Genomic DNA, 144179 nt, shown 5'->3' on the forward strand with positions numbered 1-144179 from the left:
TTCTCCTGGAGGTGGATTACCAGGAGCACTCCAGCTTCAGAGTCCAGACGCTCTAAGTCCCTTGCCAGTGTGGACACCTCAGGAGTTAAGGTGCCCGGGGCTGATTTAATGCACTCTAACTTTCAAGTGTAGCCAAGCCCATTACTGCACACACCTTGTCTCATCAGTAACAAGAAGTTATTTGAGTAAGAATTAATTTAGTTATTTAACTGCTTGAGCAAACTGGGAACCTGATCCCAGGATCTAAACTCCCTGTCCCTTTCAACTAGAGAATCCATGATGGGAATCTTACAGAGCGCCCAATACAAGATGTGAAGCAGCTCCTGACACACACACAGAATAGGAGCTAAGAGCCCATTGCAGGATCAGAGCCAGTTTCTCTGTCCCCAAGAGAGGAAGGTATACTCAATGAAAGAACTTGCACACTAGAATCATTACCCTGCTAGTTAAGTGAAGTTTAAGGAGCATTCCAAGTTACTTTGGACTAGATTCATAAAGAGACTTAGGCACCTAAGAAAGCAGGTAGATACCTAATTCCAACATTTAGGCACCACTGGCATTCATAAAACCCTGCTCAGCTGCCACCTAATCCTCGGTAGGGTCGTAAGTTTCTACCAGTGAGCACGTGCAAAACTGCCTAAGTGCTGATACTGCCAAGCAGCCTAATGCATGCCTTAGTTCCTACAGGATTCTCAAACCCCACTAGTCTCATGGGTGGGACCCAATCTGGTTTATGTGATCTGGGCCTGCCTAAATCACACAGGACAGCTAGTGCTGAGAATTTAGAATAGATCCATCCTAGACTGGAACCTCCTTTCAGGGAGTTGAAAGCAGCTATCAAATCCTCCCTCATTCTTCTCTTCTGCAGACTAAATAATCCCAGTTCCCTCAGCCTCTCCTCATAAATCATGTACTCCAGCCCCTAATAATTTTTGTTGCCCTCCGCTGGATTCTTTCCAATTTTTCCACATCCTTCTTCTGGTGTGGGGCCCAAAACTAGACACAGTACTCCAGATGAGGCCTCACCAATGTTGAATAGAGGGGAATGATCACGTTCCTCAATCCGCTGGCAATGCCCCTACTTGTACAGCCCAAAATACCGTTAGCCTTCCTGGCCACAAGGGCACACTGTCAACTTATATCCAGCTTCTCGTCCACTGTAACCCCTAGGTCCTTTTCTGAAGAACTGCTGCCTACCCATTTGGTCCTTAGTCTGTAGCAGTGCATGGGATTCTTCCTTTCTAAGTGCAGGACTCTGCACTTGTCCTCGTTGAACCTCATCAGATTTGTTTTGGCCCAATCTTCTAATTTGTCTAGGTCCCTCTGTATCCTATCCCTACCCTCCAGCATATCTACCACGCCTCCCAGTTTAGTGTCATCTGCAAACTTGCTGAGGGTGCAATTCACTCCATCCTCCAGATCATTAATGAAGATATTGAACAAAACTGGCCCCCGGACCGACCCTTGGGACACTCTGCTTGATACAGGCTGCCAACTAGGTATGAAGCCATTGATCACTATCTGTTGAGCCCAATGATCTAGCCAGCTTTCTATCCACTTTACAGGTCATTCATCCAGCCCATACTTCTTTAACTTGTTGGCAAGAATACTGTGGGAGACCGTATCAAAAGCTTTGCTAAAGTCAAGGAATAACATGTCCACTGCTTTCCCCTCATCCACAGAGCCAGTTATCTCATCATAGAAGGCAATTAGGTTAGTCAGGCATGACTTGCCCTTGGTGAATCCATGCTGACTGTTCCTGATCACTTTCCTCTCCTCTAAGTGCTTCAGAATTGATTCCTTGAGGACCTGCTCCATGATTTTTCCAGGGACTGAAGTGAGGCTGACTGGCCTGTAGTTCCCAGGATCCTCCTCCTTCCCTTTTTTAAAGATGGACACTACATTAGCCTTTTTCCAGGACTTCCCCCGATTGCCATGAGTTTTCAAAGATAATGGCCAATGGCTCTGCAATCACATCCGCCAACTTCTTTAGCACCCTCAGATGCAGTGCATCCTTCCTGGATAATATGTACTGTGAGCCCTTGCTCTAATTTTGAAATTTTATCAAAACATACAATCAAGTTAGTCTGGTTTATTCTTTTCAAACTCACCATTATGATTCTATTTTGTCCTCAGGGTTAATCTACACTGCAGCTGCGGAGGGGGGAATGTTATTTGCAGCTCATGTAGACTTACCTGCACTAGCTGTACTAATGAGGATATGGTAGTGCTGGCTGCACAAGCCAGTCTGATTTCCCTGGATACGTACTCGCTTGTGAAACCAGTGCTGAAGCCTATGCTGCTATGCAAAGGTATTTTTAATGAGCTAGCTAGATTAAAGTTAGCATTGGTATGAGTAAATGAGCTGTCAATCATACCCCCACTTACAGCGTAGATATACCCTAAGTGTGACATGGGAATTTTGCCACTGACTTCAGTGGGAGGGAGGGAGAGGGGAGTTATAATGATTTTTCTTTTAATATTTGTTCAACTACCTTACTAAAGATAGCCACTCCCTTACAACAAAATTAAACTAGAAGCACTACTATGAATTAACAAAGAAAAAGTACCTTGTTGAATGAGAAAAGAAGTATTTGCTGCTTTCAATCCATGCACATAAATCCTACTAGCAACAAATGAGAATTTTGCACTTGGCTGAGGTCAATATCTAATTCAAAAGATTAGAAAATTATTTTAAAGGCGTAGAACACATACAAACATAGGGCCAAATTCTGCCCTTAAATATATCTGCACAACACCAATTCAATTAAAGGAAGTTGCATGCATATCTGAGGATATAATTTCAAAAAAATAACTAACAGAAAATTAGTTGCAGTAATAACTCAATTGTTCCAATAATCGAATATATTTCTCAGGAGGATTATAACTTTGCATGGATAATGCCAGATGCCCTGAAAATTGGGTTTCAAAACATAGTATTTGAAGTTACCTCTCAATTTTTGGTGTGAAGACGGGGAGGAGGAAGACACTCCACAACACAAGTGGGGGAAAAAGCAATTAAACAAATTAAAAGTTAGAACCTGATGATTTCTGCATATTTAAAATGAATGGTAGAATAAAGACAGAAAAGCATTGTATTTAACTTAGGCAATATTTAATTTAATAAGTAAAAAAGTTCCAAAGACTCCTTATTGAAATGACTAGGTCTAGTTGCTACCATTAGTTATGCTACTTATTTTTTAAAAAGTTTTAAAAGCCTTATCTGCAAGCGTTCAATGCAGCCATTACAATTCTGAGTTTTCTTTTACATTAACCAAAAGGTGTAGATTGTCACAGTCTGAATCAATGAAGATAAAAAATTATTATTTTATGATTAACTATAAAAAAAATCTACTTCACTTGTTTTTAATTGCCTGTACTCCAATATTAGTGTAGTTTACTGTCATAAAATGCAAAATAAGAAGTAATTTACTGTGTCATATTTTAGTCAATATGTCTGTTTTACAAACCTTTAAAGTTAATTATCTAATTTGATACTAGACAAAAACCACTGACTTTTCTCCAACATTACAAATCTACTTTATGAGACAGATGAAATGTGGTGTATATATATGCAAAGCAAAACAAAAAATCCTATCAAATATGGCAGAAAAAGGAAAATTTACCATTCAGAAATGCAGGTCCATTTGCTGCCTTACAGGATCGAGACCAAAGTGGCTGTGAGAGATGTCGAGAACCCTCATATCCCAGAGAGTTGAGAGTGGAATGCAAAGAGCATTTTGCAAGACAGGTCCCTTAGTTTCTCAGCTCCCAAAATCAATTGTATGAATTGTATTTTTAAGTGGATAGTAAGCACTGACAAGCTAAGTCTCTTATAACTTTTTCATATTTGATAGAAAGTTATAGAAGCCAGAGTGTAGGACAAAAAATTGTTTTAAACTCTGAATAAGCTACATCATTGTATAATGTAATAACCTGCTTCTACAGTTTACACATTTCTCTGCAGTACTTTTAAAACCCACTCATTTGTAGTGACACTAATACATTATTACCAAAAATAATAAAATGGCACTGGTATATGCCATATTCTGAATCTGTTCCCTAATTATGTCAAAAATGGAAAGAGAAACTATTTAGAATATACTAATTTTTTCTCTCTTCCTCCAGCCAGAATGAAATGTAATGTCATACTAGAACCAATAAGAGATTCAACCCGTCTCTTCCTTCCATTTTTCCAAAAAGTAGGTAATATAGATTAGTAGTAATACTCTGAAATTACTTTCAAGTTTGTCCGTATTTAGTTACCCGAACCCGAGTTTCTGAGAGAGTAACACCATATTCTACTGCTCTAATAATGGACTCTGAGTAGAGTCTTAAAGTCTCATCTATATTCCCTACATAGAGTAGTGAACACTAATTCAGATTTGTAAGTGGTATTCGATGCTAGTTTTGTTTTCTCACAGTTTGTGCATACATTACAAATACAAATGTGTGAAATTATTTAGTGAGAGAAATATAAGTTACAAGGTGAAGTTCTTTAGTGAGCGAAGTACAGTTCTTTGGTGAGCATGGACACAATACATGGAATCTGCTTCTTTCCATGAAAACCTGGTTGGTTTGAATACGAACGAAATTCTGCCACCTTGCGATTTACACGTGTTAGTATCTGCATAAGCTCAAGTTTCTTTGCATGTTGTTTCAGCATCAAACAAAGCGACTGAATAAACCAGGAGCCTTCTGATGAGTTTCTCCAGGAGTAATAGCCTACAGAAGAATAAATTGTTAAGTAAAATACACTTAATTGGTCCAGTGTAGTGTCCTGTGACTGAGTAACGATCAGGAATAAATAGTTAGTTTACAAGAGTAATTTTCTTGGGAACAATCAATCAAGAGTTAAAATAATTAAAAAAAGGTTTTAAAATAAATGACTCTAGCTTGTTACTTACATAATCACAATATATTTTCAATAGACATGACCACTCCATCGCCAAAACACAACACAAAGTGTTAGTTCAGATTGCCTAATCCTGACCTCCTTTACTAATCTAGACAAACCCTAGGCAAAGGAAAAGTCAAAATTGGGCAATGCATCTTTCACCACACAGTGTTCTAAATGCAGCAGCAGTTTCTATTTAATTACATCATTAAAAGACACACATACATCAGGAAGAGAGGAAAATATAGTCAGATTCAGGACCCAGTTGCTCAGACCTCAGCATCACTGTCCTTGCCCTTCTCCAGTCTCCTATATGCAGGAAAAAAAGCTACTAATCTATTCCCTGCCATTGAAATTGTGGATGGAATCAGAGGAGTTCTAATACAATGTCTCATATGGACAATATGAAGAATTAGATTACTTCCTCACATTATGTTTGTATTAATCACTATTTCTGGGTTGTGCAGGAACTACAAGTGAGGGTGGAATCTATACATCAGAAGAAAACTTAATTGTCAGGTACTCCCAAAGTCATCCCAAGTAGTAGCATACTTTTTGTTTCTTGCCATAATTTATTTGCATAGATCTGATTAACTGGGCACACAGTACTACCACAAATGAATGTTTGAGTCTGGAATGTTTGACAGTGAAAAAATACCTTAACATTCAATTTATTGTAGGCATTTCAAGCTCTACCTCACTTTGTGCATAAGCACAAGAAAGTGAAAAAAGAAAGGCAATGGGAATCGTTTTATGAAAGAATAAAAAAAGTATTCAACCACCTTCAAATCAAGTGTAACATTAATACAAACAAACATCTATATATTTTAGCATTGAAGAATTTTGACATGAGCCTCTCTTACCTGGAACAGTAGAATATGCATATAGGAAGTCTGCTTCTACAGGCATTTTCTGACATGTATTTTCCTCTGAGCTACTGTCTGTCTCAACACCAGAATCTAATTCTGTCCCTCTACAAGCCTGAAGAGAGGGGAGGGGAAACAAATTGAAGAAATAGTAAAGGTCAGCAGTAAACATCACCAAGGTGTTCACTGTTAATTCAAACTTTGACATCTCACTGATGTGAAAAACAATTAAATGAACTATAAAAAGAATGAGATTCTTATACTTAACATGTTTTAGTACTGTTTGAATGCCAAGTACGGTAATTGGAGTTTATGTCATTGATTGCACCAGTTTGACTAAATTATGGGTTTATTAATTCAAAGTTTTGGTTTTTCATACAAGAATATATTGAAATTCTGACTGATGTTTCAAAGATTTCTGGATAGCCCGAATGGAACTCATAGCTTGACCTATTACAACATCCGCCTACTTACATAAAGCCAGACAGTGCCACCTTTACTCAAGGAGAATAGTAACTTACTCTGCAAGTAGTCCTTTTGAAATCATAAGCAGTAAAAATATATAAATATAAGCAGTAAAAAAGTCTGAGCTTTGCCTCATCATCTAATGGAAAACTTGCATTATTCAAGTACGTAGCAGCTCAGCTGTGCTTTACCTGAAAGAAGAAAAGTTTTGGCTTTCCCACAAGACTCTTACATCTGTCTCCTCTGAACAGGCCTGTTAATATTTTCAATTCAAGAGGACCATCTGTACCATAGATTAATCCATCTTCACCATGACTTAACAACACACAAACAAAACTACTTCGATTGCTGTGATCATCTTTAGCAACTAGAAAAAGATCAGAGAAATAATTAGTGTTTGAAACTTCCCATGCAATAGAAAAGTATGTTTATTATGATGTTAACAAGGACCTTATTTGGCAACATTGGGTTCAGCAATCACTTACACATACATGTACAGGCCAGCCATTGTACCTCACCTGTGACAATGAGAAACTGCCCATGGCAAACATTAGGAGTAGACTACGTAGTTGGCTGCCTTAGACATCTCATTTTTAGGAGTGGCTCTTGCATGGCTGCTCCCTACACTCCCAGCAGCCAAGACATGTTCTGAGGATCAGCCCCTTTTAAGTCTCATGCATCATTCAGAGCAGCAATCTTATCTGGGGCAAGAAGCAGCTAAACAACCAACAATGCATCCCAACCCAGTCGCCTCCACCTCCACCAGCTGGGAGAACTTCAGGAGAGTGGGTGTTTGCCCCTTTAGTGGTATCCTTCACCTCTTCTGCACTGCTGCATACTTGTGGAACAGAGTGCCAAAGTCTTTAGTGTTAACTCTATAATAACCTGGATAAAAGGCTAGGTGAATCTCTATGTCCATTTAGTCCTCCATTGAGAGGGTCAACAAGGTTGAAAATTGGTGACAGCTATGGTGATGATGGTTTTTGTGATATAAACAATATATCCAATGAGATCTAAACAAAAAACAAACTTTCTACATGGTAATGTTGGATCACTACCAACGTGGGCTATATTTGAACCAGGAACCATGTAATAAGAAGGCATCTATCATATTACCAGTCCCCCGCAATGGTTAATGATCTACTACTTAACTTTTACTATTGATCCCTATCTTCTAATCCAATTTTATCTTAGGTTTCAGAGTAGCAACCGTGTTAGTCTGTATTCGCAAAAAGAAAAGAAGTACTTGTGGCACCTTAGTAACTAACAAATTTATTAGAGCATAAGCTTTCATGAGCTACAGCTCACTTCATCCGATGCATCCGATGAAGTGAGCTGTAGCTCACGAAAGCTTATGCTCTAATAAATTTGTTAGTCTCTAAGGTGCCACAAGTACTCCTTTTCTTTTTGCGAATTTTATCTTAGTGATATTTGATATTATTGAAATTTATATTCTTAAACAAGAAGTCAGCATTCTCCAACACTATCTCTTAGTTTCAACAACTCCTATTTCATCTGTGTTTGTGGCTTTATATTTTCCCATCTTTTACTAATATGAGTGTTTTAAGGGTCAGTTCTTGGGCCTTTTTACCATTGAGAACACATCAATTCTAGCTCATACTTAAGACATAACTTCTATCTAAGCTTTTACTTATAGAACTCTACCTATATTTCTATGTTAATGACATCCAACTCTACATCTCCTTTAGTTAATTATTTGATCACTGGGTCACATCTATTGTAATTAATTCCTTTTATATTTTTTCTAATCATCCTACTCTGTAACATTGAGAAATCTAGAATGTTCCCTCCAGAATATTCTTTTCCTTCAGAAAGAGGAACCATGTTACAGGCTATCTCTGAATCCAATTCAAAACATCATTCCTGGTTTCCAAAATTATTCATAAACTGCTCTACCCTTCCTCTAACCTTGCATTTGCCTATTCCTCATCTCACTCTGCTCCTATGATGTTATTCATAGAAGTATAGGACTGAAAGGGACCTCGATAGGTCACCTAGTCCAGTTCCCTGCACTCAAGGCAGGACTACATAATAACCAGACCATTCTTGACATGTGTTTGTCTAACCTGTCCTTAAAAACCTCCAATGACAGAGATTCCATAACCTCCCTAGGCAAATTGTTCCAGTGCTTAACTACCCTGACAGTTAGGAAGTTTTTCCTAAAATTCAACCTAAACCTCCTTTGCTGCAATTTAAGCCCATTGCTTCTTGCCCTATCTTTAGTGGTTAACAAGAACAATTTTTCACCCTCCTCCTTATAACACCCTTTTATGTACTTGAAAACTTAGGTTCTCCCCCAGTCTTCTCTTCTCCAGACTAAACAAACCAGTTTTTTCAATCTTTCCTCATAGGTCATGTTTTCTAGACCTTTAATAATTTTTGTCGCTCTCCTCTGGACTTTCTCCAATTTGTCCACATCTTTCCTGAAATGCGGCACCCAGAACTGGACACATACTCCAGTTGAGCTCTTATCAGCATAGAGTAGAGTAGAAGAATTACTTCTTGGGTCTTGCTTACAACGCTCCTGCTAATACATTCCAGAATGATGTTTGCTTTTTTTGCAACAGTGTTACACTTTTGACGCATATTTAGCTTGTGATCCACTATGACCCCCCCTTTCCTTAGTACTCCTTCCTAGGCAGTCATTTCTCATCTTGTATGTGTGCAACTGATTGTTCCTTCCTAAATAGAGAACTTTGTATTTGTCCTTACTGAATTTCATCCTCTATACTTTAGACCATTTCTCCAATTTGTCCGCATAATTTTGAATTTTAATCTTCTCCTCTGAAGCACTTGCAATCCCTCCCAGTTTAGTATCACCCGCAAACTTTTTAAGTGTACTCTTTATGCCATTATATAAATCATTGATGAAGATGTTGAACAGAAACAGATCCAGGACCGACCCCTGCGCGATCCCACTTGGTATACCTTCCCAGCTTCACTCTATTGTTCTCCTCCCCAGGATTTTACAGATTAGGTGGGGGAGCTGGTATCTCACTTTTACTGCCCTATTATGTAGATTTTTCTCTTTCTAGCATGGTTTGAGGGGCCATGTACTGTAATCAAAATATGACAAAATGAGAGACACTGTATTCTCAGGTCTGGACTTAGTTTTTCCTGCTACAGTTCTCCCAGAGACCGAGCAAATAAGTTTGCAATACTCGTGTGTTAGGGACAAGGGCAGACCTTGCTAAGATGCCACAATAACCTCTGATAGGTGATATGCACAGAAGTAAGTGCAGATGAGGGTAGCAGCCTTGTAGCAGAAATAAAAAAATATATAAAAAATTTCAAACACGTGCCTTTCTTTCACTGTAAATGCAACAGGAAGGAGGTATTAGGAAACTTGAAAAGAAAAAGTTTAGTTAAAAACAGCGGCATTTAAGTTGCTTGGCTAGTTTAGAAGCAGACCCCCTATATAAAGACACTTTATATTCTAAAACAGATTTTTTTTTTAAATCCTTCATTCTCTTTTCAAACTAGGAATTGTGACAGAAAAGTAACATGTAAATGATCTCAGTTAGGTTCTGAACACCTACCTGCAGGTTAAAGAGTTCAGATTCTGAGGATAGCAGCAAAAATTGCACATAGGGCTCAGTCCTGCAAGGTGTTGAACATGGGGCTAATCCCACAAAGCCATACATAGTCAATGAACTACTCGCATGCTTAAAGTGAATCATGTGCTTTGCTGGATCATCCCAGAGGGCTCAGCAGCTTGCAAGATCAAGCCCAAAGAACCTGTTTTTTTTTTTCTTTTAGTATCCACAATTTTCCACTTATAAGACGTACTGACCACTTATTCTTTTATCTAAAATTTTAAAGTATATAATTTTAGACTATAGATACATTTTAATAATACAGACCCAGATCATTACTACTTACCATTTTGCAAGATGTCAAACATTTGCTTCCCTGTACGATCATTGTGAAGGTTGACTTTATATCCCAAAGTCATAAAAGTATCTCTGATGTGTGCAGCATCTGCATCAGTACCAGATCGGAATGACATTCCTTTGTATTTGAAAAGAAGATTCACTTTAATTTCATGTAAAAGACACAGTATAGCTGATTTGGGGTGTCGGAGTCAAATTCTGCTCAGTTATACCAGGATAAATCTAGACCAACTCCACTGAAGCAAATACTCTAGATTTACACCAGTGTAGTTGAACAGAATTAGACTCTATGCATTTATCACAAATAAAGCAAAAAGATTTTTCATTCCAAAATTAAACTTTTTGCAAAAAACAAAACAAACAAACAAACCCCAACAACAGTCTGTGGGCCTAAGCAATCACATTAATACCTCTAAAACTTCAAAGGTAAGATACTGGCTGTTAAAATCAGCTTGATAAGTAGAATTTCCTATACTTGTAATCCCCCTCCTACAAATAGATATTTGGAAGTATCTACCATGAGAATTTACACACATTTAAACTATTACATTTTTACATTAAAAAAATCAGTCATCTGGTTGCTTATTTAAGTTTGAAGAACACTACATTTTACCAATTTCTCTGAATTAAGAAGAGCTTTAAAAACAAAATAGAAATATGAACAGTTACCAGTGACTGGCAGGAAGTTCTTATTATTTATTATTATACATATCCCAATTTCTGGATAATCCATTTTGTAACTCTCATCTGGCTGTATTCCAGAGTCCATGGATTTGCTAACAGGCAGGCTCTTTCTGTATGGAAATCAGATAATATAACAGATGAGTTTACAAAAACCAACAACCATTCTTAACAAGAGGAAACTTCCAAAACTGATTTATAAGCTTAGTCTTTTTCTAATTTTTCTCCATATTTTTTGGTAAGGTTCTTTTGCAACTAGTGAAAGTGATGGTAATTTTCACTACTTGCTCATTAAATATTGTAAGTACCTCTATTAGATCAAATCAACCCCTTGATTTTTAAGTCACTGGGGCTCCATATGGGTGCTGGAGTCATATGTATGAAACAGCTAGCAGGATTGCCTTACATAGCCAAGCTCCAAACTGTGAAACTGATTGCATACAGTTCTGTCAAACAGAGTTACACAAATGAAAAAAAAATCAGTTTTTAATCTCTCATTTGCAGTAATCTAATATGCAATTTGTAACAATCTTAGGTAAAAATATTTAGACAGAAGTGTGTCTAAGCTGACAGTACCCCTGCAAAGGGGAATATACACACAACTCCTACTTACATTAATAGACAACAGTTGTGTGTGTATCTGAGGGCAGAATTGGTGCTAAAAGTTTAAACTTAAAATTCAACTCCATCAAAAAGCTACATTAACAGAAAGTTAAACAGATCTAGGAAATGACAATGTTTAAACTTCATGTGCAACCTTAATTCTGTTCCCATGTGTACATTAATTACAATACAATCCATTACTCTGATCCTGCTTAAATTTTACACATACAAATACAGTACTCACAGTGATGTCACTGATCACATGCCTGAAGTTACCACATATGTAAGCGATTGCAAGATTGGAATCTATATGATCACATCACATTCTATTTTTCAAATAATATAACGAACAGGTTTTTTAAGCCCAACAACAATAGGTACGTATGTGTAGCAGCTTGCAGTTCTGTGTAGCGAATGTATACCAGATAGAGACCATGAAAGTAATTTATATTAATGCCCTGTGAACATACGAAATCCAGTGCCCGAAGCAAAGACTAATGCGGAACATTTATCGAGTGTCTGCACTCTTTACAAGCTACACAAAAGTGTTCACAAAAACTGACATGAATCCTGTGCAAAGTTATTCTCAATGGTGAAACTGTTATACACCTTCTGGATAAAGTTGTCAAAGCACCAAGCCCATATAGCTTCAAATACAGAACTTTATGCTTGCTGAGAATCCCTTGCTTTATTCATTGTCTCCCTCCACTAAACGTTTCAACTAAGGTAGCCTCACCTTCATTGTACATATTACAACCTTAGTGCCGTTGCACTTTAACCGTACTCCGCATATTCAGAATCTGATTTTCAAAAGCTTGTAAGGCTGCCAAATCCAAACCAATGTTAACTGGAACACTAAAAGGAACTATTGGTCGGCTCTTAGGGGTATATGGACTCCGCAGTCTATGTTTTTTCTTCTTTAATTCCTTGCATATTATAAATTATATTATATTATATATTCAGTTTTGCAGTAGACTAAGTTACATTGGGTGTGAATCTGATTTTTAAAAAAAGAGAGTTGTTTACTAACATTGCAATATTGATGAACTAATCTTTGTGATATTTATTCAGTTTGTGTTATTTGCAGTTTCACCATACAATTTCATTCGAGGGCTACTTCTCAGGACATTAAATATAAAACTTAGTAAAGAAAACTAGAAGCACCACACTCACCCTTGGGAACCAAAGAGAGATTTTGCATCTGCCTCATCATGAGCTGATTGCAGTCCATCTTTTATATCTGCCATTGCTGTTCTTATTTATTAACTTGAAAACATAGGAAAATAGAAATGTAAGACAAATTCCTTTTATTACAACTACAACTGTTTCCTGTTACTATGTTATTCTGAGGAACTTCAGAAGGGCCTAACAAAATTAGACAATTGGGTACCATGATAGATAAAACTCAGCATTTACAAATTCAAAAGAAGGAACTTGGGTGGAAGGAATCTGGATTCCATATAAACTGTACCTACTCATTGTGGATGGTTTAATGAAAACACCAACTCCAAAAAGGCAATTAAAATATTAGGCTGTAGAAATAGATTGATAGAAAAATAATTCTGAAAATATTATAATGATGTTATATAAATTCATGGTACTACTGCACCTTGAATACAGTGTTCAGTTCCAATCACCTCATCTCAAAAAAGACATGAGAAATAGAAGAAGTCCAGAGACAGGCAATAAAAATTATTTGAGACTCCATAGGAGGACAGATATTAGATTGTAAATTCTTTGAGGGAAGGACCATGTTTTCGTATGGGTTCATATGGGTTCAGCACTTAGCACAACTGGGTCTCATCCTAGTGAGCATATCGATGCTACTGTAACACAAATAATTTTTTAAAAGATTAAACAACAAAATAGTATAGAGCGCATATATTGGGTGTTTCTATTTATCTTCCATCATAACACAGGAAAAAGAACTTACAATGAAATTGAGAGGCAACAAGTTTAAAACCAATTAAATATATATAGATGTATTTTTAAATCACACAGTGCAATTGTTCTTGTGGAACAATTGCCACAAGTTATCAAGTCCAAGATTTAACAACATTCCAAAAAGGGTTAGACATTTATACAGAGAGCAAGAACGTTTATCGTTACACATTAGAAACGAAAAAAAGTGAGAGCTATAAACCCTCATGCTTCACGGACTAAGCCAACTATGAAATGACAAGAGTTTGAAAGAAACTTCCTCGATGGGCTAGTTATTCCGTATTTGTCCATTGCAAGGATTGTTGCATCACCTTCTGAAGTATATGATAGAATGGATCTACATAAAATTTTAAATAACCAAAGAGATCAAGTTGCAACTGTTGCTGATCAGACAAGATGAAGAAAAATAGTATTCTCTGCTTTGGTAAAGTGTGGAGCTGGCAACACAAGTTTGATCCTTTCACAGCCACACTGTTGTTACTAATTTTCCCCCTTGCTCTAGCCAATATGTTGTCTTAATATACTGTGAATATCCTCAGAACCATGCAAGGCCATCTTCTGTGGATGCAATTACTAATGCATCAAAAGTGTTAACCCCATTTCATGCACCTCTATTTTTCAAAGACAAGTTTGTTATTTTTCAGTGGCTTCATGTCCCATGTATACTCTGGGTACAATTTCTATACCACTTGTGGCTCCAATGTAATTAAGACAACTCCTTGACCACTAAATGTTTCCAGACTATTTTTACAGATCTGAAAGCTAGGATCCTGGGAATCAGCAGAAGATTAGATTCCCTGGATGTAAACCTGCAAGGGGACCAAATATGGCATAATCCTATCCTAAATTTCAGCAGTTGCCTTCAGGACAATCAATTGTAGGAGGAAATGTGTCTGCGCTGCTAAACTTGCTGCTCAGCACTATGAGCACATACTGTAGCATTGGGCAAGGAGAATCAGTTAAATTGCTTCAGTCCTTTTTTTTTTTAAATCCCAAAGAGAAGAATATAGAGAAAAAAAAGAAAGGAAGATGGTGGTAGGAGAAAAGAAATATTGTGGAAAGAGACAGATACAGATATAGAGAGGGAGTGGTCTAGTGGCAGCACATGTTCACATACAACCATATTTAGTTCTTTATGTTAAGACAACATGGGCAGAGTAACTGTGTAGACAATGTACTAAGCCCCAGGAAGAAGCCCCTAGCAACCTCTCTGCCCAACTGATAAGGCTGCATTAAAAGGTTACAGAAGCTTCCTCAGCCAAAAGCAGGGTTTACCTTTATGCAGTGCCTTTTTTGAGTGGAGGGCAGGGAATTAGGGGATTGCAGAACCTCCAGAAAGAACAGGAGCATACACAAAAAGGAGTAGATTCAAGGAAAGAGGAAGAAAAAGATGCATAACAACAAGAAAGGGGTAGAAAAGACGCAGAAAATGGCAGAAAGAAATTGCTTGTAGAATGAGGGAAGATCCCTAGAAGAAACAAAAAAAGAATATAAATCTTTCACCACTGTGCACATTTTTCCATTTCATAAGTCTGTTTGGCTACAGATTAAGAGTTCTTAAAAGGTGAAACTGCCGACATATTTTAAAATGAGGTGTATTAGTTATTGGCATTTCTATTGCACTCATCACTATAATATCTAGGCACCTACTGAATTAGGTATTTCTGATCCATGCAAGCTTTGTAAGTCTGGAGTTTACATCCAATGTAAATTCCAGACTTAGGAAGCTTGCAGGGATCAGAAACTCTCTCAGAGCTAGTCTATGCTACCAAGTTTTGTTGACAAAACTTATGTTGACACCCAAAAGTCAACAAAAGAAAAACTGCCAAAGGGTGTCCACACTTGCTCCCTCTGTTGAAAAATCATGTCCACACTGTGGACACCATCATCGACAGGGTGAACACTGCACCGTGGGTATGTATCCCACAGTGCAGTAAGGAAATGGTAAGGAAAAGCTGATCGCTGCATACGTACTAATATAATATAATTAATAGAGTAACAATGAATGCTCCAGAGTAAGTGAGGCCTTCAGCACAAAATGACAAATTAATTCCTTCCTCCCCGCAGCTTTGAGGTGACTGAAGTCAGATATGTTTGGTCTGCTCCAATGTCACAAAAACCATAATTTAGAATCATCACAGTTACTACTACAGCCACTTGACTTAGTCAATAGGGCCTCGAGTAAGTTGTACTTTTGAATTATAACACGATTCAGTGCTTATCATGTTAGAAAATACAAAAATGCCACTTACTACACCCCGTTTGGCCAATTCCACAGCTCAGCATGGTTCCAGTGGTAATTGCAATTTCCAGTCTGATGCATTCTATGGCATCTGAGTGGAGATGGCCTGCACCTTTTGGAAGCTGAAGTGCCAGGAAAGAAAGTTAGGCTAAGATCAGTTATGTGCTGAATGCCCTATTTAGCTTTGCTATTTGAGCATTAAGCAACTACAGATTCATTTATATAATTTTCAAAATGAGACTTGTAGTTCACTTTTAACGTTTATGGAATTTGAGTCTCTTAATGAAGCAAGTTAGCTACACTTATTTAAAAAACAAAACAGAGACTCATCAGCAGACATCTGTTTTGTTGCTGTGCACTCAGACACACGCTGTCAGCAGTAATTTTTCTCTATTCCATAGCACTGATGCAAACACCAAGTAATAGCAATGCTCTTGGGAGGACAATGCTTGTTCTCGCTGACTTAGAGTACTAAGAATTACCTCACCTTAGTTAGCTAATGCAATGATGTCATTTTCTGTCATGGAAAATACACATTTATCCAGGGAGGATGATCTCATGCTATGGGGGACAAAAAAGTACCTTTGAGCAAACATGTTTAGAATTAATGATAATTGTTCTGCTCTTTGAAATTTTTTTCCTGAGTCTTAAAATATCAGCTATGTGTACGCAGTCGGATAAGAAGAACTTTAAACCACAAAGGAACCTTTTAAAAAAACCTGATGTGATTATTAGCAGAATATTGATCCTTTTTCCTTAGCTTTTGGGATATTTTATTTACCATTTAGGATCATTTGATTTGTTTTACTTAAAAAATTCAGTGATCAAATGGATAAAAAGCTACAAGAAAGACAGAAGATGTAAAGAAAGATACTTTCTCTAGAGCTTACTAAGGGGGTAGGGGGCAAAGAAAGAATCAGCTGAAACAGGACCCAACATTAGAGTTGCTAGCAAACTACAACAAATGACTGCAGTAACAGTCTCCCTGTACAATATATTATTCAAATAAGATTTTTTTTAAATGAGCAGAGCTGTTCTAAGTTATTCCTTTTGCTGGGACAATGACCAACTAAAATAATTTCTTGACCATAGTCAAATGACTTAGAGCAACTGGAACCCCTAACTCCATCTGGACCTACTGAGATTAAACTCAATCAGACAATGCTTCATTGTACAATACAAATACCAAATATTTTTTTTTAGTACTATGTGTCTGAATTGTGAAACATTCACTAAGGGAAATTAATGATACAAAATCAGAGTGTAAATAATGTTGAAGTTTCTTTGACTTGGAAGCAAATAACTGAATGATCTTTGGTTACTCTACACCCCTTGAAATATGCAAACCATAATGAACAAAGACAGCACATGTTCAATATATGCCAGCTATGTTATGAAGCAGTGCTCAGAGTAAAATAAATGTCTTGAAACAAATGTCTCAATGTCTTTTTATAATTACTCTGATTTCCCCCCCCAGTTTACAATTTCCGACTTTACATGATTATAGTGGAAAACTGGAGATAGTCAACTATATGAACAAACAGAATAAATGCATGCATGAAATACTGGAATGATCAATACAGCTCTCTAAAATGAATAGCTAGTACATGAGGGAAAAAACTCAAACCAAACCAAAACCAGAATATTTGTCTCTTAAAACTTCAAATTAAGAATGTTTAAACTGCAGATTTAATTTTGTATGTGAAATTATACTAATACCAAATATTGCACTTTCTTGTAATCGTTATGCTACTGAAACCTTGGTTTGTGGTTACTACTGGCTAGGTGAGCTGCTCACCTAAAAAGACCACAAGCCACTAAGCACACGATCAGAAAAATGTCATACAAGCCATTTTCTAGCATAGCATCCATGAGTATGAAGGACAACTACAACGTGAAAAAATTAACATTACAACGTGTACAAATACTGTAAAATGGTTACTAAAAAAAGTCTACTCAAATAATGTTGAAAGACAGGAGTCTTTCATACTAATGGATGCTATGCTAGAAAATGGCTTGTATGACATTTTTCGGATCATGTGCTTAGTGGCTTGTGGTCTCTTTTTAGGTGAGCAGCTCACCTAGCCAGTAGTAACCAGTAATACTCAGAAACTGTTGTGGGACAAGAAGTGAAAAGGAAAGTGCTTTGCAACAGCCACTTCGACAATTATGGAGCAATGTGAAAAGTTCTAATGAAATTCTCATCCAGACATCTGTGGATGGAAAGACAACAATAAATGACACTGGGCCTTGACAGTCAATACTAATAATGCATTTCCCCACCTGGAAATAAGTATCTTTTCTGACCTCCCACAATCCCCTAGAGCAGAATTTTTGAAGTATCTCAGTGCATGAATGATCAAGGAAAGGCTTCACAGACCATTGGTATCCACAGAACACAGTTGGTGAATAGTTGCATTGGACTGTCAGTTAAATAAAAAGGTTTCAGAGTAGCAGCCATGTTAGTATGTATTCGCAAAAAGAAAAGGAGTACTTGTGGCACCTTAGAGACTAACAAAGTTATCTGAGCATAAGCTTACTCCTTAAATAAAAAGCAAAATGATGCAATATGGTCAATAAAAACAATGCATATTATATGATACTTCAATTTCAAAATTCAGCTATTCTCTTCAGCACTGCATTTGAAACTGCCTATTAACTTATTGAAATGATCAGTACAGTAACAAATTTTCTTCCTGTCTCCTAAAAAAATCCAGAACCCAATAATTTAGAGGAAAACACACAATTTGCAGAATTCTGCAGAAGATATATTTTCCAGGAGCAGTTGAAGTATGAGGTGGATATCCATATTTGTATTTGCTGCACAGGAGCTCCATTTTTAGAATGCTTTGAAGCACAAAGGTTTTTTGGAATAATAGCAACTTGCTACTAAACAACGGGCAAGTCTACAAGAAGAAAGATTTAACATGGAAGAGTAATACAGCCTTCCAGGAAATTTCTTCCAATAAAACTAATCCAAGATAACTTTTATTTGTAAATTAATACTCAGAAAAATGTGCTCAAGACAAAATATAGGCAATACAAGGTCACATATCTAGGAACAAAGAAAGTAAGCCATACTTAAGGAAAGTGGACTAGGTCCCGGAAAGCAGTGACTCTGAAAAGAACTTAGGGGTCATGGTAGATAGTGAGACCATTGTTTTTGAAGTGTGGACACAATACTCCACAAATGTTGAAGCATTAAAGAGAGTTCAGAGAAGAACTACAAAGAATGATTTGAGGCTGGAAAACATGCTTTATGATGAGAGACTTAAGCTAAATAGTTTCAGATCCTTATCAGAGAGTGGGTAGGAGTAACTTGATGACATACACAAAAAGAGGATATCCAATACTGGAGGGCTCTTCAACCTAGCAGACAGTGACATAACAATGTTCAATGGTTGGAAGCTGAAGCTAGAAAAATTCAACCTGGAAATTAGGTGCAATTTTTAACAGTGAAGATAGGGAAATGGCAGATTTGCCATCACTTAAAAACATCTTTAAATCTAAACTGAATATCTTTCCAAAAGATGTGCTTTAGTTCAACCATGAGTTCTCAGGCTCAAAGCAGAGATTTTGGGGTTAAATTCAATGGTCTGCAGAAAGTTAAGACTAGATTACCATAATGGTGCCTTTCCCTACTGTCTAGAAAAGGGGAAAGACACACCCAATACTCCATCCTCCTGATTCATATGGGGGTAAACTCCACAAATGCAAATTACAACTTTCCTTGTTTGCTTTGGTGTGGATATTTTGGTGGCTGGCAATCAGTTGCTGGAAACAGGATAAATTCTCAGTGTAGACATGGCCCAACTATTTCACTCCTGACCATTTTAGCAGAAACACCCTGCTACACTGGGGCTGTGGATGAAACTTAGAGTACCATCAACTCTCCCCCAACACCAATATGACCACTAGCTTAAACAGAGCTGATTCTGTTTAAAAAACATCAACTATATAGTATCTTACTGATGTCATCACCATATCATATATATTTTTTGCTGCTGCTGCTGTTTAGGGTGCACAGAACATTTAATACAGTGGCTACATTATATTAATTTCTCAGTAACTCAATGTTAATTTTTTAAAACTATCTATTCAGATTACAATATTAAGGTAGGGGACATTTGGGTGTTAAGCTACTTCATAGAGCAGGGGTAGTAAACAGGTAGACCATGGGCCAAATCCAGACTGCCAGACACTTTTGAACGGACCCCAAAATATTTTTATTTACTTATTATCGTTATTATTGTTATTTTCGCTGGTCTGGATCTTGACTATACCTTGACCAAGAAATTTAGACCTTGACAAAAATAATTGACCATTCCTGCCATAGAATCTCCTCTGTAAGTTCTATACAGTAAGATAGATCAAGGCTTATTTCTATTCTACAGGGAGTCCTCGGACTTACAATGCCCGACTTATGTCGGATGCCACTTACAACGCTTTTCAACTGACTACCTATTTTGCCCCGCCAATGCTTGTTTTGCCCTTACTATGTTTGAGTTGCATAAAGTTTGCTTGAAATACTTCCTGGTTGCCTCATACTGGTATGGCGCTGGAAACAGTTGCTTCTGACTAGCTTTGAGGCAGTAGGGTAGCTTGTTGCTGGGTAGGGTTGCTGATTGTTTTTGACTGGCTCCTGACTCTGGGCTCAGCCAATCACAAAGCTTGAACAATGATTGGCTGAGGCTCAGCATGTGTGCCGTTCTCCCTGACTTTCAGAGCCTGTGTTGCTGGCATTCTGAGCAGCACATGTGAGTGTACATCGGGGTAGGCAACCTATGGCACACATGCAAGCTGATTTTCAGTGGCACTCACACTGCCCAGGTCCTGGCCACCGGTCGTGGGGGGGGGGGGGGGCTCTGCATTTTAATTTAATTTTAAATGAAGCTTCTTAAATATTTTCAAAAACCTTATTTACTTTACATACAATAGTTGAGTTATATCTAAAAGACTTTTAGAAGGTCTCTTTCTATAAACATTAAAATTACTGGCACACGAAACCTTAAATTAGAGTGAATAAATGAAGACTCAGCACACCACTTCTTAAAGGTTGCCAACCCCTGGTGTATATGTTTATTTGAATGCTGTTTACAAAATACAGTGTATAGTAAATACATTGGTATTGCAACATTAGTCATCTATAATTCATAGTGGATCAAGCCTTGGTTCAGGAACCAATCCCCCTTCATACCATTGATTCCTATGGGAAAAGCGGTTTCAACTTGCAATGTTTCAACTTACTACGCAATTCTGAGGAACAAATTGTGTCATCAGTCCCAGAATTCCCTGTATACAGGTTTTTATACTGAACTCATCAATGTAGTTTCTAAGCCCACTTCAGTAGTGCATTAAGCAATGTATGGTTTATTCTCTCTTTCATCTTCTCCCCAGAGGGAGAATTGTGTGTACTCTGTAGTATTTTGTTTTGTTAGGCTTTTGGTTTGTTTTAAAGGCACACGTTGCTATGCATTTATATTAGTGAAGGCAGAGTTGAAAAAATGTGCCTTGCAGTTGGAGCAGAAGGTGATGAGGTTTGTGATGGTCCTTAGCTCAGTGGGAGTTTGTTGCACAATCTCAACTGGCCCCTGAGAAAGTCCTATGTCCTGCACAGAAGTGCTTTAACTTTATGGTAAAAAGTCCCACAGTGCCTGAAGAGGTGACAAAGACCTGTATAGCTATATTTAACTCATTGTTGGCAGTCTCCTAACCCACCAGAGATGGTAAAAAGTCACTGATGGATACTGCTATGTGAGAATTTAGCATCAGCAAGGAATCCAGGAGCACTCCTAAACTACAGATGGAACTGACCAATTGTGGATGTGTATCTTCAACCAAAGGAGATGGCACCATGGTTGCACAATTTTCAAAATTCCTTTCTTTGCCCAGCAGCATAACCCCTGCTTTGCTCAGATTCAGTTTTAATCAGATGTTCTTCACCCATGAGCTGATCTCTTCCCACCACTGGGCTCTATTGGTGGTAGTTTATGGTGATATGTAGTGATAGGTAGAGTTTTGTGTTGTGTAGATGGATCCTTGTGCCTGTTCAGAGGCTTACTGAAGCCAATGGAATATTGGCACTTGGGTCCAGTTGTATACTGTAAGGTTATAATTTCACCAATCAGTCACAAAGTGTCAGTGACAGAGCAGATACTAACCCTTTTCCTTCTAAAGTGCTAATCCTGCACTCAGACGCATGTGGGCAGACCTATCTACACAGACTGATTTCAACAGGGATCCACATGGCTGCCTGTGTGGATCTGATTGCAGAATGGGTCTTAGACAATACACCTCCAATGCCCCAGCACTGTGCTCTGGAGAAACGAGTGAGGAGGTACCATTTTTCAGGTGAGACTTAAAACTGATGTCCAGAGCTGACCAGCAGAAGTCATTGAAGATTCTCTAGTAGACAACCTGGGTAAATGCCACTGCTAGTTTTCTGTCATACACTTACTCCTCGGGGAATTCTGTGCCACTGCACATGTGCATAATTTATGTCTCCCGCAAACTGCTTTGCTTCCCTGCAGAAATACGACCTTCTGACAGGGAAGCTAAGGGAAGCCACAAGAGTAGTCATGCAACCCTCCCCAGCAGTATGTTTTGGGTGCCCAGAGCAGTTGGCAGAGAGGTAAGTCACTGGGGGGGCAAGAGGCAGAACTCGTAAAACCCAGCCGGTGGCTCCTATCCTGCACCAGGTTCAGCTGCTAGTCCCGGCTGGACAGGACGAGGGACTTCCTCTTCCCCTGCAGGCACCTAGGGCCTGGTTAGACCCACCCTCAGATTTCTCTCCCAGCTGCAGGAAGCTCTGCAAATCCCAGCCCCCACATACACTTCCTGCACCCATTGCTCCTCAGCTGCAGGGGGAGGGATTCCTGTACAGGGAGCTGCTCCCCCATCCGTCCAACTGCCATGCATCCAGACCTCTCATACTCAGACCCTCCTGCTGAGCCTCACCCACCCCCCCACACTCAGACCTCCCCCCACGATGAGTCCCAATCCCCAGGCACCTGGCCCACCCTGACAAGCCACCTGCACCCAGATCCCCACCCCACTGAGCCAGAACCAGCTGCACCTGGATCCCAACCCCACTGAGCTTCACACTCCTAGCATCTGAACCCACCACACCCAGAAAGCCATGCCGAACTCTATCCCCTGACACACACCCAAACACACACACACCCTGCCACTGAGCCTAACCACCTTCACTTGGACCCCCTTGCAGAGTCCCATGACTGTTGCACCCACAACTCCTCAACAAGCCCCTGTGCATCCAGATCCCTCTCAACCCACACCTGGATCCACCCACATTAAGCCCCATTCACCACCTGGATGTTGCCTTACTGAGCCTGCCTGCCCACACAGAGGGGCAGGGCCCTGGGGTGTTTCTGAGGCAGCCCAAGTCCTAGTGCTGTGTCAGGGTTGGGTGCAGCCTGTGCTCCCCAGTGCCATGCTGGAGCCTCCACATTTATTTGCCAAATAAAATTTGCAGAATTTTAATTTGTTTGGCGCAGAATACCCTCAGAAGTATACACTCCAATTTAGTATTACTATATGTTAACAGTGAGAGACCTGAAAGATTAGACCTGGAGTTTAATTAATTATTACTATTTCCAAACAAAACCTTAAAGTCAATGAAATTACATTTCAACATTCTCCCTCACCACTGGGTAAGAACACGAGAGCCAGAAACAAACTCTAGGAAACTGAAAGTGGTTAATCTATTCTAGCTGTGCATGGAGAAGAGAAAGGAAAGCATCTTGCATTGCATTCGTTACAGGGGGAAAAAAATCATATTCATGAATTCATACTGCATCCATATTTTAACTTTTAATAGTACTTTACTTTCATATTTTGACATTGTACGGCATTAAGGGTACGGGCTTATCTACACTTGGAAATTTCCTAGAATTGTTATTCCGAAAGAACTAGTCTACACGAATGAGGCTAAACCGGACAAAGGCTCTCACGGGCCGGGGCTGGAGTAAGAGCGCCTTACACCGAAATAACTGTCGATAACACACAATTATTCCGGAAGAGCTCCAGGGGACCTGCCAAGCGCAGCCTCAGAAGCCTGTTAACCTCGTCCTGCCGCCCAGCACAGACGCCACCTCGCACCCCAGAAGTGGCTGCATTTCAGCGGCGGGTGCCGGGCTCGCAGAGGCGAGGGAGGAAGGTGCCTCGGGCAGGAACCCCGGATCGTCTGTTGCTTCCACGCAAGGGAGGCGAGGCAACGAGAACGAGCCAAGCCCCCTTTCCTGAGCGTCCCAGGCTCGGAGCGAGCCCCGCTGCTCTGCTCAGAGCCCGGCCCTGGGAGCGGGGCAGCCGGAGCCGCCCGGGCTCTTTGTTCGCCCGAAGGCGGCGGGGCGAGGTGCTGCCCGGGCTAAGCGGGGGCGGCCCCACTGTGCGAGCAGCCAGGCTCTGGCAAAGCGCCCCGCTGGCGGGGACCCCAGCCTCCATCGCTGCTCCCCGGCCCCGGCCCCGGCCCCTGCCCCGGTCCGGCGCGGCCACTGACCTGCCTCCGCCGCGCCGCGCCGCCTCCCGCTCGCCCCTCAGCGCCAGACTACAGTAGATGGCAAATGCGCGCGCGCGCTGGCGGCGTGGGTTGGACTCGGCGGCTCAGTCCGCCGCGGTCCCGCCCTGCAGGGGGAGGGGGCGGGCGCAGGCCGGTTCAAACGCGGCCAGGCGGGCTCTGAGCGCGGGCGGGCCTGTTTGTCTCCCCCCCCCCTCTCCAGGTGAGTGTGCGCCGAGTAGGGAGGGGCAGCTCCGGACACGCAGGCCGGCGTTACCGCCGACCCCTCGGCCTGCCCCTGGCGGGGTGGGCCCCGTTCGGTAGCGCTCTGACCGGCACGCCCCTCCCGAGGTGTCCCCCGGGCGCCCCCCCCACGGCGGCAGGGCTGTGTCCGCGCTGTGAACGAGGAGAGGGAGGGGCAGCGTTTGCGCCGGGGGCTAGCGTGCCCGGCGGCGGCGATAGGGAGAGGAAGGAGAAAGGCCGCCAAAACCCGAGCCCGGGGGCAGGAGGTGCGGCTAAGAAAGGGGGAGAGACGTGCGGCCAGACTGGGCCGGGAAGGCGCTAAAAGTGACCCCAAGCTGAGTGAGCGGGGCTGTGGTGGTGGCCAAAACAGGTTCAGCAATGGTTGGTTGGTTGGTTTTTAAGCTGAATTGCTCTCTCGAGCTGTAGGGGAGACTTGAGTCAGTGAACTATTTCACACCCACCGTCCGAAAACGCTTCACACGCCTCATACCTGTTCTTGGTGCTAAAAGAATTCCCCATAGTGTATGCAGGGGTAACGTCTGCTTCATACTTCAGAGCGGCTCACACATTTCTTTTAGCTGGTGCGCTGAGTGCCTCAGTAATACTTTGTTTCCTGTAATCCACTGTAAATGTAGTTTCACTCCGTTTATTTTTGCACTAGTGAAATTCGGATTTAAGTCAGCTGTATGTAGCAAACAGAAGCTACCTACAGCTGACTTACGCTCGAAAACTAAGCCTACTCCATACAAACCACCCCTGATTTGCAAAATGTCACTACCCCTTCTTCCTTCCCCCAGGGTTCCTTGTGAGACGTGGCCTTCGCTTGCCCCTCACAAAGTTCTGGAAACCACTGTTCTCTATGTCACCAGCCTGCTGATAGTCCCCATGGCAAGAAGAGAACCTTGTGCATCTTTATTGACATACGCGTCCAGTACTGAGTTCTGTAGGCTAATTGATAAGAACGGCCATACTGGGTCAGACCAAAGGTCCATCTAGCCCAGTATCCTGTCTTCTGCCACTAGCCAGTGCCAAGTGTCCCAGAGGGAATGAACAGAACAGGTAATCTTCAAGTGATCCATTCCCTGTACACGTGTACCTCTCCTCATATCACAGTGACAGATCCACCAACCTGCTCCTAATTCCTCAACTATTTAATACAGTGACACTGAACACCATTAATGGCAGTTGGCGAGCATGTGGATAAATGTGAATTAAATACATTTGATTTGGGATTCAAATCTGGAACACAACACAAACAATGGCACAGTCTTGTAGACTTGCCTCATGTCTTCTTACAATGGCAACACTGCTACTGCACCATTCCCAGTAGCTATTGTGAGCATTGAGGGACAGAGTTTAGTCAAACTGAATTCAAAACTGGCATCAGGTGTAGAACAGGGATTCTCAATCTTCATTGCACCGTGAGCCCCTTCTGACAACAAAAATTACTGCATGACCCCAGGAGGGGGGACCGAAGCCTGAGCATGTCCAAGCCCCACCGCTAAAACTATCAGTTTATGTAGGGGTAACGTCTACATATTAATTCTATATGAAGCCTAAAACCTGAGCCCTGGGCCTTTGGACCTGGGTGGTGGGGTTTGGGTTTAGGCTTTGGCCCCGGCAAGTCTAACCCAGCCCTGGTGACCTCATTAAAATGGGGTTGCAACCCACAGTTTGAGAATCACTGGTCTAGAGCAGGGGTGGGCAAACTTTTGGGCCTGAGGGTCACATCTGGGAATAGAAATTATATGGCGGTCCATGAATGCTCCCAAAATTGGGTTTGGGGTGTGGGAGTGGGTGAGGGCTCTGGTTGGAAGTGTGGGCTTCAGGGTGGGGCCAGAAATGAGGAGTTCCAGGGGCTCCTGGCTGGGGTGGGAGAATTGGGTGAGGGTTCTGGGATGGGGTTGGGGATGAGGAGTTTGGGGTGTAGGAGGGTGCTCTGGGCTGGGACTGAAGGGTTTGGAAGGTGGGAGTGGAATCAGGGCAGGGGGTTGGGGTGTGGGAAGGGGTGCAGGCTCTGGGGTGGGGCTGGGGATAAGGAGTTTAGAGGGCAGGAGAGGTATCGAGGTTGGGGCGTGGGGAGGGGCTTGGGGTGCAGGGTCTGGGCAGCGCTTACCCTAAGTGGTTCCCAGAAACAGCAGCCATGTCCCCACTTTGGCTCCTACGCAGAGCCACAGCCAGGTGGCTCTGCGTGCTGCCCTGTCCCCAGGTGCCTTCTCAGGTAGCTCCCATTGGCCACAGTTCCCAGCCAATGGGAGTCTCAGGGGTGGCATATGGGGCGGGGGCTGCATGCCTGGCAGCATGCCTGGCTGCCCCTACACATAGGAGCCAGAGTGGGGCCATGCTGCTACTTCCAGGAGCGGTGTGGAGTGGCCGCAACCCTGCTCCTTGGTTGGAATGCTGGAGTGAGTCAAGCCCCAGACTCTGCTCCCCAGCGGGAGCTCGAGGGCCAGCTTAAAACGGCTGGCGGGCCAGATCGTGGGCCATAGTTTCCTCATCCCGGTCTAGAGGATGAGGAAAGGTGAGTAGCAAATGCTGACAGGAGATCACCCTCTGTCAGAGTTTGCTACTCTGGACAAGTGAATGGAGAAAGAGAAGGAGAACAGCAAATTAGAGCAGGGAGACAGCTACTCTGACAAGGAAATAGAGAAAGGGTGATGGTTAGCAAATTGTGAGAGGGCATGTTGTATGTCAGTATGTGCTACCAGTAGCAAATTGTGTTGGGTACAAATTTTACAACACTACCCCAGCACAGTACAGTTAGTCCTCCCTCTGTTGCCTCATGCAGTGAACCAGTGACGCCCTCCACAATCCACTGCACGTATCAGTCCTGCTGGGAGCTATGAAATAATTTCCGTGGTGGCAATGTGTTTGTCCCTCTTTACTATACAACTGCATTTGTAAAATGTGGGGATAAATCTAAGTGAAATAGGGTTGATGGTAAGATACAGATAGTGAGCTCTAACATGGCAGCTACACATGGTCCAGTACTAACACTTTAAGCACACAATTCTCCAGTGTAGATGAGGCTCAGCTGTACATTGCTAAGAACTGTTTTCAGCAACAGGTTAATTTCCTATCATATATTTTTTTTTCCCAGCAGCCTCTTTGGCTATATCTGTGCTAGTAAATCTCATAGCTGAAATTCTCTGATGGTGGATGCCATAATGTAGACAGGGCTCACGAGTTTGGGATAAATAACCATGGTAATGTCTGAGCCTTGTCTCTGTGACAGCTTGAAGCCAGCTCTTGGGATTTTATAGCTAGTCTTATGATATTTGGTGTTTTCCTTAAAGTCCCAGCTCCTGGAGTCATGGGATTATGTGAGAATTTCAGCTTTCATTAAAATAAAAGGCAAGTTTCTGGTTCTCAGGGTTGCAGACACAACCTGAAAGTATGACCCAAATGTATCCTAAAGGCTTAAAAACTAGAGGGCAAATAAAAAAAATCCATTATATATATATATATATATATATATATATATATAAAATCGTAGTTTTTAAGACAGTTTCATGATTTTATGTATGGAGCTGGCAATACTGCTGTTGCTATCACCAGCATTGCACTCCTGGTAAATTACAGGTCCTTAGTTTGTTAGTGTAAATAAGATTGCATAAGCTAAACATAATTCCTGAGCATTTTACAACATGATTTGGCAACAGTCATGTTTTATAAATATTTAAACTAAACATATATGCAGTGGTGTTGTAGCTGTGTTGGTCCCAGGATGTTAGAGAAACAAGGTGGGTGAGGTAATATCTTTATTGGACCAGCTACTGTTGGTGAGAGGATAGGCTTTCAAGCTTACACAGAGTTCTTTTTCAGGTCTCGGCAATTAACTCGTAGGCCATGTCTATACATACAGAGCTGCAGCAGCACAGCTTATTAGTGCAGCTGCGCCACTGCTGCACTTCTGGTGAAGATGTTCTATATTGGCATAAAAAAATCATCTCTGTTAATGACAGAAGTTATGTAGTGGAAGAAGCTCTTATGCCAACAGCGCTGTGCATGTAAATGCCTATGTTGGTGTAACTTATGTCACTCAGGGAGGTGGTTTATTCACACCCCGAGCAACATAAATTATGCTGACATAGGCTGTAGTGTGTAGCATAGGGATGGTACACACTAGCGCTTACTTTGATATAACTTAAGTCGTTCAAGGGCACGGGAAAGACATCCCTCTGAGTGATGTAAGTTGCACTGATCTAAGCACCAGTGTGGACAGTGCTACGTCAGTAGAAGTGTCTCCCCCACCAATTTAGCTACTGCCACTCAGGGAGGTGGAGTAATTATTCTCATGGGGGAGAAATCTCCCATCAGAATAGAGCGTCTGCATTAGCAGTGCTACAGTGGCACAGCTCCATCTGTACAGCTGTGCCACTGTAGCAGTTCTAGTGTAGACTAGGTCTCAGTGTCATTGCTAAATACAAGGTGAACAAATTGTTTGGGATAAATAAAAAGAAAAGGAGTACTTGTGGCACCTTAGAGACTAACAAATTTATTTGAGCATAAGCTTTCGTGAGCTACAGCTCACTACATCCGATGAAGTGAGCTGTAGCTCATGAAAACTTATGCTCAAATAAATTTGTTAGTCTCTACGGTGCCACAAGTACTCCTTTTCTTTTTACGAATACAGACTAACACAGTTGCTACTCTGAAACTTGGGATAAATAGTTAACGCATTTCAAGGGGCCATTCAAGACACAAAAAATCATGGACCGAATAGAGACACTGGATTTATGGCTTATTACAACAATCTGTAACTCACTCCACACACACCCTCTCTCTCTCTTTCCCTCACCCTTCCTTTTCTCCCTGTGACTGGATGGGTGATAATGGGCCACTTTATAATGAATGGTCCCTTGAAACATGTTAAATGCTTATGTGAAGAGCTTTCTCACCACCAGAAGTTGGTCCAATAAAAGATTACCTCATCCACCTTGTCTCTCTAAACTAAAAGTGATAATTTATGTAGTTCAGACAGGACCTAATTAATTAAGATAAAATTTAGCCATAAATGTAGACTAGGTCAAACTGTGTTCAGCACTGAGAAAAAATTTTTTTTATAATGTGTGTTGCTTGAGAAGTGATGTTTTAAGAGGCCGGAGTACTTCTTTATTTTCGGTTTATTTAGTTATTGTTATATTTTGTGGGATTGCTACTTTCCTCTCTGTTTGTATTGATTATGATCTTAAATAATTGTTAGGGGTATCTGGAGTGTGAGACGAGCACCTGGGCTGGTTTCTATAAATTTAAGTAAATATGTATATGTCCAAATATAGTAGTGGGGGGTTTTCACTTCATGATGTGTTTTATCTCATACTGTTTAGATGTACTGAGCCTGAAAACTGGCAGGTTGTTTCCGGCTAAAAACTTATACTTTGTAGCGTGACTCAGCAACAAGTGTGAGAGATTAAATTTAGTCCCTTCTGTCTACTGGAAACCACATTATCTACACATTATCTTTATCAAGTGCCTACTTCAAAGTAACAAGCAGTTTAGAGTTTATGGTGAATTCCAAACTCAGTTAATTAGGCATGGTCTACACTAGGAAATTAGGTCAGTATCACTATGTTGCTCTGGGATGTGAAAAATCCACACCCCATGGGCGACGCAGTTAAACTTACCTAACCCTGAGTATAGGCAGTGCTAGGTTGATGAGAGAATTCTCCCATCAATTTAGCTACTGCCTCTCGGGGAGGTGGAGTACATATGTCTAGTAGGTAGTGTCCACCTGAAGCCTTACGGTGGTGCACCTGCCTTGTTGCAGCATCTTATATGTAGACAAGCCCTTAGCTGTGGTTTTCCCCAACTTTCCATTAATTGATCAAGTTAAGTGACTGATTTAAAAAAAAAAGAAAGTTCTGAGCTTTCATAATAGATCAAATTATCAAACTACTTTGTACTTTGTGGCTTTAAGATATGAGTTCTCTACTACTGCATCTGAATTCCTAGAATCTTTCCTTCCTTCCGGAAACTGTTCTGTCCAAATATGAGCACAAGGTAAACATTTGCCACTCTTCATTTAGCTAGAAGGGCAGGCAATTGGTTTTCTCTAGCAATCATCTACTAATCTCCACAATTGGGTTGTGAACTGGAAGCAGATCTAGAGATGTCAATGGAACAAATCAGGAATAATTATATTTTTCATAATGCCAAAGGTGTGCATAGCAGATAAATGAGAAGACTGAGTTCCTATCCATAGGTGTTTACAATCTGAGTTCCTGCTAATATCAGTATTGCCAACCCTAAAAAGTGTTCAAAAATCTTGAGGCAGGCCCCCAAAAATCATGAGGATTGGCTTTAAAATCATGAGATTAAATAAAGGGAGTTTTATTTGCCTTCTGGTTTTTGAGCTATTAGGGTTGATGTTTTCCATTCTTTCTCTGCAACTATAAGGTCTAAACATCTATTTTAAAAAAATGAAAGCTGAGATTCTCGTGACTCCAGGAGCTGAGGTTTTAAGAAAAACTTGAAGTATCTCAAGAGTTGGCAAAACGATCCATGTGGGTAAATCTTTGCCCACGTGAGTAAAACTTACTCTTGAATGTAAACATCTTGATTTCAGTAGGACTACCTTCATGTGTGAGGATTTTCAGAATCAGGCCCTCAATTATGAAGAGCTTACCCTTGTTTCTACAGAATATCCTGGCTTTGTTGCAAGCTAGGGATGTCATTCTGATATGCCTCAGCCAGAGAAGTTTAATAACTTGTATAATTCATGGGTTTTTCTGGTATAATTTAAAATGCATCACAGCACAGAGTTTTTCTTCTTCATCAGGTTTATTAATGTTAGTTAGGGAAAAAGCCAAAAACCCAATTATCATTGTCATAGCCAGTGCAACTGTAAGTAGTAGATAATTTGCATGTATTTGGGTTTTTTGAACTAGGTGGAACTCCCCTGTCTAGAAATGGCCCAGTTGTCGGTGGATGTTGAATAGGACCTTAGGTTTCCTTTTGGAAACCAGGATTTTCCGTAGAATATGTTGCTCCTGTAGGAGTTGTAGGCTCTGTTGCTCAGAGGGATTGCCTGGGGTAAGTGAGAATATTTCCAGTAATTTACAATGTGTTTTTTAAAAAGTACTTCCTTTCTTTCCTTTCCATCAGGTTATGAAATTTAGCACTGGAGGAGGAAGCAAATATAGAGCATTCTATTAAGGGGAGAAAAAAACATTTGAATCCGTTTCAAACATGGGTTGCTTGGTCACTGTGGACCATGCATGACCATTTTTCAACCTATGTTTTCTACCATCAAACTATTATTCCTGGTCCACACAGGCCAGGGAAGTTGTTTTTTAAACATATTAGCCTGAACTGCTTTTAAAAAACTGTTTAAAAAGAGTTCAGATGTACTTTTATTTGGGAATGATGAAAAACTCGCAAGTAACTATTGAACCAGTTACAAAGATCTAATTCCATATGCGATAATGATACAAACAGAGTTTACTGTCTTCTCTTGTTCTGTGGCAGTAATCTCCATTTCTAAGTGCTTTAGTCCATTTTGTTCCATTAATTCTAAAATAAAGAAAATTTAAGACTATACTATGCAAAAATATCAAGACTCCACTGTGCTTAGATTCATTTTCTGACTCCTTGTCAGAGGAAAGTGACATGAATTCTCAGGAGATACTTCTTCCAACTGAATATCTTCATGTTATGAGTAAGAGCATACTTAAAAGATGAATTGAAACAATAAGAAATTAAAATCATGTCTGAGAAATATTTCTAATCCTGATCCAAGACGGAAATAAAGTCCGTCCCCCCGTCTCCTCTGTCTGTCCCCCCATTTCTGCATTGGAAGATCTGATAAAAATGGAGTGGGAGTTTCCCAGTAAAAGCAAAAAGTTTAACAGGAAGCATGTAAATCTGCAGATTCTAAAAAATAAATTATCATGCACCAAGAGGAGACTGCAGCTATTTATTTGGCTGGCAAAAGATTTAGGATTCTCGCAGTCTGAGATCTTCTTGAAAGAGCAACTGGTCAGGAAAAAAGAGAGAGATTTCAGATGAAATTGAGAAGCAACTGTTTCTATGCATATTCAGAAATCTACGGTGTGCGTGTGTTTTTGAAAAGTCATTTTCTGAGCTAACCAGGAAGTTAAATTGAGCGTGGGATTGTGGGAATTCCACAGTCTTCTTCCCTTCTTAAAACACTTTCTTGTGGGAGAATGCCAACAAGGAGAATCCTAATTGTACTTCTGCATGCAGTGCATCCACAGCAGTACCAGCAACATCAAAATGAAACTGATTAGGATTAGTTGTACTTGTGGCACTTTAGAGACTAGAACATGAAAAAATGGGTGTTGCCATACACACTATAAGGAGAGTAATCAATTAAGGTGAGCTATTATCAGCAGGAGAAAAAAAGCTTTTGTAGTGATAATCAGGATGGCCCATTTCCAACAGCTGACAAGGTGTGAGTAACAGTATGGGAGGAAAATAAACATGGGGAAATAGTTTTACTTGTTAGCTGCATTTCTTGCTACTGTTGCTGAACAAGGGTTAAGTGGAGGAAGTACTTTCTTGAGGAGGCTAGTGGGAGCAGGAGGAAACTGATAACTTGTTGAAAGAAGTGGGCTGCCCTGGTGGTCTATGGGCAGTACCTATTAATTTGGGATCTTGATAATTACCTCACTCAGCAGGCGAACATGGTCTGGGAGCATTATGGAAGCAACATGCTTGGCCACTGGATGGATGAGGTATACTAATCATAGAATATCAGGGTTGGAAGGGACCTCAGGAGATCATCTAGTCCAACCCGCTGCTCAAAGCAGGACCAATCCCCAATTTTTGCCCCAGATCCCTAAATGGCCCCCTCAAGGATTGAACTCACAACCCTGGGTTTAGCAAGCCATTGTTCAAACCACTGAGCTATCCCTCCCCCCACTATATATATATTATACTGTGTGACTCTCTCTAGTGATGCCTGCTGGATGAGTAGAATTAACATGATTGATTATAGTACTATGAGTATATGCAGTGTAGTTGTATGTCGGTCCCAGGATATTAGAGAGATGAGGTGGGTGAGATAATATCTTTTATTAGACCAACTTCTGTTGGTGAGAGAGACAAGCTTTTGAGTCAAACAGAGGTCTTCTTCAGGTCTAGGAAAGAAACTCCAAGCATCACAGCAAAATACAAGGGGGTGGAACAGTTTGTTTAGCATAAGTAATTAGTACATATTGTAAGGGATATTCAAGGTAGAGTAGCCTGTTAACACCACTGCAGTCATAAGACAAAGAGGGGGTTAGTGGGTTACAGATTGTTGTAATAAGCCATAAATCCAGTGTCTCTGTTCAGTCCACGATTTTTGGTGTCTAGCAGAATTAATGAATGTAATGAATTTAAGTTTCCAGGCTCATCTTTTGAAAGTGTTACATAAGAATGGCCATACTAGGTCAGACCAAAGGTCCATCTAGCCCATTATCCTGTCTTCCAACAGTGGCCAATGCCAGATGCTTCAGAGGGAACGAACAGAACAGGTAATCATCAAGTGCTCCATCCCCTGTCGCCCATTCTCAGCTTCTGGCAAACAGAGGCTAGGGACGCCATTCCTGCCCATCCTGGCTAATAGCCATTGATGGACCTATCCTCCATGAATTTATCTAGTTCTTTTTTGAACCCTGTTATAGTCTTGATCTTTACAACATCCTCTGGCAAAGAGTTCCACAGGTTGACTGTGCATTGTTTGAAGAAATACTTCCTTTTGTTTGTTTTAAACCTGCTGACTATTTCATTTAGTGACCCCTAGTTCTTGTGTTATGAGAAGGAGTAAAACCTGTTGTGCAGGTTTTCTTTGAGGTTGATAGGAAAGGGAAACCTGCACAACAGTCTGTAACCCACTAACCCTCTCTTTTTAACAGAGGTGTTAACAAGCCACCTTATCCTGAATGTTCCTTTATAATATGTGCTAACTATTCATGCTAAACAATCTGTTGCACCTTGTATTTTGCTGTGATGCATAAAGTTCCATTCCCAGACCTGAAGAAGAGCTCTGTTTAGCTCAAAAGCTTGTCTCTCTCACCAACAGAAGTTGATCCAATAAAAGATATTGCCTCACCCACCTTGTCTCTCTACTATGAGTAGTCAGTTTCATTCTACAGCTGTTGCCATTGAGAAATTGCTGTGAGTCAGACTCAGGTGGGAGGGGTCAGTGAGGGATAGTCCAAAAAGGGGTGGGGAACAGAATAGTGGTACTGGTTAATTGGTTTTGTAGGTTAAATAGAACAACCTCTGTAATAACATCTTCCCCAATTCCCTCCCTCCCTGCTTCCCAAGAATCTTAACTCTGATCCATCTGTAAGAATTTTGACGGGGAAGGAATTTCCCTGAACAAAAATTATTAAATTGGAACTTGTCTGTAGTGATGCTAATGTTAAATTTAATGCAGTTTTTTGACTGTGCATTGATTTTCAGAGTTCCTACCATGTGCGTACTTTATGTGATTAGAAGTCCGAAGGTTGAGTGATAGTGAGCACTGCTGGGCAAAATGTCTTTTCTGAGTACTGATAAGTTAACTATTTCAAAGTCCTGAAAATTCTGACAGTGAAAACAGAGATAATTGAATAAGTAAATTAAGGTAACATGTATTGAGATTATTAAGCAGTTGAAAGCATTGCGGTTATGGGTCATAGGCTGAGGATGCCCCTTGGTTTTGAATTGTCTTGCTTTATCTAGTTGAGTGGCAATGGGGCCTTGTGGGCATAGGGCTGGGAGCTAGAAGCCACTGAGATCTAATCCTCACTCAGGTACTGACTTGCTGTGTGGGCCCAGATAAGTCATTTAACTTCTCTTGGTTGATTTCCTCATCTATAAAATAGGTATGATATTTATCTACCTCCACCGGATGGTGTGAGAATGAATTAATATAAATTTGTACGTTATTTTGAAAATATAAGCATTATTATATACTATTCTATAAACAAAATATCATTTGTTACCCTGAGATTTTCCCCTATTCTAAATTGTTTCTGTTGTTGGATAATAAAATAGGCCTATCCATTTATAACTTGATTCTTGATACAATTGATGTGCTCATATATTCTCAAACCAGCACAGGGAACTTAGTATTAACGGGACTTTCACAGTATGCTCAAATACGCAGATCACCCACAGGTAAATGAGAAATTGAAGCACGTGCAAAATGCTTTTGATTTAGTTATTTTAATGTAGTACTACGGGTTCATTTCCTGACTGCTTTAGGACAAATGAAGAGAAAATGGGAAGAAAGATTGAAGAATGTTGATGAACTAGCATCTCGATATAAAAGAAAGCCACTTTGCCCTGTTTACAGGCCACAGCTGTCCAAACCATGGCAACCATGCTCTGTTTGGAATCTGTTTCATCGACAAGCTCAAGCTTTTAACTATGCAAAAACCTGTAAGGAGGTAAGATATTAAATTGTTAGAAGGGTGTCTTCACTATTTAGAAACTTGATTTGTAAAGTTCTGTTAACCTACAAAGTTCACTTCGGGCTTCTTTTGTTGTGCAGTCCTGATATATCAGGCAATTTTTTTCCCTTACAAGTCAACATGATACATAAGTTGTAATACGCAGTAGTTCCAACATTAGACTGTGTTATTAGATATAATTAGTGCTAGTTCTAACATAATACTCTAGATGTGTTGTTAATGTAATAGTAAAAGTGCTTGTGGGGAAGAAAGACCAAAGTGGTGGGATGTGACAAGGGAGGTCTGGCAAATGATGTAGGGAGGGAAAGAGCCAAAATGGCAAGAAGTAGCAGAAGAATGGGAAAGGGGTAAAAATCAAGTAGGAAGGAAGGAGAGAGAAGAGGACAGAGAATGACGAAGGAATAGGAAAAACAGAGAAGTTAAGATACAAAAGAGGTAGAGATGAATGAAAAGAAAGGCAAAAATATATCCCACAAGAGACAGGCAACCGCTCAGGCACCAAGAAGTGAAAGAGAAGAACCAGATCACCTGAAATGAACCCTCAGCCTAAGGTATAAGTGTTTTTGAAAGGACGAGCTAGTTATTTATTTGTAATTACCTACATTTCATATTCTGCAACTTAATTGCCTGTTTTTAAAAAGAACTGTGGAATGTGCAGTTTCCTTCTGCCATTTCAGCTATCCCAAGAACTCTGCAGGTCTGACCTATTTCTGTCTGTTACACTAACGTTTAATGCCTGTCAACAATACCCAGTAAAAGAACCCAGTGGTGTTGAAAGAATTTGCAACACTATGTGCCCAATTCTTGTTGCTCCATAGAGCAAAACAGTCATCTCCTCACCTTAGACAAAGAAATGATGCTATGTTGTGGTAGGAGGCATGAGGGCACATGTAGGCTCTTGAGGAGCCCTAACAGGTCTGGGGAAGAGGGGATAAGGAATGTTGTGATTCAAACAGGTATCCTTGCCACATGGCGGTTGTAAGTAAGAAATTGTAGCTCATTAACTAGTTTAAAATCAGCAAGGGAAAGAAAGGCAGAAAGAAGCCAAAGTTCACTATATTTAAAAATAGGGATTTTATATTGAAGTACCATATTAGGTGAATTACTTTGACTTAGAAAGTCAAGGTAACAAAATTCAGGTAATATTTATATCTGTCCTTCTAAAGACCAAGGGAGAGAGTGTCAAAAATACAAATGGCAATTACATGAAAATCTCCACCCACCCAGTTTTATTGCATGAGAAGTCCTGGCTTGATCTGAAGTCTAGGGGCATGTCTCCACTAGCAACGTTACAGCGCTGCCGTGGCAGCGCTTTAACGTGGCTTGTGTAGTCATGGCATAGCGCTGGGAGGGAGCTGTCCCAGTGCTATTAAAAAAAAACACCTCCATGAGGGGAGTAGCTACCAACCCTGGGGGCATGGCTCCCAGCGCTGGTGCACTGTCTACGCTGGCACTGGCACAGTGCTGAAACTTGCAGCGCTTGTTGGGGAGGGGGTGTTTTTTCACACCCCTGAGTGAGAAAGTTGTAGCTCTGTAAAGTGCCAGTGTAGACAAGCCCTAAGACCTTGTCTAGATGAGAAAATTGTAACCAAATCAGTTTAGAAACTGATTAAACTGTTTAGCTAAAGCAATTTAATTAGCTTCACACTGATTTAGTTAAACTGTTCCAATTTTCTCATCTAGACAAGGTCTAATGTAGGCCCCGGGCTCCACCACACCCATGATTTCAGCCAGTCAGTCCTCTTCACCTTTACATGCTGCATTTTTTTCTAATACTTTTTCCTTTTAAAAATTGTCAATTATGAAAAACAATTTTCCACTTCAGTTTTCCCTACAGAGGAGTAAGTAAGGGCCACACTAATCCTGAGTGTCCATGAAAACACAGACAACAAATTGGAACAAAAAATACTAAACCAACAAATAGAATTTGGGAGTTTCCCATTCATTTAACTGGGAAGCTACAATGATGACCCAGTCACATGGTAGTCTGCGGTGATATAAATAGCAGCCCTCAAATGATTCAAAATGACATCTTCCCGGAAGTGCTGTTGGCTTCTTCTGGGTCCAGAGGAAACCCAGAATGGTGTGTTTAAAAACAAATACATAAAAATTACTGCTCTGAAGTCAGATTGCTTGGTCTCTTGGGTGCTTGGAAGGAAAGAACCAGCTCTGTGTTATGCATACCACAACTGGGTTTTTCTTGTCTCTTTTTCCCCTGGCAGCTTTATATATGGTTTCAGTGAAGGTCACTCTCCAGTCTTAAGTGGTGCACTGCTCCATCACAGTTCTTCTAAGTGTCTTAAAAATAAATTACTGTTTTATATGAGAGATCATAAATTTATCTATTTCAGTTAGGGCTTGTCTACACTGGCAAGTTTCTGCGCAGTAAAGCAGCTTTTTGTGCTCAAACTGCAGACATGTACACGCTGCCAAGCCACTTTGTGCTGAAACTCCGCAGTTACAGCGCTGCAAAAATCCCACCTTGATGAGAGTCGTAAGGTTATTTGTGCAGAGGCTCCAGCGCTCTATTTCCATTGTAGAGAGTTGATTACTTTCTTTGCTGTAATTGGCCTCCAGAACTGTCCCATAATGCCTCAAGTGACCACTCTGCTCATTGTTTTGAACTCTGCTGCCCTGGAGACATGCGCCCCTCCCCTTTCAAAGCACGGTTTCTGACAGCCCTTGCATGCGGTGCTGATCTGCTCCAGAACACAAAGCAAATCATTAATGTGGAATGTTCCTGCTGTTAAACACAGAGGGGGGTGTGTGTGTATGTGTGTGTGTGTGTGTGTGTGAGAGAGAGAGAGAGAGAGAGAGATTGCTGTGCAGAGAGCCTAGGATGGGAGTCGAGGGCTGATGTCAGGGTTTCCCCCTTCCCCTGCCTCAGGACTGGTTGCTTCCTGCCGCTGTCTGAACTTGTAAGACAGCATGCTGACAAATTCTCTGTCCCACAAAACACACTGTCTCTCTCCCCCTCTCCATTCACACACTCTCCTTCCCCTTCAGTTGAAAAGCAGCTTGCAGTGTCGTAGGATGCCAATGGAACAATGGGATTGGGAAACCTGCATCATGTAACGCTGTGCCTGCCCCACGGGGTATCATCCCAAAGCATCCTGCAGCCAGTTGCACAGTGGAATAGCTACCACAATGCACTGACGTCTTTTCCGTTGCAAGAGCTGCTAATGTAGATGCGCTCCAGCGTCACAAGGAGCACAGTGTGGATACGCAACAGCAGTTTAATTCCAGTGTTTTAATAAAAGTGGTATAACTTGAGGTGCAGAAACTTGCCAGTATAGACATACCCTTAGTCACTGGTCTGTTTTATTCAAATGTTTCATAAATGTACTCCTTTAATGAAACTCACCTTTTTCTGGTATTGAAACATATTACTGTACCTAAACAATTGTATTAACATCAGTTTGAGTCAGTAAACTTGTCAAACATATAAACTGTCATTAAAGGGACAGCATCAGCTTGATAATAAAACTCAATTAAAAAAAAAAGTAGGAGTGGTGTGATGGGGTGTTTACCCCACACAGGTTAACCAGCTTGGGTGCACCTGGAGGGCGAGTTAAGACTAATTAGAAATAAAGCCCAACCGGGCGGGGAGGAGGGGGTGGAAGAGGAGAGTTTGTCTCCATAAAGAGCTGGGTGAAGTCAGCTGGGGAGGAGAGAAAGTGGGAAGTGTCATCTCTCTGGGAAGAAACCTGAAAAGAAGGTCGAGACAGGAGAAAGGCTTCTCTAGGAGGCGGGAAGCCTCCTGAACAGGGGCCCTGATGGGCTGAAGCCCACCAGAAACCCTGAATAAGGGAAGGAATGTGCAGCCCCTAGATTGGGGGATTGATTGAACCAGGGAGGAGGACAAGGAGCATCAGGAACAACAGATTTCAGAGTAGCAGCCACCTGCCTGCTGAGCCCAGCTGGGCTGAAGATTTTCTTTGAATACATTTACTTGTTGGACTTTTGATAAAGGACTCTGATCGCTGTAAAGTGGTCTGGTCAGAAGGCCAGGTCACTTCTGCTGCCAGAGTAAGCCAAAGGAGTGTTTTAGGGAAACAGAGGTACAGCTGCCACAATGCTATGTCTGGCCACAAGGGGGCATGTTAGGCTTGGCAAGGTTGACACATGTGGGGGCTTGTTTAGGATCTGCAGAGTACCCCTCTGAAAAAGGAGGAATAAAAGAGAAGCTACAAAATAGAGGAAGTAGTCAGCCTATTAGCAGCGCAGCAGGATCATACTCAGGTTGTCCTCCTGCAAGGACATCCGGCAGCTGCAGTAAAAGCGTTTCCTGCAGTGCCTGGAAAAATGGACCTCAGGCAGTTGATCGGCTTCTGGGTAAGAAGACCCCAGCAGTCCAGTCCTAGGATTGGCAAAGCTGGGATCAGAAGCTTTTTTGTGTACTTTTGAATAGGTGGCTAGGACATCAGGATAGGCAGAATCATCCTGTGTGGCCCAGATGGCCCTGTTTCAGTTCAGGGAAGCTCATGTAGCACACAGGGTCCCCGCCAAAGAGCAGTCAAAATCATATCCTGTGGAGAAGCTGGATGATACCTGAAGCCTATCGTCACTGCATTAGAATGGAACCATTTCCTCAGGAAGCATGGCCTAGGGTGGTGGCTCAGCAGCTCCAAGACCTGACATGGCACTGACTGTCCAGAAGCTAGTTCTGTAGAGAGAATTATGGATCACATTGTCTTAGAAAAATTGCTGCAAATTCTATAAGCAGGGGCCCAAAGTTAGGTCTGGCAGTTTTGGCCAGTTTACACTGGTACTGAAGTGGAAAGAACAGAGGTGGATGATACCGAGCAAGCTGAGTAGTGGGCCAAAGCAAAGATCATCATCCTGAGGAAGGCTGGAAGAAGTAAAACCCCAGACACCAGAGAGTTTTGGGGAAACATGGGGAGGAAGAGTCCTGGGTGGTTCTAAGTTTCAGGGCCAAAATGAGTTATTAATTCCACAGTCACTTCCCTAGCCCAGTGGAAGCACTCCAGGAGGTAGCTGGGGGAACCTGGTCATATGTTTTAGATGTGGCTGACCAGGGCATATGAAAAAAAGTGTCCCATGTTGGAGTGGGGCATTATAACCTGGTTTGGGAGGCTCTTCAAGGCAGGGTTGAACCCTACCATATGTGGTGTCTGACAAGCTGCAGAAACAAGTGATGAAAGGTCTGGTTGTCTCAGGCTGTAGGCAGACTCTTATTGCAGAAGTGGACTTGTATCTGGTAAGATGGACTGGCAGATGCATCTTGTATACACAGAGAGATCCGAATATACCCAATGGTGGTGGTGGAATTGGAGGTACACGGTCAGGGTGGCCAAGTGAGAGTCAGAGTGATGAGGAAACTTCTGTGGTCCTGGGCAGACGCTGACCAGGTTTCCTGGCCTTGATGTGGCAAAACCCACGCCAGTTAAGGAGAGACTTACCCAGACTAATGATCAGGGGTGCTCAGCTCTTCTGAGCACACTGATGATGATTGGAGAGACTTGTTAGATTGCCTGGAGACTGCTGAGAGAACTAGAGAGGAAATTCTGAGAAATCCTCATAGTCTAGAGAAACAATTACAGGAAGATAAACAGGACTCGGCAGAAGTAAATGCCTCCCAGCATAGAATTATAATGAAAGCGGCAAAGTTAGAGCAGGACTTGGTCTGGACCAAGGCAGAATTGGAGCACAAAAGCAACAGAGCCAAGAGTTCAGGCCGGAGCTAGCTACATGTCTGGTGGCAAGGAATTACACGAATAAAGGGCCTAAAGTTGTGCCGGAACAATGTACTCTGGGGACACAAACCAACCCCCTTGTAGAAGCAAAGGGGTTTTGAAGATAGTGGCGTGGCAGCAGATTGAGGAAGTTCAGATGCCAACCAACCCCCTTCAGCTGACTGGGTAGGGTGAAAAGTCAGCTGAAAAGGCCAGAGGCCCTGGCAACAGGTATATTGAAGGGAACAGAAATGGAGGAAGTGGTGACTGATACAAAAAGGCTAATAAGCGATGGTCACATAAACACCACCCTATACTGGAAACCTACTGACCGCTATTCCTACCTACATGCCTCCAGCTTTCACCCAGATCACACCACACGATCCATTGTCTACAGCCAAGCTGTACGATACAACCGCATTTGCTCCAATCCCTCAGACAGAGACAAACACCTACAAGATTTCTATCAAGCATTCTTACAACTACAATACCCACCTGCTGAAATGAAGAAACAGATTGACGGAGCCAGAAGAGTACCCAGACGTCACCTACTATAGGACAGGCCCAACATAGAAAATAACAGAACGCCACTAGGCATCACCTTCAGCCCCCAACTAAAACCTCTCCAACGCATCATCAAGGATCTACAACCTATCCTGAAGGACAACCCATCACGTTCACAGATCTTGGGAGAAAGGCCAGTCCTTACAGACAGCCCCCCAACCTGAATCAAATACTCACCAGCAACCACACACCACACAACAGAACCACTAACCCAGGAACCTATCCTTGCAACAAAGCCCGTTGTCAACTCTGTCCACATATCTATTCAGGGGACACCATCATAGGGCCTAATCACATCAGCCACACTATCAGAGGCTCATTCACCTGCGCATCTACCAATGTGATATATGCCATCATGTGCCAGCAATGCTCCTCTGCCATGTACATTGGTCAAACTGGACAGTCTCTACATAAAAGAATAAATGGACACAAATCAGACATCAAGAATTGTAACATTCAAAAACCAGTCGGAGAACACTTCAATCTCTCCGGTCACTCGATTACAGACCTGACTGTGGCTATTCTTCAACAAAAAAAAATTCAAAAACAGACTCCAACGAGAGACTGCTGAATTGGAATTAATTTGCAAACTGCATACAATTAACTTAGGCTTGAATAGAGACTGGGAGTGGATGGGTCATTACACAAAGTAAAACTATTTCCCCATGTTATTTCCCCCACCCCCACCCCCACTGTTCCTCAGATGTTCTTGTCAACTGCTGGAAATGGTCCACCTTGATTATCACCACAAAAGGTTTTCTTCCTTCCCCACCCCCCTTCTTGCTGGTAATAGCTCATCTTAAGTGATCACTCTCCTTAAAGTGTGCATGATAAAATCCATTGTTTCATGTTCTCTGTGTGTGTATAAATCTCCCCACTGTATTTTCCAGTGAATGCATCCAATGAAGTGAGCTGTAGCTCACGAAAGCTTATGCTCAAATAAATTTGTTAGTCTCTAAGGTGCCACAAGTACTCCTTTTCTTTTTGTGAATACAGACTAACACGGCTGCTACTCTGATTAAGGTTTCAGGAAAAGCTGATGGCAGCAAAGCAGACCATGGAGGAGGAAAAGGCAAATCTAGAGAAGGCGAAAAGGGAGTGGGAATTCCAGATAGAGCTCCTGGAAGATGTTAAGCAGAGACTACACGTGGGGGGGCATGCAAGGTCACGTCCCTCCCTTCCCTGCCCAGATTTGCTGCTTGGCTTATACTGAGCATGCTCAGTAACTGAAGCAGTTGAGGATGGCTGTTCTCACTCTGCCACCCCACCTCTCAGCAGGCACAGGTCATCGAGAAGAGCTCAGTTGACAGCCAGTTGGCAGTCCCTTCTGGCACCAGGCAGAATGTAGTCTTGAGGGTAGGCAATGTGATGGGGTGCACCGGGGCATGGTTCAGGACTAACTAAGGGTATGTCTACATTACCCATGTTACAGCATGGCCGCAGCAGCGCTGTGACATGGGCAGTGTGGACACGCTTTATCGCCAGGGGAGAACTCTCCCAGCAATTAAAAAAAACAACAACCCCACCCCGAATGAGCCGTGGTAGCTTTAAAGTGCTGTCTATACTGGCGCTTTTCAGTGCTAAAACTTTTGTCGCTCAGGGAGGTGTTTTTTCACACCCCTGAACAACAGACGTTTTAGCGCTGAAAGTGGCAGGGTAGGCACAGCCTAAAAATAAAGCCCAGTTGGAGGAGAACAGGGTTTATATCCATAAAGTGCCAGGAAAGACCAGGTGGGAAGTGCCCTCTTCCTGGGAAGCAGCTGAAAAGAAAGTGGATGGGGTAGGGGAGAACCAGACAGGGTTCTCCAAAGGCAAGCCGAAAGCCTGGCTGAGATGGGTTCCTGGTGAGCTGGAGCCTGCCAGAAACCATTAGTTAGGGAGAAGTGTTCCAGCCTATGGACTGATTGAGGATTGAGGGGGATTGAGCGAACAGGGGAGAAGGAGCAGCAGTCCTCAGCACAGGTGTACCTCTGCAGAGCCAAATCACTCTGATGGTTAGGAGGCCACAGGACAGTGTGTATGTGTAGGGGAGAGGAAACTGAGGCACAGCTTGTGCTATGCCACAATTGGCATGGCAAGTTTGCCACAAGTACTTTCTGGCATTACATCTCTTCCTCAATCCCCCAGTTTTTGTTGTCTTTACAATCATATTTTCTTATTTTAAGACATTTTTCCTTTCCGCTCTTACCACATATCAAACCCACCAGAACTGACTAGCGACCCTATCCTGTGGTTACTTCCATGCAGACTGATTCTCTGAGAAGCCCCATTGACTTAAATGCAGCTTGGTGCAGGGGTCTGCCCGTGTAGAGCTCACTGCAGGATCAGGGTCTGACTCACTATACGGGGGAACAATGCATATGACAGTGTGCAAAGTAAAATATTTTGAGACAGGTGTTACCAACTCTTCAAATGTCATAGGTTTCAGAGTAGCAGCCGTGTTAGTCTGTATTCGCAAAAAGAAAAGGAGTACTTGTGGCACCTTAGAGACTAACAAATTTATTAGAGCATAAGCTTTCGTGAGCTACAGCTCACTTCATCGGATGCATTTGGTGGAAAAAACAGAGGAGAGATTTATATACACACACACACACAGAACATGAAACAATGGGTTTATCATACACACTGTAAGGAGAGTGATCACTTAAGATAAGCCATCACCAACAGCAGGGGGGGGAAGGAGGAAAACCTTTCATGGTGACAAGCAGGTAGGCTAATTCCAGCAGTTAACAAGAATATCAGAGGAACAGTGGGGGGTGGGGTGGGAGGGAGAAATACCATGGGGAAATAGTTTTACTTTGTGTAATGACTCATCCATTCCCAGTCTCTATTCAAGCCTAAGTTAATTGTATCCAGTTTGCAAATTAATTCCAATTCAGCAGTCTCTCGTTGGAGTCTGTTTTGAAGCTTTTTTGTTGAAGTATAGCCACTCTTAGGTCTGTGATCGAGTGACCAGAGAGATTGAAGTGTTCTCCAACTGGTTTTTGAATGTTATAATTCTTGACGTCTGATTTGTGTCCATTCATTTTTTACGTAGAGACTGTCCAGTTTGGCCAATGTACATGGCAGAGGGCATTGCTGGCACATGATGGCATATCACATTGGTAGATGCGCAGGTGAACGACTGATAGTGTGGCTGATGTGATTAGGCCCTATGATGGTATCCCCTGAATAGATATGTGGACAGAGTTGGCAACGGGCTTTGTTGCAAGGATAGGTTCCTGGGTTAGTGGTTCTGTTGTGTGATGTGTGGTTGCTGGTGAGTATTTGCTTCAGATTGGGGGGCTGTCTGTAAGCAAGGACTGGTCTGTCTCCCAAGATCTGAGAGAGCGATGGCTCGTCCTTCAGGATAGGTTGTAGATCCTTGATGATGCGTTGGAGAGGTTTTAGTTGGAGGCTGAAGGTGATGGCTAGTGGCGTTCTGTTGTTCTGTTGTTTTCTTTGTTGGGCCTGTCCTGTAGTAGGTGACTTCTCTCTCTTTTTCTCTGTAGGGTCACCTCTGGTTTTACATATAGTATATAATCAGAAGGATGGTTTGGACATAATTTTGTTTGATTTAGGCCATGTGTTGCTTCTCTCTTCAGTGGGAATCCTCTTCTCTGTACACTAGAGACTAACAAATTTATTTGAGCATAAGCTTTCGTGAGCTGTAGTCTCTAAGGTGCCACACGTACTCCTTTTCTTTTTGCGAATACAGACTAATACGGCTGCTACTCTGAAACTTCTCTGTACACTGTTTCTCTTCCCATTGATGTTACCATGCTGCTGATCAAAATAAGATTTTATTAGGCAAATACCACTTGAGGGTTTGATTCAGATCTCAGTTACATCAATGCAAATCCATAATAGCTTTATTGACTTCAGTGAGCTGCTAAGAGTTACGGAGTAATTTAAATAAGAAGCTGGCTCTTAATTAGCAATAAAAGGTACTTAGGCTTTTTTTCTTTAAAACCTAAACCATCCTTTGATAGGTTGTTACTAATTAGAAAATAATTACTAACCTTTGATCTGAGAAATTAATTTCAAGCAAAAGATTTTGATTAGTGATCTGAAAAAGGAACAGTTAACTCTTTCTTTTAATTTAAAAAGGATGTTCATGTATTTGCTTTGGAAATGAACACAGAAGATGGACAAAGGTATTATCTTGTGACAACATATACAGAGCTTTGGTTTTATTACAAGTGAGTATTTTGAAAAAAGTATCTCTTAGCTGCTTTTCATCAGGGCTGGGTCTGGTATAGACAAGCTTTCAGAAAGCAGGGCACCATAACTGGCTCCCTGACACTGATCCCCTTAAATGTGCTACAGTGCTTGACCATTGAAGAGAATTGGTATCCATAGTGAACAATCATCATCATTCTGGTGCATCAGCAGATAAAATAATTACATCTCCATGAACCATTTTATATATAATTCTTAACAGTCATTTAACCGGAAACATATCACATGATTGAGTTCTGATACTGAAATGTCTAGTAAAGGTCTACAGTCAACTTAAAAAAAAAATTCTAAAATGTTTTAACCATAGTGCATCTGATTATTAAGTGACAGAATTCTAAAAATCCAATTTTTGTATTTAAGCTCTTTGTATTTTGCATTTCTCTCAGTTTGGATATCAAAATTCAAAGAAGTTGGTTTCACTTTTGTGTATATTTTGCTTTAAGGTTCTCAGCACTAGTGGCTTTATTGTTTAAAATTTCCATTAGTTATTTTTATTCATGAAAACATATTTGTTGGTCTTAGGTGTTTGTAGGAATTTATTTTTTACAAAATCTAAATTTTAGGCCACATGTATATTTTGGTGTTTCTTTAGTTAGTCACAAAATTCATACTTTAAGTTGTTCAGAACATAGTAGAGCTAGTCTTTAAAACATTTCAACAAATGTTTCACTAAAAGAGGAATAAAAATCTTTTTTATTTTTTTAAATTATTGTTCATAAACCTGGGTGATGATTTTTAACTACTTTCTGTTTAGCAAAGAACAAAAAACAAGTCTCATGCATTGCTATGAAGTTATTCCTGAAAAAGCTGTTTGCAAACTGTATTTTGATTTGGAGTTCTATAAATCAGTGAATCCTGGAGCTGATGGCAAGAAGATGATTGCAAAGTTAATTGAGGTAAAATGAACAATAATTAGAATATAACATATTGTAGGTCTGTCTGTCTTGTTATTGGCCTTAATGAGGATCAAAGAGAGAATAAAGTGAACAAATTTTCCTTATAGTTATTCTATAGCTGAAGTTATCATAAAAAAATGAAAATTGATTACACGTTTTTAGAGAAAATTAAAAAAGCGTGTTTAGATATTGCTAGTTAAAGCGAAGTTTTTCTGGTTTTCCCGCTTTAGAGGAACAAGAGGCAAATAGTGGTTGGTATGACAGCATGTTCACCAGAGGCCTGTGACATTTTGTAATTTATGTTTCATGATATTGCCTCTGTAGAGTCTTATTGGTGGATTATGTGCCCCGATACAAGAGCCATAGAACCAAAGAAAGCAGTAAAATTGTTAGGGAGTATATAGGCATGCTCCTGGGCTCTAACAAAAGACTTCACCCTCTATTTTTCCCTCAGTTCTTCTTTTCCTGGTTGGTTCAAGTCCCTTTTTTCCCCAATGTGGTTTTTATTAAGCTTAGGCCTTTTCTGATTGTTATATAGAGTCACTCCTTGTTAGTTATTGGTTTTACTAATTAGCACAAATGTTGTTTTCATATGGATTTGGTTGGGCTTAATGTCCTGGCCCAACATATCTCCAATGTGGTGGACAAAGAGAATAAAACGAGCTTTCAGAAATACATCTCCTTCTCTAGTACAATATCCTGTCTCAGATAAGTACGAAGGTTTAAGAGCATTCATCCCAAGAGCCTTGTGCATGCCTCTCGCTGGGAAGGAAAGAAGCCACAGACTGAAAGAGGGCTTTTCTCTTGGAGGAGTCCTCAGAGGATCCACCTCCTTTGGGAGCATGAGAGTCAGTTGTGAAATATAAGGGATCCTCAAAATCAAAGAAGAAGATTGTTGGATCCAAAAGGAGGGCTCTGAGGTACCAAGATCTGAAGCTTTTGGACTCGTTGGATTTAAGGTCATAACTCTGGCCCTAGATATAATGTGACAAGGGCTTGTCTACACTGGCAATTAACAGAGCTGTAACTTTCTCGCTCAGGAGTGTGAAAAAACAGCCCCCTGAGCGCAGCAAGTTGCAGCACTGTAAAGCACCAGTGTAAACAGCACAGCTCCCAGCGCTGATAGCTACGCCCCTCATTGAGGTGGGTTTTTTAGAGTGCTGGGGGAGCTCTTTCCCAGCGCTGTGCCACGACCACACAAGGCACGTTAAAGTGCTGTCGCTGCAGCGCTTTAGCGTTGCCAGTGTAGACTAGCCCTAAGTTGTCATAGGTTTGGATTGTAGAGTCTTCAATGTTGGTTTTCACTGGAGTTGTAAACTGTACTTTGGAAGCAGTGTAACAGAAAAATGTATAGATGAGGTGGTATATTAGGCTTTTAGGTGAGAAACTGGAAATTTCAACAGTCTACTACTGGTACCATAATTATACACTTATTCAGTTTATAAGGTAAAATATGTGTTTATTTTGGTTAGACTTTAATAAGTCTTGAAACTTCATAGTCTAGAAAAACTGTATGTTCAAAACCAAAAATATCTTTGAAATGAAGGAAGACATAAAATCTGCCCTTCTGTCACAATCTATGGGTACCTTCTAGTTATTCAAAAAACAAAAAATAGCCTACTTTTTTTTTATTTTCCAGCTTTTTAGTAAAAAGCTGGAAGAACTTTATGGAGTTAAATGTTCAGTTGAAGATGTCTTGAACTTAGATTCCAGCACTGATGAAAAATTTAGTCATCACTTAATATTTCTGCTTCACAAGACAGCATTTAAGGATAATATTAATGTTGGTAAGCATATTTTCTTATTTCTAGTACATAAAAAGGAAATGTGTGGAATTTTAATATCTTAATAGTACAATCAAGCACTCAGATATTATGGTAATGGGAACCATAGGTGGCAACAAATATATATTTCCAGTTACATATTTGTGTTTTATTGTGCTTCAACTGATTTCCTGCTCATGTATTTTCTTTTGTTTTCTGTGACTAGTAGTGCAATTTCTCATCAGCCTTCTACTTCAAGGAAACAGCTACTATCTGTTTGTGTCTATACTGTATTTTACAGAACAAAGACATCACAAAAGCTGGTAAAAGGCTTGATGATGGTTTTATAGTTGCTTACTTATTTTGTAGATTAAGGCATTTTATTTTTTTTTAATTCGCTGAAGTTAAACTTTATTGGCCAGATTCTTGAGTCCAGCTGGGCTATGCTTAGCCCAAGACCTTAGTGAAAGGGCAAATGCATAGCTTAAAGCTGCCTTTGCATTAGCCTGATCTAGGGAACAGTGGGAAGCTCTTTGGTTCTTGACATAAGTTAGAATGTCTTCTAGGCTACAACAGCCCCTCATTGACCGTTTTTCCAACCCAGGATTGCCAAAGCACAGTGGACTCCAGCTCCACACTCTCATGCTACTTACTCTTGTGGGGATTGGAGGAAGTGGTGTAGTCTCTCCATACCTAGCTTTGGGCTAGACAGAGAGTTTGCTATGCAAGGGGAACATGCAGTTGTCCTTCAGGGAAGCTTTCTGGCCGGTACGTGCCCTGGAATGATACAAAGAAGCTAGATTGGAACCAAGAATCTGGCCCTAAATGCCCCTGTTGGTCCTTATCTTGCTCCCATTGAACTCACTGGGAGTTTTGCTATTGACATCAGTGGGATTACAATAAAATCCTTCATTTAGTAAGAGTAAGAAAAGCTTCCTGGGAGTGATTTGAGAGCACAAGAGAGACAGGCTCCTTGCTCTCAGAGTTAAGTGCCTGGCCCCATCCCAGCCTAGAGCAACAATTACAGAGAGAGTCTGACTTTGCTCCTGCCCTGGGCTGGAGCATGTGCTGTCACTCTGTGAGGATAGTACATACAGTCTGGTCAGCACTGGGAGCTGTGAGGGGATGGAGCATGCTCAGTGAAGACAGAATCTTTGGCAAATTTAGCAATAAAACTATAAGAAGTGTGTACTGAGCATGTGTGAACTGAGATTTTTTTCAGCGGTTGATAACTTGAACAAATTTTCACAGTAACAGCAAAAGGTACATACCAACACTGGCCCAAAGGTCACACCCTGCCAAATTTCAAGTCCCTGGTCCAAACATGGGGGTGCTACAGCTTCTCAAAGAAAAGGACAACAGAATTTTTTTTAATATTGCAAAACAACGTATTTTCCCCTCACCTCAGTTTCATAAGCAGCTAAATCATTTTGGCTGAAACCTCTTTCCCCCGCCCCAAAAAAGAAAGAGAGAAAGAAAAGAAAAACCAAGAAACCAGCTTGAGGCAGACACCTCATATGGAAAATTTTAAACCAAACAGAGAAAAGGCTGGCAAAGTTATAAGCAACTTCAAACAGATTCCTACAATGGGAAGTGTTGGGCAACCTTAGTGTTAGGCAGTGCTACTAGCCTCGCCCGGCATATAGCATAAGCAGTATACTGCTCATTATTTTCATTAAGACTAGTAGAAATAAATAAAACCATTTCTTCTCCCTGTTTCCCCCCCCCCCATGACTCTTCTACTGCAGCCACAAAACAAAATGATTAAATGTGATCGTTAAACTATTTATCAGTCTAAAAGTTTGATTCTGTAACCTCTTTCTTATAAAGTTATTAAAGAACGTGTGGATCAAAAGTATTTTATTTAAAACTAATTTTAGCCTTGTGATCTAGATAGCTAAGTGTAGAAAAAACCCATACTCTTTCAGTTTATTACATCAGCTGTTCCCTTTCAATAACAGCACTTGAGCTATTACTTTCAGCCCATTGGTTAGGCTTTTCCTATCACCATTGTGAACTAAATTATTAACGCGGCTGGACATTAAATGTTTGTGTTTAAAATCATTCATGGTTATAATAGATTTATAGGGACAGAATAAGCAGTAAATGGTTTATTTATTATTATTTTGCCTTCCTAGCAGTAATAGGAAACTAAATTTGCTTGTGATACGAAGTGTCAGTTTAGTAAACAAAATGTTACTCTTTAATACACATTAAATATGAAATTCAGATTTAGTTAATCTCTTAATCATCTACGTGTCAAAAATGGTTGGTTGTCTCTTGAAGATTAGCAGCTTTATAGTTTGAATAATTCAATTTTTAAATGTTGGGCCTAATTATCTACTGATTTTTACATAGAAAATGTCTATAAATTCAGTTTGCTTGATACAGTGATATCCAAACATCTAAATATCAATCAGGAATTTTTGTATATGAAGAGAGAGGAAAGTCAACAGTTTAAATAAACTGTCCAGTGATATTAAAGCTATAAGCAATTTTCTTTCTCTTTTTTTAAATCAAGTCTTTATTGTGGAATACCAATTAATGAATAGTCGATTATTTAATCTATGATGTTTCCATTATAAATCATCACAACCTGTGTGTTCTCTGGGACAAACTAGAAAATGAAACTGCAGTCTTATCCTAATAAAATTGAGTATTTTATTAGAATTTTTCTGTGTCAAACATTCTGCAAAATAAGTAATATCCTAAAATATTAAGTGCGTTACTCTTCTACCAACCTCTAAGAAGGCATTAAAACAAAGGGATTAAATTCGCAGCCGGTTTAAGCAAGTCCAACTTCATTGATAGCAGTGGACTTGCACTCATTCATGCGAATAAAAAACCTGTTGTTCAGGCTCCAAGCTGTAGTGGCTGATGCTCCCTCATATGCCACAGTTCTGACCTGTTGTCCAGTCCTGCACTTATGCATGTGAGTAATCCCATTCACATTACTGTAAGTATAAGATGTGTATAAGTGTTCGCAGAATGAGGCTCCAATTGGCTAAGAGAGTGGAGCATCTCTTTTGCTCACTGGGAATCTGGCAATCTAATGGGAGAGTCAAGTCCATAGTCAATGTCAAATCCAAAATTCTGGCTCATGCTGATCATTGACAAAGTCATTCATTACCAAAACCAGCACCCTGTGTGATCATGGATGAAGTATCAGACCGTGACTCTTATCACCAGTAGTAACAGTCTTTGGGCAATAGCATGGGTGTCCTGTGCCCTGCTGTCAGCTTGGTAGAGTATGGTTCTCCTTTGAAACCCTGCACAAGGCTTGTTTACTAGGGCTTTGAACAGGTATCCAAGATTTTTTCCTCAATGTGAAACTTTTGTTAGAGAAGCTGTAGTGACATTACTACACATTTGCCATTCACAACATTTCAGTTTTTATTATTATTTTGTTTCTAGGACCAGGGCCACTTGTGTTTGGTGCTGTACAAATATATAGAAACACATGGCTCCTTCCCTGAGGAGCTCACAGCCATTAAGATGGTGAAGGGTGTGAGAGAATGATACAACCACAATATGGACAGTTCTGACATACCTGTTTTAACATAGTGAGGTGTCTTAAAAAACAGCAGCACAAACTTTAGTTTCAACTAAAGTTCATGCCAAAACTTGGGCCTCCCACTTAGCAGTTTAAAGCATTGGTTGTGCACCAGACTTAGAAGAGAGAGAAACTCTATCCTGGTTTTTTATTTGAAAGTTTCTGCACAAAATATATTAAATGCATTTTTAACTTGTGACTAAACAGACCCTGATCCATTTCTTTTCTTATTATTTTAAGGTAATTTTGTGAAAACAGTTTTGCAACCTGCTCTTGTTTTAACTGAAAATAAAGCTGATGCTTTGATTCTAGAAGAAGGGGCGGACAGTGTTGTTTCCCAGTCTTCCAAAGCAACAGTTGAAATAGATGGTACTGTTGTAAACCTTGGTGCAGTGAAGGAGCCTCCTGGGAAATGGCAATCTAATATGCACAAAATGCTGGAAAATAGAACACTGCAACAGAACGAAAATCCTGATCTTTCCTTTCTACTTGTGAATGATAAGGAGGGAGGCAAGCAACTTGTCGTCGATCTGGGTAAATATAAAAGTTAGTTACTGACAGAATTCTGAGCCAAATTCTGCCATCAAATGCATGCACAGAAAATGGGACCTGCGGGAAGGAGGCATTTGCATGCACATCTTAAGTAAGAATTTAGCTCCATATTATGTGTATTATATTCCTGTTAAGTTTGTGTACTGGAATGCAACAAAGGTTAAGTAACCAGAGATGATTTATGCTTTGATCCCAGCACTATTTGCACAGTGTTTTGCTTAATGTACAGTAATATAAGTACTGAACATACAACAAAATGCAGGATGCAATTCAATAAAAATTAAACAAATTATCTTTAAAAGGTGTATTTTAAATTTGGCCTTAAATATTGACATGCTCTTGGAACTTTTAATATTACTTGAGTTTCCATAATGTTCCACAATACATAAAAACTCTGTCCCTTGGAGACTTCAGTTTATTTTTAGGATCTATCACCCCTTGATGATAAGGGGGACAGTAGTTGCACCGGATCATTGGTGCAGTTAAACGGCAAGTGGCTTGATCACGAAGATGGGGACTAGAGAGGCTGTCTCTTTGATAGTTTTTATTCAAGATTTGTCACAGACTACCTAAAGCAAGGGATGGGTACTCCTTTTTAATGGTGTGAATAAGTATAAGGAATGTATGATTCCGAACATCATCTAGAGATAATTTAAAGTTAAGGCCTAATCCATTTGAACCTATTGAATAGAAACTGCAGAATCCATAATCCAGGTAATTTTAGGAAGCAAACAAGGTGCTGCATTTGAATGGTCTAGAAAATTCATGTGAATAAAATCAAATAATGACCAACAAGAAATGCCTTGTTCAAATATATTCACAGTCAATGGCATACATGTAGCTTGTTAATTGCCCTACCCCCAAAAAAGTGAAGATCTGTGTGTAATTCCTGTATATTGAGCAGAATTTTTTCTCTTAAAAAATACAAATTCAAAGTAATTGGAAAGCACGGACAGGTCTACAATGACTTCTTTTACCACAGTTTTCATTTTGGCTTCTGAATTGCTTTACTATGTTATCTTTCACTATGAAGTTTTGGAAGACTGGCTTATTGGTAACAATCTTGGGGTTTTTTTAGGTATTAGTAGGTGGCTCATCTGAGTACAGTGACACAATAATACAGTGTTCTGGACACATCTATTTTTGTATTTGCCACAGAAAAGTTATTTTGTAACTACTCTCAGCAGTGTTCTTCCTTGAATAGCAGGTACCTAACTTCCAAGATTTCGCTTGCACTGTTATGTTGGTTCCCCAAAAAGAGAGTAACAAAGTGCTCTGCAATAGAAGAACTGTGACTGTAACTATGTTAATAACAGTAACTCCTGCAGAGACTAGTGAATAAAAAATAAGGTGGGAGGGTGCAGTTATGCAGCACACTAAGCTGATAACGTCTGGGTTTGTTACTTCCGTTTTTGGTTTTAGTTCACAGTGAACTAGAACATGATGGGCTTACCACCCTAAATTACAAAATGATTGGTAGACAGAGACCAAGAACAAATTGGAGCAGGATATTGCAAGAGAAAATTGGGATGCAATATATCAGTCATGCTAATGCTCTTAGTCTTTAAACTTTCATGGTAACTAAATTCAGCTTCAGAATTAAACAATTCCCCCCCCCACACACACACACAAAGTCTCGAGCAGAATTGCTCATACTTGCCAACCCATATTTGTTTTGAAATTGCGATGCGAACTGCATTTTTCTGACTATCACTCTTGTTGTTGAAGTGCAACTATGACATAGTCACACTGACACACAGAGAACAGGAAACTGATAAATTGCCAAACCATGTTTACAATGTAAAATAGTTACATGATCTTTCATGCTAGGAAAAAGAACAATTAGACTAGAGAATGCTTTGCAGAGATTTTGAAATAGTACCAAAAAACTAGTATTTACTTAAAATGCCTGTACAGCAGTTTTGAGTGATTGTCCTTATAGTTGAATATTATGGATAAATATATGGCTGCATGATTCATTCTTACCCTGCTATATAACTCCTACTGTGAGAAGTGAACTGGGATAATATAACAGTTTGTGTTTACTCCTTTAAATGCTTTTTTCTCAGACACCCAAATATAGTGTATAAAAATACATATGAGAGAACCTAGCCAACTGTAAATACATTATGAAACCTCTCTCTCTCCCTGTAGGAGTTTATACAAAGAATAGAAATTTCCGGCTGTATAAATCATCAAAAGCAGGAAAGCATACGACTTTGAAAATAGCTGAAGATAACAAGTTTGTTCCTAAACCCAAAAAGAATATTTCTGTTGAGGAGCAATATTTCCTTTCCTCTTTGGTTTGCAATGTTAGGTAACAATTTAATTACAGTGTTATTTAAAGTACTTTAAAATGTAGACTTCAGTAATATTTATAATTGCTGTAGCAGCAACCACTACTGTTGCGGGGGCTGACATTCCACTGAGACTGATGCATTCTATTCTAGGAAAGTTCAACCATTGGTTTCAGCAGGTAAATTTTTCTGATGGTTATTCCTTGAAGCAAAGGTTTGTCAGAAATCCAATCTGCTGCACCTACCTTCAAATGTGCAATAAATTCAGAGAACTTGTGTCATTTGTGATGGTTTCTGAACTGCACTCTGTGTGTATGGGGAGGGAGGTTGTTTTGGGTTTGTGTTTTTTTATTTTAATTTTTGTTTGAGATGAAGAATTTGACTTGTTCAAGGTTATTCAGCTGAGAAGTGCTACATTTCTATCATTGTAAATTAGATAGGACTCTGAAATGGACCAAAATCCAAAACTGCCTTCACTGAACCATTTAAGAGAGAATAACTCCAATCTAGACACAGAAGAAAGTGAAAAGCATTATTTTGTATATAAACTTTAGTGAGCAACAGCAGTTTTCATTAGTGCTGCACAAAAACATGCAACACAATTTATTATCAAGAGGCTGCAATCTAAGGACCTAATCCTGAAATGTACTGAGTGTTTTTTGGGAGATGAGAGGCAACCAAAATTGCTAATGACTTCAGTACTCAGCACTCACAGGATTGAGACACAGTTGAGCTGCATTTATTATGGAGTTTTGATTGTAAATATCTTTTTAAAGATGCATATTACATTCAACATTCCTGTAAATCTTTGGTCGTCATGGGCCTCAATTAAGCACCTGTCAGGGATGGTCTAGAATGGATAATACTTAGTCCTGCCTTGAGTGCAGGGGACTGGACTAGATGACCTCTCGTCCCTTCCAGTTCTGAGATTCTAAGCATGTGCCTAAATACCTTGCTCAATTGAGGCTTATATCCTATAGTATAATTAAAAAAAAAAATCAAACCAGACTTCAGTGGGGTCATTCCTGAGTAAGGACAAGAAATCATCTGTTGTAGAATTTGCCCTATATGATGGTTTTTTCTTTGCTGTGTTTCTGGCATGAAAACAAACATAGTTCTTTGCAAATTATTATTCTAATTCTAAAAGGGTAAAGTGCAAGACTACTAAAAGCCATCCAAAAGTAAACAGTACTTTTCAAGGACTACATATATAGCAAATAGGGCTAGAAGTAGTGCAGAGGATCCTGGGTTTGGTGAGGGTAGATCTTCCTGCCTCTGCTGTGGAAGAAGGAAACTCTGCCCTCTGCTGGAATATGTCAGAGGAAACTTCTAAGTCAAAATGAATCCTTTATGTCTGAACAAGAAATAAAGGGGCAATAGGAATGTGAAAAGGCAGTATGGTATGTCCAGAAATCTGAGTTATGACTTACTTCTCCTACTGTCTCTCTCCATCAGGTTCTCAGAAATTGAAAGAGCCCTAACTTGTGACATCCCAGAAGGGAAGAAAAAAATGTTTAAACAAACAGACAGGAGAGTTTCCAATAGCACTTCAGGTACTTCATAACAATCTTTTGAATATGTGATTTTACTGAATAGAAAAATGTATCTTAAGTGTTTGAGTCATTAATTTGCTATATGTATTACAGTGCACCTGATCTAATTATGGAATATATCTCAAACTGTACATCTGATAAACTGCATCCTCGTTGGGCTGTTGTTCTTATACATCAGTGGAAACTTTCTGCTGCAGCTTATTTAGGCAATATCCTTTAGCTAAGTCCTGCAGAGGGTATGCCCTTCATTTCTCAGGGAGACTGCCTAACTAGTTACTCATGCACTAGTAAATTGGGAGCATGCAGGAGTCTCTCTCTTTCCCTGGTCTACAGACCCTTCCAGAGTAAGTTACAGGAGCAGCAACTTGGGTGTTTTATATTCAGGATGTAGAGTAAAGCTTGAAATTAATAAAGGATCAGAGTCTGCTAACCTAATTCATTCTGCATAACAACATACTCCACCAAAGCCCCACTGAAATCAATAGGGCTGTTTGTAGTGGAAACTAGTATTCAATATAAGTCAGAATCTAGTCCCCAGTGTAGAGTTTTCTTGTTCCCAGGAATAGTAAGCATCAACCAATCTCCAAAAATTAGGAGCATGTGCTAATTGTAACCTGCCTTTCCCAAAAGTAGGGATCTGGCTCCAGACTGCCTGAGCAAGGGTAACTTCTTCTATAATGAAAAATGCTTTCCAAGATGTATACCAGTTAGACACTGAGCCCAGTCCTGCTTTATTGATGGTAATGGGACTAGGAATAGGTCCTTAAGGGTTAGTGAGATTCAAGTACACTTATTTTTATTCTGAGTTTGTATAATCTGTAAGAGTAACTTGTGTTTTTAAACAGATCCCATAGAAGGATATCAATATTCACCTTATCCAGAAATTGATTGCTTTGTCCTTTCTTTAGTTAATAAAGATGATGCTCATGGAGGTAAGGACCATCACTATTTTTTAAAGAGACACAGATATATAGTCTCAAGCTGTTATACATTATAATTAAATAATTAATTTTCCAGGGATACGACGATGGAATTATTTTTCCTTGGAAGAACTCCTCGTTTATGACATATCCAGATATCGCTGGTGTAAAAATATTGGAAGAGCCCACAAAAGTAACAACATAATGTATGTTCTTTAAGTATGTAGGATTCTCTACAAAAGTTTATTTAATAGGCACTTTTATTTTGAAAGGCTTCAAATTAACCTTTTTAATAAGGAATTTTTCATTATGCAACTAGAATATCCAGGAATGCTTGAACAGAAAACTGTTCAGGGAAGGGAGTGTGTTTTTACAGCACTTAATACAACAAGGTCTCAACCCTATTCTGCTATTCACTGGAAATAGAAGGAATTTGAGTTTACTCTTTCGCTGAACATGTTTATACCTGTTTATGGAGTCGATTCCAATGGCAGAAGACAATGGGAGGTACTGACCTCAGTGGGGTCAGAATTTCACTTAAAATGTTTAGTTAATCTTACTTAGTAAACTGAAGAGAGAGACTAATTTAATTTTTTACGTTACAAATTCTAAATGTAACTTGTCATTTGATTGGCTGTTAATTTCTCTTCAGGGTAAAATTGACAGTCTCCTCTTGAATGTGAGAATAACCAAATGCATGCTGCTTTTTTTTTTTTTTAAAAGGACTCTTTCCAATTGTATCCTATTTCTAAATGTTTTTAAAGCAAGAGATGTACAATATTCTATTCAACCACAGCTAAAATGGTATAGTGTTATCAAATTATGTGGTAAGATGTCCCATACTGCAAATCCAGGTTGTACAAACTCTGGTACTTAACAGAATTGCATAAGTGCTTTAGTTAAACTCACTGCAGAAGGGAGGATTTTAACTCATTTTATAAACTCTTATTCAAATCAATGTCTTAAGTCTTATTTTCCATCTTTGTTCAGAATTAACATAGGCTGAAGATAATTGTACCTCACTTTCAACATGGTGGCTTTAAAACATACCAAAAACCTGTACATTTAAGATACTCTTAATGTAAATTTTACAGTATTACTTTTTTTTACATTGCATATTGTATGTAATTTCAGTTGTAAATGGGCCAGAGAGCAGGTACAAAGACTATTTTAGAAACAGAAGAAGGGCATGGTGTCTTCACTCCCTGCATGAAATCCTGGCCCAGTGTGTATAATGTAGCTAATGCTGTTCTTAAGTGCTAGCCAACACTTGCATCTGTATTTTAAGGATTCTGGTAGATCTAAAAAAAGAAGTTTACTATCAAAAATGTTATGACCCCATCTGCAGGGCTAAAAACTTCAAATCAGAAAGTAAGTATGTTTTCAATAAAATTACATATAACCATTTCAGAAACATTAACTTTAAACAAAATTAACACACTGTATCTGATTTAGGTATTCCATTACCCCCTGAGATATGCCTCCCTTTTCTTTTCAAAGAGGTATGTATTTTTTGTTCCTTTCCCTCTTCCCCATCCACACAAGAAAAAAACAAACTGCAAAAAGGCTTAATGGTAACTCAAGTGTATTCCAAACTGTTGTCTCTGGTAGCCCTTTAAAAATCTTGCCTACACTAAGGGACTGATTGATTGCCATCCATGGAACTACTCACAAGTGAGTAAAGATTGCGCAATGGGACTCATCAAGTGTAGTGACTGAAATATTTAGGGCCCAATTATGCAGAATTCTCCTGCTAGTACTCCTACCATCAAGGGAAGTGCTAATATAGACTGGTTGTAGGCAAGGTTACCAATATCTCACCTAGACTAAGGCAAATCTCTTCCTTGTGGTCTAGCACAAGATCTTTTAATCTCTCTGGCTATATCTACACTGATCGATGCATGAGTGTCACCTTTAAACTTCACGGAGGATTCAAAGAATACATTCCGTTTTCCATTTTTCTGATGCTTAGGCAAATCCAAGTCAGACTTCAACCAGTGTTTGCAACACACAAAATGATAGTTAATATATAGTTAATTGTAAATCCTAATGTCTTAGCATTAGGGGTTTTAATATGCTGAAACAACTGATTCACACTTTTAAAAATGGAATTTAAATGATAGTCACTGACTTTGAAGAGTGAAGTTGATAATCATTTAGAAAATCCTTTCATGTGGTGTAGTAAAGCAATAAAAAAATGTTTAATGTAAATATTCAACCTTTGTAGAGAAGACATTGGCCAAGCAACCCCTACCTTGAGCTTTATAAATAACAGCTTTTCAATAGCTGGCATTACCTTTCAACCAAACTTTTCATGATTTATTGATCGGTGTACTGCTAGTTTATGAAGTCCTATCTGAAATAGAACCAATTGTTGGTAAGTTACAACTATTTTGGAAAAAATTCTTAGTAAGTGAATCATCACTATTTAAAGCAGTGGTTCTTGGCCCAGTCAGCACATAGCTACAGCTCGTGACATCTGCAGGGCCATACAAGTTGCATGCGTGTTTTTCCCCTAGTTCTCCTTGGAAAATATTACAATTGGGTGTGTAACTTCTTTAGAGTGGTTGCACCCTTTCAATAATCCATCTTTTCTTTTTGCAACAGCACATATCCATAAAGGGTGTTATCTGCCTACAGATGCAGCTAGAGCAAACGCAGCAGTGGTCTTGCAGCATGATTTTCAAAAGCTTGCCAGTTACAAGGCACTACTTTTAAGGACTAAATTTTGGTCCCATTGAAAACTGACTTTTATAAGTTTAGGCTATGGCTGTATGGTAAATGCCCACAATCCAAAAACAGATAAACTTTCCTTGTCAGCTGACCTACACTCTGTTCATTAGAGGTGACATTCAGAAGTGCTCAGCCTTAGCCTAACTCTGCTCCCATTATGAAGCCAACAATAAGATCTAGGCCCGAGAAGTAATGAACACTTACTTTTCAACATGTAATATGTTTTTGTTTTTTTAAAGGAAGAATATGTACTTTTTATGGATGAGAGTGGGAACATAGAAGAAAAAGAAAAAGCAAAGTCACCTAACCTTACAGACTTCTCAGAAAGCACATCATCAAGGACACATCAAGAAAATAAGTCTCCTGCCAAGCTCTGTTCAAATACAGAATGGGATAATGTGACTGACGATGTGTATTTTCTGGAAGCTACTGAAGATGCTGAACTTGCAGACAACAGTCTGACCATGTGGAACTGTGACCTGGAAGAAATACCTGATGAGCTTCTCATAGAGGTTTTAAGAAAACAGGAAGTTTGTGGTAACAAGGCATACAACTAGCTATCAACTAAGGTCAGCTGTTTAGATACATTAAGATATAGTTGAGTTAGCACATTTTATAAAGCCAAAGTTTCAGAAGTCCTGTTTACACTGCCAAAAGAAACCAATAGAACCATGCCAGCATCCTCTCTTTATATGAAAGTGCATAGTAAACTTGCCATTAGCTGTGTTTTTGTACATTGGGTTTATATGTTAATGACATTTATGTGGTTTAATAGGATACACCCTTTAATTTCTGGTTTAAATTAGTCAATAGTGGTTCTGCCACCTGCAGCGGTGCATATGGCACAGAAGCCACCCTCTCTCTTTAGAGAGGCCAAGGACGGAATAGCTGCAGAAACTGAACTATCCTCTCACCCCTAGAAGTAGCTGCTCCTGGACAGGAAAGAAGCACCGTGGAAGACCCAGGTAGATCAGCTTACCCTAGTGGTACCTGTGTTGTGCATGTTCTAAAGCTAGACACAGGCGATCAATCTGGTACTTCTCAGGAGCACTAAATTCAAAATGTAAAAAAAATGCTAAATGGACAGTGTCACACTCAAACTTTATGGACAATGATTCAGGTAAAATTCACTTACCAGGGGATGGAATGTGGTTAAAACATGTTTCTTCCCAGATGTCCAAATGTTGAGGATGTTGCCTACAGTCTGTACTGTACTTTGTTACTTTACAAAGGGCAAGTAGGATTTCTTACCTATATGTGGGCCTGCCAAAAGGTAAATCCATACTTTAGATAAAAACTTGAGGATTTGTCTACCTTTCATTATGCTCACCACCTTCTGTATGACTTGTTATAACTAAGCTGTTTTTAAAAATTCACATACTAGTTTTAGAAATGTTTCATCCATTATGCATATAATGGTGGAACAATTTAGTAAGTTGCCTGTTACAAGCCTGAGACGTGTCTAATTATCTTAATGCTACTTTAGGATGAGCAATAACAGGTTTTTCACTAAATATCAGTTGTAATTTCCACTAAAGAAAATGTCTACTCGTGTCACATTAGTATTTCCAAATGATTACTCTGGTAATCCAATAATAAAATCCTATTAATTTTAAAGCACTAGATTTATCACTGATTCATTGAGATCATTAATGGTTTATCATACTACCTCTACTCCAGGCTGCCCCGCACAAACTTAGTGTACATCAAAGTGAAAAACCACACGTTCCCTTCACAATTGTTAGTAAATCTTTAGAAACATATCAACTTTTCTGACAAGAGGCTCACACTAATTATTATAGAGGTGAAAGATTTGAAGTCAGAAGCAATTTAAACACATTGCTTTATTTTATTAAATGCTTATGGGAGTATTTAAATAATTGCTGCTTCTGTTATATCAAAAGTTAGAGTGCAAACACAAACTACTAAAATCTACATGAGTAGGAATGTCACAACCATGTATATTTAGCTTGCTTCTTGTTTAGGTATATGAATACACTTAACTGATGCTAACTATGCTTAGTTGCAAGTAGAAGGCATAAAGTATTTAAAATTTCTCTAGCAGCTCCTTCTGCAAATTCAGAACCTCTTGTAATCTTGTGCTGATATTTTGAAAGTGACTTTCAGCTCTTAATATTCGTTGCGATTCCACCAGAAGAGCAGGAATACTGGAAGTTCCGTACTGTTGGAGGGAAAAAAATTACAAGGCATTACTTTTAACCCTTTGAAAACAAACTGTCCAATTATCCCAAATACTCCATTTGTCTCTCATACTTGACATATTTGAAAGAGTGGATTATAATTTGATGTCACTCTCTTCAAATGTTCTATTCTGCACGTTTAAGTCAAGTTAAAGTTTGGCTATACTAAGCATAAGCAGATAATATGTCCGAAAGTGGATGACTTCCTTAGACTGCGAGGTCAGCAGTGCCCTAGAAGAGAGGAGACTGTATTCCAGGCCCTGAGCACAATTCCTGTACAGGTCTCCTACACTACTTAAACTATATATTTGAGAAGCTCACTGTCAGTGCTATGCTGCTGAACAGACGTTTGAGCATTAAAGAGGGTTACAAAATTCACTGTGAGGTTGAAAAGTTAGCAAACGCTACCATCTTGTATGTAGGGAAGCTCCTGGACACCAGGGTTTGACCTATATCTATATTAAATAACAAAATTAATTTACTTTTTGTTTCTCACTGAACACTTTAAAAATAGTACACTACATGTGAGTCCTGGATACAACAACACTGAAGTTTTTGCTGTACAAGGTCTTGACAGACACCAACATGAGGATACTGCTGTCTGCCCTGAATCACCATTTAGTTTCTTCTCCTAAAGAGAAAACTTGAATTAGCCAGTGCAACATCATAGAATCAAAATGTACTTACGACTACTTTTTCTTGTGGGTTGTCTTCTCTGTAATTTAAATACTGTTGCTGCACCTCCTTTAAATCAGTTAGGAACTGGGTTGCATTCCTGACAGAAGATTCTCTCTCTTGTAGCTCAGCATGTTCTTTTTGCAGTTGCTTCAGTTGTGGTCCAGTCCTTAAAAAAAAAAAAAAACAAACAAACAAAAAAAAACAATACTTAAGGATTGTGTTGTGAATTTTCTTCTTTCAGGAGTTACTTTGAATGTATTGTTTCTATTGAACATGACTTAATGGGGTCATAAAAGTGTAAAGTACAGACAGTGCAACAGCCTGGTATTTTTCTCAATTAGGGTAACTAATTGGATAGGAATATGGCCCTTTTAAACAGTATGCACACTTTAGTTTTTATCTAATAAGGACACAGATCTTTAATCTTGTCAATAATTCTTCTGACAGGAATCCAATGATCACATTTGTGATAAAGGGGATTCTAGGAGATGGCTTTTGCCAAGGAGTACAATTTAAAATAGACCCATGCATAACATTTAAGGTTAAATACAGCCAACAGTATTCCCCCTCTATTTTGAGAGATATCCTATAGTAATGGAATATGGCAGTAGGCATTCTGTGACTCCACCATACCAGATGCTGCATGTACTATCTTGGGAAATATCCCACCCCTGTAGGGGCAGTTAAAATCAGAATGTATTGCACATGTTCAAGGCTGAGTTCTATTAAGGGAATCAGGAAGTTTACCCAGCAAGATTGAAGTCTGATATATTGGGGGTGGGAACAACGCCCTACACACTGTTCCACACTCAGAGTATTTGTTAGGTTAAGACTACTTAAAATTATCTGATCATGTTCTCACCTCCAATCATGCAGCTGGTGTATTTCTTACAGAATGTGTAGCCCAACTGGCAGACATTATCCCAAGAATTTAGAGTAGCTGGAGACAGCTTGTGAAAATGACTCCCTGTTTCTATCAGGCAGTTCCACTCCTATGGAGATGGAGTGGTTAATTTTAGCTTTCGCAAAAAGGAAGGAATACACATGTTCAGCTGATGCAGGCTGTAAATGTTTCATCTGCTATTTACACAAAAACAGTCAGTTAACGACAAAAGCAAGGGTTACCTTAGATTTTTCTGGACAGTAACAGGACTCCTCCATGTCCACTGATAAGCTATTATTGTTTGCTTTCAATCAATATAATCACTACACATTTCAGCAAATGGAAACTTACCGAATTAGTTCTCCTCTAACTTCCAGCAAACGCCTTCTTTTTTTATTGATGTCTGTGATCACCTATTATATAATTAAGTGAAATAGCAGTCTTTCAAGACTAAGACAGTTAAATGACAAGGTAGATTTCTTCCCTACCCCCAACTCTGCATTCTGAATTGACAATACTCTGGGGGTTCTAGACATGGAAAATCTTAAGATACCAGCTCTTCCATAGATTACATTGTCATGAATTGTAAGTGCTATTTTAGGTATTTTTTCAAAAGGGTCTCTAAAATTTGTTAGCATTTTCCTTCTCCCTCCATAACTTGTACTATTGAACTCACTGTAGTAAGTTGTTCATCCAGGCAGATAAATTTCAAGCATTTCAAAAGTAACTTTTTAGTAACATTTGGCATAAGACGCTGGTATAGAAATTTGTTTTTTATTAATACTTATTCAGGAAGATCTCTAACTCAGGAGTTGCAAAGCCAATCATAACACAGGCACCCCATATTCTCATCTACAAAATCTTTACATCACACTATATATAATTACATTTTTTTTTACATGTAAATAGCATGATGTTGTTTGTGTAGTACTTTAGGATTCTTCAGAATGAAAGGTACATTTAAGATTTTTCTATATTCTTTAATTCAGTTACTTAAGCACTTAAAACTACACCCTAATCCTGCAGGTTGCTCTGCACAGGTAGCACTCTGCACAGAAGAGCTTGTAGCACTGGAGCCTAAGTTTTGGATGACTTCATAGAAAAGTTCTGTCTTTAGAAAGTCAAGTTATAACTCAGAAGTTTAAATGAGAGAGCTTGCATACAGTGTGTGACTTAGATTAAAAACATGTTTTTAAATAGTGATTGTCAATCCATTAAATGTAATTTTACCAGGAATCCCTTCCTGTTTTCCCCTCTCAAGTCTCCTTTTCCAAGAAATACTGAATTTACATTCAAAGACCAGGAGGAAGACCTAGAAAAAGGTGGGTTGAGACATTGACTGAGGACACAGACAAGGTTGCCATCAGTGTCAGGAAGATGAACTTTACGAGAATGGTGGGAGACAAAGAACAACAGCCGCTAACTCCACTTGATGGGAGAACACAAAGGCAAAGACAATGATTCAAATATACTAGAATTGCTGGGTGAAGCTGATCTGCTGTTTTCAGGGCTGGACTAAAATCAGCTTGTGAATTAGAAGTGGGCAAAGTTTTTTGACAAATAGCTTATTCAACAACAAATGCGGTTTCGATCAACCCAAAACTATTTGTGAATTTGATGTGAATTCATCAAATACTTTCTGCCCAGAAGATTTTTCGGAACTTAAATGCCAAGAGAAGGAGACCTCCCTTATAAACTTTAGCCCAGTGGTTAGAGCACTCACTGGAGACATGGGAGACCCAGGATCCATTCCACCCTCTGTCTGATGGGGGATATTTGAAATCAGGTCTCCCACATTAAGAAAAATGCCCATTTCACTGGCCAATGGGATACTCTAGGACAAGTCTCTGTCTCTCCTACTGAAACTGTTCCACTTGTATAAATAATTAAATAGCCACAGGAACTGGAATGTGAGTCTCCCATCTCCTAAATGAGTGCCCTTAACCACAAGCAATAAAGTAAAGATACTCAGATCTCAGTGTTTCAGGAGTCAAATTAGCGATCAACATTACCCAAAAGAGCCACAGTAGTGTGAATTCATTATTTCATTTACTATAATACTATATATCCTATTTAAACAGTAGGACGGGAAATATATTACTCTCACAGCAAAATGTATTATTTATCAACTACAATTGGTTATAAAATAGTAAAAGCATTCTGACTGGTTAATAATTAAAATCAGAGCATGTTAATATCATGTGCTGCAAAGAGCTGCAGGAGACACATTAAAGCAACTCACAGCCTTAACTATAATCAGAATACTCTGCCCCCCCCGCCCCCCCCATTTAGTTGTAGTCACAGCATGCATCAGTATCAAAGCAATGTGCAGCCCCAATACAGTCATCTGGTGCTCAGTAAAATAAACTGAATGGAGTTTAAGCATATATTTTACTTTCCTTTTGATACTCTGACACCATTGCTATGAAATAAAGACTGAATAGGTGGTGTCATTTGTTTACTGAACATATTTTTAAAGTGTTGAATTATTAGACACTTCCACACAGCAAACTTTACTATTTATCTTGCAGTAACACCATACCAAGACTGTGGTAGCAGAGATCAGAATCTGGGCGTTTAGCATATTTTACAACTTCTAGTAATTCTTGGGTTGATACAGGTTGCTCACTGGTTACTGAACTAGCACAACTGTTTAACAGTCTTGCAAGTCTGGCAATAACAGTTTGTTTGATTTTAGAAGTATATTGCAAACAGTGTTATTCCCAGATAAAATGTGTTTCACAAACTTTATCTAGGTATATTTCTATTCCAATAAATTTTAAAAACAAACATCCAAGTTTGGTTTTGCAAGTTGAACATTGGCTCTACACATTTCTATCTCTATAGTGTTTAAATAGAACATAGCATCATTTAAAGAGATCTATTTTACCTTAGCATTTTTTCTTTTCAAATCCTTCAGTTCCTGACTTCTGTTATCTACAGGTAAGGAAAACATTGTGTATTGACAGCAAACCCTATCCAATAGTTTTCTTCCCCATCCTTGTATTCTTTTCTCTCTATAATCACTGCTATAAGACTTACTTTTGAACACTTTGGTTTAAATAAATTAGTTACTGGTAATTCGCTCTGGCATGTCCTTAGGTCCCAGCCCAGAACAAGGAACTGTTATAAAATGCTACCGCTCGCCACCACCAGGAACAAGGCTGACATTCTCTAGGTCCCTATCTAAAAATTCCAGTATCTTTACCATCTTGTTATAGAAACATGTGAAGTTTTGTTGTTTAACTTCTTCATGCTAATAAATTACATGAATGTTCAACTATATTTTAATATTAATTGTGGCAATGGTCCATAAGTAAAGACCAACAGTCTCAATTTATTTCACTATATTATATATTTTAAATCTTGATCTCCACAGCTATAATTACTGTTCTCTACAGTCACTTAGTAGGGTCTGAAAAAATGATATTGAGGAAGTCTATTCTCCATGCACTGTACGTCAGAGGCCCCTTAAAAAAAAACAAACAAAAAAAACACAAACTAATTGTAAAGCCCTGACATGGCCTTCTTGCAGGCACCATGAAAGGTATTTCATAAATACAAGGCTTCTGAGGCAGATACACAAGACATACTGTTGTATCGTGGCAGATCTTCAGCTCTATGAGTCTCAACCTTTCGACTTGCATCCACTTTAACAGAACTCCTTGCTCATTGGTAACTGCACAAGAGAAGGACCTTGTCTCCCAAAAGTTGACAATCTAATCTAATCCAATCCTTAATTTATTGCCTGTGAGCAAACCTCTGTGCCAGATGGAACCCCACTGGAGTTCTTGCACAGGTGCAGTAGTCTGTCCATGTGCAGCAAGTTGGAGTAATGGTGCTTAAAAGTTTTACGTCTTCCTTAATTTAAACGTACAAGCATTCTGACTAAAATTTTACAACCATCTCTACACCAATGTTTTTATATTTACTGCTATACTTACAGTATTAGTGAGTTGGTCCTTGAAGCCAGAATAGAAGCCCTCAATAGCTTCCTTGCAAATCCTAGACTCCACCCTTTGTCTGGAAGTTGGGGAGGAAGAGGATAAAATAAAACAGAGGTTGGGTTAGTATAGGAAAAAGGTATCTGTGCTTATCTGAGTATTTCCTTTCTTCAGGTAGCAAGATCTACAGATACTAACATTGGACCTTTGAGTATAGCAGGCAGAGACAGACCTATCAGGTTACGGGCAACAGCTAACTCTTCCCCTTGAAGAGTTTACCAGTTGTGATGACTTCTGCAGCCAAGAATTTTAGTCCACTCAGCTTTCCCCTCGCCCCCCTTTCTTATGATTAGCATATGCCTACTGCAGAGCTAAACAAAACAAAACATTGGGTTGGGTTTTAAAATCAGAAGGTTGGGTTTTTTTGGTTCCTCCCAAGTTCACCTGGGATTGGTTAGCTCTTTGGACATTGCTACTTGAAGAAAGGAAAGCTTCCTATTCTTCAGCGAGGCAAGGTCCACAGAAATTAACACTGGGATTTTAAGAGCAATGAGACTTTCTGGAAAGCAGGAGGCAATGCCAATAATAAACTACATATAGGGCTTCCTTTCTGCACCTTTTCTAACTTGCCTAGTGAAATAGTACATCATGAAGGACTCTTCTCTTTAAGGCAAATCCACCCAAGCTTGCAAGTCTAATAAGTAGAATTTAGCTAACTTGTGGAACCACTACTAGTGTTTTTTCACAATTGCTAGGAATTAAGAAGTTATACAGTTATTAATTAACTACAGGATAGACGTTTTATATTGAATAAGCTCTTCAATTCTGATTAAGAGACCTAAACAGCAGATTGAGAACACCCTGATAAGACAAAAATTGCATATTAAATGAGCCTCAAAGCTGAATGCTTCAATGGAAATCTAACAAACAGAGCCCATGAAACCTGCTTAACAAATGTAGGATATTTCCAGCCTCTCCTAGGTCTTGATAGATCATGTGCATCTTCAGGCAGATATTGAGATATATCGTGTTCAGGAATAGCTCCCCAATCACAGTAGCTATCCATAATGGCAATATTATTTATATTTGGGCTACACTAAATCTCTGAGGCCAACCTACCTAGGATCACATCTTAAAAAAACTGCCATTTGTATCACAGAAACCTATAGGCAGTCATCTAATATATCCCCCAATAATCTATTAGGATTGCCCCTACATTGTATTGCATTTCCTAGTGCTCCAAGCTGTCTGGTTTCAAGCAAACTAAATATTGCGTGTCAATTTGGAGTTCTCAGTTCAAGGAAAGCAAGATATTTACTTGTAGTCTGCAGTTGTCTTCTCAAACTCAGCCAGAACAACATCCAATTCTGTAATATCTTGGGAAAATCTTTTCAGCCCTTTTGGGCACCAAATCTGTATAGAACATGGGCTATTATCAGCTGAAACACAATAAATGAGTAGTTAAAATAAATTAGAAAATTAAAATTGTGTTAAAAGAATTAAATGCTACACAAACTAACTTGCATATTAATCTTTTAACAAATGAGAATTTTCTAAAATGGGAATTATTTCACTTGTCTAAGATATATGCCAGGTATTTTGTAAATAGGTAAATTGATTATGCAAATTTTAAATTAAAACAATGTGTGAAAAAGTAACAAATCTTAAGATGGGTTGAACATAAATAACTTAAGTACATTGGTGACTGTTAAATTTTACATCAAACATTCTGAATGTCACCAACTCTGCTCGGTAGTGAAATACAAAATTCTGAAATATACAAGGTGTGATGCACATATTTTACTTTGCAAGAAAGTCTGCATTATTACACTCAAGACATTTTATATAAAGCTTAAAGTTTATAGTTTTTCTGAAACATACACAATGTTCTTGTATGAAGGGTATATAGACACTTATTTGGGATAAACCACTCCTGGCCACTATGAGTAATACAGCCCTCCCAAACCCATGCTGATGAAGTCTTTATATCACACCATGTATATATTGCATTTGTTAAGGGGAAACTACTTTATGAATGTTTTAGAGGGTTCTTAAGAACTGAACTGGGAACATATTTTATTTATCTCCATATATAAAGCTAAATGCATAACTCCAACTGGGCAGGATCCAGAGGGAGTCAGAAAAACATTTGAAACGATGAATAGTTTGTCTACACCTAAACGGTCACAATCTTGAAACCCAGGATCTCATGATGTTACAGTGCTAGTGAGTGAGTGCTGAGTCAACTATATAAGAATCTCCTATTCCAATTATATAAGGCTCCCATTTCTAGCGTAATTGGGCTGCAAAATACCAGATATCAAAACTATTTTTAGGAAAACTCATTAATGGCTAATGAGGAAAAGTTACAAGGAAGTTTAAAATTATGAAGAGATAAGTATCAAATTCCTTTTACCAGAAGGATCTAATGCACGCTTTTGCAAAAACTTCTTTGGTTTCACATGGGATTTAGCACCGTTCTTGGGCTTCTACAATACAAAATGCAGCAGATTAACTTTCAAGAACAATTACGTTCAACTATTTTAAACCCATAATTATAATTAACTATTTCTTATGAGAGCACTTGGTAGTAACACTAGTGTAGAACAACCACTGGCATTTTAACAATTGTGTAGTCTAGATCTGCTCTGTGCAGAGTTTTGACAACATTGATAATGCTACCAGTGAACACGAGATGCCAGATTGCATTAGCATTCCCATTGTTGATATCACTGGTAAAATTGCATCAGTGGGAATATTCTGAAGAGAAATGCAATTGGCAATATTATTGGGAGACCTTATTGAAGTTAATGTATTTTTTGGGTCCACTGTATTAAATGAATGGTTTATTTATTATTGTGGTCCAGGAGTGTATGTAACCTCTTGAGGGGTCAAGATGTGGCACCTGGGGGTTCAGAGGACTATACCTAACAAAGCATCAGATAAGAGACTTTTGGAACAAAAAGCGTTAAGTGATTTTCCTGGGGATTCTCTAGGGCAGTGGTTTCCAAAGCGTGGGTCGCGACCTAATTCTGGAATGTAAGGCACTGGGTCACGGCAGCTCTGGTCAGCACCAGCGAGCGGGCTGTTAAAAGTCCTGTCGGCAGTGCTGCCTGGCTAAGGCAGGCAAGTCCCTACCTGTTCCAACACCACACTGCGCCCTGGAAGCAGCCAGCAGCAGGTCCAGCTCCTAGTTGGGGGGTGGGGGGCCCCCACGAGCTCCACCTGCTGCCCCCACCCCAAGCACCAGCTCCGCACTCCCATTGGCCAGTTACCAGTCAATGGGAGTTGCGGGGGTGGGGCAGTGCCTGTGGGCGAGAGCCATGCGGAGCCAACTGCGCCTAGGAGCTGGACTTGCTGCTGGCCGCTTCCAGGACAGGCAAGAAGCCTGCTTCTGCATCCCTGCTGTGCCGCTGACCGGGACCCACCTAAGGTAAGCCCGCACCCCAATCCCCTGCCCTGACCCCCACCCCCAAACGCAGAGCCCCCTCCTGCACTCCAAACTCCTCGTCCCTGGCCCCAACCCAGAGTCTGCACCCTCAGCCAAGAGCCCTGACCCCCCCAGTCCAGAGCCCCCTCCCACACTCTGAACCCCTCATTCCCAGCCCCACCCTGCAGCCCTCACCCCAACCCTGAGCCCTTCCACACCCCAGATCCCTCTGCCCCAGCTCCGTTGGGTCGTGGGCATCCGTGTTCTTCAACTGGGTCGCCAGAAAAAAAAAGTTTGAAAACCACTGCTCTAGGGACATCTGGTTATGCAAAAACCCAGCCTTTTGAAGCTGGGTCCTGAGGAGTGGGCCATTGTCTGCTGATCACCTGTTGCATGAGACCAAGATCAAAGGCCCAACTGAACTATTCATAGTGGTTCTGGTTCTGAATCTGAGACAGTTATGAACTTGTAGCCACAGGGATTACCCACTTGTGGGTTTTGAAGGACTAACACCAACTGAGCCCAAAGTTGGAGTTGGGGTGACCTCTGGTAAGCTTTTCAGCATGTGTGTAGGTTCTTTTATTGTTTTTAAATGTTTTTTCTGTAATGCTTTCCCCTTAAGAATAAATGTACTTATAAAGAATTGTGCGGTAACTTATGACTGCACGCAATACACTGGGCATAATCTCTGGAGAGAAAGCAAAGCACAGACACTGGCCATTTAGGCAGTTTGGCTTGCTGGGGATATCACAGTGTAGGCAGGGAACTGTGACGTCTGGAAAAACCTCAGTCAGGAGGGAGAGAGGTGTGGATCTCTGCCCAAGAGAGGGGACAGCTGAGAAGCCAGAAGCTTAGCATTGAGGCCTTAAAGGATCACAGAGGGGGAATACAGGCGCACTTGCCTTGAACTATGACAGGTATCACACGGGAAACTGCACAAGGTGAGAGGATTTTGAAGAGAAATACTACAGTAGACAAGACCTCTGTGTTCAGTCTTACCTCTGACCTACCTCCTCATACCCAAAACTATTACACTTTCCTGAATACAAACATTCCCCCACTTTTTTAACAGATGACAGGGATCACTATGTGCTTTAGTGCTTAATTCTAAGGAGAAACAAGATTTTAGAGGTATTTTTGATATATTTGGGGAATCTAGTTGGGACGTTTACCTTTTGTGCATTCAACTTCTTCACTAAATCTGTAACCTTATTTGATATGCTGCTTTCTGAAGAGCTATTCCTCAGTGATAATGCAGATGGTAACTTCGATTCCTCCACACTGGACCTGGCGTTTCCTAATATCTATATAAAGAATAATTTAAAGTAAATCTTCAGATTTTTAAAAATGCAAAAGAAAAAAGGCATGAACAGTAACAGTCTGAAAGATCTAAACTCTTCTTTCTATAGTTTTAAAGCAGTACTTTTAAAGAAAGTTTGAGATGTCATGAGCAATCAAAACTACTACAGTATCCGGTGATGGCTTCAAAACTACATTTGAAGGTCTTAAAAAATTATTCACACTACATACTTCTGAATACTAAAAGTTAACATTAGTTTTGACTTTTTTTTTCTGGCAGGCCAGCAATATCTACACAGTAGGGCTCCACACAGGAAGTTCTGGGAATGAAAGACACGAGGACTGTGTGAGCGTAGTGAATTTAACACACCAGTCAGGTCAACATGCAAGACTTGTATGGTGCACTACTGCATAGCTTCTCTCATTAAAAACTGACTGGCAGAAATCTGCCACTTTAATAAAGAGCTTCCACGCTGACAGAAGATAAGATTAGAAAATGTGACAAGAGAACTTATAAGTATCAAGAGACTAAGTGTAGTGGAAATGCAATGAGTAAGTGCTTTGAAGGAAAGCCACTCACAAGCATTTCAAGTTGTTTAGCACCAATATACATTTTAAAAAATAGTTTTAGTAATTAACTCAAACTTCTACTCTCACAAGTCTGTTGTAAATTTAATGAATTTTTCCTTATCTATATTTACTTATGAAATGTATTGTCATTCTTAAAGAAACATACTATCTATTCGTTAAGGAAAAAACCTGCTGCACATCAAGTAAGGAAGACATGGACTAATGAGCTGGTAGAATCCAGGAACTCCCGAGTTCTAATCCTTGCTCGGACACTCCATCTGTGGCCTTGGGCATTACACTTAATACTTGCCCATCTCACAGGAGTGTTCTGAAGATTAATTATCCATGATGCTCTTCAGATTAAAATAACTATACAAGTGCTAAGGAGTGTCAAACCCTTTCCTCTGTCTAATGTGAATATGGCATAGAATATGTTCTAAATAAAAGTTACTGATATATTCTTACAAACCTTGTTCTGTATCTTATTCTCCTTCAGGGATTCATCTTCAGAATCCTCTGTCTCTGATTTGTTATCTTCAGGAATTTTCAAGCTACAGTGATTTTTTCTAGAATAAAGATGAGCAATAAGAATTTTCCTGACACAATTAAAAAAAAAAAAATCAATCTGTATCCATGTGTAACCCATTACATGCTAACCAATGGATTGCACATTTGCCCCCAACATGCTTTATTTAAACAACAAAACCAAGGGTTCATTGGTGACCTAATGGAGGTGGTTCTGTACGACCTTGCAGGAATCCCAGATTTAATTTCTTCTCAGTTTTCAATTCCCAAGTCATCAGCTTCAAGAAGTACTGCAGCAGCCACATATCCCTCAACAGCAACCCCACTGTCAGTTTAAGAAACAGAGTTAAAAGGCTCTGAAAGAGTTCAGCCTGGTGCTGAGCGGCCATAAAGACGCCCGTATTGCCTGGGCCCCAAAGCAGATGAGGTACACTTGGGAAATTGGGATGGAGGGGCTGGGGAAAATGATCTTCAGGAGTTCAACAGGGATGCAAAAGGTTCCCTGAAAGATCAAACCCACTATTTTTTGGTCTTGATAAGTTCACTCAAGCAAGTATTACTTCATATTTATACCAAATCTGTTTTAACAAAGCAGAAGTGTATGAACAAAAATTGTTTTACAATAATTTGAAATGAAGAGGAATTTTCTCAGGTCAAAGAAACTATATCAGAATCAAAGCAAATTAGATTCCCTTTCAATTGTTTATTCCAATATTTTCTTTGCCGTTTTTTCTGAATAGTAGTCATTTGCAAATAGAAGTCTCACTAATGGATCACAAATTTTTTTTTAAAAGCCTTTCACTTCTTCCAGCACAATCCTGACACCCACAACATTACAGTAAGAAATTCGTAACATTTATAGATGCATTATGCCAACCATGTACTGCTTATAAATTACAAGCCAGAATTCCTTTCCCTCTGACCTAGTGACTGATTTGGGCTTTGGCTTCTTACCTGGATGGTTTTAAGCAGGGTCATTTTAAAAGACAGCAATTGAGATACAATGAGGACATTTTTCGCCATTTAAAGTCTTCCTTGAAATAACAGGATGATCCGGAGATCATACCAACTTACAAAAGCAAGCTTAAGGTTTCCAAACATTGTCCAATAGTTTTCCAGGACTGGAAAATATTTTATTTTCACTGTACCTTGTTTCTGCATTTTTCCCTTGTGGAGATGAATCAGATGAATGACTAGCTGACATGTCGTGTTCCTCTTCCTGCAATTCCACATTCCCACCAGCGTCTACAGCAGTGCTGTGTAAAGGGTGATCTATATAGAACAGAAAAAACAAACATGGAAGTTTGCAACTTTGCTTAGGCAAAGCAGTTGACTACACTAGCACTGTTTTACTAGATTTCATACAACTGGGCATTGTTATGATTTTAATGTCTGTCTTTTTCAAATTAAGTCTTATTTAAAAATAGACTGTTTAATTTTTTTTTAGAAGAAGAAACTTGGGGAGAGCCAGGGGTGTCTATCAATGGGCCCCATATGAAGCATGAAAAGTGGTTTTAATATTTCACTAGAAAATAATTTATATATGGTTGAGAATAAGATCTTTCCTTTTAATAATATTTGAAAGTGACAGGACAATGCCTCTTCTCCTTGCAAATGTTTAAAAATATCTCCACATATATTCTTAGGATTGCAGAACAGTTTCATTTCACAGTTCTCACCACCTACAGCACAAGAATGGAGGAAGATGACAAACACCCAAGAACCATGAAAACACTGCTTTTTATATAATACCACTTTACAAGAGATGTTCTACTATGTACTTCCAGGGTTACTATCTGGAATTTACCAGTCTTAAACTTTTATATAGCACCTTTCACTGTGATATATAAGCACTACTCAAAATTAAAGAGTGCAAAAGCCCAAAACAAAGAGGTAATTTTCCCTTTTCATTCCCATAGGCAAGGAGTGACACTGAGGCTTTTGTTTATGGTTTTTAAAATAACGTATGTGCAAGATAACATGTAAAAAAATAACGTATTAAACAATTTAAAAAGTTAAATACTAACCAAATGAATCATCAGGCTCCTCAACTTGCCCAGTCTCAGTTATCTTCAATATCCTTGAGACATCCGGTTCGTCACATGGAAGTAATTTACTGCGAGGATGGGACTTGGTTTTGTATTCCTGGATGGGTATTAAAGCAATGTCTTCTACATCCAACTTTCCAGTGTAAAACAAATTCAATATAATGACAACAAATTTAAAATAGTATTTAGAATTCAGATTTAAAATAGAATCCATGACATTGGGCTATGGTGCAAAACATTTGAAAGGTGACATGCGTGCATTTTCTTTTTTACACTTATTTTTTGAGAGAAAATGTAGGTAAAGTGAAATGATACATATTACTATTTTGTATTATGCTATAACATTAATTTTAGTTGTACATTATAAAACTTGTAAAAGTGTTACTTTAGACACATAAAAGATCAGCACATTCTAAGAACTAATCTCTTTTCAAAAATCTGCCTTTTTTTCCCCCTTCCTTCAGACGAGGGGGACGGGGACATTTTCAGCCACCCCCTTGTTATTCATATTACTATTGTGTGCTCTAGTAATGGATTTCCAAATGCCACAAAACTTGCACGTTAAAAAATGAAATAATTTTAATTTGCTGAAAGTTCCAAACAACAAATGTAAGGAGATCATTCGGCACAAGTTGCTCTATATTAGGAGAGCAGAGGAAAAGGCATGTTTAAAAGTCACTTGTAGGCTGAATTTGGTGGCCCAACCAACCTGCCAGTTTTATGTTTGTAACTCCCATTGATTTCAGTGAGAGTTGTGCAGATGCAAATGAAGATCAGTTAATGAAGGGACATCAATCACCTGCATTTCTATTCTATAAGCATAATATAGTTAAACTATATTCCCCAAGTTAAACTTTAAAGTTTTCATTATGGCAATGAAAATAAATGCATTAAATATTCCTGTTTTGGATGGTGTCTATTTTTATCATGGGATACTTATCAAATCTTTGCCAGGATTTGAAAACTAGCATCACATTTTCAAGCAAACTGTCCATTTTACCACAAGGCACATCACTCTCACAAAATCTGCAAAGCTGAGAGATTACAAAACGCAGTTCCCACAGAGGATGAAAGCTCATCCACGCATCCAGACCCCTATGCCCACATATAAGGGTTAGCTTTCAGGATCTAGACAGGGGTGGGCAAACTTTTTGGCCCGAGGGCCACATCTGGGAATAGAAATTGTATGGTGGGCCATGAATGCTCACAAAATTGGGGTTGGGGTGCAGAGAGGGCTCTGGTTGGGGGGTGCAGGCTCCAGGTTGAGGCCAGAAATGAGGAGTTATGGGTGCAGGGAGGGGGGGTCCAGGCTGGGGCAGGGAGGTAAGGGCTGGGAGCATTGGCTCGGGGAGTTTGGGATGTAGGAGGGTGCTCTGGGCTGGGACAGAGGGGTTTGGAGGGCAGATCAGGGCTGGGGCAGGGGGTTCGGGTGCAGGAAGGGGTACAAGCTCCAGCTAGGCATGCAGGCTCTGGGGTGGGGCTGCGGTGCAAGAGTGTGCTCCGGGCTGGGATCAACGGATTTGAAGGGCAGGAGGGGGATCAGGGCTGGGACAGGGGTTTGGGGTGAGGCTCAGGATTGCAGGCTCTGGGAGGCACTTACCTCAAGCAGCTCCTGGAAGCAGCAGCATGTCCCTTCTCCAGCTCCTACACGGAGGCGCAGCCAGGCAGCTCTGCACGTTGTCCCATCCACAGGCACTGCCCCTGAAGCTCCCACTGGAGCCAGAGGGGGCCATTGGAGCGCATAGGAGCCAGATGGAGGCCATGCTGCTGCTTCCAGGAGCTGCGTGGAGCAGCCCCCGACCCTGCTAGAGCACCGGAGCGGGGCAAGCCCCATAACCCATTCCCCAGGGGGAGTTTGAGGGCCAGCTTAAAACAGCTGGCAGGCCGGATCCGGCCCGCAGGCTGTAGTTTGCCCATCCCTGATCTAGAGCTTCAACAGCATGGCACATTTATACTTTATTCTTTTTAATTTACTGTAAAATTAAGGTAACTTACATCCAGTTTACTTCTTTTCAATTTTTTCTTTGAGGTCTTCTCACTATTAAATATGTATAAAAGAAATTAAATGTACAGTTGAATATACTGAAGTTATTTAAAAATAACTCCACAATAAACCTACTCTCTTTTTCTCTTCATTCCTGCATCAGAATCAGGGCTACATTACATTACAACATTACCTGTGTCTAGCTTCTTATCAATAAGACAGCTTAACCCAAATGACAAAGGAAATGCTCAAATATAAATTTAATATTATATATTTACTTTTTAAAGAAAAATACCAAATAACCAATACTCCTCAACACACTTCTATTTAGGCAATACTTAATAAGAGGAGGGGCATGAATGGCATAAACCCAAGTGTTACTGTTTCTCCAAAGGGTAAACAGTTTACAGAGGGCCTTTGTCAGGAAGGAGTTAACTGCTCTTTTTCTGGTTCAGCTAGTCTGGCCTGTTATTAGTGGGGATTAGAGCCGTATCTCTCCTCCTATTCCCTACCCACCTCCTACAGAAAAAAAGCAAGTGAGAGAGTAACCCTGCTTACTTCTACATGACCAAACCTAAGGTCCAGGTAGCCTGCATAGTGTTGAGTGCCTCATCCAAATCACACTTTAGCCCAAAATTAGGCAACTGGATATTTTGCATTAAATTTAGGATCACTTCTATTACCCCCCAAAAGAAAACTCTACTGCTGCTACAGATGATTAAATAGCAGTTTCAGAGTGAATTTCATACATGAAAGGGAAAAACAAACTAGCGCTTTTTGTTAAAACAAATTAAATTTGAACACAAGCCATTATAATCAAAAATATCTTAATACACTATGCTAATTCAGAACTCCTGAACTGTCAACCCTTACAAGACTATTCATAGTTGGCATGTCACTGAAAATTACCACCTGTGGATTTGGAATAGAATTTTCAATTTGACTGATGACCTGAATGTCGTGCTAATTGGGCCACTTGCAATATACCTCTTTCCTACAAATGGTCCTTTACCTCCACTAGTTAATGAAAATATTGTTTGAGCAGGATTTTCTTTTCGTTTTCTAAGATGAGTGTACTTAATATTTGCCAGGCAATTTCAATTTTAAAAATTAGCTAGTTTAAGAGAAATATGTTGTATGAAAAAGTTCCTTTTCGTGCTTAAAAAATTAATGTACAAAATCTATATTTTCACACTACTGTATATACATATATACACACAGCATTTTTAATAGTTTCTCCATTTGCAAAAGAGAACTGTTACCACACAGTGTTAAAATATTTACATTAATAAATGCTTTCAGTTGCAAATCATTAACATATAGTCTTCAAATTTATACTTAAGTAAAATTGCTGAAAGTCTTTTTTTACTTGTCTTCCAAAGTTTGAATTCAGAGTAGTGTGTTTTATCTAAAACCTGGTGATAGCACTGATATATGTGAGAGGTAGTAATTAAGTTGTCAACTACTGAACAAGCAACAAAGGTCAAGATTTTTTAAAATGGGTACTAAAGTTAGGTTCTGACCCTACATTTCACTGTAGGAGAGCCCCACAGAAGTCTATAAGGCTATGCATGCATACAGCAGTTCACCCAAGCAGAGCCTATTGCAAGACAGGGACCTTAACACTTTATTTATGCCCTGACTCAGCAACTGGGTGTATGTGGGCAGCCCCTATGCCTATAACGAAAAAGCCACCGTATCAGGCCATAAGGCTCCTAAATAAATTGCCTGATTTTCAAAAGTGCTGAGTACTTAGCAGCACCCATTGACTTTAGGCATCCATTAAAAAAAACAAACAAACCAATCTTAGCCTCAGCGGTCTCAGTTTAGGTGTAAGCAGGTGAAGTGTTTCAGTTCACTTTAAAGAAATGGGAGTTCATTGGTAAAGGAAAATTCACAGCATTATTTACTTACAGAGCTGGCATGTGGCTTTTACCATGCATCTTCCTTTTCTTATCCATGTCACTTACAGAAGTTTTGTATTCAAATGCCTTTTCTGAAATGACATGTTAATCTCCATTTAATGTGGGACCTGTCCTTTACAAAAAGAGTACTTGGAATGCAATGTGTGTCTATAAAGTTTCCTATACATCAATACCAGCACACCACAGAATCAAGGTGGGGCCCAGGGGAGTGACGGGAGGTGTGGGGGGAGCTCATCCAAGATGCTGCTGCAGGGGCCAGGATGGGGAGTTCAGGGCGATTTTGCCACAGACAGCCAGTACCTCAGATTTAGCCAGGCAAGAAAAACAGAGTCAGTCCCGTCTCCCCCCCTCCTTCTCCTCCCCTCCCCAGCCCTTTCCCCATCACTCAACCCCCTTCTGTTCTGGTCTCAGTGCATATTGCACATTCTCACATAGTTAGTTGCAATGGGAGATTAGCAAGGTCCATATCGGACACACATACCAGCCCCGCCTCCAACACCCAGCCGCCAACCCCTTCCACCTCCAGATATAGTCCTTGACGTAAACAGCCCCTTTGAAAGCGTCAGCCAAAGGAAATAGTCACTTTCAATGTGTAAAGATTCTGTGCAGAGAACGCTGACGTTCCTATCTGGAATAAAGCAGATATCATGTGCCTGCAAGAGACACTGGCAGGGGGGTCAGGAAGGGATTCCCCCCCACACCCATATTCTCGGTGTGGGAGTTTGGATCTCCTTTCTCTGAAGCATCTCAATCATGTCCCTGCCATTGAGGGGGCCTCGGGCATTGGTATGCTTTAGTCCTTCCTGTGGGCTGTAATACCTGGGTCTCATTTCAGTTGTTGTGTTTCATGAGGTGGTACTGATGGTCTGCGATATACAGGCGATCAGACTAAATGATCCTGTGGTCCTTTCTGGCTTAAACTCGAATCTTTGACAGGGAAAGACAATAGCACTAAACATTCCTGTCATGTGTATTGCCGCAAAGGTTGAAAGCAGCCCCTGGTAACACAGTACTTGGATGTGACAAAAGACTGGTAAAAAACACTGTTGTGAAACACCATGGTATAACAGAATTTAAGGATGAATTCAACCAAATAGCAGTAGTTTCTGTTTACAAGCCACCAAATAAACAGCTGGTATGGTCTACTGACTTTCTCCAGCCTTGTCACAGGTGAATTCAACAGTCACAACACAATCTGGGGATACACCAGCAATGACAACAATGTGGAAAAAGTTAAGAAGTGGAAGTCAACAAACAACCTGACCTTGCTCTATGACTTCAAGGCTAAATGTGCCTTCCAAAACAAATGATGGAACAAGGGATTCAATTCCATCCTACCCTTTATCAGCTCTGAAAATACATGCTACTTCAGAAAGGTCATGGCAGCAATCTCATGATCACAGCACAGACCGCATATAACATTTATGCAGAAAAACATAGTACCTGCTGAAATTTAATTTCAGAAAGTCTGACTGGAGAAACTTTACCTCCAAATTGAATAGATCGATCTATATTACTACTCCAACACAAAAGCACTAAAGAGAATGTGACGCTCTAATGTGGAAGACTGCTCAAAAGCACATCCCCAAGGGATGTCAGACATTATACGTACCTGGGCTTTCAGAACAAACATTCAAACAATATAAAAGATATTTAGGACTATGACTCAGATCAGTGAACTACTGGGCTCAGAAAAAAAAGAGATCAGAAAGAAGTGGTGCAACAGCTGGAGCAAACCTGTGCCATAACAACAAAAAAACCATAGGCCATCATTTGTGAGCTGAACCCTAGGGGACAACAATCAAAATGGATTACTGAAGCCTCTCTCAACCAGCTGGCACAACTACTCATCCTAAATGGTAAACCAGCCCGCAAAGCATATAATGAAACAAGTCAAGCAGGTACTTCGCTTGCTCCTCAGGATCAGAAAAATCCACAATGAGCAGTCTAACATCACGGAGCTGACAACAGTCTCAAAAACTCTGAAGTGTAGAAAGGCAGCTGGACATCTCATGAACTATTATTACACTTTTGGACAAGAGTATAGAAGTGGCTACTTGATGTCTTTAATTCTTGAATGGAGACAATACAGATACACAGGCTGTGGAGATAAGCTAAAGCAGTTGTGCTACTCAAACCACATGAAGACCCTAATTGCGAAGCGCTACCAACAACTATCCCTACTCTGCACTGCTTACAAGCTATATGAGCAGATAACTGGTGGAACAGTGCCAATAGCAGAAGGGCAGCTGCCTGATGACCAAGCTGATTTCCATCCAGGACGTCAATACTGTGGTCAAGTTGCAAACTTACCCCAATAAGCCCAAGATGGCTTTGAAACCCAGAAAATTACAGAGGCCATGTTTGTTCATCTGTCGGTAGCTTAAGACAGTGGTCTCCAAACTTTTTGACTTGTGCACCCCCAAGGTGAAGACCAGAAGACCTGCCGCAGACACGCTGCCGGTGGAAGAAGACCAGAAGACCTGAGGGAAGGAAAAAAAAAAAGTGGCCGAAGCCGAGTTGCCGAAGCAAAAAAAAAAAACCTGCCAGAGCAGCCAAAGCCGCAATATCGGGACAAATGGCATCCCAACCGTGCATCAGTCGGGACGCAGGACAAAGAACTACAAATTGGGACCGTCGTCTGGTCTCCCTAGGAACACCAGTCGTGGACATGCAGAGCTGCTGCCGAAGAACAAAAACGCCATCCGGTGGCACTCCTGCTGCCGCGCACCCCCTGGGTGCATCTCCCGCACCCCAGTTTGGAGACCACTGGCTTAAGACACTGAACCATTATGCGCTTCTACTGAAAACGGGAAAAATTTTGAGAAATAGCAAGATGGTCCAGGTAGTCTCTTCCCTGCTTGAGAATCAACATTCTTTGTCAAGATAGATAGTCAGAAACGTCCATGGAGTAGTCAATGGAATGGACTGCCCCAAGGTCCAGTATTGTCACCCTTGCTTTTTTAACATGTCTTCACAAATGACCAACCAGAATTCCTTGATTTGCAGAGATTCATTTATGCAGATGGTCCTTGCATTGCTGCTACCCAATCAGAAAGATCTGAGGACACTGAACGCATTCTAACTGGTTCGCTGAGTGTACCTGGAGAAGACCATCATACATGGCTCCTGAATGCCAACCCTAGTAAGACATAAGTATGTGCCTTCCAGCTGAAGCACCATCGGCCAAAATAAAAACTCCAGATAATGTAGGATGCTACAATCCTTGAGCATTATAAACATCCGGTGTACCTTGGGGTCACATTCGACCAAATGCTGACATTCAAAGAGCACCTAAGGAAGCTGACAAACAAAAGTGAGTTCCATGAATTATGTACTCCAGAAACCGAACAACATAATATGGGAAACTAACTTCAACGACTCCAAGCAACCAACCTCACCTTGTATTTCTCAACCGTGGAGTACCGTTCCCCCGTATGCTCACACTTGAGCCATGCAAACAAAACTAACAGCAAACTTAATCAATCAGATGGTTCATCACAGGTTCCTTGACACTGACTTCCCACCTGTCCCTATGCCACTTCACAGGGACTGCACTACCATTAGGCAGGATTCCCACAGTAGAAAGAAACAAAAAACAGGCGCATGATCCAAGACATACATGGACACAGTCCACTATCCAATACGTGGAAGTCCAAAAAGAGCTTTGCCTCTGAAAGTCCCTTACCCTAAAAAAACTCTTTGGAAGGCTACAGACTAACAACAAGGCAGGGAAGCCGATGGGCCTGGAGAACCGGGGTTCCTCCCGAACCACTCCCCCAGGGAGCCACTGACCTCCAACACAACCCTGGAGCGAGAGCGGGGGTGGCAAAGACTGGCTGCAACGTGGAAGTGGAAGCTGAGGGTAGACCCCACATGCTAATGGCAGGAGCCTGGGCCAACACTTGCATCCACCTGATGTAGCCAAATACGTGACAGGCCAGGGCCTGGCTGGGGCTTTGGAACAAGACGCTGGGATAACGACCCAGCCACAACCTCGTCTGCCCCGCCCCCTCAACCACCGCTCTGCCCCCCTCCAAGGATCCAGCCCCCCCTCCTTCCCCCAGCCCCGCCCCGGCACCTCCACTAGCCTCCCAGCCCCGCCGAGATCAGGCGGTGGGGGAGGGGGATGCACCAACCGAGGGGTACACGGCCTCCGCCAGCTCCGTAGTCGCGCCGGGGGCCGGGATGCGCGCGTGCGCACTGGCTGACCCCGCGGCCCCCGCTCCCGACCCAGAGAGCGTCTTCCCGCGGCAATTCTAACCGCCCTGGCCGGGGGTGACTCGCTTCCCGCACTGGCGCTGCTCACAGCCCCGCAGAGGGGGACCCGTTAACCCTCATAGAGCCACCGCCGGCTAGAACGATAGCCGTTCGAGTGAAATGCCCCCCTCCCTCCGCAGCGCAAATGGTTTGATCCGCACGGGGGCGCGCCGGGGACTAGCGCCCTCCTGCGACGGAAGGGGGAAGCGCCGCTGCAGGCGCGTAGGCCAGAGGCGCGGGCACGCGGGTGAGAGCCGCGCTCGGTCTGTGGTGGCTGGCTCCAGGCGCCCGCCGGAGGGACGACCCCGGAGCCGGGCCGCTAGTCTCCAGGCCCCTAAGCTGCCCCGAGGCCGGCGCTACAGCGCGCGTTACCGGCTCCGTTGGACTGACCGCTCAGTGCTGCCCCGCCGAGCCGGGGCTGGGTACCGGCGCCTGCCAGCGGCCTGCCAGCTGAGCTCCTTTCGAAGCACGACCGAGCCCAGCCCAGCGGTGGGAGCTGCTGATCAGTGGCGGGCGAGGCCGCACCTGCCAGCCCAGAAACCCTGCTCCCCTCCCCCGACGGGTCGGGCGGTGCGGGTCGAGCAGACAGGCTGGAGGGAAGAGGCCCAGCGAACAGGTGTAGGCCAAAGCTGCCCTGGGCTGCTGCGCCCCCTCTGCCTAGGGCGGGTGAAGCATTTCCCCTCTCCTCCCTGGATCAAAGCGGAGGGGAGTTAAATAGCTCACTCAGCAAACCCTCCCACGAGCGCAAGCCATGAACTCAACTCTTCTCCCCCAAGGAATCCAGGCAGCTACTAGCAAAGGGGTAAACGTGCATTTCAACGTGTAGTTGGAGACTGTAATTTAGAGATTAATTTTCAAAATTAATAAGTTGGTTACAGTCAAATATTTAAACAGGCAATAATTTTGAAATATTAGTTTCAACAAACAGATTTTACTTAAACGTCTCCCTCTGGTGCTGTCATGACAGTTTTTGAATGCTTCCCCCTGTGATTAAGTTTCAGAACAACAGCTGTGTTAGTCTGTATCTACAAAAAGCAAAGGAGTACAGGGGGCACTTCAGAGATTAACAAATTTGAGCAGAAGCTTTCCTGAGCTACAGCTCACTTCCATCAGATGCAGCTGATGAAGTGAGCTTAGCTCACAAAAGCTTATGCTCAAATTTGTTAGTCTCTGAGATGGCCACACATAATCATAGTGAAAAGAAAAGGAGTAAGACTTCCTAGTCAATTCAAACAATACTAGACTACTGCCTGTACCTAGCGTAGCAAACTATAGCAGGGTGCCATTTTCAAAAGGACAAGGAGTAAACAAAAAAATGGGGGAAGTAACTTCATCTCCCTTCTGCCATAATTGAAGCTTAGTCTTGAATAAGCTAGTGAAGATCTATACAAATTTTACAACCACATGATAGAGCAGGGGTAGGTAGCCTGTGGCATGGGTGCCAAAGGCAACACATGAGCTGATTTTCAGTGGCACTCACAGTACGTGGGCACTCTGCAGTTTAGTTTAATTTTAAATGAAGCTTCTTAAACATTTTTAAAAAAAATTACTTTACCAAAACAAATAGTTTATTTATATATTATAGCCTTACCAAAAGAGACCTTCTAAAAATGTATTACTGACACACAAAACCTTAAAATTAGAGTGAATAAATGAAGACTCAGCCCACCACTTCTGAAATGTTGCTGACCCCTGTGATAGACAAAGAGCTCCATGCTTCCATTTTGACAGATTTTTCAGAATGTGCACTTCAGCCAGTAAGAGGGACTTAATCATAGAACATCAGGGTTAGAAGGGACCGCAGGAGGTCATTTAGTCCAAGCCCTTGCTCAAGCAGGAACAATTAAATCCCAGACAGGGCTTTGTCAAGCCTGACCTTAAAAACGTCAAGGAAGGAGATTCCACCATCTCCCTAGGCAACACCGTCCAGTGTTTCACCACCCTCCTAGTGGAAAAGTTTTTCCTAACATCCAACCTAAACCTCCCCCACTGCAACTTGAGACCCTTACTCCTCATTCTGTCATCTGCTACCACTGAGAACATTCTAGATCCATCCCGTTTGGAACCCCCTTTCAGGTAGTTGAAAGCAGCTATCAAATCCCCCCTCAGTCTTCTCCTCTGCAGACTAAACAATCCCAGTTCCCTCAGCCTCTCCTCATATGTCATGTGTTCTAATCCCCTAATCATTTTTGTTGCCCTCGGGTGGACGCTTTCCAATTTTTCCACATTCTTCTTGGAGTATGGGGCCCAAAACTGGACACAGTACTCCAGATGAGGCCTCACCAATATCAAATAGAGGAGAACGATCACGTCCCTCGATCTGCTGACAATGCTCCTACTTATACATCCCAAAATGCCATTGGCCTTCTTAGCAACAACGGCACACTGTTGACTCGTATCCAGCTTCTCATCCACTGTAACCCCTTGGTCTTTTTCTGCAGAACTGCTGCCTAGCCAGCCATTCGGCCCCTAGTCTGTAGCGGTACATAGGATTCTTCCGTCCTAAGTGCAGGACTCCACACTTGTCCTGGGTGAACCTCATCAGATTTCTTTTAGCCCAATCCTCTAAATTTGTCTAGGTCCCTCTGTATCCTGTCCCTACCCTCCAGTGTATCTACCTCTCCTCCCAGTTTAGTGTCATCTGCAAATTTACAGAGGGTGTAATCCACACTATCCTCCAGATCATTAATGAAGATATTGAACAAAACCGGCCCCGGGACAGACCCTTGGGGCACTCTGCTTGATACCGGCTGCCAACTAGACATGGAACCATTGATCCCTACCCGTTGAGCCTGACAATCTAGCCAACTTTCTATCCACCTTATAGTCCATTCATCCAGCCCATACTTCCACAGTATTCTTGCCAGCAAGTTAAAGGAGACAGCGTCAAAAGCTTTGCTAAAGTCAAGAAACACCATGTCCACTGCTTTCCCCTCATCCACAGGGCCAGTTCTCATCATAGAAGGCGATTAGATTAGTCAGGCATGACTGGTCCTTGGTGAATCCATGCTGACTGTTCCTGATCACTTTTCTCTCCTCTAAGAGGTTCAGAATTGATTCCTTGAGGACCTGCTCCACGATTTTTCCAGGGACTGAGGTGAGGCTGACTGGGCTGTAGTTCCCAGGATCCTCCTCCTTCCCTTTTTTAAAGTTGGGCGCTACATTAGCCTTTTTCCAGTTGTCCAGGACCTCCTCCGATCGCCATGAGTTTTCAAAGATAACGGCCAAGGGTTCTGCAATCACATCTGCCAACTCCTTTAACACTCTCGGATGCAGCGCATCTGGCCCTATGGACTTTTACTCATCCAGCTTTTCTAAATAGTCCCGAACCACTTCTTTCTCCACAGAGGGCTGGTCACCTTCTCCCCATGCTGTGCTGCCCAGTGCAGTAGTCTGGGAGCTGACCTTGTTTGTGAAGACAGGCAAAAAAAAAAAAAAAAAAAAAAAAAAAAAAAAAAAAAAGCAGTGAGTACATTAGCTTTTTCCAGATCCTCTGTCACTAGGTTGCCTCCCTCATTCAGTAAGGGGCCCGCACTTTCCTTGATTTTCTTCTTGTCGCTAACATACCTGAAGAAACCCTTCTTGTTACTCTTAACATCTCTCGCTAGCTGCGACTCCAGGTGTGATTTGGCCTTCCTGATTTCACTCCTGCATGCCCAAGCAATATTTTTATATTCTTCCCTGGCCATTTGTCCAATCTTCCACTTCTTGTAAGCTTCTTTTATGTGTTTAAGATCAACAAGGATTTCACTGTTAAGCCAAGCGCTGGTCACCTGCCATATTTACTATTCTTTCTACACATCGTAGATGACACTTGAAACATTTGTCCCTGTAGCTAAGCAGGACTCCCCACCTTTCAAAGGCACTTAGTTATTAGGCTATTTCTATTACAGAAGTGCAGTATGCCACTACCACAACAGGACTGAGATTTAGGATACAGCTACACTGCACACACGAAGTGTTAACTCATGTTAGCTAACATGAATTAAGATTGCAGTGCTTTCAGTTCAATCTTCAACCCCATACTTCCTGATAGCAGCTCAAGTTCAAATTTAACAGGCATCCTGAGGTTGCATTTGAGTCAGTAGCTGGTACAGTTGCCATGTTTCCGCTGCTGTTTTAATCCAAAACACTTGGTTTTCATTGTTCTGCAGCGTAGACAGAAGACGAGGTATCAGTTACGCAACTCAGTAAATCCATCCAGGAACCAAAGTGAGAGGTAATCTAGGGTATATCTACTTTAGAATTACAAAACCTGCAGCTAGCCCAGGGCAGCAGATTCTGGTTTTGGCTAAGGTGCTGTTTGATTGCAATGTAAACGTTTGGGGTCAGGCTGGAGCCCAGGCTCTAGGGTGAGGAGAGGATCCTAGATGAAGCCTGAACCTCTACACCACAGTTGAACAGACTCTGAGTCTAAGCCTGAATCAGCTGGCATGGGTCAGCTGTGGTTGTCTAGTTACACTCTAGGCCATACCCTTAAAGAGTTAGTCTTGAGGACTACCATTGTTAGGCAAACTTGATACAAAGGAGTCATCACTTGGTTTAAATCAGAGTCCAGAACCAAGTAGGGTTGAACATTTTAATATACATCACAAAAGTGCCAAAAAGGGTACATATTTCAGCACTCTTAATGATTAATAATATCCAGCATAATTAAAATGGAATAGAATATAACCTAACCAGCAAGACAGTATAAAGGACTTAAAAAGCAACAGACCAGCAGCACATTCTCCAATTATTCCTCACTGTTCTTCCAGTTTTCAAATCACACGCTTTCCACTGTGGAACATTTTAGGATATTTTGGACCAGGAAAGGAACTTGCATTCCTTGGCTGTGACTGCCCCGTAAAAATGCTCTGCCACCAGCCCATTCTTTATGCCAGTGAAGCCAAGGCACTCAAGATGGCATGCTATTAGAGTGGAGAATGCTATGTGGCTAGAGATGGTCTTAGGCAGGTAGGTCCTCCATTAGTAGGGTTTTATAGGTCAAAAGAAGTCCCTGTGCATCTTGAACTCCACCCATCAACTCTGACAGCCAGGGTGGGTCCTGGAGCACAGAGATCTTATTGTTCATGGCATGACACTTCACTTACCCTGCTGACCACTGCATTCTGTGCCAGCTTCAGTTTCTACATTGTCAAGTTACAGCTCCTTCGGAGTTCATGTCAGTCTAGCCTGACCATTAGAAGGTGACCGTTGCAAAGGTTTACCTTTAAGATGAATAGTTGCAGCCTCCTAGACACATTTAAGTGAGACAGTTGTCCTGTTACGGCTACCTGATATTTAGTAGTACTTGGACTTGAAAACAGATCTATAGTTTGCAAACCCGAACAAGTGAAAAAGACACCTAGTAGAAAGGCTGACATTCTTGCTATTTCAGAGTAGCAGCCATGTTAGTCTGTATTTGCAAAAAGAAAAGGAGTACCCGTGGCACCTTAGAGACTAACAAATTTATTAGAGCATAAGCTTTCGTGAGCTACAGCAGTGAGCTGTAGCTCACGAAAGCTTATGCTCTAATAAATTTGTTAGTCTCTAAGGTGCCACGGGTACTCCTTTTCTTTATTCTTGCTATTTGCATCCCAGTTTCTCTCTTCTGGACTGAGGTTCAGGTTGTCACGCAGGCCCTGATGTCACCCAGGCATTAAGTGTCACTCAACCATTTGGGCCAGACTGGAGAAAGGTGCAGGGACACCAGTTAAGCCCCTCACTATCCTCCCAGCAGCATCATGTCCATACTGCACCAGAGTGACAGGAGCTCTGCAGGAGTCCCCCAAGACACTCCCAGATAGAAGCAGTTTTAGCATCTTGTTAACAGAACACTGCAAGGAAAGTACAAATCCACTTTACAGTAGCCCTGTTAACCCCATCCCCCAACTTATCTGCAGATAAGCAGACACCACTCTGATGAGGTACCAAAGACAGCTATAGCTGTAATTAAAGCACTGACACCTGATCTCCCATCTGAAGATCACCCACCAGAGCATCAAGTGTGGTGATCAGTACACACCTAAGTAAGAAACCAGATTGACAATGATCAAGGAGCTGAGCCAAGTAGATCTAAGAAAGTTGCAAGCCCATCATTCCTCTTTTTAAAAAAAAAAAAAAAAAAAAAAAAAAAAGTTCTAGAGACTGAATTTAAGGTATTGTGAAGTATGTCACAAGAGAACAAGATTTACCTTAGCAATGATAACTTCTATATCAAGCTTCAGTCCCATGTGGTTTTGACAATCACAATTGCCAAAGGTTTATATTTAAGAATGTAACCTTTATTCATGCCTTCAGTGTATGGATTACAACAGCCAGCTATTTGCAAGGAAGTATTTGAAGATATTTTGTGCTTCCTTTGAGAATGGAATCAGTTTGTTTATTTATGCTGATCAAGCAAGTATGTTTAAGTTACAATTTATGCTTTGTCTTAACATTATAGGCATATTAACCAAGAGTCTGTGGCTAAGTAGTAGTAGGCCAGGATGAGAAGTTATCCTTGGGTGTCTTAGTTTTGTAGAGAGACAAGTTTAAACAACCAGGACTACCACTTCTGTATGACAAATACTGGAATAATGAAGATTCATTGCTTACTAAGACACCCAAGTGTTTAGTTAGAGCAGTTGTCTGATGTATAGTCTTATTTCATATTCTGTCAGCACATTAGCTATTATCTTCTTACCTTGAAAAAGAAGTGCTCCACTCACATGAAATGCAGAAATATTTATTTTGGTTTCCTTCATTCATTTTGGAAATTGTTTTGGTTTATAAAAACATAGAAATAACCAACACTAAGCAAACATTTGAACTCCCATGTAACAAGTTACTGGATATTCTAAGAGCATTGATATGGATGTGTGCAATTAGGGTACACATGTATGAAGTTATACTAAATAATGCATTACAATCACACAAATCTTAGTGCAAACCTTGTGCTTGTATTTTACATATATCCATGTTTCCAAACAGTAATGAATGCTAGTGGTAAATCTTTATTTGTAACAAGGCTTAATTCTGCCAATTTTCCAACTGAACTGTGGACTATATTTTTATACTATATGGGAATTTGTTCAGGGAAAAGTCTAGTGCGCGCTCTCTCTCTCTCCTCTGCCACCTTGCCTGAATACTTCCAATTGCTTCAAAGTGTGTCAGATAGAAAAAACATTCTTGCTTTCTGCTCTCATCCATTGTACTCAATTGCTCATACATTAAATCAGACAGCTGAGGGAGTGTGACAGAAGCTATTCTGTGTTTAGAGCACTTAGCATGTTAATGGAACAAAGCATATTAAGTACAGTAGGGGCCCATTGCAGGAGTCACTTGGCTAGTGCAAGGTGTACATTTACCTGGCCATTAGCACAGCCAAGCTCTTGAATGGTTTCCTTCTTTAAATTCCAGTCTTGTTCCAGAGTTTGGATCCATTTATACAACTATGTCTGAAGCTTCTGTTAAATAATTTTTGCTATGTTGATGAATTAGTTGCATCCACCCTCCTAATGCAGAAGAATTAAAACAGACTAATTTAGAGAGCCAGTATTGCATCATTCACCACCTGCACAGGGGTATTCTCCTTTGACTTGTATTCAACTTCTAGCTTACACAAGAGTAAGCTTCTTGAGATCTCTTCAATGGGGCATGCTGAAGGGAGTTCTCTTCAATGGGACACGGTCTTAACAAATTTTAGGGCTAATGCAAGAAGCACCGTTACCAGCTATAGCTTTTTATTTGATGATTAACTGTTTCCCCTGCAGTAGAATAGAGACCTCTCCAATATGCTAAATCCTTTGGAGTGGACAGTTGCAAAGTATCCTGCAGACAGGAACATGCTGGCAACAAGGAAACCAATTCCCTGGTTAACAAAAAAAAAAAAAAAAAAGTCACATTTTTGGTTGAGGAAGTTTAAATAACTTAATCACATAGTTACATTTACAGTTTAAGGCTAATTTTGGAAATTGTAGGTCACCATAAAAATGGTCTGCAACATAACTGGACAGTAAGGCAATGTTCCATTTTCTTCAGTATTCCTATGGCAGGTACCCATTTGTGTACAAGTTAATGATTGCACAGTTTCCTTCCCTACGTTTGCTGTAGTCAGATTACAAATATGAAGGCCAACAGTAGACTGGATGTTTGCCATTCTCTTCGACCCACTTTTCCCTCAGTTACATCCTGATATTAGTAGAGAGTTCATCTATCTGTGACTTGAAGAATTTTTGTAGTTCTCGTCTCTTTGCCTTCAGTGTTGGTGTCAACAAGCCATTTTCAACAGAAAATGTCTCCATGCTCAGGGCAATGCCTTTGACCTGGAAAATGAACAACAACTATTAGCCTAGATTTACTTCTACTTTGTTGAGTGCATCCCATAGTAAAAAGGGTTTACAAAATGTGGTAGTGAACAGGTATTGTATATTATTTAGCAGACCACTTAGGGATGAAGAATGTTAGTTCAAAGCAGTTTCTGCACAGTCAGATTATGTAGGTATTGAGATGTTTAGAGAGCCCGGTAATGAGTGAAAGTTGAGTTCAATTCCAATTGCACAAATTGCTACAATGGGAGAGTTTCTCACCTGCTCAAATGACTTCAAGCCAGATTCTTTCCCAACTTTCAACATATCTTCCAGAATATGTTTTTTGAGGTCCTACCAAGATTAAAAAAAAAAGTTATACTATATATTGCATTCTACATGTTAAAGAGAATTTAAAAGACCAATGATTGGACTCTACATTTTAGAGCACCTACCTTGTTTTTGCATAGTTCTTCATATGAACCTTCAAATCCCTTTTTCTTGGCCCAGTTAGACAAAGTCTCTGCATCTGGTACTACAATAGCTATTAAGAAGGCCTAAAAATTATAAAAAAAAGCACATATTTGCTGAATAAATATTTAACTGAATTTCCTGAAGCTCCCAGTGCTCCACTGTTAGTTTACATGCAGATCAACGTTTTCATAATTAGTTACAACAACTTTTGCTTCAGAGTTTTTTGCAACATATAACCAACAAAATGTTGACTATAAAACTTTCATATCCAACTTTGTTAGTCTCTAAGGTGCCACAAGTACTCCTTTTCTTTTTTCTACATTTAGAAGCTGGAGGCAGTTACTCTAAATTTTTTATAGGATACCTTTTAAAGACCACATTTTAAAGTTGAAAGATGACAAAAAGTGCATTAATACTTGAATATTAGTTTAAAAAATAGTCCATTTCCCCCTCAGAATGGTTTGCAACTTAAGCAGCATTTCATTAGTACCCAAAACCAAAAACTTTGGTTCCACTGTCTAGCCTAGCTTGGATCCCAAATACCCTAAGAGAACCTACCTCAATAAAGAAATTCAACTCCATCCAGCTTCACAGCCCTAGTTGCCCCCTACTACCCCACACTGGAACCCATACAAAAGGTAACAAACAACTACAACCCATACTTGGGCGGACCACTTCCTGAACCCCTTCTTCTGGATTTCATACTAACCCCAACCTGTCCAAGCTCATTAGAAGCAAGTTCCCCAAAGACCAGGGAACAACCAACTCAAAGCGGCACCAGACCCTGCCAGGACAGATGCAAAGCCTGTAGACATATCTCCACCGCTTCAATGATCAAAACCTCCTCTGCTCACCCCCTCCAAACATTTTCAAGGTCCCTGGATTGTACACGAAATGCCTCAACAATATATGGGTAAAAAACAAGACAATCACTTTGCTCCCAAATGAGCTCTCAGAAAAATTATGGAAGACAAGTCAGCTGAAGGTGAACATTTTTCACAAAATGATCATTATATCTGACCTCTCAGTTCTCATCTTCAAAAGGAAATCTGCACAACATCTTCAAAAGATGAGCCCGAGAGCTTAAATTCATCAGTTGGCTAGACACTAAAAATCATGGACTGAATAGAAGCACTGTATTTATGGCTTATTACAACAATGTATAACTCACTCCCCAACCCCAGCCCATGACAGGAGGGCTGTTAACTGGCCACTTCACTGCAAATGGTCCCTGGAAATATATGTTAGCTACTTATGCTAAAAAGCGTTCCACCTTGTACTCAGTGCCACAGCTAAATACATTTCCCAGACCTGAAGAGCTCTGTGTAAGCTTGAAAGTCTCTCACCAAGAGAAGCTGTTCCAATAAAAAGATATTGCCTCGCCCACCTTGTCTCTTAGATCTGGAATAAGTTACGTAAGTGATGCAATTAGGGCATTAAAACTGAATTTACAGACAGATGTAGCAACAAGGAGAAATGGTTATAAGATTTAACCCACTGTCAGTTTTTAAACCATACCTATCATTTGCATCTCATTGAAGGATACCTACCTGCAAGCTTTCTCCATAGACAAACACCTGAGCAACAGGTTCACTTCTCATATACACATTTTCTATTTTCTCTGGTGCTATGTACTCTCCCTGTGCAAGTTTGAATATATGCTTTTTCCGGTCGATGATCTTTAAGGTACCATTCTGTGGGTTAAGAGAATTTAATTTATTTCTCTTTATAGAAGGCAGGCATTTTATGAGCCATGCTACAAAGCTTTACAAACATTCTGGCAGATTGAATATCAGTAAGGTAAATACTTAGAGTAGCCCAAAAACCAACCAGTAATCCTATCAATATTAGTTCACTCCAAGCCCGTAACAGGAATAACTTTTGCCTGAATGTACTTGATTTAGAGACTGTTCTGATTTTTGCTGTCTATATAAACAGAGGTCACACGATTTAATACCACTCTAAGGAAAAACTGAAAGCAAGAGGGAAAGGAAGGCAGACAAGCCATTCAAATTACTAGGCTAGATAACAGATCTAGAGCAGGGGTGGGCAAACTATGCCCCGGGGGCCGCATCCGGCCCTCCAGATGTTTTAATCCAGTCCTCGAGCTCCTGCCAGGGAGCAGGGTCCGGGGCGTCCCCGCTCCAGCGCTTGTCCTGCTCCAGCCCTGCAGCTAGGGAGCTGGGGTCAGAGGCTTGCACCACTCTGTGTGGCTCTTGGAAGCAGCAGCATGTCCTCACTCTGGCTCCTACATGTAGTGACACTAATAGGAGCTGCGTCGGCGGTGCCTGCGGACAGGGCAACGTGCAGAGCTGCCTGGCCATGTTTCAGCGTAGGAGTCGGAGTGGGGACATGCTGCTTCTTCTGGGAGCTGCTTGCGGTAAGCGCCACCTAGAGATAAGAGCCTGCACCCCTGACGTCCCAACCCTCTGCCCCAGCCCTGATCCCCTTCCTGCCCTCTGAACCCCTTGGTCCCAGCCCAGAGTACCCTCCCAGACACTGAACTCTTCGTTTCTGGCCCCATTCCAGAGTCTACACCCCAAGCTGGAGCCCTCACCCCCTCCAGCACTCCAACCCCCAATTTTGTGAGCATTATGGACTGCCATACAATTTCTATTCCCAGATGTGGCCCGCGGGCCAAAAAGTTTGCCCACCCATGATCTAGAGTCTTTTGCTCACTGAAGACTTATTTGAGGCTAGAGGGAGGAGGAAAAAAAAAAAGGAGTGGAAAGTGTGATTTGTCCCTTCACATTTATGCATAGCCTAGGACTGCTTCAGTGCTGACGCTGCCAATAATCCATTTTCTGGCTCCATTGATCCTTTCCTTAGTATATAGGACAGATTCAGTACCAGTTATAAGCACTATGTTCATGCTAGGATTTGTTTCCCCTCACCCTCTTATGTTTGATGGTCCATGATTTTCATCCAAGAAAACAGACCCAAACCCATTTTGATGAGTTGCAAGAGGTTTCTTAAATAAGGGCAGAGAGTGTGTTTTTGAATTAGTTAGCTATGGCATTGAACATATGTAATATTAGAGCAGAGGTGGGCAAACTACGGCCTGTGGGCCACATCTGGCCTGCGGGACCTTCCTGCCCAGCTCTTGAGCTCCTGGCCCCTCCCCTGCTGGTCCCCATCCCCTGCAGCCTCAGCTCTGAGTGGCATGGTAAGGGGACGGGGAGGCTGGATAAGGAGCAAGGGGTCCCGGGGGCAGTCAGGGGACAGGGAGCGGTTGGTTGGGGCAGAGGGCAGCCAAGGATGGGGAATGGGGTCGGGGGGGGTCGATACATGTGGGAGTCCTGGGGGGCAGGCAGGGTTGGGGTCCCAGGGGGCGGGGTCAGGGGTTGGGGGGGGCAGTCAGGGAAGGCTGTGCCTCTCCAACCTGGCCCTATACACACAGTTTCACATCCCCAATGTGGCCCTCAGGCCAAAAAGTTCGCCCACTCCTGTGCTGGAAGGAAGTGTATATAGGACATTTGGACCTATGGTACCCAATAGAATAACTCCAATAACTGAACGTACCAGTCTTCAATACAAGTCTCTCAAATTTGGAATAAATGAAGATATTCAAGGCATTTTGGAATTTTGCTGAAGCCTCTTGAACAGCATCATACAGTGGTCAGACTGGGATACTGCTATTTATCTTCCGATAGTATAAAAGCGGCTAGTGCTTTGTTCCCATTTCAAAACTTCACTTCTAGTTAAGGCTACGATTTTGACATGGTTATTTTTAGTAAATAAAGTGATGGACAGGTCACGGGCAAACAAACAAAAATTCAAAGAAGCCAAGACCTGTCCGACTTTTGCCGCTCCATGGTTTCCCCTGCCATCATGGTGGCTAAGAACTGTGGGGTTCCCCCTCTGCCCACAGCGGCTGGGAGCTGCAGTGTGACCATATTTCCCAAAGAGAAAACGGGACACTCCCAGCCGGTTGCCGAAGATGTCCCCCCTCCCCAAGGCCATTTCCTGCCACTGGACCCTTGAGGAGGGCGCCCTGAGGAGTCCCTCACCCATCCTGGAATCTTGCAGGGGGCCTCATTGCTTGTCGCTGGAGCCCTGCCAGGGCCCTGCTGGCTGCCAGCTCAAGAGTCTTGCAGCCCCTGGGGCTGAAGCAGAGAATGTCATGGAGGTCTCTGGAAGTTGCAGATTCCATGACCACCCTGACAAACGTAGCCTTACTTATAGTACTTTGCAACAGAGTATCTCAAAGCACCTTTGCAAAAACATGAACTGAGCCTCAAGCCTTATGGAAGGCCCCTTGGGAAACTCAGCCATTGACAACATAACAGATGCAGTTAGTTTTACTAAAGCATGTTTAAGCAATACAAGCTGACTTACTGGTAGCCATTTTCCAATATCTCCTGTGTGGAGCCAGCCATCTTTGTCTAGAGCTTCTGCCGTTTTTTCTGGATCCTTTAAGTAGCCTTGAAATACATTTGGCCCTTTCACACATACCTGAAATGAGTTTGTTAATCAAGACTGATGGGCAAGAAAGTTAGTAATCAATAAGTGATTTGTGGATAAAAACTTAGTTCTCAGAGGACGTTCTTGTTTCTCCATTTGTCTCTAGAAACACCAAAATGGAGCACGTTTCTAAATTATAACCACAAAATCTCAGCCCAGTAGAGTTCTCTTTATTACGCAGGACTGTAATACAATATGGTTAAACAATGGCAAATAATTGTTTATACTCAATTGCTTAAGTGTACAACAGTTAACCTGCTCCAGTGTCATTGAGGCAGAATGAATTAATATCCCATAGCAGAGGTCCGTTGTTTATGCAGTTAATAGTCAAACTCCTCCAGTCAGAAGTAGACTAGGAGAGCTACTTTTGTCAAGCACCTACTAAACCTCCCTAGCTTCAAATATAAGGCTATTTGATTTTAGCTCACTAGATGGCTAGAGGTTTCACAAGAAACCTATACAAATCTCTTCAGAAATCTCTTATAGGCCCTTAAAATGTTACTCACCTCACCCTCTCCTTTGACAGCAAAGTAATTCATTTCTTCTACATCAACAAGCTTTAAGAGACTGCAAGGCATTGGTGCTCCAACATGACCTTTAACAGAACAGACATTGACCTTAAATAACGTATTTATGTTCAGGTTGCTTACCAGACCTTTCAAGCTTACAGTTTTAGAACTAAGTCTAAAAACAAATCAAAAGCTGGCATTCCATCCATTGGCTCACACACTGCACTACAGGAGTCAGTATGTCTCTTAGGCCCAACAGAGAATGCGATGCTGGACAAGACAAGGCCATCCTTCCTTTCCACACAGCCCACGCTGGCTAACACAATACTTGTGTACTAACTTGGAGGAATCAAATTTAAGGGCAGGGGCTGAGATGGGGATGAAGGTATTACAAGAAAAGTGCATACTTCATTACTGGGTATCCATAGAAGCATCATTACCACAAGGCAGTAGTTTTTCAAAGAACTGTTTAACAGTGCATGATCTCACAGTGAAAACCAACTGAGACTTCTGACTATAGACCAGATTAAGATACTGCAGAATTATGTCCTACTGGAACAAACTTTTACATCATATTAACATATCCAGAGTTTTCCCTCAGGATGTATAGAATGTTTCAATCAGAAGCAGGACACTTTTGACATTTAAGTTGCTATAATTTCAATTTGGTTTAGTTTACCAGATCTCTGATGCAATTACAACAACATCTAGCTAACAGCAGAAATGCTTCTCTGCTTTGAGAGAAACTGGTATTGTACCAGTGTTTCAAATGGCTGTTTGCAGACAACTGATCCAACTTCTCTGGACATTAGTTCCTATAATGTTAATATACAGAAACTACAGGATATTATGACCCATGTTTCAACTTCCCTTAAAGCCCTATAGAGAGGTAGTCTTATGGCTCAGCCTTGTAACATTATGTTCACTTGAAGCAAGCCACCACCTATAACTAGATGCGAAGTCCTTAAACAACCCTTTATCACTGCACTAGAGAAAACTCAAGTAATCCATTACAGTACTTCAGGGACAGCTTTAAGAACAGTATAAGTGATGTCCACAACAACCACCACCAACAACAACATCTGGAATAGATGACTAATTAATTCACTCAAGAGAAGATTAGAGCAACCATACCAGCTGTCCAGTCACCAGGTAATGTCAGGGAGCATCCAGCTGTGCATTCAGTTTGTCCATAGCCTTCATAAAACTATTCAATTGAAACAAAAATAAACTTTAACAAGGGACCTTGATACCTGTCACTTTATAGTTTCCATTTTAAAGTAGAATGGAGACATTTAATTTGTTCTTTAGCTCAGTGCAATTCAACTTTGAGTTGTGTAACTTGTAATTTAAATATGTTACAAGAAGGAAGCTGCCAAGTTAAAATATATTACCTAAAAACCATCTACTGTAGTGTTTTAAAACTCTAGTTTGAAGCGTCACAAGTGGGGAAGTACATATATATTACTTACACACGTCACTCAACTAGAGCACAGCATACCATACTTTGCACTTGTGTGGAGCTCTTTGGAAGATGTAGGTGCATTACAGCTTTGGTAAATTAAGTCTTATACCACCAAGAGGCAGGTAGGCATGAAACAACTTTAAAAATGGAAGAAAAGCATTATTGACCAGCGATATAAAGCCTAACCATCTTGTGCAAGTCCCAGCCAAAACCAATTCTCAAAAATGGACTAACCATGGAGGAAATGGAGGTTACTTACCTGTAACTGGGGGTTCTTTGAGATGTGTGAACCCTATCTGTATTCTACCTGTGGGACGAGTATCCAGAGACTGGAAGTTTATAACAAATAGCGTCCACTGATCCATGCATGTGCAACTGCTCTCCTTGTGCTCTGAACAGAGAGCATAAGGGGCAGCATGGAACCAACACCTCTCCAGTTCTCTCTCTTACTGAAAGAAAAAAAAAAAAAATCGGGAAGGAGGGTGGGCCATGGAATATAGATAGGGACCACACATCTTGAAGAACCTCCAATTATAGATAAGTGGCCTCCACTTCCTTGAGTGCTGGTTCCTGTGTATATTCCACAAGTCGGTGATTGTTTGAATACTGCTTACCAGGACAAGGGTGCAAGAATTCAGTTGGTATGGATGTCTAACACTGTCGATATCAGAGCTGTATCTGCCAAAGGCGGCTGAACTAGGACATAATGCTTTGTAAACGTGCAGATGGTGCTCTAAGTAGCTGTCTTACAAATGTCTTGTATTGTAATATCTCAAAGATGCTGTTGAGGTTACTTGTGCTCTTGAAAAATGGGCCCTCACCCCATCTTGGGGAGGAATACCTGCCAACTGAAGACACTGAATAATGTATCCAGAGATCCACTTAGTATCTCTGGACTGATAATGCAACCGTGCTGCTATAGTAACAAGTAATCTGTGTTGTCCAATTAGTTTTGTTCTTTGCAGATAAAGGTCAAAGGCCTGTCTCATGTTGAGGGAGTGCAGTCTTTTTTTTTTTTGCTGGAAGCAAGAGGTTTGTGGAAAGAATACTGTTAAATCTTAACAATTGTTAAGTCTTAACAGTGGTTCTTAACCTGGGGTGCGAGACACCCTTTGTAGGGGTGCGAGACATGCCAGATTTTTTTTAGAAGGTAAATCATCAAAAACACAAATTAAGCACAGGCACGCAAGTACAACTACTTTGTTTCAAATAAACCTATGTATTTATTAACATTACACATTTAACGATTACTGTAATATAAAAACAAAAAATACATCTAGGTTTAAAGAACTGACCTACTTGACAAGAGGTGCAAGATACATATTTTAAGAACCAAAGGGGTGCAGGCTGCAGTAAAAGTTAAGAACCACTGTGTTAACTGAATATGCCAGTTCATGTGAAACTTGGTTAGGTTAGGAGGAGTTTCACATTGGAGATGAAGAGGGACTAACTCTCCGAAATATGGCGTATACCAGGTCAGCCACGAGTGTTCCCCATCTGCTTACCTGTCTGGCTAAAGAGATAGCAACTAAGACAGCAACCTTCATGGAAAGGTGAGACATGGAACATATAGCCCTCAATTCAAAGGGTGGTCAGGTAAGAGCTCAGAGTACCACGTTTAGGTCCCACTGTGTGTTCACTTTATCACTGATGGGAAGGTGCTAATTGGGTCTTTCAGGAATCAAAGTGTGCTAGGGTGAATAGAGAGAGCAGCCCTCCACTGGAGGATGGAGGGAGCTTATTTCTGCCAGGTGGACCTTCAACAAGCTAAACAGAAAGCCCCAACACCGAGGAGCAGGAGATTTAAACACACACCACAGACTAAGGAACAAACCCCATGCTCCCCTGCCAATTCTGGTGATACCTCCATTTTGCTACATAGCAGAAAAAAAAAATCTTCACAAAAAAAAGTGTGGCAATTGAGGATAGCTCAGCAGCTTCTGAACATTAACATTCTAGGTCTAGGATCCATGCAAATATCAGCCTGTGAAATGGAGAGTCTGGACTGGAATGTTTGATCCTGCCCTTCTGAGTCAACATATCTGCAAAGAGTTGAATATAGATGGGAGGACAGGACAACATTCATAAAGGTCCACAAACCAAAATTGTCTGGGCTAATTGGGTGCGATGAGGATCCCCCGGTGCTGTTGTGGCACATTTTCCCAGAGATCCTGGGTAAAAAAGGGATGGGGAGGAAAGGTATACTTCAGATGGTCCATCCAGGATAACAAAAAGGCATCACCCCTGGAGTCTCTGCCTCATGCTGCTCTGGAGCAATAGAAATTGCATTTGTTTGGAGGCAAACAGACCCCAAGATGGTGTACCCCCACTGGGTGAAGATTTTGGTCATGACAATTATAAGTTTCCCATTTGCAGTCTGCAGAGGAGTGCCTGCTGAGATGGTCTCCTAGAGTATTCTGCATACCTGGTAGGTATGTTGCCGAGTGATGTGGTTCTGGATGCACCAGTTCCATAAATTCCTTCCTCTATGTATACAGAAATCTCATTGGCCTGTTTTTATGAGTCAGCATCAGACAACATGACTATCTGGACGTGAGGGTACCATATGAGGGGGATGAATGCACTGCAGGCTGCCATCACCTTCAGCAGACGTGCATTCTTGCCTCCCATGGAATGCATGTGCCTTGTCACTGTGACTGTCCATATGGATTCCCCATCTTATGGGTGGGAGAGATGGGCCTCCTGCCTGCACCTATTCCCATTTTGTCCGTTATACGAGAGATAGTCTGACCTTTTACAAGACTGCTACCCTGAAATACAGGTTGTCTTTGTCCAGTGAATAAAGCAGACCAAAGCCAAGCCCTTAGGCAACAGAGGTGGAGGCTGGCAAGTGGTATTATGTATATAAATATGGCCAAGCAGGGAAAGACAAGACTTTATTTATCATGCTGCCCACAGACTGAAGTGGGTCTATGGGGAGGTAAACCTTTCCTGAGGATGAGTCTAGGGTCACTCCTAGTGGAAGTCAAAGTGAACTTGCATTTGTTTATATAGAACTCCAATGATATCAGAAGGTAGAGGAAGAATGGACCTCTTAGCTTGATCTGCTCGTTAGGAGCCAGTCATTCAGATATGGGAAGATGGAGTAGATGTTGCATCTCCTCTGGGCTGCTACCACAGAGCAGACTTTCATGACAACTATGGGTTCTGTCATTAGCCCAAATGGGAGTATTCTGAACTTGCAGTGCTCTTGTTATACCATGAATCTGCGAAATGTTCTGTGGGAGTGATGAACATCCTCATGAAAGCAAGCCTTTTTCAGGTCAAGGGCTGCAAACCAATGTGTTCTCCTCCAGGGAGGGAATTACAAACATTTTGATTTGCAACTAAAGGCATTTCATAGACATGGAGATCAATTCTCAACCTAGTCTGTTTTTCTTGGGATCTATGGGGAGTACAAGCCCTTCCATTGGTATCAGGATGGCACTTGCTCTATGGCCCCCCTCTCCGGACCACTCACCTTCCTACAAAGGATGTCCCCATGCGAGTGGTCCCCAAGAAGGGAGTGGTAAGGGACAGAGATCAGAACTCAAGTGTACAGCCCAACTGGATGGATTTCTAGTATCCATTTGTCTGTTACTGCCTCCAAATTGTGTGTGAAGTAAGGCAGCTACCAAAGGTTTGGGGGCAATGCAACTGGCATCAATATGGCACATGGTACTTAGGCATCCCATCGAAAGAAACCCTTGTATGACAGGTGGGGCTGGGCAGTGGTTGTAGAGGTGGAGGAAGCTATGTACCTGGGTCTTTGAAACCTTGGTTGTTTGTGTGACATTGCACTTATAAGCTGTGTAATGATACCTTAGAAGAGACCTTTTGCATGAAGCCTATTCCAGTTATATTCACACTCATCAGCATATTTTCATAAAATCATGATCTACTGAGTGTGCTCATCCAATTGTATAAATGTATCACTTGTATCTGAAACTAGAAATACGAAACATAACTGAGGTCCTATTGTAATTATGCAAAGTGTGGGCCATTAATGGTGGCTTGGAATCTTAATGGCTCCCATCAACTAGGACAATTGACTGTAGATGGCTCCGTTTACTGGTGAGTCTTCCTGCATGCTGGCAAGCGGTTAATGGAGTCTTAAAGTGACACATGATCATGGCACCTGAACTGGAATCCATCTTTAACCTGGTGCTTTTCCATTTAGAAGGAGGGGTGAGACCCCAGAGAGGGACAAAGGAGTCCCACCTTATGCAAAAGCTATATAAGGGGACTGCAGTCATGAGAAATCCCCTAGCTACCACCTGAGCTGGAACAAGGGCTGTACCAAGGAAAAGGTTTTGGCCCAGAGTAGGAAGGGGTCCAGTCTGTGATAGAAGCTTATTGAAACATCTGAGGATGAGATTTTTAATCTATTTGTATTCAGTTTTCTTACTGTATTAGGCTTAGACTTGCGTGTTTTATTTTATTATGCTTGGTAATTCACTTTGTTCTGTCTGTTATTACTTGGAACCACTTAAATCCTACCTTTTGTATTTAATAAAATCACTTTTTACTTATTAACCCAAAGTATGCCGGGGGGGCAAACAGCTGTGCATCTCTCTTTCAGTGTTATAGAGGGTGAACAATTTATGAGTTTACCCTATATAAAGCTTATACAGGGTAAAACGGATTTATTTTGGGTTTGGCCCCCATTGGGAGTTGAGCATCTGAGTGCTGGCAACAGGAGCACTTCTTAAGCTGTTTTAACTTAAGCCTGCAGCTTTTGGGGGACATGGTTCAGACCTGGGTCTGGTTGTAGCAGGCTAGCATGTCTGGCACAACCAGGCAGGGCACTGAAGTCCTTAGCTGGCAGGGAAAATGGGCAGAGGTAGTCTTGGCACATCAGGTGGCAGTCCCAAAGGGGTTTCTGTGATCCAACCCGTCACAGTTTGTGTGGTGATGTATAAGGGCTTTGGTGATAAAGTGCCAGTTGGGGGGGGGGGGAGGGAAGAGGTGAAAGGAGGGAAGATGTCTGGGTCTGTAGGTTTGCTTGTGTGTTGTCTCCAAGGCTGGAGACCAGAGCGAGAGTGAGGACTTGTCAGTCTAATTGAAGAGATCAGATTAATCAAAGTGCCAGGCCTCTCTGATATTCTGGAGCTCCTTAGGGAACCCCAAAGAGTGAAGCCACTATTCATGCCTCATGACTACAGCTGTGGTGATGGCTCTAGATGCAAAGTCAGCTGTGTCCACCACTGCTTGAAGTTCTCTCAGACACCAACCAATGAGAGCTTGGATCTGTGCCTTGTCTTCCTGGGGAAGTTTGTCTCTGAATTCCAGAAAAATCATATTTTGCTAACAATATTTGCTAGTTAGCAACTCAGTTGGAAACTAGCTGAGGAATACCCTCCTCCCCACAAGGTCAAGGCATTTAGTGCCTTTGTCAGGTGGAGCAGACTTGGTGCTGTATCATGGACCTCTCTGTAGCTGCCTGCACCAATTATGAGTTGACTACTGAGTGGGTAAATAAGAACTCCACCCCTTTAGCTGGCATGGAAAACATTTCTCAGGCCTTTCCAAGATAGGGATATAGGAGGCAGGGATATGGCAGAGACCCATGGATTCCAAAATGGCCTCTGACTGGGAGATTCTACTAGGGCCAGAGCGTTGTAGAATGTCCAGTAGACCGTGTTGTTGTCTGTCCTAGACCTCCTCAAGAGGTATCTGGAGTTTGACCAACACCCTTTAACAGTTCTTGATACTGGGTGTGGTCATCAGGCAGGGGAGGGAATGATTGATCCTCTCCCAGCCAATATCCATCTGCTCTGTCAGAGCAGAGGAAGAAGTCAAACTGGATCCACCAGTCCTGATGGATGCGTCATCCTCCTCACCTGATGAGGCAGTTGCTCAATGAGATTCTTGCACAGATCCAGGTCATGTTTTACATGAATCTCAAGGAGCCCAGTAAGGCAAAAATGAAGGCTCAACCAGCCACCTCCACCCCCAAGCCATAGGGTACCTAGGGTCCCCTGGGTAGTCATAACGAGAAGGAGGATGCTCTAAGACCTCCTATGGGTTCTGCCTGGGCTCGATTCCCTCTAGGGGAAGGCTTGGCTAGAAAATTAGATTGGTCTTGTTCCACAATTGGAAGCATGCTCTGATTTGCAGACAGAAGGATAGGAGCCTCTTCTCCTCAAACTGATTTCTGGTGTTGATGTGTCTAAGGAGGACCATGCCTGATAAAGAGGGGGACTGAGGATAGGACAGGTTGAAAATATCTTCTGGTGAAGTAAAGTTTTTAGTCTTTCCTGGACCAATGGCCACTACTTGCCTGGTCTGAGGTGCAATGGGGCTCAATGCATACTAGGTGTGAAATAAGCATAAGGACCAGCACTTGAACAAACTGGATTTGGCAAAGTTTGGATTCAGAGAGTTTTTCCCTGAAAAGCACTTACTCCAACAGAAGCTATTTTGTAGGAGTAAAATAGATGTTGGATTTCCCCCAGCCCATAAAAATTCTAGATGGCACAGAGTACTAGTGCTACAGCTTTACTAATTTAAGAGGCCCTGGAGGGTGCTCTTGAGCACCTCTATTTTTTGTGCATTAAATCTTCATTCTTAGAAAAGAGAAGTCAGGATCCCATCTAGTCAGAGCCACAGGAATCCTGCATCCTCCCTTGCATGTCCTGCCTCCCCATCCATCTGCTGCTGACAAGCTACAGTTCCGTAGCAGAAAGAAGAAACACTGAGCCCAACTGTTCACGTGGCCTGGTTAAGAACATTTTTGCTGACAGCCAATTGCCAGCCAGCTATAGTTTCCCCCTAAGCTGAGGGGGACTATACTCCTGCCACACTGGCAAAGGAGATTGTACATTACATGGCTTCCCTTCATCGATTCCAAGGCCAGAAGGGACCATTGTAGTCATCTAGTCTGACCTCCTGTCTAGCACAGGCCAAAGAACTTCCACAACTCTCCTAAAGCATACCTTCTAGAAAAATATCCAGTCTTGATTTAAAAAGTTGTCAGTGAGAATCCTCCACAACCCTTGGTAAACTGTTCCAATTGTTAATTCCTCACTTAAAAAAATACATTTCTTATTTCCAGCCTGAAATTGGTCTAACTTCAACTTCTAGCCACTGGATTGTGTTATACCTTTTTCTGCTAGGCTGAAGAGCCCATTATCAGTTTCCAGTGCCAAATATAGAGCTAGAAACCCCCTCTATTCTTACTCATGATTCTCGTCTCCAAGGGCATGGAGTTTGTGTGTTTTAAACTGGCAGTTTTTTAAATGCTCCCAGAGTTAAATGGGGATATTTCAGCCTCACATTGACACTAGTTACCCAGATCCAACTCAAGTGTTGGAGGTTTAGTTAGAGTATACACACCAGTTACAAGGAAACCCAGCCAGATTTTTAGATCCAAGGACTGTCATTTAGAAGAGTGACTTGGAAACTAGTCACATTTGATATGGAGTGGGGAAGGAAAGAAAAAACCCATGGAATCTCATGCCACCATTGGCATGAGATTTCATAGTACAAAGACACTTTAAGGGTGCTGCTAAGGATATTAAGACACCAGAGAAAGCAACTGGATCATCAGAGAGCTCTGGTGATAAACGTGAGCTGTGAATTCTGAGGTGTAGTTTATTAATGTGTCTTTCTGCCTCAGCTTTCATGTACAGTTCTAACAATAGTCATTAGTCAATGTAGTCACTCTACCTGGGAGTAGGCCATTACTAGAATGTATTGCATTAGAGCCAATTGACAAAAATAGCAAAAGCCTTAATAAAGCTCTTGTTGCAAGCTCCTAATGAGTATATTTCCAGTCTGCGTTTAGTACTGTATACAGTGCTCAGACATGAATGCATGCAATCTGGTCTCTGAAACCTGAACTCACCTGACAACCAAGAGCTGCTCTTAGGAAGGTCAGTACACTTGCAGACACAGGAGCTGCTCCAGTGATCATTAGTCTTACTTTTCCTCCCAGACTTGCCTTAAAAAAGAAAGAAAGACAGACAAGGTATTCTGGACACTAACAGCATTTTAAATGAGAGTTTTCTCAGAAGTCTTCCTCCCACCCCAATAAGAGTCACAAGAGTGCTGGGCACTCATGTCTAGTTTTAAAAGGTATCATGTTCTAGAAGGATGAGCTAACTTTTTCTTGACATGCTTTATGCTCATGCACTAAACTCAGTTATTTGCAGCCATTTTCTGCAATCACTGTCCACAAAGACCACACTATGCTGTTACTGCATCTCAGACAACGGAGTCTACAGAGCCCTAAGCCATGGCCCCTCTGTGGGATTTGGCTTTGCAGCAGTCCTATTGTAGGGAGCATGGGAGGGAGTGAAACTGCTCTGATTAACCATGCTAGACATCAGTGTTACAGTATGGAGAGGGGCAGTCAGTCAGTGGCACAGGTCATCTAGGATTAAAATGAACCGTCAATACCAAAAGTACAAACAACTTACTTTGAGTTTCATATATAGCCATAGGTTCTTGAATGACCAAGACATCCTTTACCCAGGCTGAAAGGAGTCCCAGCTAATCACTCCCTCATTCACATTGTGTGATTATAGTCTGATGCCTACAGTTCAGTTATTAGAAAGTGCTTTGGATACAGTGATTTCGAGGTCACTAGATGCATCAGATATCTTAGATGTTAAGCACTCAGCTAGGACACTGGTAGGAAGTCTCACAGTTTAATGCACTTCAGAGAGCCTAAAGAGTCTATTAGAAAAAGGATAGTCAAGTGGGATTACTGAATATTTGAGGCCTTTGTACAGCACACAATCATCAACATGTATTGTAGAGAAAAGAGATTACTTGAATATTCTATGCTATTTGTTTGCCTGTCTGAAGAAAGACAGATTTGTTTCAGGAGAATCTATTTCATAATGTTTCTTTGCATTAGAACTAAGGAGTAATCCTCCAAAGATTTATAACATGAGAATTTGTGTGTGAGCAGAGACAGTTTCAAGTATACCTGTATTTTGCGGAAGATCAGTTTATCCCACAGACTGTTCTTTCTAATTATGCCACTTCTAAGTTCTGCTTCTTTCCTCTTGGAAGCAAAGTCCAGGATCCACCTTTTCAGTGAAGTATTGGCTTGTCCAAAGATCTAATATGAAAGAAGTTAAATCTTGTATTAGAAAGTTCATAAGACAGTGTTCCTTTATTCTTATGGGAAAGCACATAAATAAAAAAAAATTTTTTCTCAGAAGCCTTTACTGCGAAGTATTTTATCCCAGATGGGAGGCCTAAGATACAGAGAGGCAAAGAGCTTGTCTACATGACTAATTCATAGTAAGATCAGGTGTAAATCTATCATGCACTAGCCTGATTTGTGCTAATTATTTACATGGACTCTGCTGACATGCACCAACAGTTCATTAGTGTTGATCTACCCTGCTTTGAAACAAGGGTAGATCAGAGAACACTGAGGAACTTCTGGTGCATATCAGCAGCATCCACATAAATACTTAGCACACATCAGGCCAGCATGAAATAGATTTATCCCTCATCTTGCCATAACCTAAGTGTTTATGAAGTGAAGCCCTAAGTGACTTGCTCAAGGCCACAGGAGGTACAGCTCTGCTAGTGACTAGAACCCAGGTCTGATTCAGTCTGGTCTCCACCAGAACATGCTGCCTTTTTAGGGATATCTAACAGCCAACCATTAACTATAGTTTAAATCCCTAGAGATTTAGGTTAACGGTATTGTATATGCAGGCATGTGTTTTAGAAATTAACGACCCATCCCAGGTTTTGATGGCTAGCAAGTCCTACCCCATTATTGGCACAGCTTTCTGAAAGTGGTTTTCAGTTTAGTTTGATCAAGTTTTAGATTAATGCTACTGGACTTACTTTGTCAAACATCCTGTTCAGCAATCTTGGTACTACAGGAAATACAGTTGGCTGCAGTGTTTTTAAGTCATCCATAAGTAGTCTGATGTCCCCTTGGAAGAATCCTATCCGAGCTCCATGGCAGAGAATCACACACTGTTAAGATAGTAAAACTGCTTTTAGTACATGAGCTATAGTTAAAGAGATACATTTAGAGCAGGCTAAACTGATGATCCGGTATCTTCTCTAGTCTTGGCAGCTGCCACCCCACCCATGCCAAGTCTTATTCAGCCCCACTATAACAATTGGGAAGTGGTGGTGGGAGGGAGCCTCTGGAGAAGTGTTTCATTTCAGGAAAGATGAAGCACCAAGGGAGACAAGGCATCTCCATCACTGGATATTTTTAAGAGCAGGTTAGATGAACACCCGTCAGGAATGATCTAGAATGATAATACTTAGTCCTGCCATGAGTGCAGGTGGACTAGATGACCCCTCAAGGTCCCTTCCAGTCCTATGATTCTAAGCTGCAGGGGCAGGCCAGGGACCTTAAGACAGTGGGATAAGGCATGTGAGGAGCCTAACAGTAGAAATGAACCACAGTGGCTGGAGAGCACTGGCCAGGTAGGCAAGCGGTGGCAGGGATTGAAAAGCAGGTAGTGGCAAAGCTATATTTGTGACTACAGGAACTCTAGACCCACCTATTAAAATACTGAAACCAACTATGAAGCAGGATGTCTGTTCCCATTTACTTGGCTTCCCTACTGTAGGTCAGGAAATTCCCATGTTTGCACTTAAGGTAGCACATTGTCTGACTGACAATATGGATGCTCTTGTCTTCACCATTTGTTTTATACTTCTGCGTTTTGGTTTACCTGCCTGTTCCACAGGAAGATGGATTGAAGGGGGTGGATGGTAGAGGTGGGCCTGGGACAATTCTGGCAACAGGAGAAATGTCTACACTTCCCCTTCCCCCTCCTTGAGGAAAGCAAGTTCACGCCCCCTTTTGGGCTAAAAACAGGGAAGGAAATAGGAGGACTACACTGAATCCCTGTTTTCCCTCTCTAATCCCACCCCCTTGTTATAGTTTATCCTGCATGTCCCTTCCCCCCCCCCCCCATGGTCTCCCTACTGATTCTTGCTGTTGTCTGTACCTTCTCTTGAGTGGTTTTCTAGGCTTTTCCTTCCTTGCCCTCAGGATTTATCTTTTTCCTCTCCCCCCACCCCCAAAACTACCCCCAGCCCTGCAATATAGGCTCAACATCCCTCACCCCACACCCATGTTCTGCTACTATATAGTGCATTCTTCCCCTGCACATCAGTTCATGCAGAGCCACCAACCACCTGCATAAGGTGTCAGTGTACTCAGTCTGCCAAGTTCATTGGTCTACAGTTTTTTCAGGTGACCAGAGTCTGCAGTCGGTCAAATCTGCTGGGGTTTACAAGACTCAGGACCAGCTTTTCAATATGGACTGAACACTGACACATGTGCCGAGAACAGGGCATTCCTGTTTTTCAGAAATATCAGTTTGCCTTTCTATGGCGGGGAGGGAAGGCTTCTCTTCTCACCAGCAACTGTAAGCCCTCTTGTTTTCCTCATTATGCCCCCTACCCCAAATGCAGAGTCCCACTGCCACCAAATCCTTCCCACAATGGACCTGGTGCTCCTACTGGATAGCTAACAGTCAAGTTGCTGCATACTCAGCAGCTGGCTGTCAGGGTCCTTTCCAGCTAGAGTGGTACCCTGTGATTTAAGGAAGGAGAGGACAGAGAAGCAGGAATAGAGACCTAATGTCCAGGCTGCCAGGGGAAGGAGGAAACTCTTGAGATTAAGACTGTAGCTCTCGTGATGGCTACTGCAAATTTTACCCAGCTTAAGTCAGAATAAACTGGCTAATATGTTTCTTACTTCACAGTAGTTTCTTTTAGAGGCCACCCAGTCTTTCACTCATTCCCTACATCATCCTTAAGCAAGAAAATGTTGCAGCTATAATGACTGCGTATGACACAATGAAGATATTAGCATGGCTAACTAGTCTTGTCATTTGTTTACTGTTCAACTTATTTCAGGTGATATACCTACAATGGATAGCAAGGTGCCATTTTTCCCCCATAGCTTTTCCTACTTGCTGCCCCCAGCCAAGTCAGTAAAGGATTTTAAAGACTGTTGGGCCAAGAGAAGCTGTTTTGCCTAGAATTATGCCTTATGGTTTCCCATGCCTAAATGGGCCAAGGTGTTCTTATTAATCATTCATAGTGGTGTGCTAGAATAGGACTACTATTAGTTAAGTGGTAGCCCAAGGAGTAGCCACACGTGTAATCAACATTTGACTCCAACACTGGTAGGAACAAATGAAAAAAGTCTGCATTCCCCCAGCACAAGATTCAGTTGTGATGAATGGCTGCATAGGCAGTTTATGTAGATTTTATAACTGGAGGTGGTAACAGTGACCTCATTCTGGAAAAGCTTTCCAACTATTGAAGTAGTGGAGTCAAATACAAGTACACCGACAGCTCCGCAGTTAAACCTTTTCTCTATCTGAAATTGGGAGGTAGACTAGGTTTCAGTCTAGAAATGTTGGATGCATGGTCCAAGTGGAAGCCCATTTACCTCCCACCACTCTGAAATTTGGGTTACAGATCTGAATTACAACTTGGAGCCCAGAAATTGTGTTTCCTTAGACAAAAGGAAGAGCTAGAAACTCAAAGCCATTACTTTGAATGTATTTAGAAGGAACTTAAATGAGCAATCAATGTGGCTGTCAAGATAACTTTAAAGCAGAGTACTCTAGGTTTCTTACAAATACCTGGACTACATAGCACTCAAGTACAGGTTTTTATCCTGTAAAAGATCTGTTTACATCACAACTTCCCTTCTGTCTGGTTAGCTGCTTAAGTCTTCAGACTACTCATGATTTTGCAAGCCAATACAGATTGCTGAACTAGGAGAAAGCCAGTGTACTACATGGACAACCAGTTCAGATAGTTTTCTCTAGCAAGCTAGCTGCTATACTTTAAGTGATAAGAATAAGTGTTTGTAGAACTGAGTTTCAATAACCACTACTCAATTTTACAGTGGCAATAGCCTCTTCATACCGAATCAGTCACCCCCCAGTTCCACCCTTGAGAACTCTTCCCCCTACCTCCACTCACATCACACCAGGAGCACTCCCAACCTTTTGCACTCTAAATATTAAGACCTTCAGAGTTAATATTGCAACTAAACCAAGGAAAAGGCCGTAATGGTTTTTAAACTGCAACAGACACCTGAAAGCTGGAAAAATTCAGACGCAAATGTAACCCAACTCTGAAGCCTTAAATAAGACCTGGATATTCCAAACTACTATCTGCCTTCATAACACCTGCGCACCCCCATCTTAAGCAGCTTGGTACCCCAAGTCATGTTGTGCAGACTATGGCATACTTCTGTATTGCATGCATTACCTACTGATGATATAGGCCATTGTTGGTTTGACTAGTCTCCACTTCAGCCTCTCTTCATGAAATAGGGTCAAGAACTACCCATACAGGGTTTACAGTTTGGTTCAATGGTTCTCAGCACCCCCACTATACAAATTGCTCCAGCACCCCAATGTTAGTGTTTATGGCCTTCACTGAGTTCTTGATTACACAATCCAGACTATTTTTATAAATGCAGTTCTGTCAAATTCCTTATCCCCCAAATTAGGGGTCCTAGGACTTTGGCAAATTACCAGACAGCATGGCCTAGCAGCTCCAAGTTTCGTTAGCAATTTAAAAATCCAATGAAAAACCACCACCAACTCCAAATCTCATTTTCTGGAAGAATGGAGGCACTTGTCCATTATGAAGTCAAAAGCGAAAATCCCACCATCACTTCTTGGAAATGGATTCTTGGAACTGGTGGTGTTTTTCCATTGAATTTAAGTTAAATTTGCATAATCTGAGAGCAGAACTATTTGCAGACTATTATGGCTAGCTAAGGGTAATTGCCAATGAAGAGCATGGCATTTCAATTCAGTACCAGTTGCATTAGAGAAAGAATCGTGGCCAGTATAAGTATTTTGAAAAAAGATCTAGTGCTCCATTATATAGTTCTTAAACTTATTCCTGAAACTACCTACTTTTCAGTAAAGCTAAAGCTCGTAGTTAATGGAAGTGAAACGCCCAATACTCACGTTATCCGGACAATTTATTTCCTTCAGACACTTACCTGAACAAGTCTTTCAAACATGTGTGCAAGAGGCAAAAAGGAAATGTGTGTGTCACTGGGATTCAAGACACATGCACGCTAAAAAAAAAAAAAAAAGTTAGATTTCTGAATAGTAATATAGTACATGCAGATTCCTACCTCCACAATTCTTTCAAACATATGGGCCAGGGGCAAGAATGAGATCAGAACATCTTCTGTAGCAGGAATGATTGCTTTCTGTGAGGGAAATGCCAAGCAGGATAGAGAGAGAAACCGACTTAAATTTTCACAGTAATTAATGACAATTTGTAGCACAAAGGCTTATTGCAACACTTCTCAACTCTAGGACACCCCAGACTCCAAAAAATTTATTTTATTTGTAAAAAGGTATTCTTGGCTTTTACATACTTTGACCAAAGAAAGTTCAAAATAGCTTTGGGATGAGACATTTGACATAAGTGTTAGATTTGAGTTCTGTCTTTTGGATGTTAGTGTTGTGACGTGTACAGCAGCCATTCAGAATCATCCCTTTCCTTATCTTACAAGGACCGAGGAAGTCACTTTTGGGACAATTAAGGGTAGTCAAGTGCTCAGAAGATGTACACGTTGAAAAGAACCAGATTGAAGTGGTGTGCCTTGGGTAGGAAGAGACATTGTTTATCCCACTCAGAAGTTTTTGCCCAACTTACCATAAGTACACTAACAGACTAATAGGCATCTAAAGCACAGTAAACATAGTGGTTCTCAAAACTTTCTAGACTACTGTACCCTAGTTTCACCTCAAGCTACTTGCTTACAAAAATCATACATAAAAGTTTTGATAATGTGCTGTGACAATTTTCCCCCCCATTTTTACCATGCAATTATAAAATAAATCAAAGTACATACAATATATATTTCAATTTCAGTGTGATACTTGAGCCTGTTTTTCCACATGCAAGCCTTGTCTGAAGGCTGAGGCTGAAGCATGTACTTTAGCTTCATGGGGCCCCCACGCAATTGCCATTCTTGTGTCCCCGAATGCCAGCCCTGCACTTGTAGCCTCCTAAACCTGTCCTGCAACCCTGCCCCTCCCAGGGTCACAATCCTCAGATTGAGAAACAGTGATCTGAATGAGCTGAGTACTCCCCGGTAGACCACTGCATACCCCCAGGGCACACCTAACCCTGATTGAGAACCACTGAGCAAACAGAAGTAGTGCACAAGCCACCACAGTTCAGCAGTATTGCCTACAACACTTGCCTATTCTTGTCAACCCAAGACAGGGTTCCTACTTGCAGACTGGAGGTGGATACTTAATAGAACAATTTTACCATGATATATAAACACACTGTTAATTTCTACAAATCCCCCAAATGTTTTCTCACTTTAAAAAAGCATTAGCATGTTTGATCAAAGGCAAATGCCACCTTATTGATTAGAATTACTACTTTGCTATTTCAGAATCAAAACAAAGCCACCTGCAATTTAAGTTGCCTCATTAACTAGGTTGACTAGATATTCCATTTAATGAATGTAGGTGTTTCAGTGTAGAGTTACGGATTACATTTAGTCTTAAATACCACCAACGGGGAATCCAACAAGTTTCAAATAAGTTATGAAGAGGACTGTGATCTATTGTTTTTCATGTCCACAGAAGGTAGGACGACAAGTAGTAATAGGTCTAATCTGCAGCAAGGGAGACTTAGTTTTTCCTAATATCTAACCTAGCTATAAGGATAGTGAAGATAGTGAACTGGAATAGGTTACAAAGGCTGGTTGTGGAATCCTTGTCATTGGTGGTTTCAGAACAGATTCATATAGGTATACTGATTCGGCATGGGGAGGAGGGACCAGATGACCACTCAAGGTCCCTTCGAGCCCTACATTTCTCTAATTCTACGAGTCCTCTCAGAGCCCCCCGGCCCCCTTTTTCTTCTGCATTATGAATAGCTTTAGTAGGTTTGCACCAGGGCTTGCTGTCTCCAATTGGCAGACTGCAGAACAGAGGAAAAGGTCATTCCTGGACAGCTTTGAAGGCCAGCTACCACATATCTGAGTTATCATCCACATCAAGGGGAAATACAACACAGTTAAACATCTCCAAAACCTTTTTCATGAGTGCTCAGTGTTGAAATTAAATCAATCACTGACTTCAATGGGATCAGAGTGAATTAAGAGCACTTCTGAAATTAAACTGTCTGAGGGCAAGTTCCCTCCCCCCAAAAGTCTTATATCCTGGTTCTTTATTTTGCCAAGTTAATAGTTCTAAAGTTCCAAGGTTGTGTTCGTTGGATTACATCTATATTTGCATGATCCTAAAACTGCTTGCTTTTCTAGTCAGCAAATTTAGGCTTTAGTCAGTCTGCACCCTAAAACCAAAGATTTGCACCCAACAGTGAGTATGAACAGTTATGCTTCTTGCAGGCTCATGCACTTGCTTCTCCAAAGGTATGGACCATAAAATAACTTTAGCCATCCTGTTTTTAACTCATTGGGCCAGAGGCACAGCAGTCTCCAAATCAGACTTGGAAAAATTAGAGAAAGCTATTTTATGATCTGCGCTAGAGAGTCAGTGGAAAAACATACTACATATTTAATGGAATTAGTTTTACAGCCTGTTGTATTGCAAGACAGCAGCAGACAAAAGGAATATGGGAAACGTCCTCATCTGACCCTTTTTCAGGATTTGTCTTCATTAAAAAGAGGGTAGGTGCCTAGGCTACATCTCAAATAGCTAAAAAGCATTATCCCCACTTTACATTAGGTAAGGGGGAGTTTGAACTGGAATTGGCTTGCATGTGTTTAGCTGGAGCTAAACTAGATGCTGTCATTTTTGCAAATGGAGACGGGCCTTCAGATGGGGAAGTTTCAGGGTATATGTCAATTGCTGAACTTGCACTATTACCCCAGACCTAATATAATTAGCTCCAAGATGTCTAGAAGGACTGATTCACCTTGACACTAATTTAAGTCACTGCAATAATTTCTACACAGTTCAGTGTGGATATGGGGAACCCATCTGTCAGAGGGAACTACATGAGAAAAATTTATGCTGCCAGATTTTTGGACTGAGTCTAAAGCTTGCAGCTTTACGAATCTCTTGCCTGGGAAGTCACTAAATAGCAAGCTGTCAAATCAGTCACCGACCAATGGATTAAGCAAGGGAGACTGATTTGATATTTTATTTTAAGGTTTTGGGGATGGGACAGCAATTAGCAGGAGTTTCAGGAATTCAGTGTGTAGAGTTGCCAATTTCAGAACAGCGGTCTTATACTGGTGAAGTTTTGATAAGATGGGTTCAAGTAGTATCAGCCAGACTTTAGGAGCCTAAAGAACTTAACAAAACAGTGTGTTAGATATTTTCACTACCATTTCTTTCTGAAAAGGCTTTCCTTCTTACGGGCAAAGCCCCAAGAATCTGGAAAACGTTGAATGACTTAGCCTTTAAGTTTACCTCTGTAGCTTTCACAAAAGCTGAAGCATTGCTCACTATATTTTGATGAGTAATCATAGCTCCTTTGGGGTTTCCTAAAGACAAAATAAACATTAAAATGCAACAGTGAAGGGTTTATACACATTAAAATATCAAGTTGAGATAATATTCACTTTATCACTTACCTCTAGGGAAGTCTAGAAAGGGCTTTAATGGATAGATGCATAACATTTAAAACAGACTAATAGTATGAATTAAGTAAATCTTGAAGGGATAGAATTGTTAACAGGTTTGCAAAGTTAGACAGCACCCAGTTCTGTTCAAATGGTTGAGGAATAAAGGAAGACAGAAGGTCTTTAATATCTTCCATGTTGGTAGCTAGAGATCCTCAGAAGGAAGGGATTTTGGAAAGAATTTAAACACTGAAGTCTTAACTTTTAAATTCAATCCTACAAATTCTCTTAATACAAGTCTCAATTTTTGAGAAAAAAAGGAGGGGGTGATATTCTGTTGAAGGAGACAAGCTTTCAGGCTACACAGAGCTCTTCATCCTCTGTGTTAGCAGCAAGCAAATCCTGATACCTCACTTCTGAAAGTGCATTTTGGTCTCCAGGAATTATTTGTCAAGCACTTCAACTTCCCATTGGCTAACCCTGAAAGTTCTAAAGCAAGTTTGCCATCTACTAATTTCTGCTGTAACAGGTGAAATGCTGAAGCAGAAGGAGAAACATGGAGCGTGCGGTAAGGAGCCTACTGAATGATCCTTTGTCCATAAAAGTAGAATATAGGAAGTCCAGCATAAGTGTACCTGTAGTTCCACTGGTGAAACAGATGACCGCTAGATCTTCTGGACTTGGAGGCTTTACAAAAAAAAAAAAAAAAAAAAAAAAAAAAAAAAAGTTTGGCTGTTTCAGTATAACGAGATTTTGCAGAAATCCATCAAAGTACCAATTTTACTTTGAGCCACAGATGACGACACACTGGTGCCTTAGTTTGATCTAAAGACTGAAATTATAACTAGAGCAGATCAGTTCTCTTTTTGGTAGTTTGATACTTACCACAGGTTTTTGTCTGTGAGCTCTCCCCACCTCCTAAAAATTTAGGAGACACAGACATGAGTAGGATAACCACATTTGCTTTAAAATATTTCCTATCACTATCCATTTCAGAACATTTGTCATTTAGACACCAAGCTAGTTACTTTTGACCATAAAGAAATAAAGTTTAACAGAACTTTAAGCGCCATATGCTTGTGCAGCAGATAAGCAAATAGTGACCTGAAAATGCCCCTTCAAGAACACAGCAGTAAATTCAGTGTCTTATTTTTTTTTTTTTTAAGTGTTAAGTAACCAAAGATCTGTGGAATAAGATTAAGCAGAGTTTCCAATTTACATGTGGCAGAGGAGATAGGCATGTCACCTAAATTCTCAGTTTTATAACCAGTTCACACTCCTATTCTAATCTAGTGGACCATGGCACGTGTGAATTCAGCATGGTCAACCTTTAATGTAACAAAAGCCATTGATGACATTTTCAAGAGAAAGTACCTTTTAGCATTGGTCCCAGATTATGACAGTCACCATTAATTCTGCACTTAGTTTTCAAAACAGACTCCTTATTTCACATGCTTCATCAATGCAGATGGGGCACTAACTTTTTAATTATTGTGTTACTGATGTTACAGAAGACTTTAGCATCCAATATCATGCCAATACCACCTTGAAGACAAAACCATTATTATAGCATGATGGTGCCCATGCTGTGGACTTCAACCATTACTGTTGAAGTGACTATTGTTTATGTATTAGAAAGATGCTCCCATGACTTTTGAATGGAAATGTTTGGGACAGCCTGTCACTACAAGGTGGGGAGCACCTTCTCCCAAACTGCCTCCCACCGTTTCCCTACACAAGTGCCAAAAGCTCTTACCAGCCGCCATTCCTTCCCTGCCAACACTAATGAAGCAGAGAAGCTTCATTATCACCAGGCTGTGGGAACTCCAGGGAGAGCAAGATAGGAGCAGCACATTAGGGGAGCTCCAAGCAGAGGAAACTTCATTGCAACCAGGGGGTGGGGTGGGTGGATTCTCAGCTATAGCCCAGATTACAACGGCTTGGACTGTTCCAATTTACACTAGCTGACAGCAGTGTCCTGAGTACAGACCATATGCCAGCTGGGGATAGCTAAAGCACACTCCAGCCACTCGTCTCCATCCCCCATGCTCCCTACTCCAGAGTTTAGGAAGGGAGCTTGCAGGTGATTTCTGCTTCCTTTGCACCACAATGGGAACGGAGTGGGGCTTAGAATCTGCATCCCTATTTGGATTGTGGCCCCTTGTCATTTGAGATTTGTCTGACCCTGTGGCTAAAGAGGCCGACAAAAGTTCCAATATCTAGAAAAAAAAGTTAAGTAGAGCCTGAAGTAGAGCCTTCTGAACAGTAATGGCTAAAAGCCAAGCATATTTGAGTGGAATTTCAGTGTTAATGAGCTTAAAGGTTTCAAAATTAAGTGTTTTTAATCTTGATTAGGAATGACAGTAATTAAAGAACTCATACAAGTCAGCGTTTCAATCTGTCAAAAGATTAACAGTCTTAAACCTGAAATAATTCTGTGTCAGTTTCATCATGGTCCTTACCTCAAGGCATAAGGAAATAAGCACTGAACATTTCCTTGTGGCTAGCCCTGCCCTGAATTAAAGGCTTAGGCTATGTCTACACTGCACAGTTTACAGAAGCACAGCTGTGCAGCCAAAACCTTGCCACTATAAGGCATGCAGAGGAGCTTGTTTAAGGCAGGAAAGAGCTCTCCTGCTGAAAAAATAAAGCCACCCCCAAGGGGCAGTAGTTTTGTCAGCAGGAGACCATCTCCTGCAAACAAAAACACTGTCCACACTGGCGCTTATTGTTAAAAATGCAGTGTAGACAGTCTTAGGCCTGGTCTACACTGGCGGGTGGGAGAGAAATTGACCTAAGATAGGTTTCAGAGTAGCAGCCGTGTTAGTCTGTATTCGTAAAAAGAAAAGGAGTACTTGTGGCACCGTAGAGACTAACAAATTTATTTGAGCATAAGCTTTCATGAGCTACAGCTCACTTCATCAAATGCATCCGATGAAGTGAGCTGTAGCTCACGAAAGCTTATGCTCTAATAAATTTGTTAGTCTCTACGGTGCCACAAGTACTCCTTTTCTTTTTGACCTAAGATAAGCAACTTCAGCTATGAGAATAGCTTAGCTGAAGTAGATATATCCTAGGTAGGCTTACCTCGTGTCCTCATGGCACAGGGTCGACTGCTGCCACTCCCATGTCAACTCAGCTTTCGCCTCTCGCCGCGGTGGAGTACAGGCGTTGACAGCAGAGCGATCGATTTATCGTGTCTACACTAGACGTGATAAATCGACCCCCCGATAGATCTATCGCTACCTGCCAATCCAGTGGCTAGTGTTTATGTACCCTTAGTCTCTTCACTGTTTTGCTTTTTAAAAATTAGAGATTTTAGGCTGTTTATTAAAACACAAAAAACCTTGACTAAAGACTTAATGTGTTGGGAAAATGCACTTAACATTTCCATGGCCTATCATTTGTGACGATGTTAAAGCACATCTTAAAAAAAAAAAAAAAAAAAAAAAGAAAAACATGGACTGGCAACTACGCCATATTTGCAAGACTGGATTGGATCAGTGTGTTGCTGTGAGATGTAGTACTAAACTTCTGTTGACACTCCATTACTTATTCCTGGTAAGACCCAGGAGACTATGTTGATTGTATTGTATACTTTTCAGGGTTATACTCCTCTTATGTGTGGTGAGGACTGAATATTTTCCCCATTAATTGGGCAAATGCAGTTCAGACTTTAGCTATCTTCCAAGGTATTGTGCACTTCAAAAGTTGTGGGCCACTGTTTTTTTTTTTAAATTATATCATTAAATAAGCACTCAGTACCCAGCAGCTCCCACTGGGGACAAATGGGAGCAAATGATCACTTGGAGGAGGAAAAAAGTTATCAGAAGGGCAGTCTAGAAGCTACTGCCCTAGGACAATTAAGCTTTCATAAAAGCAGCTTATTTGGAGCTTTACAAGCCACCAGCTATCCACTCTTTAAATAAAATTGCTTTTAAAGCACTGGAATTGCACTAGTCCTTAAACAAAGGACTGATTTTGGCATCCCAGGTTACTCTTTGGGTTTTGGACAAGTTCAAACCTTCTCAGAACTATACCAGTTTCACCACTAATAAACGCACTAAGAACTAGGTGTTTTGCAATATTATTGATGCCATGCAAGTTCACTCTACCTAAGCAAGAAAAAAAAAGTTTTACCCTACCCTCAAACATATCCAAGTAGCTGTTCCTTGGTAATGACCTCCACTGTTTTGTTATCTGTAAACCTTCACCAAAAGGAGGATGCATTTGCCCAGCAGTCTAACTGCAGCAAAGATTTTGGTTCAGTGAAATTCAGGAATTTACCTCAGCTAGTGAGGAACAAGGGGATCAAACATGTCACTTGGGAGTTAGATATCAGTGAGTCTTGTCTTCACCAATTTCCCAGTTGAAGCCTGGTTAAATTTACAATTCTATAGTTTAACATGGAAAGATGTGCCACTTCTCTCAAATTCCACATCGGAAAACTGTTCATTTTACTGACTACTGTCTATTCAAATGAAGTGTCACAAGTGCGCCTATGAGCCCTGACATTTTTTGTTTGAAGGATGCAAACTGCAAGCCTATTCCCAAATTCTGTACTTTGAAGTTACACTGCCTCAATCAAAGCTCATTATGGCACCCTGAAGCAGAGGAACAGTTATATACCTTTTGAATAATTTTATTGACTTCCAGACGATACTCCTAGAAGGCCAGTGTTCCACTTCAGTGTTTAGTGTTCCATTGGCATTGTTTTGTGCGGCCAGTATAAGCGGTTTAAAATCCACCAAGACAGTTTCATGTTAAGTTTCCAGATCACTGAGCCAAGTTCAGTTGTGCTAAACTCCAGAAACAGTTTTTTGAAAAACTGAGACTCCCTCCCATTCTCTCTGTAGTAGGTAATTTGCTTTTATTCACCACTGCCTTAGATTCAGAACTAAACTGATGAATCTACAGACACCTGCTCCTCCCTCCCCATGTTAGTATTCCTCAGAACGAGGCTGTACTAGATTTTCTTGACCTCAGGAGACGTGTATGGCAGCTGTACCTTGTCCATTTACTAGCAGAGGCAGTAAGACTTAATTTAAGGTTCCAACTAAAAGATGGTACAGTGTTTGTGTACCAAACTGTCAGGGACACTTAGTCTATGACTACGTGCCCTGAACAAGATCAATACAAGTAGTTATTCTGTGCATCAACCCACCACCATTTGAGTTTTATTGCAGCTGGTACTTTATGAAATAGGACTAAGATAAAGGGATAGCAGAATTGTTTAGACAGCTCCTCTAGATGTAAATATTAATGGTAAGATTTAGGTTTTAGTGTTATCTTTGAACCAGTTTAACTAATTTTTGTATCCACCTTGGCAATTATTTTGTAGACTCATTTAAGCATGGTGAAACACTACTAGTGAATTGTTTACTTTTTAGAAAGAGTACTGTGTAAACAGATGTCAAACCTTTACCCTTCACTCTCTTGGTCAAAGATCAAGATTTTGTAACCAGCCATCTGAACAGGATGAATTACTCTGCTGAATCCCCAACTCCCCACCCCTCTATGGCACTTCACTGTACAACTATGGGTATAGAGGAGATACTGGGTAGAAGACTTCAGTGCTTACCTCCAGTTCTCTCAGGCTGAGAATTTCAATCCCACACTTCTTCCCACGTTCTACGAGAACGCTATCAAAGGATTCCATGATAACAATGGTGTTGAGAACTGGAGTTTCTCCCCTTTCCACATTATCCAGCAGAAGCTTGGCTTTGTCAGATTTGTCACAGAAAACCAGTGCTACATCAGCTGAATTAGGAGAAGAGTGCTATTAGCAAAGTTTGACTTATATAATTATTAGACCTGATCCAGACAGGTTTGTATCAGAGGGTTATTTTGAATAAGGCAACAATCATTTTTACCAGTCAAGTCTGTCGTCTGATATTTAGCTGCTGAACTACTGAAAGAGTCATACCTTTGTTCACAATATAACTGATTGCATCAGCTCCCAGAGTATCATAAAGTGGCACCACCACCATGGAGTAGGTGTAACACCCCTGTTCAATGAGAACCCACTGTAGAAAGAAAAGCACAAGTCAATAATTAGTTTACTAGTCCAAACAGTAGGGTGCTAAGACTCCTGAACTGAGGGAACCTGATGTTGGCATACAAATAAGGAAATCTTCAGTTTGGAGATTTGACCAACAGGAGTTGCTTGTTCTTTTGGTTTACCCAGGAGGGTATAGTATAGGCCGGCGTGGCCAACCTGTGGCTATGGAGCCACATGAAGATCTTCAGAAGTTAATACGTGGCTCCTTGTATAGGCACCGACTCCGGGGCTGGAGCTACAGGCGCCAACTTTCCAATGTGCTGGGGGTTGCTCACTGCTCAACCCCTGGCTCTGCCACAGGCCCTGCCCCCACTCCACCCCTTCCTACCCCCTCCCCTCAGCCTGCCGTACCCTAGTTCCTCCCCCACCAAGCCTCCTGCACGCCACAAAACAGCTGATCAGGAGGTGTGGGGAGGAGCTGATTGGCAGGGCTGCCAGTGGGTGGGAGATGCTGGGAGTGGACTGAGGGGGTGCTGCTGATGTATTACAGTGACTCTTTGGCAATGTACATTAGTAAATTCTGGCTCCTTCTCAGGCTCAGGTTGCCACCCTGGTATAGGTGGTTAGTTTTCCAGAGGTACCAACAAGCAAGCTGGCCTACCAGTAGTTTTCAGTTATATGGTAACAGATGCTAGTTCTGGACAAAAACCCACACACCCATCCAAGAAACAAAAAGAGAAACAAAAACATAAGTCCTTTTCTACTAGCTAGTTTCTCCTACATACCCTACATGCACCCACTCTATTCTGGTCTCCCTCCAGTTTCTTCCTTTTGATTCTAGCTGTCCATCGGAGTGTGGAAACAGGATTTCTACTCATTCAGTGCTTTTATTAGATTAACTTCAATCCCTGGCCCAGCACCCCTCCGTATGAGCCATCATTGAAGTGCTTCAAGTGTCAATGCTGGTCACTCAGTGCAGTCTGATAGTGGCCAGGTGTGCAGGAGCCTTGAATATATTTGTCAAACTGAGGCAAGCCAGTCTATAGACAGTTTTGTCTGAAGTGTACCACCAATAACCCAAATGCCATATGGTCACCTTTCCCTCTTGAAAAGAAGGGGTCTACTACTTTGGAGATGGAGATCTCTCACACACACACGCCCCCCTTCTATAAGTAAAGTCCAAATGGGCAGAAAATCTCTAGTTAGTAAGGAACTGTTCTGGAATACATGCAGAGCTAGAGATCCATGCCCTTTGGTTGGTGAGTAGCTCTCCATTGGCACTCAGACAGACAATTGCAAGTTGAAATGGGAAGAGTTTACTGGATAATTAGTTACATATCCCAGCAAGCACAATAGCTATTACAACTTTATGCCAAGTAATTTAGGCAGATAAGTTCCTAAATCATCCTTGTATGAGGCAGTCATGCATTCAGAGGATTCTTAAAAAAAAACCACACAGGACAGTGAAAGTTGTTCACTAAAGAGAACCAGTTATATGCAATACCCATGGAGCTATGCCAAATTCTAGGATTTGAGACTACCATGAGATGAAAGTCTCCCTGGCTTGTCTGTGTGCCTAGAAACAGAAACTCAAGTCTTCCTTACTTTGAGTGTGTCACAAGTTCTACAATATTGTAGGACCGAGGATTTTTTAAGATCTGTAATGTTCACCAAGTCCAGTTAGTGGTGAAAGCAGCAGGCATCTTTAAAATCTACCTGAAAATGGATCCATAATCCCAAAGGGCTCTAAGTTTTTACTCGAGCAATAAAATTGGAAAAAACCTCATTGTTTTCAGAGGAAGTTAGCCAGTGTCTTCATTGCCCAAACAAGTGGCACCATGTTTGTGTAACATTAAATTGGTTAATCCCCTAACATTTTGTTCTGTATTAAATGCGCTACCAAGGTTGCTAAATCTCAAGCCTTTTATGTTTGTTCACCTGATCCAGGAAAGCTTTAAGTTTCCTATATTAATGGTACCATATATTTCCAGGCTGAACCAGACACCAACCATGTGAATTGTGCGTTTTGTTTTTTTTGGAGTGCATGTGATAAGTAAATCATATAGTTTTCCATGCTCATGTTCCAGAAGTGTGCTTTTTGTAAAGTTCAGTATGACGACGCTTGACAGTTGATCCCAAGTTGCTCATGCAGTAGAGACAGTGTTCAGGCCTGCCTGCTAGATTGGCTTGTAAGACTATCAAGCCATCTTGATAACAGCACATGAATATTTTTGGACTGAGCATTACAATTTTTTATACCCACTATTTAAACTTTTCTGAAAGTAGCCTCCATTTTAGTTGCTACGTTACCAGGTGCCCATTACAGTGGATTTCAAGGTGCTATTGCACCAAATACTCCTGCACTAGAAGAATTCAAGCACCTTTGTGTTACAGAGATAGTGGTGAAGAAAGTTTCCCCATCACACCCTGGAGTTACAGATGGATCTTCAAACTATAACCTTGAGTCCTGACGCCAGTTCTTTGCTCTGAACATGAGGAGGAGGATAGCTTGTACAGGCATATAGACAAAAATAAAGTATTACATTTCAAAAGATTTCAACTTGGTAAGCTTTAAATTTCTATAAAGAGAATTTATATTCTGAAAACTGTCTGAATATAAAGTTGCAAAGTAGGGAGATTACAATAGTTTGCAAGCATAAAAACCATCTGTTTCTGAGATAGCAGAGAAGCAGTGGAAATGAAATCTATAATAAAAACTCATTCACTGGCAATACACTCAGTTTGAGCAAGGGTTTTTCCCGGGGTTCCCCCTCTAGTTATTTATTAGCGATTTTATATTTAGTATTCCCATAAACTGGTAATGTTTTGAGGACATTTGACTCAAAGGCCATGCCAGCTTCCTAAAAATTGGATGAGGGGAGGTTTCACAGAAATGCGTGATCTACACACTAGATACCAATATTTAAAATTGCTGGCTTAAGTGAACCTTTTCCATCTAACTGAAGACCGAATTTAAAAACAAACTACACACACCCATCCTTCAGGGACCAAGTTACATGGCTCCAGAGTAGGCCTTGTATCTGATTTGTCCAAAGACATCGGAAAGGTACTAAAAAGGCAGAGAAGTGTAATTTATATTCCATAAAAGATAAGGGTAAGGCTCAGAAGCCTTTGGCTGGTGCAGCCATCTTCATTTACTGCTCTGGTACCCCGGCTAGCTAAAGGCTAGCTTGGGTACATCTATACTGCAAACAGCTGTAGCTCAAGTAGACGTACATTGACTAATCCTCTTGAGAGGAGAGGAAGTCATGCTGCAAGGGTACTCCAGTTTTTGACCATTCACCACCTATATCCAAAGAAGGTCTGCTAGTGAGAAGCACTATATCAAGAGACCATCACTCTGGCTCTCTCTCTCCCATTACATCTCCTATTCTAGCAGAATCCAGAAGACTAGAGCCAATGAGTTTGTGGAAACCTATCATTTTTCCTATTAAACTTGTTTTATTAAGTGGGAGATGTCCTAGCCTCTTTTCTCCTTAGTCTTAGGGGGTGAAATTGTGGCTGTGTGGACATCCATAAAGTCTATAGGAAAGTACTGGGGACTGTGGAGAGGGGGAGAAAAGGGGGGTTCCCCAAGTTTTAAACAGCCTTAAATATTGTCTCAAGACACTAGAAGTGTTCCATGTTTAGAAGTCTTGAGACCTTCATTCCATATCTGCCAGTTGAACATACTCCCCTTTGGAAGAGGTGGGCTCACTTCCAGCTCACTTAAAGGTAAGGTCCAAGACACTGCATTTAATAGAATAGAGCAGATTCTACACAGAAGTGGCAGGCATTTGGTAAGGTTGTAATCCATGGTATTGCAGCATGAACCGACACTTGGATGTGTCACAGCATTTAGTGTTTGCCTATGAGAGGTTAGCATCTCTGGGGAATTGCTAAAAATCAGTTTCAAGACTAGCAAGCACAAGTATGACAGTTTTATACACACACAAATACTAAAACACAGATTTCTAAGCATTTTAAATATTAACCCACGCTCAAAATGAGATACCCAGTTTTAGAGGGCAACAAACTGTTGACATGAGGGATAAGTCTCCTCTCAAAAGTCCAGAGTGTTTAGTGGAAAAGGGTGAGGTGAGTTAGGTCCGCTGGGACTCCCAACATCTTTTGTAATTACCCCTTCCTTCTAGATGTGGCTCTGGTAAGAGTCTGTGCCAATGGGTCTATCACAAGGAAGCAACAACTACTACACACTAGATGCCAAGCTTGGTTTCCTAGTTACAGCTGCCACATGTAGAATTGTAGGACTACATGATAGCACCCCTCCACCCCGAGTGCATCTCTCTTACTAGGAGACTGGTACACTGTCCAATAGTTTCAGAACGTGAATGGGTCAATTTCTTTTAAGTTTAACTTGACATGTTCTTCAGTTAGTTACCTCTGGTCTGTTTTGTGCAAAGATTCCTATGTACTGGTCTGGAGCTGGCTTGTAGCCTCTGTGGAGTAGCGCTGAACCCACATACTCTGCTCTCTCTGAGACCTGAAACCGAAAGCCAACTAAGGTTAACAGCAAACTCCTCAGGACACCACATCTCAATCTGTTGATCTTACACTGGGTATTGGGATTTAAAGCGCAAGCAGGAGAGAGTCTAGTAGGCCTTTTTATTTTTGGATGTTTCCATGACTTAGATGAGAGGCATTACAGTAGCCATCAGTCAACCTACTCCAGTTGAACAGTAGAGCACACCATAATGGTTAACAGTTAATCACTTCAGGACACTATTCTTGAGGGCTCTCAGGTGGATATGACTGAAGCTGGACTATGCACATCTGCAGTCCACCCAAGGGATGCAATACTGGAATGATTTCTACTTCTAAGTTCTGCTTGATTCAGTCATGGAGAGTGCATGTCATCCATCTAGTTCACTATTCAGATGAGCACTGAATGATACAAATCTTTCTCCAGTACTTGAAACTGGGTTCCCTCGGATAGCTGTTCCATAAACTAGTTTTTCCCCAAGTTTTCTGTTCTAGTGTCATGCCTACAGCCAAATCTCCACTGAATGGTCTAAAGTTGGACTCACCATCCTGGCCCTTTAATCTAGATTCAGAATGCTACACAAGCAAATATACACCATGTGATTAAGTAAAGCACATGTGATAAAGAGCCATCATCCTATACTGTGAAGATGTCCATTAAAGGAAGGACTTTGATAGGCTCATCTTTCCTGAAGGAGACCCTGCTTCCTCCAACTGAAAATTCTAGCATCTAGGAAGATTTTAGGGAGTGTAGCAGTACACTCTAGGAAAGCCTAATCACAAGTTTGGAGCCCAATAAAAGCATTAACTGGAGAGGCAAGGAACCTCTCACAGTGCTAACCTGAGGATGATGCAATGAGTTTTAGACTATAGTTTTAAAAATTAACTGCTGTTCTAAAAGCTTTATGTTCGGGCCAGTCCACAGCTTTTGACATCTTTAGCAGTTAGGAAGAAGTGATGTGCTTACTGGCATATTGCTACTTGCATTTTGTACATTCCCCCAACAATACTACACATCTGTTCTTTTTGGAGAGTCCCACAGTAGTTTTAAAGTTTAAATCCAGGGTTTTCCCAGTGTGGCGTTAATCATGTGTTTTCAACTGCTAGTTCTAAACCAGCAGGCTGCTTGCAATCTAATCAGCAAACAGCTGTAGCCCATGTGACATTCTCAGGGCCATACAGGTAGTGTGTGTATATTTTTTATATAATTTTGTGTGGGCCACTTCCACACAAAAGAGCTGCATATGTGGCCCACAATGGTAAATCGGTTGAGAACCACTGATCTAGATGGACTGGTAAAAAGGGTGTCTACGCAGCATCTGGAAAATGCTTCCTTTTGAATAAATCAGAGCTATGGAATAGAGCTCTCAGGAACAGTCTTGAAGTGATTAACTTAAGATCAGATCTGAAAGATTGTGGAGTTATTTGAGGTACCCCCAATAGTATCTGGGACTGTTCATACTCAGATTTATAGTTCTAAAATGCACAGGCTCCTCTGAAATGCTTTTCACTCCATTTCCCTTTTTATATTAGCTCTTGTCCCTAGAATGCAGCGTCTTATTAGAATGACATGGTTAGAAATTATGTACCTGCAATATTTTTTGCAGGGTCACGGCAGTATGAATTTCAGATACTACTTGAAACAGCTGCAGAGTTGCAAGATTTCTTACATCATTGGTATTATACTAATGGTCATACCAGGGGGAACTCAACTTGTTTTAAGATAGAGAACTAGAGTGGCTGCTTACCTCTTTATAAGAGATCCATTCATATGGCTGATTTGGTTTTCTAACACCCAAACAGGGACCATTATCTTTGGGAGAGAAGAGAAAAAAAAAAACACACCACACACACCATGTAACAGTTATTCCAGTTTTGTTCATGCTAGAACTCTGTTCTCTCCCTTTCAATTATTTGATACCTTAGCTGTTCAGTTCAGCTAGTTGCCCATCTGCCTCGTCTAGATCCCAACGGACATCTATAGAAGCCAAACCCACATTTGTTCCTGTTTGGTCAGTGTAGACTGAATGGAGCGTGCTCTAGGTTGGACTTTTCTTGCACAGCCCTGCTTCACATCAGACCACCAGTTTGTTTTGCTTTCCCGAGTTTTGAAACACTACCTTTGACCTCCTACTATGCTAGAGCATTATTTGTCTACTGAACAACAGGATAACATCTTATCCTGCAGCCACACTTGTCTCAAACCCTACAAGTTAGCTCTTGACAATGCAGAGACTTTTTATAAACTTACTTGACACCTCCAAACCTCTTTGAAAGATTTCATAGACTGTTCTTACATCATCATAGTAATATGTCAACAGCTCATCACTATTAAGCAGGGATGATCTTCGAGCATGCTCACCACCCTAAAAGAAAAGTTTATAGCTAGGAAGATTAATGACATATTGGAAGACAGGAATGACAACATGAAGATATTGGTGGCTAGTTTGAGATAAAAAAAAGTTATGAAATCTAGAAAGATCTTCTCATGAGTCCCATCATTAAAAAGTAACAGCAAGAATGAGGTAGTATAGGTGCACAAAGGGGCAGAATTTGGCCATGGCACACTTGTTCTCTAAGAGCCCAGTATTTTTAAAAATAAATAAAAAAAACGCCACACACACACTAAGTGAAAAGCCACACACACACACACACACACACCCCATTTAGAAAAGCTAGTTCCTTCTAGCTTCCTCCCCTCTGGACACACTTGAGGAAAGAGTCAATGCACTTAAAGTCTGAGATCTTGTTTGTTTTTGTAAGCAAGCTTGCATCCATCTATTTTATAACACTGTTTAACAAGTCAACTCTCAAGAGAAGTTTTATTTTAAGAGATCCTCAATAGTACCTCACTGAAGTCCATATTAGGTCACAAGAGCCACCTAACCAGAGCAGGAAGTAAGCTTTGAGCACAAGGTACAAGTTATTTAACCCTATTCCAGCATCCATAAGTTTGATTTTTACACTCCTTTTTAAGGCACTCAGAACCAGTTGTCTGATCTAGTTTTTAATAGGCCACTAAGAACATATCTTGGAATTTAGGAAGCCTCCTTTTTTCAAATATGCTAGCATCTGCTGAGAGGAGAAGCTAGCAATTAACTTGAGAGTTCAAGTTCATAGCTTATTCTCTAGATTCATTCTACTGCTTTAAAAAAAAAATCCTAGAGTATTTTTATTGATTGAGAATGCCTATTTAAGAAATTCAAGTTCTACATATGAGAATTATGCATGTTGCTCTCATCATCAGTGCAGCTCATCTCTATCTGAAAGACTCCAACTTCCAAATTGTTAACAAAGACAGTCTAGTTCAGTGGTTTTAAAACAGCAGGTCACAACCCAGTACTGGATCATGGAATGCAAGGCATTGGGTTGTGGTGGCTCTGGTCAGCACTGTCTACTGGGCCATTAAAAGTCCTGTCGGTGGTGCTGCCCAGCTAAAGCAGACAAGTCCCTACCTGTTCTGACACTCTGCTGCACCCCAGAAATGGCCAGCAGCAGGTCTGCTCCTAGGTGGGGGGCCATGGGGCTCCATGTGCTGCCCCCGCCCCAAGCACTGACTCCACACTCCCATTAGCCAGTTCCCAACCAATGAGAGCTGCGAGAGGGCAGTGCCTGTGGGAGAGCCACATGGAGCTGCTTGAGCACCTCTGCCTAGGAGGCAGACCTGCTGTTGGCTCCTTCAAGGGCCCCAACCCCATGCCCCAATCCTCTGCCCCAGCCCTGAGACCCCCTGTAAACTAGAGCCCCTCCTGTACCCCAAACCTCTCATCCCCAGCCCCACCCCAGAGCCTGCACCCCCAGCCCAGACCCCCTCCTGCACTCCAATCCCCTTCCCTAGCCTGAGTCCCCCCCAAATCCAGAGCCCCCTCCTGCACTCCAATCCCCTTCCCTAGCCTGAGTCCCCCCCAAATCCAGAGCCCCCTCCTGCACTCCAAACCCCTCACCCCTGCAGCCCAACCCTCTGCCCTGAACCCCTCCTACACCACAAACCCCTCATCCCCAGCTCTGCTGAATTGCGGGCATCAATTTTCTTCAACCGGGTCGCCAGAAAAAAAAGTTTGAAAACCACTGATCTACTTAGCTAAACAGGATTTCATGTAAGCTCTTAAATAGTAGCAGTGTTCAGAGCTGACACCTAGGCTTTATTGCCTAGCCAAATTTTAGACTAGTTGAATCAGTGCCTGTGTGGTATACATTGCATTTGGACTACTACACATGGAATTATTCACATATTAGTCTAGGCTTTTCCTCAAGGTCTATGGTATTCTCAGTTGAGCACTGGGAGACAGTCAATTACCTAATTATATACACTTTGGCAGTTCAAGGAAGAGGAAAATACAATTAGATATACTAGCAATTCATCAGGGAGAGTTTTAATGGCAGAACAAATTACACTGGTTTAAGTCAAACTCTGTAGGTTTATGGTACAGTTTCAGTGACACTCCTTCACTGTTAGACTGAAAACAAGTTTTTGAAGAATAAAGTCTCTTCACTTGACTTGCCCCTTCCAGACACTTAGTATTCCTATAGTGCCTAAGTTCAGAAGCATACTAGCATACACTTAAGCCCTTTACTTACGCCACAAAAAGTACACATCACTAAGATATGCTTGTACAGAGGAAAGGAAAACAAGGCGGCTCACTGTACTGTATTCCATTTCAAATGGAGCACTGTGTACTTGAGACTCTTATTCAGGTTCACTGAAAACTTTAAAGATTTTTCTTTTCAGCTATTTCACAGTTTCTAGTTTTAGGAATTGAATAGCTTATGCAATAGGCTTCAGACACAGAAAATGGGACTCCTGGATTTGTGCACACTCCTATTCCAAACACAAGAGCCAAATTTGTTTCATGGGACTCAGTAGAAAGTCCTGTGTTACCTAATCAGTCTGCTAGAGGTTATTTGTGGAACATAACCTGAACTAAGTTGAAGTGGAAGCTAAGCTAGAGTTCTAAAAGATTATATTACTGAAGTCCATTTAGGCACAGATCTCTATTTCATCTTAAATGTTGTCTACAGTCAGTTTGCAGCAAGCTGGGGTGTGAATCTACCTCACACTCTAGCCAGCCATGGACTGCCTGTGTGTACCTTGCTGACATGCCTTAACAGTTCATTGGAAGTAGCTCAAACTTTAGCCATGGACTGCTTGGAGTAGATCAAAGTTTGAGCTACTTGCAATGAACTACATGTTAGCTGGGTACACATAGACCGTCCACAGCTGGCTAGTGTGTGAGGTAGATTCACACCCCAGCTTGCTGCAAACTAGCTGTATGTAGACAAGCCCTCAGATTAAGTGTAGCAATTTCTTACTATAGAGCAAATACAAGATGGGGAGATAAAAAATCCTGCAGAATGGCCAACTCCACTCACAGTGTTTGAGAAGGACTCACTATAGTGACATGCAGTGGAAGTTTTAAGGCCTGAAAATGTTGTCGTGAAGTCAAAGCATTGGCTTCTATTCCGCTTAAAAACACAGGCATTTAGAATACCGACTCACAGGTGAAGTGGTACTTCATGGCCCCTAGACATGTGTGCCCTTACTGAGTACCTACAGGAGCCACTCATATTTTTGATCTATGGATTAACTCAGACTTGTCATTTGACACAGCAAGAGAGATGCTCCCATTTAAAAATCACTGGTTTCCTGTTGACTAGGGTTGTATTTAAGATTAGCATGGTCACCATGAAACAAAATTGTATCTACACCAAGAGATGCTTGAGTTTGCATCCTCAAGAGCCAAGGAACTGTTCACCTTCAGATTGCTTAAGAGGGAAGCACACTGGCAGGTGATTCTCAGCAGCAGTAGCGATTTCAACTGCCCAAAATATACTTAAGTAAATTTCAAACTAGGTGTATAACTTTATGACTCTCCATAGATAGGCATGTTAACAGCTCAGTTCTGAGCACACAACACCCTTTGAGGCGCTTAAAATTAGGCATCCACATTTAAAAATGTTTGCCCTAAAGTCCTTCAAGGTGCAACACCTTTCATATGATTTCTGCCCCCCCCATCCTCCACCTGATCTAGAAAAATAGGACTGCCTGCCAGTCAGAAATCCCTCTAGTATTGTAGTTTATTGGCAATGAGCTATCTGTGCATCTCTTCACTGATAAAGAAAAACAACCCCCTCCCCTGCAACAGAGCCTCTTGGCTGCAGCTACATACTTGAAAAATCGTTAGGGCAAGTGGCAATCCTTGCCATGCACCTGGCAACCATGAAGAGGTCTTCCAGTTGTTGTATGGCCCATACCATGCATGCAACATTTGAGAGCTAAAGTGGGCTATATTTCTGGAAGAGTTACAGACATCTGTAGAGACACTAAAGGTCACTAGCATGCCCTAATGTTTATCTGGATTTATAAAAAAGTGCTAGAGAAGGCACCTGTCCATATGCTCTGAATGAGGCCCTTGACATAAAACTTGCATACATTCGAAGTGCAGCAATTTGAGAATTTACCACAAACAGTTTGAGGCCTGGAGAGAAAGAGCCACAAAATAGCATAACGTGCATTGTCATTTTGAAGATTTCCTTTCCTTCCCTGTCCGGCTTTTGTGCATTTGAGATTTTAATGTTGAGTTCCACACAATTACTTTGGCAAGGCATGTGGCTATCAAGCTGACAGCTATTATTGTTCAGACATCCTTCAATATGGGTAAAAGGTCATGTAGCTAGAATGATACAGGTTTGACTAGGCAGTTTCAAGTGTGCCTGCAGATACATGCACAGTTAGGGATGTGGTTATCACTGGATAATGCTCCTGAGACAAAGTTACAGCCAGGACAGCACAGTAACATTCTAGCCAATGCCTTTGGAATTTTACAAAAAGCTTTACATTCAGCTATACATAAAGTGTGACAAATAAGATTTCTGGATTGCAAATAGGATCAAAGTGTCAGGGACAAGCTTTTACAATAATGCCTATACGACTGCTGGGGGCATAGCTGGAAATGCGTGATAGCAATGATATCTTTTTAAAGTAAAACCAGACATCAGAGGGTCAGAGTCCTTCCTTAAAAACACAGAGCAGAATGCGAGTAGTTGGCTCTAGCACTTAATTTGGCAACTTCACCGCTCAAACTACTTGTGAATAGTTATTGTAATACCTATAATACACTAACTGTTCTTTAGAGGCAGAATACCTGTGCAAGAAATGCATGTAAACTCCTGATTTTCAGGCTAGACTGGATAAGATTAGTTTAGTCTGGGTTATTTTCAGAAGTCAGGATTTAGGTTAAGTGAAGTTAAGGTGATGACTGTGCTATGTATGTGATCACTTGGGTTAAAAAAAAACATTGAAAGTTTCAGATAACTCTAGAGTAGAGGTTACTAGTAATGTACAAGTTTTAAAATAAAAAGAAAAGGAGTACTTGTGGCACCTTAGAGACCAACATTTATGTGAGCATAAGCTTTCGTGAGCTACAGCTCACTTCGTTGGATGCATTTGGTAGAAAATACAGTGGGGAGATTTTATGGACACAGAACATGAAACAATGGGTTTTATCACACACACTGTAAGGAGAGTGATCACTTAAGATGAGCCATCACCAGCAGCGGGGGGGGGGGGGGGTTGACGACAAGCAAGGTAGGCTATGTCCAGCAGTTAACAAGAACATCTGAGGAACAGTGGGGAAGTAGTTTTACTTTGTGTAATGACTCATCCATTCCCAGTCTCTATTCAAGCCTAAATTAATTGTATCCAGTTTGCAAATTAATTCCAATTCAGCAGTCTCTCCTTGGAGTCTGTTTTTGAAGTTTTTTTGTTGAAGGATAGCCACCCTCGGGTCTGTAATCGAGTGACCCAGAGAGATTGAAGTATTCTCCGACGGGTTTCTGAATGTTATAATTCTTGACATCTGATTTGTGTCCATTTATTCTTTTACATAGAGACTGTCCAGTTTGACCAACGTACATGGCAGAGGGACATTGCTGGCATATATCACATTGGTAGATGCGTAGGTGAACGAGCCTCTGATAGTGTGGCTGATGTGATTAGGCCCTATGATGGTATCCCCTGAATAGATATGTGGACAGAGTTGTCAACGGGCTTTGTTGCAAGGATAGGTTCCTGGGTTAGTGGTTCTGTTGTGTGGTGTGTGCTTGCTGGTGAGTATTTGATTCAGGTTGGGGGGCTGTCTGTAAGCAAGGACTGGCCTGTCTCCCAAGACCTGTGAGTGATGGGTTGTCCTTCAGGATAGGTTGTAGATCCTTGATGATATGTTGGAGGTTTTAGTTGGGGGCTGAAATGAAGGTGATGGCTAGTGGCGTTCTGTTATTTTCTTTGTTGGGCCTGTCCTGTAGTAGGTGACTTCTGGGTACTCTTCTAGCTCTGTTAATCTGTTTCTTCACTCCGAAGGTGGGTATTGTAGTTGTAGGAATGCATGATAGAGATCTTGTAGGTGTTTGTCTCTGTCTGAGGGGTTGGAGCAAATGCGGTTATATTGTAGAGCTTGGCTGTAGACAATGGATCATGTAGTATGATCTGGATGAAAGCTAGAGGCACGTAGGTAGGAATAGCAGTCAGTAGGTTTCCGATATAGGGTGGTGTTTATGTGACCATTGCTTATTAGCACTGTGGTGTCCAGGAAGTGGATCTCTTGTGTGGACTGGTCCAGGCTGAGGTTGATGGTGGGATGGAAATTGTTGAAATCATGGTGGATTTCATTCCTCAAGGGCTTCTTTTCCATGGGTCCAGATGATGAAGATGTCATCAATGTAGTGCAAGTAGAGTATGGGCATTAGGAGACGAGAGCTGAGGAAGCGTTGTTCTAAGTCAGCCATAAAAACATTGGCATACTGTGGGGCCATGCGGGTACCCATCGCAGTGCCGCTGATTTGAAGGTATACATTGTCCCCAAATGTGAAATAGTTATGGGTGAGGACAAAGTCACAAAGTTCTGCCACCAGGTTAGCTGTGACATTATCGGGGATACTTTTCCTGACGGCTTGTAGTCCATCTTTGTGTGGAATGTTGGTGTAGAGGGCTTCTACATCCATAGTGGAAATAGCCTACCTGCTTGTCACCATGAAAGGTTTTCCTCCTTCTTCCCCCCCCCCCCCCCCCCCCCCCGCTGCTGGTGATGGCTCATCTTAAGTGATCACTCTCCTTACAGTGTGTATGACAAAACCCATTGTTTCATGTTCTGTGTGTGTGTGTATATATAGATCTCCCCACTGTATTTTCCACCAAATGCATCTGATGAAGTGAGCTGTAGCTCACGAAAGCTTATGCTCACATAAATTTGTTAGTCTAAGGTGCCACAAGTACTCCTTTTCTTTTTGCGAATACAGAGCAACACGGCTGCTACTCTGAAAGTTTTAAAATAATGCATTCTAGAACTTCACCTCACTAATCCAGAAACCAAGTGGTCCACAGAACTGTTAACTCTGCCCCTTTCTCAGCTGAGAGATTTAAAAATACTGTAATGAGATCTCATATTACTATTACTAGAATGCTAGTTTCACAAACTTTACTACAGAATACTTGGCATTTACTTCTAAGACAGTTCCCTATCATTGTCATTTACTTGCATATAACAGTCTAGTCTTGTGGTACTGTGCTTTATCTTGTGGATAAAATTAAGAATATTGACTTGTACAGTTTACTTGGCAATTCACAAGTTTTGTATGTTCCAATGAGTCCTCCAAAATGAAATTTCTTCAACCACTACTGTAAATTTGTTTGATTAATTTTTACTGAGTCCTTCCAGTGCAGTCTTACCTTATTGTGATCCAGTAAGACTGGTATTAGACAGTACAATACAGATCTCAATTGTTCCTATACTGGGGTTGTTTAAAGGGTTATAATATTACAGACTCACAATTCCAACTACAGAAGCCATTTGAGATGGAAGCCATTTTAGATTATGCTTGAGAAGCAATAAGGAAGTTGATCACAGACTGCATTTTATGTACTTGTCTATGGACTAGGACAGCATGGGCAAACTTTTTGGCCTGAGGGTCACATCGGGGTTCCAAAACTGTATGGAGGGCCAGGTAGGGAAGGCTGTGCCTCCCCAAACAACCTGGCCCCTGCCCCCCCCACCCCCTGACTGCCCCCCTCAGAACCTTCCACCCATCCAACGCCCCATCCCCCGATTGCTCCAACCTCTATCACACCCCTGCCTCCTGACAGGCCCCCTGGGACTCCCACGCCTATCCAACCCACCCCCTCCCTATCCCCTGACCGCTCCCCCCCCCAAACCTCCATCCCATCTAACTGCCCCCTGTCCCCTGACTGCTCCCCAGGAACCTCTGCCCTTTATCCAACCCCCCCCCCACCCCCTTACCATGCCACTCAGAGCAGCATATTTGGCAGCTGTGCTATCCGGCTGGAGCCAGCCATGCCACCACACTACCGGGCAGGAGCTCGCAGCCCTGCTGCCCATAGCACTGGTGGCACAGCAAGCTGAGGCTATGGGGGGAAGGGCCAGGGGCTAGCCTCCCCATCCAGGAGCTCGAGGACTGGGCAGGACAGCCCTGCAGGCTGTAGTTTGCCCACCTCTGGTCTAGGACTTGCTTTAAGTTCCAGACCACTGTCAGACTGGGTCCTGTTTGCCTAAGGAACCAGTGACAATTCAAATCCCTAAAGGGCGAGAGCTTTCTAGTTGCATAGGCTCTCACCACCAGTCCTGTAACTTGGAGACATTAGCTCTTTGCTCAGCTACCAGAACAGCTTGCTGCATGCCACTGCTCTACACCAGTGGTACATGTACCCCTGTGGGTATGCAGAGGTCTTCCAGGAGGTAGATCAGCTCATCTAGATATTTGCCTAGTTTTAGAACAGGCTACATAAAATGCACTAGTGAAGTCAGTACAAACTAAAACTTCATACAATGACTTTATACTTCTCTATATACACTATACACTGAAATGTAAGTACAGTATTTATATTCCAATTAATTACTATATGGTACAAGTGAGACAGGGAGCAATTTTTCAGTAATGTGTGCTGTGACACTTGTGTCTTTTTAGGTCTGATTTTGTAAGAAAGCGGTCTTTAAGTGAGGTGAAACTTGGAGGTACGCAAGACAAATCAGACTCCTGAAAGGGGTACAGTAGTCTGGAAAGGTTGAGTGCCACTGCTCTACACCACTTCTTCCAGCTCCAGCTTTTAGCACTCTATCAATCATGACAAACACCACTAACTAGTGCTGAAAGCCATCTGAAAGCAGCTGGTGGGATTTTGCCGCTTGTGACAAATTGTTTCACCACTAAGTTAAACTGTGTAGTTACTTAACTGACAAAGTACATTAATACTCCTGCTTTGACTACTACTCCCAGTATAGGAGTACATACTACTAGTTTCATACCAGTACAATGGGTACATTAGAGATACTTATCAGTAGAAAATGGTTTTTTTTAAATTCATGCTATTGAAACTTCTCTTGAACATAAAGACTTGTTTTGTTACTTTTACTGGGCCATTGTAGTTCCTTTTGAATGGAGAAGTCAGCAAAAAAAAAAAAAAAACCCCAAGAGGACGATTTTTTTTAAATCACACCCAGGAATATTGCAGACAAGATGTCCATCTTTCAGGATGATTGTATGGCTGAAGTCTGCTTTCTTACAACTCTTACTTTTTAGCAACTTTACACATTAGTTTGTGTTAGTTTAGTTACTGGTTCTGCTCTTACTTCAGTTTTATGAAGCTTAAGACAAGTTACTAAGTTAAAAGGTAACTTGTATTAACAGGATTCCACATTAGTATTCATAGATCAACTTCAGTAGTACACAATGGCTAGTTATGGACAGATAAAAGTCCAGTTAGAATAGGAGACTTCACATTTGCTGTTAATATATTTTGAGTGTTTTTACAGTTCAACAGTATTGACTGTCTCTTGGCTATCAAGGGAAGTTGAGACTCATTGACTCTTTTCACTATTCTGGCAGTTGAATCCTAGGTTTTTCTATAAGAGACAAGGAAGGAGGAACTACCACCAGTGTATCCCTACAGCTTACCAGCAACCTCCCCCCAGAAGATCCTAGGGCTGAGAAGACTATAGCCAAGATTGGGGAGGAGAGATCAGAAGTATCTTTCCAGAATGCTAATTGCCAATCTCTGTCCTAAAGTCTTCTTAGCTCAGCTATAGAAAGCCCCCTATTATAAGCTACTGCTTAAACAAGTCTATCCACATACTCAGTTGATGCATACCAAATGCTGAAGTTTAACTAGTTAACCCAGTGTGATATTCTTGTCCACACATGACTTGTGGACAAGAATCTTTATCCATTACTAAGAAAGCAATATTGAGCTATGACACGGTTTGCTAATACACGCTGTTGGCAAGGGGCAGGAGTACTATCTGGCACCATAGAACAGAATCCAGGCAAATGTTTTAACAGATTGCTGACTTGTGTGCACATAAAAGGTACATCTGACAGTTAATTCAGACCTTTAAGGGCACACCTATATCAGATAGTCTTGCCAAGAAGCCCAGAACACATCTTTTATTACTGATCAACTTGGGGGGGGGGGAAGAGGGGGGGAAAATTTTAACAGTTAGAAAAAGAGTAAGATGATTAGTCTGCCATTTGCTGAAAGCCAGTAAAAAGCTAACTCCAACAGCAGGAATATTCAAGTGTTCGGTCTATATACTTATGTAGCACTAACCTGGAGAAGAGACCTATTGCAACTGAATCCTACTGACCAAGAACACTAGTTCTTTAGATGGACATCTGCTTAACCAGATGGTTAAGGAAGAAAAGTGGGTTCATGTTTATCTGTTCTGCAGCTTCTGTGCTAATCATTAAAACCAAAATATTAGGGAAATAATTTAGAATGAAGCCTAATATCAATTAACATCAAGGAACTCAAGATATTCTACTAAGAATGGAAAGAATTCAGCAGCCTAAAGAAATTGCTTCATGTAAAAAGTTTTTCCCCTGCCCCAGGCAGGAAGAGAGCACACTCCAGGTACAGATACTCCACACATAGGTTAGTGATCCTTCCCACTGTAGTATCCCTAGGTTTTAAAGCTGCCTACTACAGGCATGGCTAAACAGAAATGCACTTACCTCTACTTCCACAGACTGCATGGCTAGGTCGCATGGTGGTTTCAGAGCTTTGGGTCTGGTTGCATACCAGTATGTTGTAAGAGCTGCAAATGCACCAAACCCCATCAATGTGTTTGTTGGAAGAGTGCGTATATACTGTCTGACATCATCAAGTTCTGGCATTCTCAGATGTCTAAACAATTCATGTGCTTGCATCGTGGTTGGTTGCAGTTGTTCCTTATGCTGGCAGCTGTTGATATGAGAAATACCTATTACATAATAGGATAATCCCTTTCCACTTGCCCCTCCCCAACAGGAGAGGAATATACATGGTCTTAATTTCAGTTACTGAACAATACCTTTCTCAGCACTAAATCAGTAATTTCAGATAAGCAACTATTAGTCAATCCAATAACAGTTCTGGATAATAGGACCAGTTTATTAAATAAAAATGGATGGATCAGAGCTTTAAAATATCCTAATTCTAAGCCAATTGTTGGCATGTGCCACATTTTAACCGAACTGTTACTTTACCTCTCAAAAGGAGAGTTGTTTACAGTAGACTGTGCCTTTGGCACACATGAAATAATTATCTACAAAATAGCTTTGCTGAAGCAGTCTTACAACATTAGGAATCTAACCTGGGGGTTACGTCAAGAAACCAGAGGAGGTGGTATTTGCTTTCTTGGTTTTTTGCCTACATTGGAACATTATGCCTTAGAGTGCCAGAATGTTAGTGGCAAAGTACCTTAATGCCATGGTAGCACAGCAACAGCAGCATTTTCCACCTTGCAAGTCCACCAAGATAAGCCTTTATGCTGAACTTTCTATAGCTAATTGAAGTGAGTTGTCGTCATAGGTCAGTTGTGAAGGACTACCAGATATGTTAGAGGCATCCCATTTCCCATCATGACATCAGTGTATCTTTGTTCACCCAGCAGGACAAACTGACATTTCAAGGTTTTACGTAGTAGTGCAAGGCAACGTAAATAAGCATAGGAAGTCTATTTTATCTCCTGCTTATGTACAGGAGAAAGCACTGGAGAGCCTTCTCTTTCTCTCTCTGCCTTCTAATACTAACAGACAACATACAGCAGCAAGAACAGATCATGGGGGGGGGGTTTGGTCGGGGACAGGGAGTGTTGCTGTCAGCTCAGCTGGTGCTTTCTTCTCAGCCAAGGTCTCTCAGGCCATTAGTCACATGCTGAGCCCTACAGCTCCTGCCCACTAGGCTAAAGGTAACTAGCAGACAAGTTATTCAGGGCAGGCCAATGGCAGGAGAGTCTGGAGTCACACCACTGCACAAAAGGGCAACAGGCAAGAACACAATGTTTGTCTCAGAAACTCACAACTGGCCATGACATTCATAAACGTCTGTTGCCAGCTCACGCCTCCTACCACAAGAGGAAGAGTCAATAGGCTTTTAGAGGGAAAAAAATGCAGTGGATATTTTGATGTTATGTGGAGCAAATACTGTTTTTGGAAGCTGGTAGTTATTTACTCAGATGCTTAAAGCTGTTAAACCTTACTGAATATTGTGAAGTGAGAGCAAAGCAAAACTAAAGAATATTAAAGCCAAATACGTTTACATAGTATTTTGTAAAAAGACTGAACACCAAATGAAGTAGGTGTTTACTAGTGTAAAAATAGATATGAAAATTACACTTAAATTCAGGATGCTAGTTAGCTGTATGCTAGCAAGATATGGTTCCCTTTAAAATTAAGATGTAAACTAGGACCATTCTGTAGCAGTAACAATCTTAAAATCTGTTACTGCAATGAGTTACTCAACTAGGCAATAGGAGAGCAGTCTAGCTCACAAGAGTTCTACACAAGTGTTTGGAGAAGAATTAGGTTGCCAGAGACTGCAAACAGTCATAGAAATAGTTCAGGGTTTCACAACACCAATAGGAGAGCAGAGAAGGATGGTCTTGCAACTAGGGCACTGGACTAGGGCTCAGTTCAGTTCCTGGCTCTGGAAGGACTGACTTATGGGAAGTCACTTAGCTGGTTTCCTCACCTCACCTCCAGTGCCCTGTGCTGAGGGGGGTGTTTTTTCACATCCTTGAGTGAGAAAGTTGCAGCACTGTTAATTGCTAGTGTAGACATGCCCCTAGTGAATACTTTTTGTAATGAAGGTAAGGCTACTCAGACATAGGAAGAACAGATTGACCAGTGTATAATTCACAAATGCCAAACACTAAGTGAAACACAAGGATGCAGTACCTTTCACCTACTTCACTCTGACAATGCCCAGCAGCTGATTGCCTGGTCTTCACTGCAGAGGCAAATTAAGGGTGTGCACACATGTCTCTGAGCCTGGGTCAACTGACTCAGCCTGAGCACTGAAACTCAGCAAGAGGGTGTGGGGGAGGCCTCAGAGCCCCCAGAGCCACCCAAGGGGGAACATCTACACTGCTATTTTTAGCCCCATAATGCAAGGCCTGTGAGCTCAATTTAGTTGGCCTAGGCACAGACTTGCTGCTGAAAGCTCTCCCTGCCCCCCACCCAGAGTAGACATATTTTAGCACCTGGTCCTTTTCTTCAAGGCCGTATGTCAGCCAAACTTAGCTCATATGCAGATGCTGACTAGCTCATCTCAGAAGATGAAAGGTCTCCCCCTTTTGTTGCGACACCTCCCATACAGTCCACTCATGTCTAGACCCCACACCCATCCTTTACAGGGCAGGCTTGATCCTCATCTCCAAGTCCCTCCTTAAGAAGTCGAATCAATTTTTTTCCCAGCCCTTAAACAGGCAAGACAAAAGCTGGCTGATCACTTGCTTTTGTTGCATGCCAGCCTCAATCCTTCATCTGTTTGCTTAAAGATGTGCAATCCTATCTATTGGTCATTGGCAGGTCTAGCACACTCTGCTATCAAGGTTAAATTCTTGCTGACTTTCCAGCATGATCAGGTGACTCATTTAGTAGTACTGCTCTTTTAGCAAGCTGTTTGCTTGTTATCCCGATATGTGAATGGCAGAGAATATAATGTGACATGCAGGACACTAGTCAAACATGACAGGAGTAGCAAGTGGCACCATTCTTTGTAGAATGGAAGGCATAGCAGTACACCCTAAAGCAGTGGTTCTCAGCCAGGCGTCCAGGACCCCATAGGGGGCCTCAAGCAGGTTTCAGGGGGGCCTCCAAGCAGGGCCAGCATTAGACACACTGAGGCCCAGGACAGAAAGCCAAACTCCCACCGCATGGGGTTGAAGCCCAGGTCCCTGAGCCCTACCACTTGGGGCTGAAGCCTGAGCCATGTAGCTTCATGGGGCCCCCCCATGGCATGGCAGCCCCAGGCAATTGCCCTGCTTGATACCCCACCAACTCTGGCCCCAGATTTTGTATACAGAAAATCAGTTATTGTGGCACAGATGGGCTATGGAGTTTTTATAGCATGTTGTGGGGACCTCAGAAAGAAAATGGTTGAGAACCTCTCCCCTAAAGGAAGCAGACTCACTCCCTGGAGCATAAAAGCATGTAGAATGCACCTGAAGACATATTATGCAAGAGAGTTTAAAGTTTTCATATATTAAGTAGACAGTATTAAAAAGTTTTTACTGTACCATGACCAAGATTAGCAGCTACTTTTGCAGTGGGTTTTGGCAGAAAGAAAATAGGTTAGATCTTTTCTCAAGTTACTCTATTTAAAGAGAGACTAACATACCTA

General features: G+C 41.4%; 4 protein-coding genes across 17 annotated transcripts in view; 1 reads left to right on the plus strand and 3 right to left on the minus strand.

Moving 5' to 3' along the window:
• Window positions 1–3098: 3098 nt before the first annotated feature.
• CASP3 (caspase 3) lies at window positions 3099–24220 on the minus strand. 8 transcript variants are annotated; one of them, XM_038398202.2, is made up of 8 exons: window positions 24125–24198; window positions 16097–16170; window positions 12600–12692; window positions 10812–10936; window positions 10132–10260; window positions 6420–6595; window positions 5761–5878; window positions 3099–4725 (listed from the first exon to the last, which is right to left on the minus strand). In XM_038398202.2, the coding sequence occupies exons 3-8, from the start codon at window positions 12671–12673 to the stop codon at window positions 4499–4501; spliced, it is 849 nt and encodes a 282-aa protein (XP_038254130.1). In that variant the 5' UTR covers window positions 12674–12692; window positions 16097–16170; window positions 24125–24198; the 3' UTR covers window positions 3099–4498. The 8 variants fall into 8 exon arrangements, with proteins under 8 accessions (XP_038254130.1, XP_038254132.1, XP_043369526.1 ...); XM_038398204.2 differs by lacking the exon at window positions 16097–16170 and adding an exon at window positions 15620–15731 and having other exon boundaries at window positions 24125–24171; XM_043513591.1 differs by lacking the exon at window positions 16097–16170 and adding an exon at window positions 22546–22549 and having other exon boundaries at window positions 12600–12694; window positions 24121–24156.
• Window positions 24221–24250: 30 nt separating this feature from the next.
• PRIMPOL (primase and DNA directed polymerase) lies at window positions 24251–65003 on the plus strand. 4 transcript variants are annotated; one of them, XM_043513588.1, is made up of 14 exons: window positions 24262–24333; window positions 34778–34872; window positions 35567–35751; window positions 46125–46216; window positions 47011–47152; window positions 48792–48939; window positions 52709–53002; window positions 55175–55337; window positions 56773–56870; window positions 57716–57802; window positions 57888–57996; window positions 59079–59161; window positions 59246–59292; window positions 60763–65003. In XM_043513588.1, exons 2-14 carry the CDS (start codon window positions 34854–34856, stop codon window positions 61078–61080), a joined length of 1785 nt encoding a protein of 594 aa, XP_043369523.1. In that variant the 5' UTR covers window positions 24262–24333; window positions 34778–34853; the 3' UTR covers window positions 61081–65003. The 4 variants fall into 4 exon arrangements, with proteins under 4 accessions (XP_038254127.1, XP_043369523.1, XP_043369524.1 ...); XM_043513589.1 differs by having other exon boundaries at window positions 57779–57802; XM_038398199.2 differs by lacking the exon at window positions 34778–34872 and having other exon boundaries at window positions 24251–24344.
• CENPU (centromere protein U) lies at window positions 59660–81979 on the minus strand. Its single transcript, XM_043513595.1, has 15 exons — window positions 81916–81979; window positions 80000–80081; window positions 78097–78139; window positions 76081–76234; window positions 75202–75325; window positions 73998–74094; window positions 72832–72963; window positions 70646–70718; window positions 69548–69668; window positions 68198–68308; window positions 67176–67212; window positions 64637–64698; window positions 63412–63568; window positions 61659–62705; window positions 59660–61002 (listed from the first exon to the last, which is right to left on the minus strand). The coding sequence occupies exons 1-14, from the start codon at window positions 81962–81964 to the stop codon at window positions 62571–62573; spliced, it is 1377 nt and encodes a 458-aa protein (XP_043369530.1). The 5' UTR covers window positions 81965–81979; the 3' UTR covers window positions 59660–61002; window positions 61659–62570.
• Window positions 81980–90963: 8984 nt separating this feature from the next.
• Window positions 90964–144179, minus strand: part of ACSL1 (acyl-CoA synthetase long chain family member 1) — a 62221-nt gene continuing 9005 nt past the window's right edge. For 2 of the 4 annotated variants that reach the window (XM_038399663.2, XM_043513586.1), the window contains exons 2-21: window positions 140528–140756; window positions 129762–129876; window positions 129259–129323; window positions 127410–127511; window positions 122933–123032; window positions 122588–122766; window positions 117892–117924; window positions 117642–117693; window positions 116855–116928; window positions 113578–113655; window positions 109272–109406; window positions 108391–108525; window positions 107302–107397; window positions 99122–99194; window positions 97985–98073; window positions 97353–97469; window positions 94565–94708; window positions 92996–93097; window positions 92823–92894; window positions 90964–92558 (exon numbers count right to left, since the gene is read on the minus strand). In XM_038399663.2, coding sequence (XP_038255591.1) covers window positions 92418–92558; window positions 92823–92894; window positions 92996–93097; window positions 94565–94708; window positions 97353–97469; window positions 97985–98073; window positions 99122–99194; window positions 107302–107397; window positions 108391–108525; window positions 109272–109406; window positions 113578–113655; window positions 116855–116928; window positions 117642–117693; window positions 117892–117924; window positions 122588–122766; window positions 122933–123032; window positions 127410–127511; window positions 129259–129323; window positions 129762–129876; window positions 140528–140722 — 2097 coding nt within the window. In that variant the 5' untranslated portion in view covers window positions 140723–140756 and the 3' untranslated portion in view covers window positions 90964–92417. Of the gene's footprint in view, window positions 92559–92822; window positions 92895–92995; window positions 93098–94564; window positions 94709–97352; window positions 97470–97984; window positions 98074–99121; window positions 99195–107301; window positions 107398–108390; window positions 108526–109271; window positions 109407–113439; window positions 113518–113577; window positions 113656–116854; window positions 116929–117641; window positions 117694–117891; window positions 117925–122587; window positions 122767–122932; window positions 123033–127409; window positions 127512–129258; window positions 129324–129761; window positions 129877–140527; window positions 140757–144179 lie in introns of all 4 variants that reach the window. The other 2 variants (XM_038399664.2, XM_043513587.1) reach the window with 2 other exon arrangements.

This window comes from Dermochelys coriacea, chromosome 4 (genome assembly GCF_009764565.3).
Source record: "Dermochelys coriacea isolate rDerCor1 chromosome 4, rDerCor1.pri.v4, whole genome shotgun sequence".
Taxonomy (NCBI): Eukaryota; Metazoa; Chordata; order Testudines; family Dermochelyidae; genus Dermochelys; species Dermochelys coriacea.

What these genes read in the sequence shown, in the direction of transcription:
- CASP3 (XM_038398201.2), bottom strand. Translation starts at nt 12,673, where the DNA reads ATGGCAGATATAAAAGATGGACTGCAATCAGCTCATGATGAGGCAGAT. An exon ending in GAACTTCCTGCCAGTCACTG is followed by an intron (nt 10,261 to 10,811) that starts GTAACTGTTCAT and finishes TCAAATACAAAG; the next exon opens with GAATGTCATTCCGATCTGGT. An exon ending in GTTTGACATCTTGCAAAATG is followed by an intron (nt 6,596 to 10,131) that starts GTAAGTAGTAAT and finishes ATCTTTTTCTAG; the next exon opens with TTGCTAAAGATGATCACAGC.
- PRIMPOL (XM_043513588.1), top strand. An exon ending in AGTTTCCAATAGCACTTCAG is followed by an intron (nt 56,871 to 57,715) that starts GTACTTCATAAC and finishes GTTTTTAAACAG; the next exon opens with ATCCCATAGAAGGATATCAA. An exon ending in CACAAAAGTAACAACATAAT is followed by an intron (nt 57,997 to 59,078) that starts GTATGTTCTTTA and finishes CTGTATTTTAAG; the next exon opens with GATTCTGGTAGATCTAAAAA.
- CENPU (XM_043513595.1), bottom strand. Translation starts at nt 81,964, where the DNA reads ATGTTAGACTGCTCATTGTGGATTTTTCTGATCCTGAGGAGCAAGCGA. An exon ending in TGAAAAGAAGTAAACTGGAT is followed by an intron (nt 76,235 to 78,096) that starts GTAAGTTACCTT and finishes TACACTGGAAAG; the next exon opens with TTGGATGTAGAAGACATTGC. An exon ending in GTAAATATAAAAACATTGGT is followed by an intron (nt 67,213 to 68,197) that starts GTAGAGATGGTT and finishes AGATAACAGAAG; the next exon opens with TCAGGAACTGAAGGATTTGA.